Source organism: Nomascus leucogenys, unplaced genomic scaffold, assembly GCF_006542625.1.
Source record: "Nomascus leucogenys isolate Asia unplaced genomic scaffold, Asia_NLE_v1 Super-Scaffold_361, whole genome shotgun sequence".
Classification (NCBI taxonomy): Eukaryota; Metazoa; Chordata; class Mammalia; order Primates; family Hylobatidae; genus Nomascus; species Nomascus leucogenys.
In genome coordinates this window covers 831,856-953,751 of record NW_022095772.1, presented here as the reverse complement: position 1 = coordinate 953,751, position 121,896 = coordinate 831,856, and the positions used below count along the sequence as shown (strand labels likewise).

The window sequence follows — 121,896 nt, the reverse complement described above, 5'->3', positions numbered from 1 at the left end:
GGCTGGCCAGGGACCCAGGGCCGGGCTTGGGGTGGTGGGCAGGGCAGGGTGGGGCTGTGGGGTGGGGCACATGGCCCGAGGAGCCACATCTTGGGGAGCCTGGAGTGGGGAGGGGGCTGGCTGGGGTCTTTCTAAGAGCCTCTTCTTGGGCAATGTCCTTTAGGTTTCCTGTGGGCTGAGACCTGAGATAAATGCCCCTCGCCTGACCCTGAGGTCTCTTGGGGTACAGAAGGGTGAGAGGAGTGGAAGGGGGCATTCCCCTCTCAGTTGGTTTAGATCCTCTCTTAGCACAGCCCACCATTTCCCCATCCTATAGCTGAGCCCCTCTTTGCCCACCCCAGCCTGGAGTGTAAACCTGGGGAAAGGTTTACATGAGGAGACTGGGTTAGCAAGGGCTTCTAGGGATGGGACAGGGTCAGAAGCTGACTGGATGGAACTGTAGCCCCTAGAGTGCATTCCTCGGTGTCAGGCTCTACAGAAGGGGCCAGTGTGGACACTGCACCCCTCTGGAGCCCCAATTTATCTGCCATGTGAGTTGGCCTCTGAGGCTTGATGGCATTTCTGTGCTGTGAGGTGGGCCTGGTGGGTTTGGGCTCAGTTTCCAAGGCAGGATAGGTTCTCAGTCCCCTCTTTCTCTTCAGCACCCAGCCCCGGGCCAGCACCGTGGGTGGAGCAGTGTGGGGTGAAAGACAGCAACTTCGGGGGGGGTCACCTGACACTGCAACCTATTTCCCCACTAGACAGGGTTGAGGCAGCCCGGGCTGGGGTGGTGGCTGCCTGGGAGGGCCTGGGGACGGTGAAGTTCTGCCTTCTCGTCTTCTCCGTGTTAGGTCATGGGAAAGCATAGCTGGAAGGCCCGCCCGAATCACAGGTGACAGCCTGAGAGCAGTGGCACGCACACGCACACGCACAGCACCCAGCACGAGGATTTGGAGAAATGAGGCAAATTGCTGATGATGGGTGGGGAGGGGGTCCCCAGCCACCTGGGAGCTGGCAGGTGGCCCATGGTGATGAAAGCCCAGGGGAATGGAAACAGAGGAGCAAGCCTGTTGTAATCGCTACGCCCACTTGGTGGCCTATAAAGGAAGCATGTGAACCCCGGCAGCCCTACACAACTTGGGGCCCCTCTCCTCTCCAGCCCTTCTCCTGTGTGCCTGCCTCCTGCTGCCGCCACCATGACCACCACCATCTGCCAGTTCACCTCCTCCAGCTCCATCAAGGGCTCCTCCGGCCTGGGGGGCGGCTCCTCCCGCACCTCCTGCCGGCTGTCTGGTGGCGTGGGTGCCGGCTCCTGCAGGCTGGGATCTGCTGGCAGCCTGGGCAGCGCCCTCGGGGGTAGCAGCTACTCCAGCTGCTACAGCTTTGGCTCTGGCGGTGGCTATGGCAGCAGCTTTGGGGGTATTGATGGGCTGCTGGCCGGAGGTGAGAAGGCCACCATGCAGAACCTCAATGACGGCCTGGCCTCCTACCTGGACAAGGTGTGCGCCCTGGAGGAGGCCAGCACTGAGCTGGAGGTGAAGATCTGTGACTGGTACCAGCGGCAGGCCCCGGGGCCTGCCTGTGACTACAGCCAGTACTACAGGACAATCGAGGAGCTGCAGAACAAGGTAGGGCCTGCTGGTGGGAGGGGTCTCTGGGGGGCATGACTTCTTCCCCCTCAACTCCTGCCCTGGCCAAAGGCCCGGAGTCCAGCCATAGGGTCTCAGGGAGCCAAGAGTGGTTTGGCTGTGGCTTACCTTCTGGGAACCTGCCTTGGGGCCCCTGTGTGGCCCACATCCCCCTTTTCTGGGGGCAGCAGGCTGAGTCAGGAACAAACAGGCCTCGTGGAGCCCCTTGGAGCCTCAGTTTCTCCCCCATGGAGCTCCTCCACCTGGAGAGGTTGTAGGATGAGGCAGGAGGATGCAGATGGAGGGCTGGGCCCATGGGCCGCTGGATGCGTGGTGTCTTGCTCCTTTGGAGCAGGGGTCAGCAGGAGGGGGTTTTGGGAGATGTGGAGTGGGGGTGTCTGGGTGAACTCCCGATAGCACCTGCTTCGGGGGGAGGCAGAAAGGAGGGGGTGGGACCTCAGGGTGGGGAAGGCCTCTGATGTGCCTTATTTGGGGATTTTTCTGGCTTCTCCTTTCCTCCTGCTGTCCCTTAAGACGGGCTCAGCAAACCCCAGGGGGCAGGGCTGCTGGCTGGAGCCCAGGGTTACGGATTAGGAGGGGTCCTGACTTCTGATTTGGAACCACTCTTTGGTGAGGGCTCCTTTAGCCTCCTTTTGGGGGAGCCTGTCACGGGCACCCTCTAGCTGACTGTAAAAGGAGGGGTTTGCCCATATCCCCTCCCTTGTTCTAGAATTCTGGGACAGCTTCTGCCCTGGGGACATTTTCCCTTCTTTTCTGGTTGCCTCATGGTCCCAGCCAGCTGTCTCTTCTCCTTTAAGGCTGAGCCTGGCATGGGGGTCTGGTGGGGTACTGCGAAGCAGGGCAAGAAGAGGCACCTTTCAGCCCTTTAGAGTTCTGCTTGCCCCTCCTCTGCCAATAATACAGCACGGGGCAAGGGAGGGGCTGGGTGGGAAGAGAGGCCCCCAGGCAGGAAGATCTGCTCAGAACCCTGCTGTGGGCTCAGCCACCCCCATCCAGTGACCTGACTACTTTCCCATCTCCTCAGATCCTCACAGCCACCGTGGATAATGCCAACATCCTGCTACAGATTGACAATGCCCATCTGGCTACTGCTGACTTCCGCCCCAAGTGAGTCCTAGCTGTGGGCTTGGGCAGCCTTGGGCCAGCTGGGGGAGGATCTCAGGGTACCCCTCCTGACCCCAGGACTTCTTGGTTGCTTGTGGCAAGGCCCAGGAGCTCAGGGTGGGGCAGTCCTAGGAGCCCCACTCCTTAGTCCAGGATGCAATGAAGGCAGCCAGTTCTGAAGATTGCTGGGCTTAGGCAGGGAATAGAAGAGAGGGAGGGGAGGCGGGAGGCAGAGAGAAGTAAGGAAGCTGGTGGGCATGGGATCTGGCCTTGTGATGGTCCCGGGGCCCCGAGGCTGGAATTTGTGTCCACTCGACCCCTCTCGTCAGCCATTCCAACCCCTTAGAGTCCTGGCAAAATGAAGGCAGGTGAGTAGCCAGGACCTGGACCTGCAGGTCCAAGCAGCCTGGGCTGAAGTCCCTGATTCCCACGGCAGGTTTGAGACAGAGCAGGCCCTGCGCCTGAGTGTGGAGGCCGACATCAATGGCCTGCACAGGGTGCTGGATGAGCTGACCCTGGCCAGAGCCGACCTGGAGATGCACATTGAGAACCTCAAGGAGGAGCTGGCCTACCTGAAGGAGAACCACGAGGAGGTGAGGTGGCTGGGGCAGAAGGTGAAAGATGCTGAGGAGTGGGTGGCAGAGCCCTGGGGCTGGGCCATGGCTGAGGCCGCGGGAGAGAGCAGAGCAGGCGCACTGGGATTAGTCACCTTAGAGGGCTTCCCTGTCTGCAGAGCCCTGATCCTTGGGGTCCAGCGTGCAGGGCAGACTCCTCTTTGTACCACATTGCTTCTCTGTACCCGAGGAACCTCCCAGGGTTCCGCAGAGGCTCCCTCTACCTGCCCTGGCCTCCCTCACGAGGGCGGGGGATAAGTAAGGAAGTCTCCTTCTTGTCCCATTTCGCACTCTCAAAGCTGAACGTCTACATAGAAGCTTGGAAATTAGAGGGGAAATTTTGGGGGCATAGGCCTAATAGTTAGATTTTATTTTGGAGAGCCCTTGGTCTAATGGGGGAGATAGAGTCTGATGGTGGAGGCAATACTGAGCAGATGAATAAAAATCATTTAGAGGGTCAGATAGAGCAGAGGGAGAACAACGGAGGGGTCCTTGTGGGGAGTGGGGTCCCTCGTGGGGGAAGGCTTGGGAGCAAGAGGTCAGAATGGGTCCAGATGTGCACATCCACATCCCCTTTTTCCATAGGAGATGAACGCCCTGTGAGGCCAGGTGGGCGGTGAGATCAACGTGGAGCTGGACGCTGCCCCAGGCGTGGACCTGAGCCGCATCCTGAATGAGATGCATGACCAGTATGAAGAGATGGCAGACAAGAACCGCAAGGATGCCGAGGATTGGTTCTTCAGCAAGGTGGGGGCTGCTGCAGGCCAGAGGTCTCTCTTAGGGGCTGGGGCTCAGGGGCCTTAGCACTGACAGTAAGCCCACAGCCAGGTGTCTTTGAGGTGCCGCCTCCTCCGCAAGCTGCATGGACCACAGGGTCACCCACTGCATCAACAGACCTGGAGCTGAGCTCAAGCTGGGATCTGGGGGGTGGGTGGGGAGGTAGGGAGCCCCCACAGAATAAAGGCAGAGGGTAAAGGCCTTGGGAGTCCCCACCTCTCTCTCAAGAAGTCAGGAACTAGCACCAAGAGCCAGGCTACATGTTCTGGCTGGTTCTCAAGTTTCTGGTCTGTGCGTCCCACATGCAGTGATTAACCATAAAAAGTTAACATTTCAAATGGCATGTTTCTGGGCTTTGGGACGTGGGAAGCTGGTGAGAAGGCACCACTCTCTCCACAGTTAGATTTGGGAGGAGGCCTGACTTGGGAGAGGGATCCAGGCTCTCACCACCCTGTCCTGTGTCCTGTCTGCAGACAGAGGAGCTGGACTGCGAGGTGGCTACCAACAGCGAGCTGGTGCAGAGTGGCAAGAGCGAGATTTTGGAGCTCCGGCGCACCATGCAGGCCTTGGAGATCGAGCTGCAGTCCCAGCTCAACATGGTAGGAACAGTCCTGTGCATGGGGGTGGGCCCAGAAGAGGACACTGACAACCCTCACTGACCCCTGGTCTTCCTGCCCTCCTGCACAAAGCATCCCTGGAGGGCAACCTGGCAGAGACAGAGAACCGCTACTGCATGCAGCTGTCCCAGATCCAGGGGCTGATCAGCAGCGTGGAGAAGCAGCTGGCCCAGCTTCGCTGCGAGATGGAGCAGCAGAACGGGGAATACAAGATCCTCCTGGACGTGAATACGTGGCTGGAGCAGGAGATCGCCACCTACCGCCACCTGCTGGAGGGCGAGGATGCCCAGTGAGTGGGGGAGCCTGGGGTCAGGGCTGGTGGCCTCTTGGCAGGGGTGGGGCTCTCAGACTCACATCTAATTTCCTCTCTGTTTTTTTTTTTTTCTTTCTTTCTTTCAGGCTGACTCAGTACAAGAAAGAACATAAGCATCTTCGTGGCTGAGGCCTTGGGGATTGGGTGCATGGGATAGGCAGCCCACCTACACATTGCTGGGGCTGGGTCCCCAGGAGCTCCAGGAGTTGATGGCTGTCCCTCAGCAGGGGTGGGAGAAGTGACCCATTAACACTGAGGATTGATACTCAAGAAAAGATCAAATGAGAGAGATGCTGTCTGGTCTGATGGGGGTGGGGCAGGGAACTGGTCCTTACCTTGGAGATCCTAGTCTGATGGAGGAGACAGGTCCCAGCTCTGGAGATTGTCATCTGATGGGAAGATAGGAACATGGTCTCATGATCTTTGCTCTTGACAGCTTTCGGATGAGCAAAAGCAGTCCTGTCTCTGGGGACTCTAGCCTGATGGGAAATAGGGACATGGTTCCTTGTCCTCCAAATTCCAGTCTGATGGAGAAGACATGATCCTAGCCCCAGGGTTCCTAGTCTAACAGAGGAGACAGGGGCCTGGTTTTTGTCTTGGCCATCCTAGTCTGATGGGGGATATGGGAGCAAGTCTATGTCCTGGAGACTGCAGAGCAATGGAGACGGATTTCATGGAGTCTACGTGGCTCCTTCCTGGCAGGACACACTGGGTCACAATCAAATAACCCATCTGGGGAGGCAAGACTCACACAGGGCCACTGGCAGAGAGATGGGATGGGAGGGAGGCGGTGGCAGGGACAGGAGGGATGTGTGTGCAGTGTGATGTCAAGGTGCCAGTGGAGGCACTCACAGCACCTGGGGGAGGACGAGGGAGAGAGCCGGCTCCTGTCCATGAGGGCTAGGGGGCAAGCGAGGGTCTCCTGGCCCCTACCCACTTTAAAGTGCCTGCTTCTCCTGCAGCGGTGACCACCCGTCAGGTGTGTAGCATTGTGGAAGAGGTCCAGGATGGCAAGGTCATCTCCTCCCGCGAGCAGGTCCACCAGACCACCCGCTGAGGACTCAGCTTCCCCGGCCAGCCCCCCAAGAGGCAGGGAGGCAGCTGCCCCATCTGCCCCAAAGTCTTCGGCCTCTCCAGCCTCAGCCCCCTGCTTCAGTCCTTTCCCCATGCTTCCATGCCTGATGACAATAAAGCTCGTTGGCTCAGCTATGAAATGTGTCCTTGTTCTGGCCCCTGAAGTGGGCACTAGGGACAAAAGGGTGAAATGGGAAGGAGTGAGGGTGAGGGGAGATGGTGCTTGGATACCCCCTGTTGTTGACTGGCAGGTCAGGGGTCAGCTTAGACCAGCATAAAGAGTAATTCTGGGGAGAGTTTGGAGGGGGGTGCTCGCATCTCCCAAGGGCTGGAGATTTTCAGGGGGTGGTCCAGGCTGCGCTAGACCCGGGGTGGAGTCGGTGTGTCAGGTATGGTCCTAGGTCGCCACTGCTTACCCTGTGAGTAGCTCTGTGACCTCGGGAAGTTAGGCAGTCACTTCCCCTCACTGAGCCTTGCTTTCCCATCCATAAATGGATGGGAAGATCTCAGGTGTGGGAGCCCGAATCCTCAGAGATGTCTCACTCAATCAGTTGCTCCTCCCGTCCTGTGGGCTGTGCCCTCCCCCTAGATGGGGCACAAGGTGATCAAGGGCTGGGATACGCACAAAGGGAGGGTGGGTGGGGGAGGTAGGCTGGGTGGTTGGGGCCCCGATTCCTGTGTGAGTCTCAGAAAATCCCGAAGAGGGGCTCCCATTGCCTCCGCCCTGGGAATGTGAGCGGGAGGCTGGTGTTTTCAGGGAAGGCTACGGACCCCAGGCAGGTATGAAAGAAAGGGTGGGGCCTCTCTCAGGAATGTTTCCTCACATGGTCAGCTGTTGCTCAGGACGCGGACAGGGCGGAGTTGGGGGACACTGCAGATACGGTGGCTGTGCCCAGGGAGCAGTGCCACTCTCCCTGGCGGTCTGGATCCTCTTTGGTTCCCCACTAGGGACAGGGGTGGCGTGAGGGAGGCTAGAAACTGCCTCTTAGGAAAATGAGAAGGAACAGTCCTGCTCCAGCCACTCCCGGCACCCTCTGAGCACCAGCCCCAGCTCTTGCTGGTGGCAGCAAACGTGGCTGTGGGGAGCAGTCTGTGGGAGGTGAGCCTGACACCTGGAAATCTTCCTTCTAGTAAATCCAGAAACTGCCAGGCGGGTTGGCCTGCTTTCCTGGTTTTCTTCAAGCAGGGGGTTAGTGGGAGGAGGGTGCCTCCACCTCATCACTGCTGGAACTGTGGTGTCTCTGCTGCTGCAGAATCAGACCAGGGCCCCCAAACACCCTCTCTCTCCTGGTGCCTGGAGGCTGGGGGTGGTGCCCAGGCCCAAGGAAAATGGGAGTGACCAGAGCCCTCTGAGCCTGGGTTGGTGGGGGTTTGGAACTGGCAGAGGCCAGGGATGGGGATGGGTACTGACCACTGGGGTATGGGTGACTTTGGGCTGGTCACAGGCCCCCCCTGGACCTCAGAGCTATGACATCCTGGGAGAGTGTTTCTCTCTGCAGGGGAGATGGCTGCTTGGACTCGGGGACTTGCACCAGCAGCGGCATCTGCGCGACTCAAAGCAAGGGCAGGCTCTGCTCCGTCAGAGACTGACATCTCCCTGCTCTCTGGCAGCAAAGGTGGTGCCATGGAGGGCAGGAGGGAGGCACTGTTTGCACCAGGCCCCCGCCACACATCCTGCCACAACCAGAAGAACCAGCCTTGGGCTGCAGATGGCTCATTCTGGAGGGTGACTTCATTTGTCTGAATAGTCCCCGGAAGCAGGGAAGGTCTGGGGGAAGGCGCCTTGTTGTGTGGATGGGGACACTGAGGCTCCAAGGAGCAGTGACTCAGCCCTTGTCCCAGAGCCTGAGGGGTCAGTAGTGGAGACGGGCATGGGAGGTGAGTGGGCCCCACTTCCATGCTGGGAAGAGGAGCCAAGCCCCCCTCCTCCCTCACCTCAGGCTCCAGGCAGGGCTATCCCTCCTTCCTGTAGAGACTGGGGTCCACAATTACTGATGGCGCGAGTGAGGAGGGGTCAGAGTGTGGGAAGAACCAGAGATAGCCCCAGACTGTGCCCCTCTGCTGGGGAAGAAGCCCTTCTCCACAAAGTGAGTGGGTGGGAGGCTCAGGAGGCCAGAATGGGGGAGCCCCTGGTGTGCCCAGAGAGGTGAGCCAGTAGAGGCAGTGGCTGCCAGGGGCTGGTGGGGAGACTTGAGTGACTTTCTCCAAGGACCCCAAGTGGGCCCAGGATGCTGGGGACATGTGCCTGGGCTGGATTGGGGACCCAGCTATGGAACTCATGGAGGGACTCACAGTTCGTCCACATCCACCCTGCCCACTGCACAGAATGGTTCACCCCGTCATCAAGGCAGAAACTGCAGATCTGTGGTTGGATTGTGAAGAGCTATGACAGCCCCACCTTCAGAAGCGGGCGTCAAACATGCAGGAGGGGAGAGGACCCCCAAAGGTGGGCCTGGCACTCACAGATTTCCCCAGATCCCGGAAGCCATCACAGGAGCAGAGCCTGGGCCTGGACATTCGTTCTCCCCCAGGAACCCTGCTCCCTCTGTTTCTCTGCAGGGCCCCAGTACCCCATCGTGGCCTGGCTTTAGTGTATCGGAATTGTCTTTACCACCTTCTCCCCCAGAAGACTATGTCTCCAGGGCTTCTCTGTCTTGTTCTTTGGGTCTGAGTGCCCAGCACAGCACCAGGCACATAGTAGGTGCTTTATAAACACCTGCTCATAAACATAACACTAGCCACCAGCCTTTGCCAGGTGCTTTATTTATTTAGACTCTAATCCCCTAATATGCCTGTGAAGCAGGGCTGTTATTCCCATTTCCCAGAGAAGGAAACTGAGGCTCAGAGAGGCTGAACGTCCTGCCCAAGGTTTCGCCCCCGCTTGCCCCGATGCCAGGCTGCTCTGTACTGGCTCAGTGGGGCTCTAATTTTCCTTCCTCCTAGGCCGGGCGCGGTGGCTCACGCTTGTAATCCCAGCACTTTGGGAGGCCGAGGCGGGCGGATCACGAGGTCAGGAGATCTAGACCACGGTGAAACCCCGTCTCTACTAAAAATACAAAAAATTAGCCGGGAGTGGTGGCGGGCGCCTGTAGTCCCAGCTACTCGGAGAGGCTGAGGCAGGAGAATGGCGTGAACCCGGGAGGCGGAGCTTGCAGTGAGCCGAGGTTGCGCCGCTGCACTCCAGCCTGGGCAACAGAGCGAGACTCCGTCTCAAAAAAACAAAAAAAAAAAAAAAATTTTCCTTCCTCCTGCCCTGAAGCCTGTGGCTCTGGCTGGTCCCCTCGGGGCTGGGGGCCCTGCAGCAACCCCCTCTCTCCCCTCAGCTTCTCTGCCCCCCTCCTCAGCCCCCTAAGCTGCTTCCTGCCTTCCCAGCCTGAGTTGGCTGGGGAGCTTGTAAAACAGCCCCACCAGCAGGCTTGTCCTGAGCGGTGCTGATGCGGGGGTTGGAGCAGGGCTGCGAATCTTCTTGGGGACTCTGATGATCTGTCTGGTTGGAGAATCACTGCAAGCCAAGGCGTGGCATTGGCCAATGGTGTTTCCCGGCCGCCTCAGGTATGCCATGATCTCGTGCCTCGTGCTTGATATGGGCAGGACGAAGGAGGGAGGAAGGAGGCAGGGTGCGGGGAGGAATCCTCTGCCTGGAGGATGCCCACCGGGCTTCTCTGTGCTCACCAGGCTTAGTGGGCCTGGCTCTTGGCCACCTTGGGGCAGGTGTGCATCATTGGTGCAGAGGAAACGCCTCCTCCTCCTCTGTCAACTCAGATCCTCTGAGGTCCTGCTGGTGCCTCCCTCTGCTAGGACCCTTTCAGGGATCAAGGCCAGGAGGGCAGCCCCCTCCTCTACTGCTGAGGCTCAGCGGGGCAATGCTTACCCCAGCTGCCTCCTGTGGTGTGGGCGTGGCAGGCAAGCCCAGCATCCCAGGGTTTCTAGCCAGGTTCTGTATTTTCCAGTGTTAGTTTTCCCTCCAGGTTCAAATGATAAGTTCTTCTAAGGTCAGAAACTATGTTGTCATCTCCCTCTTCACCCCCAGACCCCGAGACCTGTGCACACGGCAGAGGCGTGATCTATGGAGTTGGCTGAGCAGTTTGGCGCGTTGGTCAGCAACTTCCTGCAGCTTCTCAGCCCACGCAGATCCTCAGGTCTGCAGTGCTGGGCTTGTGTATAATCCCGCCCTGACACCTCCTGGTATGGGGAACTTGGCGGGGGGCAGTGAGCCAATGAGAAAGGGGTGTGTGTGCACGCACACACGGTGGGGGCAGAGTGAAGAGTTCTCAGGGACTCCACGGCGAGAGTCGGTGTGAATCCTGGCTTGGGAGTTAAGAGCCGGCTCGAGTCTCTGCTCTCTCACTTTTGTGCTGCTTAACCTGGATAAGGCTTTTGCCCTCTCCGGTTGGGGTATTGATAGCCTTTGGTGACCTTGAAGACCATTTTCAGTTCTGAGGGTGATGGGTCTGTGGTTGGATCGGAACTCCAGGCCCACCCTGACACCTGAACACTGAGGTTTTTGTCCAAGATTCCAGGGTCCCCTTTGCCCCTCTTTGGGGTGGGGGTCAGTGTGGGGAAAAGAAAGAGAGATCAGACGATTACTGTGTCTATATAGAAAGAAGTAGACATAAGAGACTCCATTTTGTTCTGTACTAAGAAAAATTCTTCTGCCTTGAGATGCTGTTAATCTGTAACCCTACCCCTAACCCTGTGCTTGCAGAAACATGTGCTGTGTCGACTCAAGGTTTAATGGCTTTAGGACTATGCAGGATGTGCTTTGTTAAACAAATGCTTGAAGGCAGCATGCTTGTTAAAACTCATCACCACTCCCTAATCTCAAGTACCCAGGGACACAAAACACTGCGGAAGGCTGCAGGGACCTCTGCCTAGGAAAGCCAGGAATTGTCCAAGGTTTCTCCCCATGTGACAGTCTGAAATATGGCTTTGTGGGAAGGGAAAGACCTGACCCTCCCCCATCCCGACACTCGTAAAGGGTCTGTGCTGAGGAGGATTAATAAAAGAGGAAGGCCTCTTTGCAGTTGAGATAAGAGGAAGGCATCTGTCTCCTGCTCGTCCCTGGGCAATGGAATGTCTCAGTGTAAAACCGGATTGTATATTCCATCTACTGAGATAGGAGAAAACTGCCTTAGGGCTGGAGGTGAGACATGCTGGAGGCAATACTGCTCTTTAATGCACGGGGATATTTATGTATGTGCACATCAAAGCACAGCACCTTTTCCTTAACCTTGTTTATGACACAGAGACATTTGTTCACATGTTTTCCTGCTGACCTTCTCCCCACTATTACCCGACTGTCCTGCCACATCCCCCTCTCCCAGATGGTAGAGATGGTAGAGATAATGAGACACTGATTCCCTTGTCTCCCTGGCTCAAGGCTTGTTGTCCTGGCACCCTTGGAGGAATCTGCAGGAGTGAGGGGCCTCTGCTGCTCTCTGAGGCTGTCAGTACTTGCAGGGAGGAGCGGAGGCTCTCACAAATGGGTCTGGCTCCTCCAGTGCCCTTGAGGGCCCTGTGAGGGGGAGAACAGGCTACCGTGGAAAGTGGGAGGGGGCTCATTGGAAGGTCTTGCCCACATCCCCCTCCTGCGTGCACAGCACGTCCAGTACACACGCACTGAGTACCTGCCCTGAGGAATGGTGGGCCTCCTGTACTTTCTTAGAGTCCAGGAGGAAGAGGAGGAAGAAAAGGTAAAGAGGAAGACCCAGGTAGTAGGGTTAGGGGTCCTGGGCACTCCCCCAGTATTGACTGCCCCACAGGGTGACTCAGGAGGGGACCTGGTACTGGAGCCCACCTGGGGGTGGCAGGTCCCCATGCTTCCTTGTTAGTTTCTTCATAGAGGCCCGAAGATGATTAAGAACAGTGTCATCCACAAACAAATGGAAGGACATTCCATGCTTATGGATAGGAAGAATCAATTTCGTGAAAATGGCCATACTGCGCAAGGTAATTTATAGATTCAATGCCATCCCCATCAAGCTACCAATGACTTTCTTCACAGAATTGGAAAAAACTACTTAAAGTTCATATGGAACCAAAAAAGCGTTCCAAGACAATCCTAAGCCAAAAGAACAAAGCTGGAGGCATCACGCTACCTGACTTCAAACTGTACTACAAGGCTGTAGTAACCAAAACAGCATGGTACTGGTACCAAAACAGATCTACAGACCAATGGAACAGAACAGAGCCCTCAGAAATAATACCACACATCTACAACCATCTGATCTTTGACAAACCTGACAAAAACAAGAAATGGGGAAAGGATTCCCTGTTTAATAAATGGTGCTAGCCATATGTAGAAAGCTGAAACTGGATCCCTTCCTTACACCTTATACAAAAATTAATTCAAGATGGATTAAAGACTTAAACATTAGACCTAAAACCATAAAAACCCTAGAAGAAAACCTAGGCAATACCATTCAGGACATAGGCATGGGCAAGGACTTCATGCCTAAAACACCAAAAGCAATGGCAACAAAAGCCAAAATTGACAAATGGGATCTAATTAAACTAAAGAGCTTCTGCACAGCAAAAGAAACTACCATCAGAGTGAACAGGCAACCTACAGAATGGGAGAAAATTTTTGCAACCTACTCATCCGACAAAGGGCTAATATCCAGAGTCTACAAAGAACTCAAACAAATTTACAGGAAAAAAACAAACAACCCCATCAACAAGTGGGCGAAGGATATGAACGGACACTTCTCAAAAGAAGACATTTATGCAGCCAAAGATACATGAAAAAATGCTCAGCATCACTGGCCATCAGAGAAATGCAAATCAAAACCACAATGAGATACCATCTTACACCAGTTAGAATGGCGATCATTAAAGAGTCAGGAAAGGGCAGGTGCTGGAGAGGATGTGGAGAAATAGGAACACTTTTACACGGTTGGCGGGACTGTAAACGAGTTCAACCATTGTGGAAGACAGCGTGGCAATTCTTCAAGGATCTAGAACTAGAAATACCATTTGACCCAGCCATCCCATTACTGGGTATATACCCAAAGGACTATAAATCATGCTGCTATAAAGACACATGCACACGTATGTTTATTGCGGCACTATTCACAATAGCAAAGACTTGGAACCAACCCAAATGTCCATCAATGATACACTGGATTAAGAAAATGTGGCACATATACACCATGGAATGCTATGCAGCCATAAAAAAGGATGAGTTCATGTCCTTTATAGGGACATGGATGAAGCTGGAAATCATCATTCTCAGCAAACTATTGCAAGGACAAAAAACCAAACACCGCATGTTCTCACTCATAGGTGGGAATTGAACAATGAGAACACTTGGACACAGGGTGGGGAACATCACACACTGGGGCCTGTTGTGGGGTGGGGGGAGGGGGAGGGATAGCATTAGGAGATATACCTAATGTAAATGACTAGTTAATGGGTGCAGCACACCAACATGACACATGTATACATATGTAACAAACCTGCACGTTGTGCACATGTACCCTAGAACTTAAAGTATAAAAAAAAAGAAAAAAAGAACAGTGTCATCATCCAGGGCCCAGGTATGGAAGAACTGGTCTCGAAAACGTGCCCACAGGCCAGACCTGGACATCTTCATGTGGCGCTCTAGGGACAAAGTGGGCATCAGACCAGGAGAGTTCCCTGGGAAGAGTCAGAGCCTACACCCCATGGCCACTTCAGTCTCCCACTGGGCAGTGCCAGATCCTTTTGTGGCCACCCCGGGGGTCCAGATGTGCACAGAGCGCTGTGGCTGGGGGTGCGGCCTGGGCAGGGAAGTGCTCACCACACTCCTGACTTTCATCTGGGTCATGTGAGGGATGGGCTCAGTGTCACTGTGCCCTGCCCAGCCCACCTGGCCAGACCTCCCTCTGGGCCAGAACAGAGGATCATGAGGACAGTGTGAGGAAGCTGCCCTTAGGCTAGTCGGGGTTTGACCCCAGTGATCCCCAGGCCCCATTGGGCACACGTGGACTTACTCCTCTGAACCTTAAAGGCAGTGCTTGTTATCGGCATCAACATCTGTTCCCCTTCCAGCAAATACATGTCCCACAGGCGCAGGGTGAGCCCGAGACAGATCTGTGGGGAAAGTAGGCATGGGATGACCTGGCCCTTCCAGGCTGGGGCTGGTGGCTCGAGCTGGGCCGTTGGGGCTTCAGTGACCCTCCCCATGAGGGTCACCCGACCCCTCCAGGAGGCTGGGTCAGACAAGGTCTTGCAGCTTCTTATGGGGGGCACTCATTTCAGTGGAGAGAGGGGCTTCCCCAGGGGCCCCTGGACTTGAGGCTCCCCTGAGCCCTCCCAAGTCGGTCCTGACCCAGTCTGTCCATGAGGCTGGGCCTGAGCCCCGCCCTCTGCCCTGAGATGAGCCGTCTTGGGCAGAGGGTCTTGCTTGTGTGTCCTGTGGGGATCTGCCTGAGCCTCCTGTGGGCTGGAGGTGAGTTGGACCCTCGGCCTGGGGAAGCAGGTCACTGCAGGGCAAGGAGGGTCCCTGAGCCAGGGTCTCCCTGTGCCTTCTTACCCCATCATTCAGCATCCGGAGAAGCCAGCTGAACGAGGAACCCTGTGTGCATAGACCTTCCTTGTCCTAATGGGAGGAACAGAGGTGCTCAGGGCCCCCTGGGCTGCCCTAAAAACCTCCCTCTTCCAGGGCCCTCTGAAGATCCTTCCCCAAGTGCAGAACACTGGCCAGTGTCCCAGGCTCCCCGCAACATCTTCCCCTTCCGGCACTCCTGGTGGACACACTGCTCTTAGCCCTGCTCTGTGGGAGCTGGGCCCCCATCCCTGTGCCTCTGTCTCCTCCAGGGCTGGAAAGGAAACCCAACTCCCAGCCCGTGGGGAACCCGACATCCCAGGTCAGGCCCTGGCTGGGACCCAGCCTGTCACCAGCCCCACGAGGGGCTCCAGCCCCTGCTGCTCCTCCAGCCCCCCAGGATGCAGGGCCTCTGGGGAAGAGCTGAGGGGACCATAAACTCACCAGATGCCACATGGTCTCGGGTTGTGACGTGGGTACCACATGCTCCTGATGGTCTTGGAGCCCCTGGACTATCCCACCATTTGGGCTGTGGAACCCTGAGAAGCCCTCAGCCCATCATGAAATCAGAGCCCTCTCCCAACTTGTGGAGCCATCAGCTGGAAGAGCTGGGCAGCTGCAGAGCCCCCCAAACCCCAAGGACTCCCACGCTTCCTCTGGTAACCCCACCATGTGGCCTTGGCACTGGGGAGGAGGGGTGGGAACATCCCCTGGAGCCTGGCTGGAGGTTCTCCTGGAGGTCTCCTGGGCCAGGGTGTAAAAAGGGCAAGCCTGACTTTGAGGCCACGATAGGGGGCGGCCAGAACAGGGTGGGTGCTGGGCTTCGTGGTCATCTCCTGGAAGTGGCGTCGGGCCAACGGACACCGGATGGGGAGATGCTGCCATCTGGGCTTGGCTGGCCCATTTGTTGGTAGCATGGGAAGCTAGAGCCTGGGCAGCTGAAGGGCAGGAGGACTCTCAGGGAGGGGAGAGTCAGCTGCACAGAATCAGAGCCGGAGGGCGTGGCTCCATGATACCGAGGGCGGCCACGGGGAGGATGCGATGCCCTCTGCTGATGAAGATGAAAGGTGTCTGACTTGGGCTCTGGGAGTCAGCCCTGGGCTCCTGTGGGACCCTCAGGAGAGACATCCTAAAGGCTCCCAACAAGCTGGTGACACAAGGAAGGTGTCTTCACTGAAAGCCGAGATCACCTGGCCAGGGTGGCTCTCCCTGGGTCTGACTGCATGAGGCAGAGACATCCTAAAGATTCTTTCTTCTTTCTTTCCTTTCTTTTTAAAGCAAAGCATAACCTTTTAGATCCAAGTTACTGAAAACTTCTTTATGCAAGTTTAATTTACACTTCTCTTTCAAATTGTGTCTTTATTGGGACCATCAATTCTTTTTTTTTTTTTTTTTCTGAGACAGAGTCTCTCTCTGGCACCTAGGCTGGAGTGCCGTAGTGTGATCTCGGCTCACTGCAACCTCCTGGGTTCAGGTGATTCTCTTGCCTCAGCCTCCCGAGTAGCTGGGACTCCAGACATGTGCCACCATGCCTGGATAATTTTTTGTATTTTTAGTAGAGACAGGGTTTCACCATGTTGTCCAAGCTGGTCTCAAACTCCTGGCCTCTGGTGATCCACCTGCCTCGGCCTCCCAAAGTGCTGGGATTACAGGCATGAGCCACTGTGACTGGCTTCAATTCTCATTTTATTTAAAGATTCTTCCTTGGCTCTGGAGACCTGTCACACTCCTGACTCTCCTGATTCTCTTTGTATGTGTGGGGGGGTGGGGGGTTTACATATTTGTTACACAGGTAAACTCGTGTCATGGGGGGTTTGGTGCACTAATGATTTCATCACCCGGGTATTAAGCCTAGTACCCATTAGTTATTTTTCCTGATCCTCCCACTCACCATGGCCTTTCTTATCCTACCCTTCACATTAGTATTTCGACTGCATAGTGAGAGTTCAGGCATAACACATATTGTTAGTCAAATCAGTGATTTATTTATTCATCAAATAGATATTATGTTTCACTGTATGTCAGGCATTGTGATTATCACTGGAGATACACTGGTAACTAACACAGACAGTGAAATATAAAACTGACCAATTCCATCTGCATGACCCTGGGCACGTCATTTCAACTGGGAACATCAATTTACCACCTAGGAAATGTCTAAGACCCTCCCAACTCAACCGATTGATAGAGAAAGTCTTACAAATATAGAAACACTGAGATAGAATTATATATTCAAGAAATCATCTTTATTAAAAAGAACACAATGTTAAGAAATACAGACTAGGTCAGGAGGCTCATCATGTTATAATCATCATGTGCTAGGATTTGGTTTAAATCAACCAACAAGACATGGTGTGAAGTTGGTTTATAATCTGGGAAGACACTCTAAAAAATCTGCCATGATAGGATTGTTGTGAGGATCAAATATAATAAGTTGGGGTACAGGACGTGTCGTGTGTGATACCTAGAGTCAGACTACCTGGATTTGAATCCCTGCTCTGGTAATCATCAGCTTTATGGCCTTAGGAAAATTGCGTAACCTCTATTTACTTTGGTTTCTTCACCTGTTCTACTGAGAAAGTATAATGGTAACTAAATCCTAGGGCTGTTTTGAAGAGTAACAGTTCAAACATGTAAACCCCTGTTATGGAAATTGGCACATGGTGACCACTCAATAAATATTACTTATTGTGAACTAAAATTTGTGTAGTTGCTAATCTATCATTAGCATGAAATAAAAGTTTGTTTTCAAACTCCCACATTGCCTTTATTAAACTATAAATTTCTTGAGAACAAGAAACTAAAATAAAATCAACAGGACATGGTCTAGATTTTTGAAGAGCAAATTACATAGATAACTAATCATAACACACTGTGCTGTAATCACAGAGGTAGAGGATGCCCCTTATCAGAACACTGACTGATTCAGCAGTTTCCATTTCCTTTTCTTGCCATCTGCAACTCACAGAAGCCAGCTCTCAGAAACGGAATCACGAGTATGGAGGGGGTTCCCCTAAGAAGTGGGTGAGGGAATGCAATTCGGGGTATCAACGAGAGCTGGGAGGCAGAGGGTGGGGTAAGAAGGAGACATTGCCTGTGATGTAGGTTTCTAATGAAATAAGTGGCAGAGATACCTTTATTTGGAATTGGTAGCAATATGGGAAGATACGTGGATGCCAAAGCTCTGGTGAAACCTACCATAGCCCCTGATCTTGTCTCTGCTTCTCCTCCCTCAAGACTGGCACTAGCCATCATTGGGGTGGGATGGAAACAGAGCCCATGTGTATTAAAAGACCTAACTCTGCAGACATTTAGGAAGGACAGAGTTCCAAAGGCATGGTCGCACTTGCTTCTGTCCTCCGCTGTTCTCCAGCATCAAGCGTGTCAACTATAACACCATTGGGGGGATTTCAAGCCCTGTCCTAGTTTGGTCCCAATTTAGCTTTATCATCCATATTCGCCCCCACTGCTCTGCAGCTCCACTGAAGCACCCCCTCTTTCCTCTGAGCCCACAGTGGCATACCCAGGACTCTGCCTCAGCTGGGCCTCCACTACCCACCCCTCTATAGATGCCTAAATCCCGGGTAGTTATGCAGACACAACTAAAGTTCCATCCCTTCCATGAACCCTTCCCCAACCCTCTGGTGGAAGGTCACTTCTTCCCCTCGTGGGGTTCTGAGCTTTCATTTATTTTTCTACTAAAAGTCTTAGCGCTTTCTGCTAAATGCTACAATTACCTGTTCACATACTCTACCTGCCCCCACGAGACCAGGGGCATCTCAGAAACAAAGATCATTAAAACCAACTAAATCTATTTCTCATTATAAAATGAGGTATGCTGATTGACTGTGATAGAATAAAATAATAAAGTATGGAAAATTTTTAAAGAGCATACAGATCTGGCAGAGAAGATAGAGACCCTTCCACACCACTGAAATTATGTATTGAAAAGAACAAGGAAAAAACTGCTTCAGTTGGCATGATCTATGTAAGTATAGTATAGGATCCTTAAAATAGTTCAAAGAAATGGAAAATCAAGACTTCATTTTGGCAAAGGCCATTGAACAGAAACTTTAGCATATTTATCAATAATTTCTTTCAGATTAAACAACTGACCACAACCCACTTTTCAACCAGTGATGTTCTAAGTTAAATTAAAAAAATTAAATTAAAACAAAATTAGTTCATAAATTTGTGGGCTGACCAAGAAGATAATAAAATCTCACTAAATAAAATGAGAAAAATTCAGAAAAAGAAAAAAATAATAAATCACCCATGGACCTATTACACAAATATAAGCACTATTCATTCTTTAAAGCATATATTTCCAAGCATTTTTATTTTTTCCATGCCTAGGGTTGGCATGGAATATATATATATATATTTGTACAATTCTTCAAATTTTGTAGAATTTGTATAATGTTGTATCTTGCTTTTTTTTTAACCACTGATGTTATAAGCATATTTATGCTACTTCATTCATTTTAGAGACTTAATAATAAATGATCTAGTGGATATATCATAATTTATCATTCCTTGATGGAGAAAAATTTAGCTTTGCTTATTTTAGAGTTATAAATGATGCTGGGTCAGGTATCTTTATGTTTGAAGATGGTTCCATATTTGGGTTGCTTCCACAGAACTCTTTCCTAGAAATGTTTTTTCTAGGTTAATGGCTACAAATATTTCTAGGCACCTGACATACTGACACCCACTTCTAAAGCATTTTTATCATCCACAACTAGCATTTAACACAGCGCCCTACTCACTCCGTGACTAATAAATAGACAAATGACTGAAGCGTGACCTCATGCTTTCTATTCCTCCAGCTTTCATTGAGTTCCTTTCCTCTGGGAGCAGTGGGTGTTGTCCAGCCCTCCACAGCAGCAGCCCATCGACCCTATCCCTGTGGTTAGAGCGGCTGAGGAAGCAGAACTGCAGCTCTGTGGAAAGGAATGGGGCTGGAGAGTTCATGCATAGACCAGTTTTTTATTTTTATTATTTTATTTTATTTTATTTTTTGGTGGGGGGATGGAGTTTCACTCTTGTTGTCCAGGTTGGAGTGCAATGGCATGATCTCGGCTCACCACAACCTCCGTCTCCTGGGTTCAAGCAATTCTCCTGCCTCAGCCTCCCGAGTAGCTGGGATTACAGGCATGTGCCACAATGCCGGGCTAATTTTGTATTTTTAGTAGAGTGGGTTTTTCCATCTTGGTCAGGTTGGTCTTGAACTCCTGACCTTAGGTGATCTGCCACCTCGGCCTCCCAAAGTGCTGGGATTACAGGCATGAACCATCCTGCCCCAGCCACATAGACCAGTTCTTATGAGAAGGGATCAGCTAAGAACAGCCTTGGGTCGACACACACGCCTCTTCACACTCACAGGAGAAACCATTTCCCCATGAAGCTAGAGATGAAACCATTTCCCCATGAAGCTAGAATAGCTCAGAGATGCTATTCTTGGATATCCTGAGCCCCCGTGGTCACCAGGGACCCTGAGTTGTGCAACACTCAGCATGACAGCATCACTATGCTTAACAATTTCCCTCCTCACCCCCAGATTCCATTTCCCCATCCTCCAGGGCTGCCTATAAAGAGAAGGAAAGATGGCTTCAGACTTCAGAAGGACACAGGCAGCACAGAGTGGTCAGTCCCTTCTTGGCTCTGCCGACACTCGAGCCCAGATTCCATCACCTGCTCAGAATCATTCAGGTCTCCACTGCTGCCCTTGCTGTCCTCCTCTGCACTGTGGCTCTCTGCAACCAGGTCTTCTCTGTACCACGTGAGTCCGAGTTGTCATTGTGGGTATCACCACTCTCTGGCCATGGTTAGACCACATCAGTCTTTTCTTGTGGCCTAGGAGCCCCCAAGAGAAAAAAGAGAACTTCTTAAAGGGCTGCCAAACATCTTGGTCTTTCTCTTCAAGACTTTTATTTTTATTTCTAGAAGGGGTCTTAGCCCTCCTAGTCTCCAGGTATGAGAAGCTAGGTAGGGGCAGGGGAGTTATAGTCCCTTGTACAGATAGAAAAACAGGGTTCAAAACAAATCAGTTTGCAAAAGGCAGAATCCAGGGCTGGTTACTTCCCAGTGGGATCTGTTGTTCACTCTCCAGCTCACCCTAGGTCTGTCCCTTGGATGTCTTATGAGAGATGTCCAAGACTTCTCTTGGGCTGGGGTATGACTTCTTGAACCAGACAAAATTCCCTGAAGAGAGCTGAGATAAGAGAACAGTCCGTCCAGGTATCTGGATCACACAGAGAAACAGAGAACCCACCATGTAGAGTCAAGGAGAAAGAAGGATATAGACAGAAACAAAGAGACATTTCTCGGCAAAAACGCCCAAATGCCTCCCAGTTACTTGGTCTGAGCAAGCCTGCCTTCCTCACCTGCTCGGGGATCAGAAGCTGACTGGCCTTTTCTTCTGAGCTGTGCCTCAGGCTCATTCTCTGCCTTTCTCCGCAGTTGCTGCCGACACACCGACCGCCTGCTGCTTCAGCTACATCTCCTGGCAGATTCCACAGAATTTCATAGCTGACTACTTTGAGACCAGCAGCCAGTGCTCCAAGCCCAGTGTCATGTAAGTGCCAGTCTTCCTGCCCACCTCTAGGGAGGTAGGGAGGGTTGGGGTGGGGGCAGAGACAGGCCAGAAGGCCATCCTGGAAAGGCTCAGTCTTCCAGATCCAGGGCTCTGAGGTGTGACCTGACTTGGGGCTGGAGTGGGGCAGGTGTTACAGTCAGGAAGGGTTGCACCAGCTCGGAGGAAAGGGACAGGAAGAAGGAGGCAGCAGGGCCGCTCCCCCGAGTCCCTGAGAGAAGCTCTCTAGAAGGAGATAGGCAGGGGGCCCGAGAGAGGAGCAGGCCCTGAGCTGCCCAGCACAGACAGTGGGTTGGTGGGGCCATGGTGGGCCCAGGATTCCCCTGCTGGATTCCCCAGTGCTTAACCCTTCCTCCTTTCTCCACAGCTTCCTAACCAAGAGAGGCCAGCAGGTCTGTGCTGACCCCAGTGAAGAGTGGGTCCAGAAATACATCAGCGACCTGGAGCTGAGTGCCTGAGGGGTCCAGAAGCTTCGAGGCCCAGTGACCTCGGTGGGCCCAGTGGGGACTAGGAGCCTGAGCCTTGGGAACATCCCTGTGACCTCCACAGCTACCTCTTCTATGGACTGGTTGTTGCCAAACAGCCACACTGTGGGACTCTCCTTAACTTAAATTTTAATTTATTTATACTATTTAGTTTTTGTAATTTATTTTCGATTTCACAGTGTGTTTGTGATTGTTTGCTCCGAGAGTTCCCCCTGTCCCCTCCCCCTTCCCTCACACTGTGTTTGGTGACAACTGAGTGGCTGTCATCGGCCTGCTGTAGGCAGTCACGGTACCAAAGCCACCAGACCGACAAATGTATATCGGATGCTTTTGTTCAGGACTGTGATCGGCCTGGGGAAATAATAAAGATGAGTTTGGTTTTGTTTTTCTGGCAAATCAAAATCACTGGTTAAGAGGAATCATAGGCAAAGATTAGGAAGAGGTGAAATGGAGGGAAATTGGGGGAGATGGGGAGGACTACCACAGAGTTAACCACTTTAGAACGGAGACACAGTTCTGGAACACTGAAACTAAGAATATGTTATAACTCAAATCATAATATGCATGCTCTAGGATAATTCACTACTTGAATGGACACCATTAAGCAGAGTATTCTGTAGTGCATATTCATGATGAATCAAGCTGTTAATAGCAATTACTTATATTGTTGAGGTTTACTCCTACTGAGTGCTTTTTATACATTGTTTGTTTAATCTTACCAATGCAATAGTACAGCTTAGGTACTATTAATATCTCCATCTGACAGAAAAGTAACCCAGAGCTCAGAAAGGTTAGGCAACTTTGCTGAGGTTACACAGCATGTAAATGGTCAACTGTGTTCCAAAACTGGACTTTTATTGAACTACAGACTATACTCTTAACCACTGACCAAGGTATTACCCAAAACATGATCCACCTATACTCAAATCTTACCCTATTCTTTAACAGATGATATTTCATCCATTGCAACCACTTTCTGGTCAGGATTCTGAGTTGACATAGAGTATTTGAGCAGTGATTGTTTAAGCCACTTACATCAGGATCTTTAGGTGTAGACCTGGGAACTGATATTTTTATCAAGCTCATGAGGTGTTCCACAGCCTGTTAATGACTGAGAGCCACTGTCAATAGAATTCACCACTGTTTTCTAAATGTGGTAAGTATCTACATATGGCAACAGGTGTATTATACATTATTTCTCTAGAATCTACACTCTACAAAATAAATAGCTAATGTCAGAGAAGGAAAAGACAACCAGCTTCTGTGTGGAGCAGGATGCTGTCTACAGGTTTACTGTGAAAGGTAAGTTATTTAATAGATGGATTGCTTGCATTATATGTATAAGAAGTGCATACTAAGGTAGGGTGCTTTTTTTTTTTTTTTTTTGAGACGGAGTCTCCCTCTGTCGCCCAGGCTGGAGTGCAGTGGCGCAATCTCGGCTCACTGCAAGCTCCGCCTCCCGGGTTCACGCCATTCTCCTGCCTCAGCTTCTCCGAGTAGCTGGGACTACAGGCGCCCGCCACCACGCCCGGCTAATTTTTTGTGTTTTTAGTAGAGACGGGGTTTCACCGTGGTCTCGATCTCCTGACCTCGTGATCCACCCGCCTCGGCCTCCCAAATTGCTGGGATTACAAGCGTGAGCCACCGCGCCCGGCCTGGTAGGGTGCTTTTTGCAGAAGAAAGAGAAATTTAAAATGTTTGTGTGAAAATCAAACGTGTTAATTTTTATGAGATATGCTTATTTCATTTTGTTTAAAATAATCTAATTTTTCTGTCCAAACATGTTTAGAATTGTAGTGTTCAAACTCTTTAAAGCGTAATTAAACACTACTACTTAGCAAATATTAAAATGCACATACTACATCCCATTTGACCTGATCCCATTTCTAGGAATCTGCTTAATAGAAACACTGCCAAAAGATAAGAATATGTAGACATGAGGATATTCTTTGCAGTATGGTTGATAAAGAGCAAAGAAATGCAAACAGTCATTAGTAGAGGATTAATCAGCAAAGGATTAAGATGTCCATCAATGGAATATTCTGCAGTCAGTAAAAAAAGCAGCACACATCTATATCTGTGGAAAGTGTCCATAATACTATATGTAAAAGGCATATCTATTTACATTCAGTATATGCATATATATTCTCTTTTTTTTTTTGAGACAGAGTCTCGCTGTCGCCCAGGCTGGAGTGCAGTGGCACCATCTCGGCTCACTGCAGGCTCCGCCCCCCGGGGTTCACCCCATTCTCCTGCCTCAGCCTCCCGAGTAGCTGGGACTACAGGCGCCTGCCACCTCGCCCGGCTAATTTTTTGTATTTTTAGTAGAGACGGGGTTTCACTGTGTTAGCCAGGAAGGTCTCGATCTCCTGACCTCGTGATCCGCCCGCCTCGGCCTCCCAAAGTGCTGGGATTACAGGCGTGAGCCACCGTGCCCGGTCTCATATATATTCTCTACATATGCTACAGAACTATCTGTAAAGGATATTATTTTGTTCTTATTTTTAAAAGCCATATACACATATATATTTACATAGGCAAATATTTGGAAAGATACACATCAAATAGCTAAATGTTGTTTCTGAGGAAATGAGACTTTTTTTTTTGTTAGGAATGAGGGTTTTTCCTTTTTATATTCTGCACATTTAAAACTTGAGTTATTATTTGGTCAGTGATGACCAGCTACTCAGGAGGCTGAGACAGGGAGAATTGCTTGAACCTGTGGCCCACACCTATAATCCAGCAGTTTGGGAGGCCGAGGTAGGTGTATCTCTTGAGGCCAGGAATTCAAGACCAGCATAGCCAACGTGGTGAAATCCCATCTCCACTAAAAATACAAAAATTAACCAGATATAGTGCCACGCCCCTGTAATCCCAGCTATTCAGGGGGCTGAGGCATGAGAACTGCTTGAACCTGGAAGGCAGAGGCTGCAGTGAGCCGAGATAGGGCTACTGCACTCCAGCCTGGGTGACAGGGCAAGACTCTGTCTAAAAACCAAAAAATAGGCTGGGCAGGGTGGCTCATGCCTGTAATCCCAGCACTTTGGGAGGCCAAGGCGGGCAGATCACAAGGTCAGGAGATCGAGACCATCCTGGCTAACATGGTGAAACCCATCTCTACTAAAAATACAAAAAATTAGCTGGGCATGGTGGCAGGCGCCTGTAGTCCCAGCTCCTCGGGAGGCTGAGGCAGGAAAATGGCGTGAACCCGGGAGGTGGAGATTGCAGTGAGCTGAGATCACACCACTGCACTCCAGCCTGGGTGACAAAGCGAGACCCCCTCTCAAAAAAAAAAAAAAAAAAAAAAGAAGTAAACTGGGTATGTGGCAATATTTACTTTGGTCCACAGATTTTTGGTATCTTAACTGGTTTTGGATCTCTTCCACTAAAGGAATTGCCTGTTGAACGTTGTTAGGAATGTAAGTACTGAAGGCAAACTGCCTGGGTTTGAATTTTGTTCTGTCCCTTGCACTCTGCCTGGGTTCAAATCCTAGCTCTGCTTATTATTAAGTTCTTTTAAGGTGGTGATCTTTGAGCAAATGTCTTAGCTTCTGTTTTCCCAAGTAAATGGACACAATAGTTGCTACCTTGTGAAAGATTCATGTAATTGACCAGCATTTACTAAGTAGCATCAGTGGTCAGTTTCAGTCCTTGGTGATTCTGCAGTTGGACTGTGAGGGGGTACTGGGGTGGGGGGTGGTGTGTGTGTGTAGCACTTAATTGCATGCAGAAAGGAAAAGATACTTTTGATAACCAAGAGGCAGTTTTTCTCTGCTTTTGTGTCAAAAGGGAAGAAGGGAGTTTGGAGAGGGAAATGAATTCTGTTCAATACTAAGCTCTCTTCCTCAAAATCAGAGGTACATAGAATGTGTAATAACTTACAAAATTTCTAGATTTCAATAATGTGAATTTTTTAAAATTTATTTTTGTTTTTTCAGGTTGAGACTGAGCTAAAGTTAATCTGTGGTGACATTCTGGATGTACTGGACAAACACCTCATTCCAGCAGCTAACACTGGCAAGTCCAAGGTTTTCTATTATGAAATGTAGGTTCTATACTAAAAATTAACAAGTGTACTTCAATAATTTTAAACATGCTCAGGAATAATTGGCTTTGTTTCTTTTTTTATTAGATATTTCCTATTATTTTCCTTATTAAATATAACCAAAAATGCCACAGAAATTAACTGAGGATCCTCTAAATATCAACAAAATTATCATTTGATAGACTAGAATTAAACAAGCAAGTGGTTCCAAGAAATGGCACAAGTGTATTAATCATAAAATTAAATTTCTACATGAAACATTCAGCCAGCATTGTGAAATGTGTGGCCGTTTAGGGGAGGGGAATGAGATAGGTCCCATGAAAGCAAAAGAATATAAATAAGTAAAGAAAAAGCTAATGCATTTTTGTAATAGCCTGACCATCTTTTTATTCCAACATTGACTATCCTTCTAACGTTAAACAATTATTTTTAAATAAAAGTTGGAAACCTATATAGAAGAAAGTCATGATTCTAAAAAGGCCAACTTTTAATCTTACATTTTCCTTTCTAGTATAGAACCTACATTTCATAACAGAAAACCTTGGACTTGCCAGTGTTAGCTGCTGGAATGAGGTGTTTGTCCAGTACATCCAGCACATCGCCACGGATTAACTTTAGCTCAGTCTCAACCTGAAAAAATAAAAATACATTAAAAAAATCAGATTGTTTCAGTCTAGAAATTCTGTAAATTATTGCACATTCTATCTACCTCTGACTTTGAAGAAGAGAGCTTAGTATTAAAGAGAACTGGTTTCCCTCTCCAAACTCCCTTCTTCCCTTTTGACACAAAAGCAGAGAAAAGCTGCCTCTCGGTTATAAAAAGTATCTTTTCCTTTCCGCATGCAATTAAGTGCTACACACACACGCCACCCCCCACCCCAGTACCCCTCACAATCCAACTACAGAATCACCAATGACTAAAACTAAACACTGATGCTACTTGGTAAATGCTGGTCAGTTACACGAATCTTTCACAAGGTAGCAACTATTGTGTCCATTTACTTGGGAAAGCGGAAGCTAAGACATTTGCTCAAAGATCACATCACCTTAAAAGAACTTAATAAGCAGAGCTAGGATTTGAATCCAGGCAGAGTGCAAGGGACAGAACAAAATTCAAACCCAGGCAGCTTGCCTTCAGTACTTACATTCCTAACAACGTTCAACAGGCAATCCCTTTAGTGGAAGAGATCCAAAACTAGTGAAGATACCAAAAATCTATGAACCGAAGTAACTATTGCCACTCATCTCTATTCATTTATAATGCTGAAAATGCACAGCACCTCTAAACGCACATACCCAGCTTGCTTCCTTTTTTTTTTTTTGAGATTGAGTCTCGCTTTGTCCCTCAGGCTGGTGTGCAGTGGTGTGATCTCGGCTCACTGCAAGCTCCGCCTCCCGGATTCAAGCTATTCTGATGCCTCAGCCTCCGGAGTAGCTGGTATTACAGGCACTTGCCATCACGCCTGGCTAATTTTTGTATTTTTCTTTTTCTTTCTTTCTTTTTTTTTTTAGACGGAGTCTCGCTCCTCGCCCAGGCTGGAGTGCAGTGGCACGATTTCCGCTCACTGCAAGCTCCGCCTCCCGGGTTCACGCCATTCTCCTGCCTCAGCCTCTCCAGTAGCTGGGACTACAGGCGCCCGCCACCACGCCCGGCTAATTTTTTGTATTTTTAGTAGAGACGGGGTTTCACCGTGGTCTCGATCTCCTGACCTCGTGATCCACCCGCCTCGGCCTCCCAAAGTGCTGGGATTACAAGCGTGAGCCACCGCGCCCGGCCGAGACGGGGTTTCACCGTGTTAGCCAGGATGGTCTCGATCTCCTGACCTTGTGACCCGTCCACCTCTGCCTCCCAAAGTGCTGGGATTACAGGCGTGAGCTACCACGCCCGACCTTATCACAGTTTTGTTTTTTTTTTTTTAAGAGACGTAGTTGGCCGGGCGCGGTGGCTCATGCCTGTACCAAAAAAAATCCTTCTTTTCCCCCAAAGGTTAAAATCTGGATTGAAAAAGCAAGTGAGGTTTGACGGCCTCTCAAAAAGTGGAGCATAGGCTGGGTGCGGTGGCTCACGCCTGTAACGCCAGCACTTTGGGAGGTCAAGGTGGGCGGATCACCTGAGGTCAGAAGTTAGAGACCAGCCTGGCCAATATGGTGAAACCCCATCTCTACTAAAAAGACAAAAGTTAGCTGGGCATGGTGGCGGGCACCGGTAATCCCAGCTACTCGGGAGGCTGAGGCAGGAGAGTCGCTTGAACCCGGGAGGTGGAGGTTGCAGTGAGCCAAGATCATGCCACTGCACTCCAGCCTGGGCGACAGAGCAAGACTCTGTCTCAAAAAAAAAAAAAGAGCAGAGCACAGGATTCCCACATGACTCAGCGATGCCACTCTGGCTACAGACCCCAGAGAACTGAAGGCAGCGGCTGGTGCAGACACGAGAGCACCAGAGTCCACAGCAGCCCTGGTCACAGCCAGCAGGAGGTGGAAGCACCCAAGTGCTGTTGACCCATGAGTGGACAGACACACAAGTCGTGGTCCAGCCACATGTGGAACAGGGTTCAACATGGAAAGCTTTTTTGCTCGCGGCCCCGTTGGCGGCTGGCCGCAGCGCTGCACTCTCTCTGCCCTTTGTGGCTCCCGGCTGGCCGGGCCACCCCCACCCCTCCTGAGGCCTCCCCATCCTCACCCCCACCCTGGCTCTAAACCCTCCTTCTGACCTCCAGCTGACCTTAGCCGTCAGTTGTTCCAGAAAACAGCTGCTGGGAGATTTCCCAGGGCAGGTGGGGAGGGGGCGACCTGGGGGGGCCCATGTGGGATTTTGACGACCCCCAAGACAGTCTCAGCACGTCTCTGTCTCTACCCTCAAGGAAGAGTCCCTCAAGTACCCCCTCCTCAGCCAACAGCCCCCTCTGCGTCCACTGCATCCTGTAAGAGGGAGAGCCTGGCCCAATGACCTCAGAGTGAGAGGGGACAGCTAAGGCCAGGTGTTCTGGGCCCAGCTCAACCACCGAGGGCTCGGTCCAGGGCTCCCCAGAGGCCCGGGCGCCAGCGCCACCCGGAATCCCCTGCAGCGGGAGTCGGGGCTTGCACCTGGCGTGCAGGGGCTGAAGGAACCCGGCTCCCACCCAAAAGCAAGGCCTGGCAGGCTGCCACTCACAGTGCCCCCAGGATGGCCAATCAGAGGAGGCCCTGCTCTGATCACGTGATTGGGCTTGACAGAGCTGAGCCAATCAGCCTTCTCAGCAGTGGGACTCTGGTGTCAGCAGAGGGCGCTGTGGTCTTTGGGGAGTCCAGTGGGGATGGGGATGCGGATGGGGGTGAGGATGGGGGTCAGAGTAAGGGCCGGACTTGGGGGATTCCCTCCATGGGCAACTAGGATGAGGCGGAGGCGCCGGTGGCAGCAGCTGGTGCAGGGCCCCTGACCTGCTCCTGTCACCCCAAGTGCAGCTTCCCTTTCCGCGTAGTCGGGGTTGGATCCCGGGGTCTGTGCCGGGGGACTCAGTGCCGGTGAAGGGTGGGTTAAGCGGGGCCACAGGTGACAGGCGTCGGCCACCACCCGGGGAGCCCGCTCTCAAAGTGTGGTCTGCAGACCCGCGGCAGGACCCACAGCGGGCGCCCCTGAGAAGCGCAGGTGTGGGGCGGCTCCCAGGAGGCTCACGTGCAGAACCCGGGCTGGGCCCGCCATGGGGCTTCCCACGTGAGACCCTCTAAGGTGTGCCCCACTGGGGAGTCCAGGTGTGAGGCATGAGTGAGACACTGGGGCGGGGAGGGTTGTGGTGAGAGCGATGGGCAGAAGCGAGGCGGGACTGGGGCCTCCAGAAGGCGGGTGGGCACCGGGAGCCAGGCTTCGGGGAGAGGTCCCAGCAAGGGTGGTGAGGAGTGCCGAATGGTGCCCATCCCCCTCGGCACAGGTCTGAGCTGCTCCCACATTGATTACTTTGATGTTGTTTGGAACCATCAAATATCAAATCATTTCCAAGAAGCCCATGGTGTCCTGGCTTTGCTGGTGCCCTTCCCTCACCTTTGTCAGTTCCTGGGGGTCCAGGCTGGCCGGGGGCTCAAGCAGCCTCCAAGATGGCTCCTGTGGTCCCCTTTCCCACCACACTGATTTGCAATCAGCTGTCCATAACTTAGGCACTGGGCCACAGGGGGTGCTGGGAAACGCAGCCCTGTGCCCAGGAAGAAGGACAATGAATGGGGTCCCCTGAGCCCCGGTGGGACAGGTAGCTTGGGCTCACTGGTCAGGGTGAGACGCCGCTCTGTCTCCCTGCTGGGCGGCCTTGGCCTCTCCCCGCAGCCAGCTCTCACCCCTTTCGGCCCTAGCATCCTGCATGCGGGCTCTTGCCTTGGATTCCAGAGCTTTTGACTGGAGGGGAGCTCTGAGAGTGAGAAACAGGCAAAGCGGTTTCAGGTGCAGCATAAACACTGTCTTCGGCCCAGACTCCTGGAGGGCTGTGACCCCAGTTAGCTGCAGGACAGGCCCTGGCATGACATCAGTGCCCCAGGTGGACAGAAGTGTCTGCCTGCACAACTTTCCACAAAGCTCTGAAGACAAGCCATGTGACCAGAGTGAAGAAAGCTGGGGTGGGGGTTGTGAGCCTGGGCACCGGTTCCATCACATTGGAAACTCCTAAAAGTAAATGGGGGACTTAAGCCAGTGTCACTGGGGTGTTTTTTTTTTTTGAGACGGAGTCTCTGTTGCCCAGGCTGGAGTGCAGTGGCACGATCTTGGCTCACTGCAAGCTCCGCCTCCCGGGTTCACGCCATTCTCCTGCCTCAGCCTCCCGAGTAGCTGGGACTACAGACGCCCGCCACCACGTCTGGCTAATTTTTTTTTTTTTGTATTTTTAGTAGAGACGAGGTTTCACCGTGTTAGCCAGGATGGTCTCGATCTCCTGACCTCATGATCCGCCCGCCTCGGCCTCCCACAGTGCTGGGATTACAGGCGTGAGCCACCGCGCCCGGCCCATAAACCAAACTTTTTCACAGAGCACTGGACTTTTTAAAAAGCGGGGGCAGGGGAGACTAGTGTGCAGTGACTTTTAGGGGAAGGATGGCTTCCCTGGAGAGGACTTGGGCGGGATCCCCAGGGCTCCCGGAGAGAGGGGGAGTCACAGAGCGGCTACGCACGGGCGCAGCGTTAAAACTTTGGAGAAGGAAATAAACAGCAACAAAGCAGCGCGAAGAAAAGGAGGTCAGGGAGGTTAGCAAGGCGCCCACACGCCCTCACAGTCGTACTGAGTAACGAGGGGAGGCGCGCACGCGGGTGGGGACAGAGCGGCCTAGGACAGCGGGGGAGCCCGGGGCCGCGGGAGTGCGGCGGCCTGGGGGTGTCGGGAAGCGGAGCCGAGGCCCGGTGCTCCTCGCGCCCTCCCTGGTGTCTTCTCCCAAGGGCCTGCGTGCCCCGCCCACAACTGCCTTGCCCCGCCCTCATCTGCCTCGCCCCACTCGCCCATCACACCCGCACCTCACGCCCCGCCCACAACCGTTGGGGCCCCGCCCCCGCCCCCGCCCCCGCCCCGGCCAGCTCCTTCCACCGCCCTCGGCCCCCCGCCCTCTATATGACCCGCCCCTTTCCAGCCGCGTCCAATCAGCCGCTCTCTGCAGTCGCGTCCCTCAGCCATCCGCCACTCCTCCCACGCTTGAACTTCCCGAAGGACAGCCGAGCGGCCCAGTGAGCTCCCTGGACGGCCTGAGCGGGAGCGTGAAGGGCCAATCCGGAGTCGGCGCGCGCAGGAAAGGCGGGCCGGCGTGACGGGCTGGGGAGGCGGCTGCTCAGGCTGGTTGCTAGCTGCTGCCGCCGCCGCTCACCCCGGCCGTCCGGCCGCTTCATTGTCACCGGGCCTCGGGGCAGTGTTGGGGGTGGCGGGGCGCCAGGTCGCCGACCCGAGCTTTGGGCGCGACTGGTTCCGCATCCCCTGCCCGCCGGCCGAATCTGCAGGCCCCGCGCGCCAGGCAGGCTTCGCGGCTGCGCCCCCGGCCCGCGCAGGTGAGTGGGGCCCGGGCAAGGGAGGGGGTTGCAGGGCGCGCGGAGATTGGAGGGGTCCGGAGCCCGCACAGGTGGGAGGTCCTGGTCCAGTGATGAAGTGATGGGGATCCGGGGCACGCACAGGTGAGGGGGGGGATCCGGTGCCCGCGCAATTGAAGGAGGGGTCCGGGGGAAGTGAGGGGGAACCAGGGTGCGCACAGGGGAGGCAGGTCCGGGGCCCGCGCAGGTGAGGACAGGCTCGTGCCTGAGAGTGTGGGTCCCCACCTCCATCCCCTCCACCCCCTCCACTTCCCTCCACTCCCCTTAGGTCCCCAGGACAACATGGAGTCCAGTCCCGGCATCTCTGGCCCGGCTGCCTTAAGCCCTAGGAAAAATGGGGAGATGGGAGCTGCCCCGAGAACAAGTGGAGGGCTCTGCGCGTGGGCTCTGGCCTCTCTGTCCAGGGTCAGGGTCAGGGTCAGGGTCAGGGTCAGCCCACCCTGGGAACCAGGTCCTGGCGCTCGTCATCAGTCCCCGCCCCTTCAAGTCCTGGGAGGGACACAGTTTTATCCAAGATGTAGTGGCCTCCCAGGCCTCCCTTCTTCTGGCCTGGAGGTTTCCATGGAGAGGCCGCGTTCGCCATCCCAGAGCCGCTTGCATGTGTGGCTGAGAGCAGAGTCCTGGGCTCCACGGGCTTGCATGGGTCCAGCCAGGGGTGGACAGTGCCCTGCAAGAGGAGGGTGTTAAGTTTCATCCGCACAACCGGAAGTGCATAACTGAGGACTCGGGCCTGGTCAGTGGCAGGGTCAGCCTCTAGGGAGTAGGGGTATCCATCTCTCCGTGGAAGGGACCTTGGACCTGCTGTGGGGTGCTGGGCTGAAGGAAGCCCAGAGTGACCTTGGGCGATAGATTGGGTGCCTGCTGGCCCACTGGAGGCCACCGTGGCAGGGAGGTAATTCTCAACGTTGGTCCCTGGCTCCAGCTTCTCCCATTCATCTACTGGTTCAGCTGAGTGCCTTTCCCTGCAGGTGCTGGGGTTGCAGAGGAGCCACACAATTCATAAACCAACTGTGTACAGCCACAGGAAGGGAGTCAGAGCCGGATGGGGAGTGAAGAGTGATGGGTGCTCAGGGAAGGCCTCTGAGTGCAGGGAGGGAGTGTCCTGAGACCTAGAGGCAGGGGACAGGCAGGGGACTGGCCGGGGCCAAGCTGGCTGAGTTTGAGGAGCACCAGGGAGGCTGTGTTGGCTAAAGCCACAACAAAGGGGCACAGCAGGGGAGCTGGCGAGGTCACAGAGAGTACAGGGCCACATCTTGCAGGAGTTGGATGTGTGGATTTTATTCTCTGTGCCTAGGAAGCAGGGTTTTTGGCAGGGGCATATGCACGAGCTGAGACCTGTTCAGAAAGATCAGCTGAGGCACCACGTGGGGACGGGCTGGGAGCTGGCAGGGTTTGCTCTGAGAAGTTCCAAAGTAAGGTAGCCAGCATCCCCAAGCTTATCCCTTCGATTGATCGTCAGAACCCCCGTCCCCTGCTGGAATAACATTACCCAGTGAGTGCTCGCCCAGTGCAGCCTTGAGGCCTTGAGACCAGCATCTTGTCTGGACCTCACAAAACCACTCCCACCTTTTTTTTTTTTTTTTTTTTTATGAGATGGAGTCTAACTATGTTGCCCAGGCTGGAGTGCAGTGGCATGAACTTGGCTCACTGCATACTCCGCCCACTGGGTTCAAGTAATTCCCCTGCTTCAGCCTCCCGAGTAGTTGGGATTACAGGCGCCCGCCATGGCTAATTTTTTGAATTTTTTAGTAGAGGTGGGGTTTCACCGTGTTGCTTAGGCTGGTCTTGAACTCCTGAGCTCAGGCAATCCGCCTGCCTTGGCCTCCCAAAGTGCTGGGATTGCAAGAGTGAGCCACTGTGCCCAGCCAACATGCAACCCCTTTTTAAAATGTGTATTTTTACTTAAGGGCCGGGCATGGTGGCTCATGCCTGTAATCCCAGCACTTCGGGAGGCCGAGGCAGGCGAATCACTTGAAGTCAGGAGTTCGAGACCAGCCTGGCCAACATGGCAGAACCCCGTTTCTACTTCTTCTAAAAATACAAAAATTAGCCAGGCGTGGTGGCGGGCACCTGTAATCCCAGCTACTCAGGAGGCTGAAGCAGGAGAATCGCTTGAACCTGGGAGGCAGAGGTGGCAATGAGCCGAGATCGCGCCACTGCACTCCAGCCTGGGTGACAAGAACGAGACTCCGTTTCTTTTTTTTTTTTTTTTGAGACGGAGTCTCGCTGTGTCACCAAGGCTGGAGTGCAGTGGCATGATCTTGGCTCACTGCAAGCTCCACCTCCTGGGTTCACGCCATTCTCCTGCCTCAGCCTCCCAAGTAGCTGGGACTACAAGCGCCTGCCACCATGCCCGGCTAATTTTTTGTATTTTTAGTAGAGACGGGGTTTCACCGTGTTAGCCAGGATGGTCTCAATCTCCTGACCTCGTGATCCGCCCGCCTTGGCCTCCCAAAGTGCTGCGATTACAGACGTGAGCCACCACGCCCGGCCAAGACTCCGTTTCAAAAAAATAATAAAATAAAAAATAAATCAAATGTCCCTTTTAAGAAGAGAGTGGGGCTCGGGCAGTGACTTTCTCAGAATCACGGTGTGGGGTAGATGGCAGAACCTGGCTCACATCGACAATGGCCTGTGGCCCAGGCTCCCTCTGGGGTGCTGCTGGCTTATTCCCACCCATGGGCCTTGCCCTCGCTGCCCACCTGTCCATCATCCGGGGCCCTCCTGCCCGGCCACACACTGACATTGGGCTCAGAACAGCTCCCTCATGTTCCTGTCAAGGAGCCTGCCACCAGCCAGAGGGGTGCATAGGTTGAGACAGGCCTTCCTGGGAAGTTTGGTGGCCAGTGGAGCCAGGTGTCCTGGGCCAGCTGAGGCTGGGCTGGAGGTGGTGGGTGCAGGGGACTGTAGTTCCCCCACGGCATCTCATTGCAGCTCTTGCTTCCCCGCTCAGGGCCTGCCTCGTCCACCATGAAAGGCACCCGGGCCATCAGCAGCGCCCTGGAGTGCAGCCCAGCAGGTGTGGACCTGAGTCTGACAGGTCTCCCTCTGCCTGTGTCCTGGCGCCCTGGCAGTGCCACCACCACCAAGCCCATCGTCCGCTCTGTCTCTGTGGTCACAGGCAGCGAGCAGAAGAGGAAGGCGCTGGTGAGTACTGTGGCCTAGAGTCCGGGCCCCTGCCTCCTGGAGGGCTGTTGTTCAGTTGGCATCTGACCCCTGGGTCCAGCTCCACATGTGAACAAGTGCCTCACGTCTGGACGTGTTGGATCCTTGTGGCTGTTCCAGGGGGCAGGTAGGACTTGAGTCTTACAGGCATGGGCGCTGAATCACTAGAAGGTCAAGCCAGAACCTGGATTCTTTCAGCGACAGCCCCAGGCCTCCTGTGCCACCGCCCTTTGGATTTGTTTGAATCCTCAAGAAATGGGGTTCGCTGGGCTCGGTGGTTCACGCCTGTAATCCCAGCACTTTGGGAGGCCGAGATGGGCGGATCATCTGAGGTCAGCAGTTCAAGACCAGCCTGACCAACATGGTGAAACTCCATCTCTACTAAAGATCCAAAAAAAAAAAAAAAAAATTAGCCGGGCCTGGTGGTGCATGCCTGTAATCCTAGCTACTCGGGAGGCTGAGGCAGGAGATTTGCTCGATCCTGGGAGGCAGAGGTTGCGGTGAGCCCAGATCGTGCCATTGCACTCCAGCCTGGCGACAGAGTGAGACGCCATCTCAAAAAAAAAAAAGAAAGAAATGGGGTTGACCTGTAGGGAGGGTGATGAGCTCCTGGTGGCCTTGGAGAAACCTAGACGGGTGTGTGGGTGTTTGGGCAGCAAGACAGCCGTGGGAGCTTCGAGGTGAGAGCTGCCTTTCCTGCCCACCTGTGGGAGTGGGGAGGAGGGTGGGCCATTCCCAGATGGGGGCTGTGAGAGGCAGGCTGGGCCTGCTGCACCCTGGGTTGGTGTCTGCCAGGCCGTCTTCGGGGCAAGGGAGGAATCGAGCCGCTCTGTGGGGGTGGGGGCAGAGCCTGACCAGAGTCTCGCCTGAGCTTCCAGAACAGCAAGCGCCTGGGGGTCTTGGCTTCGATGCGGCAGCAGGTCTGGGGCTCCCTGCCTGAGGTCTGTTCTGGACAACACAGCAGGGCGGAGAGAAGGCTTGTGGGGTCTGGAGGGCAGTCGAGGCTTCCCACAGGAACTCCTGGCAGGTCCAGGCCAGGGTTCCACTGTGAATAAAAGGCTTGGACTGCCCCCTTCTTGAAAAAGTCATTCCTGTGTCTGCCCTAGAAGCACCTCTAGGTGGGCAGGGTGTGGCCTGCCAGACGCCTAGCCGAGTTCCATGGTAAGGGCAGCTGGGCCAGTAGCGGACCCTTGGACCAAGCAGGTTCCCAAAGCCTGGGGCAGGCAGGGCAGGGACCCAGGATGTCCTGATGTGTCATTGTGGCTGGCAGGTTGTCTAAAGATTTGGTGCGTCTCTAGGCATTTACAGACATAAGCTGTAAAAATTGAAATATGCCCTGGCCGGGCGCGGTGGCTCACGCTTGTAATCCCAGCACTTTGGGAGGCCGAGGTGGGCGGATCACGAGGTCAGGAGATCGAGACCACGGTGAAACCCCGTCTCTACTAAAAATACAAAAAAATTAGCCGGGCGTGGTGGTGGACGCCTGTAGTCCCAGCTACTTGGAGAGGCTGAGGCAGGAGAATGGCGTGAACTCGGGAGGCGGAGCTTGCAGTGAGCCGAGATTGCGCCACTGCACTCCAGCCTGGGCGACAAAGCGAGACTCCGTCTCAAAAAAAATAAAAAATAAAAAATTGAAATATGCTGCACTTTTAGCAGAGGGGTAACCAACTTGGGCTAGAGCCGTCTCTGAGCCCTCTGCCTCTCCTGTCTGCAGCCCTGCTCCTGCGTCACTGACCCCCTCACCCACCTGCCTTGGCCCCTCCCACTGTTTCTAAAGCCCTAGGCTCATGGCACATGGGACAGAGAAGACGCACTTGAAATCGCAGATCTGGGCTGGGCGAGGTGGCTCACACCTGTGATCCCAGCACTTTAGGAGGCTGAGGCAGGCGGATCACCTGAGGTCAGGAGTTCAATACCAGCCTGGCCAACATAGTGAAACCCTGTCTCTACTGAAAATAGAAAAATTAGCCAGGTGTGGTGGCACGCACCCTTAATCCCAGCTACTCGGGAGGCTGAGACTGGAGAGTTGCTTGAACCTGGGAGGAGGAGGCTGCAGTGAGCCGAGATCATGCCACTGCACTCCAGCCTGGGTGAAAGAGCAAGACTCTGTCTCAAAAAAGGAAAGAAAGAAAGGAAGGGAGGGAGGGAGGGAAAGGAAAGAAAGAAAGAAAGAAAGAAAGGAAAGAAAGGGAGGGAGGGAGGGAAAGAAAAGAAAAGAAAGAAAGAAAGAGAAAGAAAGAAAGAAAGAAAGAAAGAAAGAAAGAAAGAAAGAAAGAAAGAAATCGCAGCTCTGTTGTGTGGAGACAGTGTTGTAAAGGTTTCCAGGCTTTCTAGTAAATGGTCTTTCGGTGGCATGGACATACTCTATCTGTGGCCGACCCGGGCACCTAACCACACTCCCAGCCTTTCTGCTGGGAAATGTTCTGTTGCTGAATAGAGGTTCAAAGCCACAGCCAGCGCTAGTCATATTGATCCCTCTTTTCCTCGGCTGGCACCATTGCCTGCTCCCGCAGTGTTGAGTGGCGACTGCTAACAGTCCCCTCGTTCATGGAATGTTCCAGCTGTTCACTTCAATTCTTTGAGCCCCTCGCTCGATCCGAGACGGCCCCACCCCTGCATGCCTGTCTGCCCTCTGTCAGGCACATGGTGGGAGCTCAGGAACTGCTGGTGGAAGAGGAACCCCCACTAGTGTGCGACGTGACCTCAGGGGTTTTTGTTGTGCCCGGGCCCCATCCTCGGCCACCTGCCCTGCTACCAGTCAGTCTCATCGGGATTCCTGGAGAGCATTTGTTTTGGCCAGGCATGGCTTCACACCTGTACAAGGCGGTACGCGATTCTCTTCCTCCTGGTGTTTGTGGGTGGGGTGGGGTGCTGTCCCCTGGCTCGGAGACCTTCTCAGTGGCCTGGGGTTTCCACTCTACCCCTTGTCTCTAAAGATCTTCCTGGGTCCACGGCCTGCTGTCCCAGGATTCCCCATCCAAGATGTAACTGCAGTTCCTGCTGGTCTTCTGGCTCAAGAGATGTCGGTGCCAGACTGTAGAGGGTCCCGGTCCCTCTTCCTTGCCTCAGCTGTGTGCCCAGCTGATCCTCTAGCCCCCTAGATCATTATTCACTCTGGTTCCCTTCCCCTTAAAGAAAAGAGGTCTTTAAATCCCGAGAGCACAAGCTCACTGGGGAACAGACATCACTGCGCATGTGTCACGGCCACGGGGGCCGCCTGCCCCTCCCTGGGCGGCGATGTTGCCCCCTCCTTGCGCGATGTTGCCCCCTCCTTGCAGGTGGAGTTTAGGGTTTTTAGTCCATGACTTGATTTACCATCTGAGCATGAGTGGTGCCTTTCCATCGTGGTGTCTGTCAGTGAGTGGAAGTCCCTTCACCCCTCCCCTGACATCCCTTGTCTTCCTCTTGGAGGCTGTGAAACTGACCCCAGGAAAATCGAGACAAGATGAAGGGCACCCATAATCCCATGGCCCTGGTGCAATGACTGGTGCCATTTCTGAGGATGATTTCAAAATTCCTACCGTGTTTTTTTCTTTTTTTTTTGAGACGGAGTCTCGCTCTGTCGCCCAGGCTGGAGTGCAGTGGCACGACCTCGACTCACTGCAAGCTCTGCCTCCCAGGTTCACGCCATTCTCCTGCCTCAGCCTCTCTGAGCAGCTGGGACTACAGGCGCCCGCCACCACGCCCGGCTAATTTTTTTGTATTTTTAGTAGAGACGGGGTTTCACCGTGGTCTCGATCTCCTGACCTCGTGATCCGCCCGCCTCGGCCTCCCAAAGTGCTGGGATTACAAGCGTGAGCCACCGCGCCCGGCCCCTACCGTGTTTTTTGAATAGGCCATTCACACCCACCGTTTGGGAAAAGGGGGCCCATTGAGCAGTGAGCCTGTCCTGCCCGACCTTGCGGGCCTCTCCTAGGCGGCCGCCGTTCTGTTTCTCCTGCACTCACACTTGCTCTGGGCACACAGACATCAGTGATGCTGGAGATGTGTTGGAACAAGTGCCATATCTGTCAGCTGCATGGGGCTCCTGCATTCTCTTTTTTTTTCTTTTTAAGACAGGGTCTTGCTGTGTCGCCCAGGCTGGAGTGCAGTGGAGCAACCACAGCTTACTGCAGCCTCCACCTCCTGGACACAAGTGATCCTCTTACCTCAGCGGCCTGAGTAGCGTGGATTACAGGTGCTCACCACCCTGCCCAGCTAATTTTTTATTTTTATTTTTATTTTTATTTTTTTGAGACAGACTTTCACTCTTTTTGCCCAGGCTGGAGCGCATTGGTGAGATCTCGGCTCACTGCAGCCTCTGCCTCCCGGGTTCAAGGGATTCTCCTGCCTCAGCCTCCCAAGTAGCTGGGATTACAGGCATGCACCACCATGCCCGGCTAATTTTGTATTTTTAGTAGAGACGGGGTTTCGCCATGTTGGTCCGGCTGGTCTTGAACTCCTGACGTTAAGTGATCTTCCCGCCTCAGCCTCCCAAAGTGCTGGGATTACGGGTGTGAGCCACCACACCTGGCCTACTGATTTTTTAATTTTTTTGTAGGGACAGGGGTCTCACTAGGTTGCTGGTCCTCAACTCCTGGGCTGAAGTGATCCTCCCAAGCGGCCTCCCGAAGTGCTGGGATTACGGGCGTGGGCCTCCACACCTGACCCTGCTCCCGCTTTCTTTACATGGTTTTGTGGCAGCTGACAATAGTTCATCAGATGATGCACCAGAACTTCACCCAGTGGTCCTCTGATTTTCCTTATCATAGTACCAAGAGTGGCGCAGCAAATACCCTTGTGTCTGTGCCATTTTGCATACATGTAAATATGCCTGTAGAATAAATTATCCTAAAGGTTAATTACTGGGTCAGAGCATAAGTCCATTTAAAATTTTGAAAGGGGGGCCAGGTGCGGTGGCTCATGCCTGTAATCCCAGCACTTTGGGAGGCCAAGGTGGGCAGATTGCTTGAGGTCAGGAGTTCGAGACCAGCCTGGCCAACAGGGTGAAACCGCATCTCTACTAAAAATACAAAAATTAGCCGGACATGGTGGCAGGCACCTGCAATCCCAGCTACACAGGAGGCTGAGGCAGGAGAACTGATTGTACCCGGAAGCTGGAGGTTGCAGTGAGCCAAGATCGCACCACCGCACTCTAGTCTGGGTGACAGCGAGACTCCATTTCAAAAAAAATAGATAAAATAAATAAAAAAATTTGAAAGGGGGCCGAGAGTGGTGGCCAATATCTGTAATCCCAGCACTTTGCGTGGCTGAGGTGAGAGGATCACTTGAGGCCAGGAGTTTGAGACCAGCCTGGGCAACATAGTGTGACCCCTGTCTCTACAAAAAAATTAAAAAATTAGCCAAGTGTGGTGGTGCATGCCTGTAGTCCCAGCTACACGGGAGGCTGGGGCAGGAGGATGGCTTGAGCCCAGAAAGTTTGAGGCTGCAGTGAGCTATGATCGTGCCACTGCTCTCCAGCCTGGGCAACAGAGTGAGACTCTATCTTTTAAAATTAAAATTAAAACTAAATTTTAAATTTTTGGCCAGGCGCAGTGGCTCATGCCTATAATCCCAGCACTTTGGGAGGTCGAGGCAGGCAGATCACAAGGCCAGGAGATTGAGACCATCCTGGCTAACACGGTGAAACCCCATCTCTACTAAAAATACAAAAAAAAAAAAAAAAAAAAAAAATTAGCCGGGCGTGGTGGCAGGCGCCTGTAGTCCCAGGTACTCGGGAGGCTGAGGTAGGAGAATGGCGTGAACCCAGGAGGCGGAACTTGCAGTGAGCCGAGATTGCGCCAGTGTACTCCAGCCTGGGTGACAGAGTGAGATTCCGTCTCGAAAAAAAAATTTTTTTTGATAGGCATTGCCAAGTTGCTGTCCACAGAGATCGTTGCCCCAAGTCACACTCGCATCACAGGGTGCCACGGGGCCTGCTCCCTCGTGCTCTGGCTGGCACACGTGCAGCACACTTTTTGGTCTTTACAGGTTCCATGTGTAACAAAAGGTATCTGACTGTACTATCTTTTAGTTTACTTTTTACTTTTTATTTTTTTCTTTTTCTTTTTTGAGATGAAGTTTCACTCTTGTCATCCAGGTTGGAGTGCAATGGTGTGATTTCAGCTCACTGCAGTCTCCGTCTCCCGGGTTCAAGCAATTCTCCTGCCTCAGCCCCCAGAGTACCTGGGATTACGGGTGCCTGCCACCATGCCCGGCTAATTTTTGTATTTTTAGTAGAGACAGGACTTCACCATGTTGGCCAGGCTGGTCTCAAACTCCTGACGCGAAGTGATCCGCCTGCCTCGGCCTTCCAAAGTGCTGGAATTACAGGCGTGAGCCTCCGGCGTGACTGCGATTTTTAAAAATAAACCTTTTATATTAGTATAGTTTTAAATTTATAGAAAAATTGGAAAGAAAGGGCAGGATGTTCCCCTGTACCCCACCCAGTCTCCGCTATTTGAGTATCTTACATTATGATGGGACAGGTGTACAATTAACAAGTCACTATTGGTAAATCACTGACTAAAGTCCACACTTGATTTGTGTTTTTGCAGTTTTTACTCGTTGTCCTTTTCTGTCCCAGGATCCCACATGATTTTTTGGCTGTGGGTCTCAGGCTCATTTGGGCTGTGAGTTTCTCAGACTCTCCTTGTTTTTGATGACCTTCGAGTTTTGGGGAGAGCTGGTCAGGGATTTTACAGAATGGCCCCCTGTTGGCACTTGCCTGATATTTTTCTCATGATCAGACTGGGTGGTGGATGGGTTTTAGGAGGAAGGCCACAGAGGTAAAATACTCTTCTCACCCCAACCTGTCTGGGGTCCACGCTGTCCATGTGACCTCTCACTGGTGATGCTGCTGGCCTTGGTTCCCTGGCCAAGGTGGAGGGTCAGGCTTCTCCACTGTGAGGTCGCCTATCCCCTGTGCTCTCTGGAAGGAAGTCGCTTTGTTCAGCTCACACGGAAGGGGTGGGGAGTTTTGCTCATCCTCCTTTAGAGAAGAGCATCTATAGAAGTTATTTGGAATTCTTCTACACAGGAGATTTGTCTGTTCACCCTCATTTATATATATATATATATTTTTTGAGACAGTGTCTCACTCTGTCGCCCAGGCTGGAATGCAGTGGCATAATCTCGGCTCACTGCAACCTTCGCCTCCCGGGTTCAAGCGATTTTCCTGTCTCTGCCTCCTGAGTAGCTGGGACTACAGGCGCCTGCCACCACACCTGGCTAATTTTTGTATTTTTAGTAGAGATGGGGTTTCACCATGTTGGCCAGGCTGGTCTCAAACTCCTGACCTCAAGTGATCCGCCTGCCTTGGCCTCCCAAAGTGCTGGGATTACAGGCATGAGCCACCACACCTGGCCCCACTGTTAATTTTTGTTTGTTTGTTTGTTTGTTTGTTTTGAGACAGAGTCTCGCTCCGTGGCCCAGGCTAGAGTGCAGTGGCACGATCTCGGCTCACTGCAAGCTCCGCCTCCCAGGTTCACGCCATTCTTCTGCCTCAGCCTCCTGAGTAGCTGGGACTACAGGCGCCCGCCACTATGCCCGGCTAATTTGTTTTGTATTTTTAGTAGAGACAGGGTTTCACTGTGTTAGCCAGGATGGTCTCGATCTCCTGACCTCATGATCCGCCTGCCTTGGCCTCCCAAAGTGCTGGGATTACAGGCATGAGCCACTGCGCCCGGCCCCCACTGATTAATTTTTTCAATCATTTATTATAATGGACTCGTGGATATTTATTTCACACTTCGAGTTATAATTCAATACTAGTTTGCTTATTTTGTTGCTCTCATTGTCGCAGCTTTGGCCACTGGGAACTTTCAGGTGGCTCCTGCGTCCCTGTGTTATTGCCCATCACTTTGTCTTGTGAGCACATCCTTATTTCTGGCCCTATAAACTGCTCCAGCCTCATCTTGTCTGTTTCCTCCTGCAGTCCTAGAATCAGCCATTTCTGCAAGAAGCCCCGGTTCTTTTTCTTGGAGAGTGGTCTTAGAGGCCAAGGTCTGGGAGCTGGCTGTGCTTGTCCCTACTGGGCTGTTTCTGGTCTTCTCAGCTGACAGAGCAAGGAAGTATGTAGTGTACGCCAGCTGGTGTGTAATATACACACTGTCTGTACATAGTAACCTACATAGTAACCATCGGTGTTGTGGGTCCTACTGATGTCTCTGCCTCTAGCGGTGCCTCTCGCTCCCCCACGCTTGCTGATTGTAACCTCCCCTCCTGCAGTGAGGATGCGGCCCCATCATCTGCTGTCCCTGGTTTAGCTCCTGTGTGTGTAAGGTGTGTAAGGTGGTGTCACAGTGGATAACCCAAACCCCATGGGAAGAACACCACCAATGCTGTGCCATGTTCTGGGACAGTCCCTCTGCACAGTCCCCACTCCTGCCCACGGCTCCTCGGGACAGCCCCTCTGCACCGGCCCCACTCCTGCCCAGGGCTACTAGGGACAGCTCCTCTGCCTCTAGGCTGATGGGCCCCACTCCTGCCCAGGGCTACTCGGACAGCACCTCGCCCTTCACCTCTGATTGTATTTCTAACTTACCATCTTCTGTAAGTGAGGCTGAACATCTTTTCTTTTTTTTTCTTTTTTTTTTTTTTTTTGAGATGGAGTCTTGCTCTGTCGCCCAGGCTGGAGTGCAGTAGCGCAATCTCGGCTCACTGCAACCTCCACCTCCCAGTTCAAGCGATTCTCCTGCCTCAGCCTCCTGAGTAGCTGGGATTACAGGTGCATGCCACCATGCCCAGCTCATTTTTATATATGTGTTTTTTAGTAGAGATGAGGTTTCACCATGGTGGCCAGGCTGATCTCGAACTCCCGACCTCAGATTATCCGCCCACCTCAGCCTCTCAAAGTGCTGGGATTACAGGCATGAGCCACCGCACCCAGCCACATCTTTTCATATTTTTAAGAGCTGTGTATATTTCCTTTTCTATGAATTATCCGTGTTCTTTGCTGATTTTTCTATTTTTTCTTCTTTTTTTTTTCAGAGACAGGGTCTCACTGTATTGCCCAGGTTGGAGTGCAGTGACACTATCATAGCTCACTACAGCCTTTAACTCTTGGGCTCAAGTGATCCTCCCACCTCAGCCTCCTGAGTAGCTGGGACTGTAAGCGCATGCCACCATGCCTGGCTAATTTTTTTATTTTTTGTAGAGATGGGGTTTCATCATATTGCCCAGGCTGGGCTTGAACTACTGGGATCAAATGATCCACCCGCCTTGGCCTCCTAAAATGTTGGGATTATAGGCGTGAGCCACCATGCCTGGCCACAAATCACATATGCAGACCCTCAGGCTTGCCCAAGGCCTCTGGTAAACAAAGACACTTTCCTCAGGGGCTTGGCGTCCGCCTCCCAGGGGTGGAGGGCTTGCAGTCCCTGCCGCATGGCTGGCTTCTGCCTGCTGCCCCTCTGCCTCTCTCAGCCCCTCCAGCAGCCTCTAGGTCACCAAGCCTATGCTCAGCCCCCGGTCATCCTCTCCTCACTGACCCCTTTTCAGGGTCCCTCTTTTGGGCACTTGCTGTCCGATGGGCACTGCCCAGCCTTCCCAGAAGGCATCTCATTTTTCCTAGAATGATGGAGACCTCCATGGGGCCCTTCCTCTCCTGCTATTGTGCTCCCCGCACCCTGCCTTCTGACCTCCCGAACGCCTTTCCAGCACCCAGTTTTGGGCCCTGGGAGCACAGCCCAGCAGGGATTGAATGAGGAATTGCACAGGGCCACTGCGGCCCCAGCGTGGAGAACGGGGCGGCGGCTGCATCTTGTATTGGGTGTTAGCTTGCTCTCTGATAGTCACTGTCTGTAGCCTGGTCTGGAAGGTGTGACCAAGCCTATGAGTCCTTTCCCTGGAAGAATGGTGGTGCCCACGCACTCGTGGGATTTCCACCCCCAGACCTCGCAGTGGCCTCTGCCTGGCTACCTTTAACTGGCTCTGCCGCTGCCGAGCAGGGCTCCCTGCCTGCACTTTCTGTTCAGCTATTTTAGACCACGGTTTCTTGACCGGGAAATGCCCGTAACAAATGATTGGGGTGTCCTGGTGGGGTCCGTGTGTGGCTGCTTTCCCGGAGCTTTTTTTTTTTTTTTTTTGGTCTTTTTTTGGTTGGGTTGTTTTCAGCTTAAGGATTCAGATTTAAAAATAAATCTGAAAGTTCATAGGTCTCTTTTCCTGGGAAACTGGAGACCTGAGGTCCCATCCTGTGGTGGCATGGGCACCTGGCCAGGATCGATATCACTGGTGGCCGTGGCATCCAGTGGCATCCGGTGGTGTTCCCCAGACCTTTTCCCACTGGACTGTGAGCCCTTTCCCGCGAAATGTTTGATTTGAAGGGTTTTTGTTTTTGTTTTTGTTTTTTTGACAGAGTCTCGCTCTGTCTCCAGGCTGGAGTGCCGTGGCACAATCTCGGCTCACTGCAACTTCTGCCTCTCAGGTTTAAGCAATTCCCCTGCCTCAGCCTGCTGAGTAGCTGGGACTACAGGCACCCACCAGTCTGCCCAGCTAATTTTTTTTTTTTTTTTTTTTTTTACTAGAGACGGGGTTTCACCATGTTGGCCAGGATGGTCTTGATCTCCTGACCTCGTGATCCACCCGCCTTGGCCTCCCAAAGTGCTGGGATCACAGGCGTGAACCACCGTGCCTGGCGGTCTCCATCTCTTTTTTTTTTTTTTTTTTTTGAGACGGAGTCTTGCTCTTCCGCCCAGGCTGGAGTGCAGTGGCGCAATCTCGGCTCACTGCAAGCTCTGCCTCCCGGGTTCACGCCATTCTCCTGCCTCAGCCTCTCCAAGTAGCTGGGACTACAGGCGCCCACCACCACGCCCGGCTAATTCTTTGTATTTTTTAGTAGAGACGGGGTTTCACCGTGGTCTCGATCTCCTGACCTCATGATCCGCCCGCCTCGGCCTCCCAAAGTGCTGGGATTACAAGCGTGAGCCACCGCGCCCGGCCGGTCTCCATCTCTTAACCTCGTAATCCGCCCACCCTGGCCTCCCAAAGTGCTGGGATTACAGGCGTGAGCCACCGCATCTGGCCGATTTGGAGGGTTTTTAAGCCTACGGGAAAGTCAGGGAGCATAGCGTAAGCTACCCCCGAGTGCCACTTCCCTGAGCACCACTTCCCCAAGCGCTGCTTCTCCGAGCGCTCTGATCCTTGCTTAGTGCTGCTTCTCCGAGTGCTCTGATCCTCGCTTAACGTCTGCTGCGCAGCCTCCCCTCCATCCCTTGCGCCCCTCCGCCCCTTTCCACAGACCTGGAACCGCTGAGCGGTTGGCTGCACTCACTCCCGGGTCCTGCAGCACCTGGTCGTGGTTGCGTCTCCTTAGTCCTCATCGTGACCCCGCAGAGTCGCTCTGGGTGCCCTCCCTGATGATGGAGGAGACCGCGGGCCGAAGGGTCCCCAGGGGTTCTCATCCACAGAAGGTGGGAGCTCGCGGTTCCTGGGAGCTGGTGGGTGACAGTGGTGACAGTGAGCAGCTCCCTTCCCGCCCTTCCTCTGCCAGGGGTGAAGGGCTCCTGCTTGATGTGGGGAGGGGGAGGCTCTTAGAGGTTGGGCCTGAGCCCCCCTTGCGCTGCCCTGCTGTCCAGTGCTCCTGCCCCTCTGACCACCCACTGCCTTTGAGGCCACCTGGGCCACCTGTACCCCTAGGGCCACCCCTCCGTTCTCTGACTGCGTTTCTCCAAAGCTGGCGGAGGCTGAGCAAACTGGTGAGTGAACCTTTGCTGCTTAATTAGCTGTTTTCTCCCTTTTTGCAGGAGGCCACAGGGCCTGGGGGCTCCCGGGCCATCAACAACCTCAGAAGATCCAACAGCACCACGCAGGTCAGCCAGCCTCGGAGCGGCTCCCCCAGGTAACCCCCAAGGGCCTAGGATAACCCTGGCCCCTTTCGGGAACCTCAGGTGCCCCCCGGCCTGCTCCTCCCTGCCTCTGCTCTGCCCTTCCTCCAGCCTCCTGGGTCCCGGGCTCTTGCTGGCTTGTGAGGCCTGGAGTGACCTCACGGGCCAGCTTTGTGTCCCAGGCCTCCTCTCGCATTGGGGCGGGAGGCCTGAGGCAGACACTCTCCTGTACCGCATCCCTCCCTTCCTCCTGGCTGTCCCGGCGGCTGCTGGGACCCTGCCTGAGGGCTCCGCTGAAGCCCTTTCCACCTGCCTTCTGAATGTCAAAAGCTGTCATTTGCGAGAGGGGGTAGCACTGTGACCCTTCTGAACCCCCACGCTGTGAGCCTGTTCCCACCTTTGCCCGCTTAAACCCTGCCACTGTCCCTTGCGGCCTCCAAACCAGCGGGCTGGGGAGGAGCTGCCTCGATGGCCCCAGTGGGGGTGTTGTGGGGAGTGGAGCCAGTGGTGGTCAGCAGCCTCCGGGGGGGCATCCTCTAGCCCAGAGTGGTGGGCGAGGCCCTGACACCACCTCCCACCAGGCATTGCCCCCGAGCGAGCAGGGTGCTCCCGTGGGGCCGTGGACCTAATGAAGGCTGAGTTCTGGGCCACCAAGGGCCCCGGGTGGACCCTTCCTGGGAAGACCAAGAGCAGCGGTCACCATGCCCCATCCAGTGCAGCCTCCGGGAGCCGCTGTCAGCTCAGAAACTGGCTTCATGGAGTCCCACCAAGCAAGGGACTGCCAAGGCCACCTGGTGTGTGTGTGTGGTGTGTGGGTGCGTGGTGTGAGTGGTGTGTGTGTGGGGGGTGTGGTGGTTGTGAGTGGCGCATTGTGGTGTGTGTGGTGTATGGTGTGTGTGGGGGGGTGGGTGTGGTGTGTGTGGTGTATGGTGTGTGTGGGGGGGTGGGTGTGGTGTGTGTGGTGTGTGGTGTGTGTGGGGGGTGGGTGTGGTGTGTGTGGTGTATGGTGTGTGGGGGGGTGGGTGGGTGTGGTACGTGGTGGGTGTGTGGCGTATGGTTGGTTTGTGTGTTATGTGGTATGTGTGGTGTCTGTGTGTGGTATGTGTGTGGCGTGTGTGGTTTGTGGTGTGTGGTCTGGTGTATGGTATGTGGTGTGTGTGGTCTGTGGTGTATATGTGGTGTGCGTGTGCGGTGTGTATGGTATGTGGTGTGTGTGTATTGTGTGTATGTGGTGTGTGTGTGGTGTGTATGGTATGTGGTGTGTGTGTATGTGGTGTGTGTGGTTGTGTGTATGTGGTGTGTGTGGTGTGTGTTGTGGTGGTGTGGTGTGTGGTTTGTGTGTTATGTGGTGTGTGTGGTGTGTGGTTTGTGGTGCGTGTGTGGTGTGTGGTTTGTGTGTGGTGGGGGTGTATGTGGTATGTGTGTGGTCTGTGTGTGGTGTGTATGGTATGTGGTGTGTGTGTAGTGTGTGGTGTGTATGGTATGTGGTGTGTGTTGTAAGTGGTTGTGCATGGTGTGTAGTGTGTGGTATGTATGGTGTGTGTGTGTGGTGTGTGTGTTATGTGTGTGGTGTGTGTTGTGTGTGTGGTGTGTATGGTGTTGTGTGTATGTGGTTTGTGGTGTGTATGTTTTGTGTGTAGTGTGTATGGTGTGTGCGTGGTGTGTGGTGTGTGTGTTATGTGGTGTGTGTGGTGTGTATGGTGTGTGTGTGTGGATGTGGTGTGTGTGGTGTGTGTTATGTGGTGTGTGTGGTGTGTGTTATGTGGTGTGTGTGTGGTGTGTATGGGTGTGTGTGGTGTGTGGTGTGTGTTATGTGGTGTGTGTGTGGTGTGTGTGTGTGGTTTGTGGTGTGTGTGTTATGTGGTGTGTGTAGTGTGTATGGTGTGTGTGTGTGTTGTGTGTGTGGTGTCTGTTATATGGTGTGTGTGGTGTGTGGTGTGTGTTATGTGGTGTGTATGGTGTGTGTGGTGTGTATGGTGTGTGTGGTGTGTATGGTGTGTGGTGTGTGGTGTGTGTGTTATGTGGTGTGTGTGTGTTATGGTGTGTGGTGTGTATGTATGGTGTGTGTGTGTGGTATGTATGGTGTGTGGTGTGTTATGTGTGTGGTGTGTGGTGGGTGTTATGTGGTGTGTGGTGGGTGTTATATGGTGTGTGTGGTGTGTATGGTGTGTGTGTGGTGTGTGGTGGGTGTGGTGTGTGTGTTATGTGGTGTGTGGGTATGGTGTGTGGTGTTTATGGTGTGTGTTATGCGGTGTGTGTGGTGTATGTGTGTGTGTGGTATGTGGTGTGTCACCACCCTCAGCCAGGCCATGGTTTTGATCCCAACTGATCAGTTGTGTTTAGTTTAGCCGTGGCCTCCCATGGGGCAGGGTGGCAGTGGGGATTGGCCACCAGCCCATGCTTTCCAGCTGTGCTCCCCCTTCTGCTCTGAGCAGCAGCTTGTATGGCTCTTGGTTCACAGGGAAGAGGGTGGCAGCAGAGAAAGCCACGGTATTTAAGGCCCTCGGTGGGCAGCCGGGTGCGCAGGCTCACACCTGCAATCCCAGCACTCTGGGAGGCCAAGGTGTGAGGATCTCTTGAGCCCAGGAGTTCAAGACCAGCCTGGGCAACATAGCCAAAACCCTGTCTCTACTAACATTAAAAAAAAAAAAAAAAAGGAAAAAAACCAAATAAGGCCCTTGTCCCCAGAAACGGTGATCAGCGTGACTGATGAAGCTCCCAGGGACTTCTGATGGAAGCTCACCCTGAACTCCCAGCTCCACTGAGGAACCCTGGCCAGGCACAGTGGTCAGATTGGGGCTTTGGGCCTAGAAACAGAGTTGCTGCTAGTGCCTCGGCCCCTCTGTCCTTGCGGGACCTGCCCGGTCTGTGTGCCTAGCGTCGGCTTCCCGGCTGGTGACTCTTTCCTTGTGTGCCGCCCTCTCTCGGACGCAGGCCAACGGAGCCCACAGACTTCCTGATGCTCTTTGAGGGCAGCCCCAGTGGGAAAAAGAGGCCGGCCAGCCTGAGCACAACCCCCCAGCGAGAAGGGAGCCACCTGGAACGTCCTGGTAAGGTGGTGCGTGCGGCCCCACATCCTGTTCTCTGCGATGGGATTGTGGCCTGGTTCCTAATTTGTTCTCACTGCCTTTGCAAAAGGGCACTGCAGGGAGGGTGTCAAGCTTAGATTTGACATGGCAGACCCCAGGACATCCACCTGCCTGTATGGGAAGTCGGGGGCTCCTCCCCTTTGTGGGAGAGGCAGGGAAGGGATGGGGTGTCTGGGTGTGTGCGGGCGGTGTCACGGGCTGAGCTGTCTGACAGGATGACCAGCCCCAGGGCTTCACCTTGCCATCCAATGCCCAGAGTTCCAGTGCCCTTGACTCACCAGCGGGCCCGCGAAGGAAAGAATGCACCGTGGCCCTGGCCCCCAACTTCACTGCTAACAACAGGTATGACCTGTGCAGGTGCCCACGACGGGCACCAGTGGGAAGCTCCTGGAGTGGAGACTGTGTGTGTCTTTGTCTTGTTTATGGCTCGTTCAGGGTGCTTTGGAATGAATGAATGAATGAGTGAGTGAAAGAATGGCTTTCATTCCCAAGGGCACAGGCAGGAGGCTGCCAGGTGGCATCTTGCACATAAGGGGCTCTCAGCCCAGGCTTTGCTTTTAAAGAGTTTCAGGCCTTGGGGAGGCTAACATGGGGCTGAGAGGGTGGGGCCTGGGGAGGGGCCTTGGCTGAGGAGGCTTGTATGGGGGCCTGGGGAAGCTCCAAAGAAATGGACTCCAGGCAGCTGCCTCTGAGCCTTCAAGGAGAGTGTCGGCTCCTTGGGCTAGGCCTCAGGGGACCCATGAGTGGAAGGGATTGGGGACACATTTTTCCTCTGGCATTTAGAGCCTTCGCCAAGGGAATAGTCTCAGGGGAGAGACGGTGTGGTTATTCTCCAGGGTTGGCACAGGAAGAATTCTTGCCTTTTTTTTTTTTGAGACGGAGTCTTGCTCTGTCACCAGGCTGGAGTGCAGTGGCGTGATCTCGGCTCACTGCAACCTCTGACTCCCTGGTTCAAGCGATTCTCCGGCCTCAGCTTCCCGAGTAGCTGAAATTATAGGCACGTGCCACCACGCCACCACGCCCAACTAATTTTTGTATTTTTTTTAGTAGAGACGGGTTTCACCATGTTGGCCAGGATAGTCTCGATCTCCTGACCTCATGATCCACCCGCCTTGGCCTCTCAAAGTGCTGGGATTACAGGCGTGAGCCACCGCACCCAGCTCAATTCTTGCTTTTTAATTTATTTTTAATTTAGTGACAGGTTCTCATCTGTCACCCTGACTGGAGTCCACGATCATAGCTCACTGCAGCCTCTACCTCCTGGGCTCAAGAGATCCTCCCCCCTCAGCCTTCGGGGCAGCTGGGACCACAGGTGCACACCACCACTCCTGGCTAATTGTTAAATTTGTTGTAGAGATGAAGTCTCGCTGTGATGCCCAGGCGGGTCTCAAACTCCTGGGCTTGGGCAATCCTCCTTCCTCGGCCTCCCCAAAAGCCCTGGGATTACAGGTGTGAGTCCCCACACCTGGCCCTAAAATTTACCTTAGTATTTATCAGTTATATGTTCATATACAGCCAAAATGTCAAACAGCACCATAGGCTTAAAATGTGCTGCCCCTCCTCCCCTCCTCCCTGCTGCCCTTCCTACCCCACCCCCGCCACTGACCCTCCTACCTCCCCCCTGCCCCTCCTACCCCCCTGCCCCTCCTACCCCCGCGCTGCCCCTCCTACCCCCCCTGCCCCTCCTACCCCCCGCTGCCCCTCCTACCCCCCGCTGCCCCTCCCTCCTACCCCCGCTGCCCCTCCTACCCCCTGCCCCCTACCCCCGCTGCCCCTCCTACCCCCCCCCCCCCCCCCCCCCCCCCCCCCCCCCCCGCTGCCCCTCCTACCCCCCGCTGTCACTCCTACCCCCGTGCTGCCCCTCCTACCCCCCACCCGCTGCCCCTCCTACCCCCCCCCCTGCCCCTCCTACCCCCCCCCGCTGCCCCTTCTACCCCCACCTCTGCCACCCCCCTACCCCTGGCTCCTGCTCCCGAGGAGTAACATCTTTTTAAGCTGTTTCTTCTAGTGTTTTTTTGTTTGTTTGTTTGTTTTTGTTTTTGAGACAAAGCCTTGCTCTGTCGCCCAAGCCAGAGTGCAGTGGCGTGTGATCTCGGCTCACTGCAACCTCCGCTTCCCGGGTTCCAGTGATTCTCCTGCGTCAGCCTCCTGGATAGCTGGGACTACAGGCGTGCGCCACCATGCCCAGCTAACTTTTGTATTTTTAGTAGAGACGGGGTTTCGCTATGTTGGCCAGGCTGGTCTCAAACTCCTGACCTTGTGAACCACCCGCCTCAGCCTCCCAAAGTTCTGGGACTACAGGCGTGCGCCACCATGCCCGGCTAATTTTTGTATTTTTAGTAGAGACGGGGTTTCACTATGTTGGCCAAGCTGGTCTCAAACTCCTGATCTCGTGATCCGCCCGCTTCGGCCTCCTAAAGTGCTAGGATTATAGGCGTGAGCCACTGCGCCCGGCCATTCATTGAAAACATTTATGAATACATGCCATGCTGCTCATTCCTGAACAGCTAAAAATCAGTCCTGGTAGGATTATTCACACCACCCAAATTGGCAGATTAGCCCCGCTCCGAGAACCAGCCGTTGAACGTTTGTGAGTGTAGGCTGGTGCCAGCTGCAGGCCAGGCTGGTGCCGGGCGGGGCTGGTGCCTGGTGTGGTCCGGTGCAGGTGCGGGCCGGTGCAGGTGCGGGCTGGTGCAGGTGCAGGTTTTGTGCAGTGCTCTGCTCTCTGCTTACCCTCATTCCCGTCACGTTCTGTTGGTTTGGTTTTGGGCCTCTGACATGTTGGTCTTTGCCCAGATGTCTTGGTGGTTCTTGTTAAAAGGGAGGCCCTAGGAGCTAGCTGGAAGCCTGTTGCCTGGTGGCTTCACTTCGGGGCACTTGCGCAGAGAGCAGGGCATTGTTGAGTATCCCCACCTACCAGTGTCTGTGGGACCCTTCTCACAGGCTGAGTCTCTCCAGACACAAACCCCCAGCCCTCCCCAGGGTTCGAGTCCTGGCTGCTCGGTTGCACTGCTGGGGAGGGGTGGCGGCCTCTGTCCTGGGTGAATCACCTACCTCTGCCCCACCCGCAGGGCCAGCTGGGGAGGGCAGGGTGGATGCTAGCGGCTCAAGTGAGGAAGGGGCTTTGCCGAGCAGCCAGATTCTCCCCTTTGCCTCAAAGCCTGTCCATGCCTGTGGGAGAACCACGTGTCTCCCTGGGGGTACGGGACCTACCAGCTCCTTGCCCTCCCTCCCCGCAATGCCTGGACCCTCCCTTGCATCCCAGTTGCTCTCTGCTGGCCCTTCTGTTTCTAATCCTCCGGGTCTGCAGATGCCCCTTTCCTGCAGTCTCCCCATCCCTCCTGTCAGCCTCGGTATTGGTCCTGTCCCCCCTCCTTCCTGCGGGTCTGTGGAGGGGCAGAGGCAGAGAGTATGGCTTCCATCTGTCGTGTGGGATGGGGCTTCGCTTCTGTGAGTCTGCTCTCAAAGCTGATTGTGAGCTGCTGGCCTGAGCTGCTCCCCCCATCTTGGGCAAGCACGCCTTGATTCTATCCCCTGCCCTGCGGGAGCCCCCCGGTTGAGCTTTCCTATCCTGGGAAGGACCCCATCATCAGGGCGCAGGCTTTGCGAAGCCCACCCTGGCCATGCCTGACTTTTTCAGCAACGGAAAAATGTACATTTTGAAATTCCCCATCACGGAAAGTGTTATGAAACTCTTGGGTAGATGTTTCAAAATCTTTTAATGTTCAGGCTACGTAATAATTTTTAAATACTAACTATAATAATTCAGGACTATTTTAAAAATTGTTAAATTCCTTCTTAAATTCTTGGGATAGAACAGTGGCTGTCAAACATCTTCTTTTTATTTTTTTTTATTTTTTATTTTTTGAGATGGAGTCTCACTCTGTCGCCCAGGCTGGAGTACAGTGGTGCAATCTCCACTCACTGCAACCCCCACCTCCCAGGTTCAAGCGATTCTGCTGCCTCAGCCTCCCGAGTAGCTGGGATTACAGGCATGCGCCACCACGCCCGGCTAATTTTTGTATTTTTAGTAGAGACAGGGTTTCATCATGTTGGTCAGCCTGGTGATCTGCCCGCCTCGGCCTCCCAAAGTGCTGGGATTACAGGCATGAGCCATGCGCCCAGCCTGTCAAACTGATTTGACCACAACCCATAGCAAGAAACATTTTACCTTGTGCTCAAATAGACTTCTATCTGTAGGCAAAACAAAATAGAAAAAAGAAATACAATCTGGTGGAAGAGCCCTTCCCCTTAACTTGCAGGGGAATGTGGCCTGGAGCAGCTTCTCTGAGGTAGGATTGGCCAACTCCATCAGAGTTTGTTTGTTTGTTTGTTCTGATGTATAATAGATATACATAGTTTCAGGGCACATGTGATAATTTAATACATTCATATAATTTGTAAAGATTAAATCAGTATTTGAGATAGCCATCACCTTAAATATTTGTTTTCTTTTTAAATACTAGAATCTTTTGAATTCTTCTAGCTGTTTTGAAATGCACAATAGTTAACTGTGAACTCTAGTCACCCTACTAGGTCTTATTTCTTCTATCAAACAGTATGTTTGTATCCATTAATCAACATTTTTTCATCCCCCCTTCCAATGTACAGAGGTGGGCAGTCCAATAGGGAGGTTTATTAAACAAACACAAATTAAGTCACATTCATATAATGGGATACTTTGTAAATATCTTAAAAGATAAAACATTCAATTACAGTTACTAATATGAAAAATTTTTTTTCAAAAGCTGAACACAGCCAGGCGGCCAGGCGCAGTGGCTCTTGACTGTAATCCCAGCACTCTGGGAGCGTGAGGCAGGAGGATTGCTTGAGCTCAGGAGTTCGAAATCAGCCTGTGCAACCTGGTGAGACCCTGTCTCAAACAAACAAACAATAACAAAAGAGCTGAACACAAACTAGTAGATGACATGATACCATTTCTGAAATAAAATATTCATATATGGACACATCATCTATAAACTGCATTTCAAACAATTTTTATACTAAGATCTTAATAGTGATTATTTCTGGGTGACAGTTGAGTGCTGTTTTTACTTCTGTACGTCTTTATATTTAAAAGAATGAGCATCCCATATATATATAAATATATATATAAATCCCACATATAAATATATACATAAATCCCATATATAAATATAACTATATATATATATATATATATTTTTTTTTTTTTTTTTTTTTTTTTTTTTTTTTCTGAGACAGAATCTTTCTCTGTCACCCAGGCTGGAGTGTGATGGTATGATCTCGGCTCACTGCAACCTCCACCTCCCGGGTTCAAGTGATTCCTGTGCTTCAGCCTCCTGAGTAGCTGGGATTACAGGCACACACCACCATGCCCAGCTACTTTTTGTATTTTTAGTACAGACGGGGTTTTGCTGTGTTGGCCAGGCTGGTCTCGAACTTCTGGCCTCAAGTTATCCGGCTGCCTCAGCCTGCCAAAATCCGGGGATTATAGGCATAAGTCATTGCGCCTGGCTCCTTATATGATTTTAAAATGGCAGGATATAAGGAGCAATGGAGTGAAGCCAGTGGGACTGCAGAAGGCAGGTGGAAGCGGACAGGGAACTTTGGAGCTAGAGTGGCTTGAAGGATGCTTGATGGATATAATTCTAAGAGTCCTGTCTCAGGAGAGCTGATGCGCTGTAAATGTTGTAAATAGAACATTTTCTTAAAGAACCTTCCACTGCTATGTTTAGTATTCAGTTTAGCAAACTTTTCCTGGGTAGCTACTGGGAGTCCCGCACAGTGTTAGGAGTTGGGGTACAAACCTGCTGTGTTGGTGGAAATCCTGAAGGGAGTGGGCCACACACCCTGGAAGAAGGGGCTTTCCTGAGAAAGGACAGCCTGACTATGCAGGGGTCATCCCACATTACCCGAGCTTGTTCCAGAGAGGCAGTGGGAGGCTCCACAGGCAGGCTTGGAGGGTGCTTGGCCCTAATACTTTTTTTTTTTTTTTTTATTATACTTTAGGGTTTTAGGGTACATGTGCACAATGTGCAGGTTTGTTACATATGTATCCATGTGCCATGTTGATTTCCTGCACCCATTAACTCGTCATTTAGCATTAGGTGTATCTCCTAATGCTGTCCCTCCCCCCTCCCCCCACCCCACAACAGTCCCCGGAGTGTGATGTTCCCCTTCCTGTGTCCATGAGTTCTCATTGTTCAATTCCCACCTATGAGTGAGAACATGCGGTGTTCGGTTTTTTGTCCTTGCGATAGTTTACTGAGAATGATGTTTTCCAGTTTCATCCATGTCCCTACAAAGGACACGAACTCATCATTTTTTATGGCTGCATAGTATTCCATGGTGTATATGTGCCACATTTTCTTAATCCAGTCTATCGTTGTTGGACATTTGGGTTGCTTCCAACTCTTTGCTATTGTGAATAGTGCCGCAATAAACATACGTGTGCATGTGTCTTTATAGCAGCATGATTTATAGTCCTTTGGGTATATACCCAGTAATGGGATGGCTGGGTCAAATGGTATTTCTAGTTCGAGATCCCTGAGGAATCGCCACACTGACTTCCACAATGGTTGAACTAGTTTACAGTCCACCAACAGTGTAAAAGTGTTCCTATTTCTCCACATCCTCTCCAGCACCTGTTGTTTCCTGATTTTTTAATGATGGCCATTCTAACTGGTGTGAGATGGTATCTCACTGTGGTTTTGATTTGCATTTCTCTGATGGCCAGTGATGATGAGCATTTCTTCATGTGTTTTCTGGCTGCATAAATGTCTTCTTTTGAGAAGTGTCTGTTCATGTCCTCTGCCCACTTTTTGATGGGGTTGTTTGTTTTTTTCTTGTAAATTTGTTTGAGTTCATTATAGATTCTGGATATTAGCCCTTTGTCAGATGAGTAGGTTGCAAAAATTTTCTCCCATTCTGTAGGTTGCCTGTTAATTCTGATGATAGTTTCTTTTGCTGTGCAGAAGCTCTTTAGTTTAATGAGATCCCATTTGTCGATTTTGGCTTTTGTTGCCATTGCTTTTGGTGTTTTAGACATGAAGTCCTTGCACACGCCTATGTCCTGAATGGTATTGCCTAGGTTTTCTTGTAGGATTTTAATGGTTTTAGGTCTAACATATAAGTCTTTAATCCATCTTGAATTAATTTTTGTGTAAGGTGTAAGGAAGGGATCCAGTTTCAGCTTTCTACATATGGCTAGCCAGTTTTCCCAGCACCATTTATTAAATAGGGAATCCTTTCCCCATTTCTTGTTTTTGTCAGGTTTGTCAAAGATCAGATAGTTGTAGCTATGCGGCATCATTTCTGAGGGCTCTGTTCTGTTCCATTGATCTATGTCTCTGTTGTGGTACCAGTACCATGCTGTTTTGGTTACTGTAGCCTTGTAGTATAGTTTAAAGTCAGGTAGCGTGATGCCTCCAGCTTTGTTCTTTTGGCTTAGGATTGACTTGGCGATGCGGGCTCTTTTTTGGTTCCATATGAACTTTAAAGTAGTTTTTTCCAATTCTGTGAAGAAAGTCATTGGTAGCTTGATGGGGATGGCATTGAATCTATAAATTACCTTGGGCAGTATGGCCATTTTCACGATATTGATTCTTCCAACCCATGAGCATGGAATGTTCTTCCATTTGTTTGTATCCTCTTTTATTTCATTGAGCAGTGGTTTGTAGTTCTCCTTGAAGAGGTCCTTCACATCCCTTGTAAGTTGGATTCCTAGGTATTTTATTCTCTTTGAAGCAATTGTGAATGGGAGTTCACTCATGATTTGGCTCTCTGTTTGTCTGTTATTGGTGTACAAGAATGCTTGTGATTTTTGTACATTAATTTTGTATCCTGAGACTTCGCTGAAGTTGCTAATCAGCTTAAGGAGATTTTGGGCTGAGACAATGGGGTTTTCTAGATATACAATCATGTCATCTGCAAACAGGGACAATTTGACTTCCTCTTTTCCTAATTGAATACCTTTTATTTCCTTCTCCTGCCTGATTGCTCTGGCCAGAACTTCCAGCACTATGTTGAACAGGAGCGGTGAGAGAGGGCATCCCTGTCTTGTGCCAGTTTTCAGAGGGAATGCTTCCAGTTTTTGCCCATTCAGTATGATATTGGCTGTGGGTTTGTCGTAGATAGCTCTTATTATTTTGAGATACGTCCCATCAATACCTAATTTATTGAGAGTTTTTAGCATGAAGGGTTGTTGAATTTTGTCAAAGGCCTTTTCTGCATCTATTGAGATAATCATGTGGTTTTTGTCTTTGGTTCTGTTTATATGTTGGATTACATTTATTGATTTGCGTATGTTGAACCAGCCTTGCATCCCAGGGATGAAGCCCACTTGATCATGGTGGATAAGCTTTTTGATGTGCTGCTGGATTCGGTTTGCCAGTATTTTATTGAGGATTTTTGCATCAATGTTCATCAAGGATATTGGTCTGAAATTCTCTTTTTTGGTTATGTCTCTGCCAGGTTTTGGTATCAGGACGATGCTGGCTTCATAAAATGTGTTAGGGAGGATTCCCTCTTTTTCTATCGATTGGAATAGTTTCAGAAGGAATGGTACCAGTTCCTCCTTGTACCTCTGGTAGAATTCAGCTGTGAATCCATCAGGTCCTGGACTCTTTTTGGTTGGTAAGCTATTGATTATTGCCACAATTTCAGAACCTGTTATTGGTCTATTCAGAGATTCAACTTCTTCCTGGTTTAGTCTTGGGAGGGTGTATTTGTCGAGGAATTTATCCATTTCTTCTAGATTTTCTAGTTTATTTGCATAGAGGTGTTTGTAGTATTCTCTGATGGTAGATTGTATTTCTGTGGGATCGGTGGTGATATCCCCTTTTTCGTTTTTTATTGCATCTATTTGATTCTTCTCTCTTTTCTTCTTTATTAGTCTTGCTAGCGGTCCATCAATTTTGTTGATCTTTTCAAAAAACCAGCTCCTGGATTCATTAATTTTTTGAAGGGTTTTTTGTGTCTCTATTTCCTTCAGTTCTGCTCTGATTTTAGTTATTTCTAGCCTTCTGCTAGCTTTTGAATGTGTTTGCTCTTGCTTTTCTAGTTCTTTTAATTGTGATGTTAGGGAGTCAATTTTGGATCTTTCCTGCTTTCTCTTGTGGGCATTTAGTGCTATAAATTTCCCTCTACACACTGCTTTGAATGTGTCCCAGAGATTCTGGTATGTTGTGTCTTTGTTCTCGTTGGTTTCAAAGAACATCTTTATTTCTGCCTTCATTTCATTATGTACCCAATAGTCATTCAGGAGCAGGTTGTTCAGTTTCCATGTAGTAGAGCGGTTTTGAGTGAGTTTCTTAATCCTGAGATCTAGTTTGATTGCACTGTGGTCTGAGAGACAGTTTGTTATAATTTCTGTTCTTTTACATTTGCTGAGGAGAGCTTTACTTCCAACTATGTGGTCAATTTTGGAATAGGTGTGGTGTGGTGCTGAAAAAAATGTATATTCTGTTGACTTGGGGTGGAGAGTTCTGTAGATGTCTATTAGGTCCACTTTATGTAGAGCTGAGTTCAATTCCTGGATATCCTTGTTAACTTTCTGTCTCGTTGATCTGTCTAATGCTGACAGTGGGGTGTTAAAATCTCCCATTATTATTGTGTGGGAGTTTAAGTCCCTTGTAGGTCACTCAGGACTTGCTTTATGAATCTGGGTGCTCCTGTGTTGGGTGCATATATATTTAGGATAGTTAGCTCTTCTTGATGAATTGATCCCTTTACCATTATGTAATGGCCTTCTTTGTCTCTTTTGATCTTTGTTGGTTTAAAGTCTATTTTATCAGAGACTAGGATTGCAACCCCTGCCTTTTTTTGTTTTCCAGTTGCTTGATAGATCTTCCTCCATCCCTTTATTTTGAGTCTATGTGTGTCTCTGCACGTGAGATGGGTTTCCTGAATACAGCACACTGATGGGTCCTGACTCCTTATCCAGTTTGCCAGTCTGTGTCTTTTGATTGGAGCATTTAGCCCATTTACATTTAACGTTAATATTGTTATGTGTGAATCTGATCCTGTCATTATGATGTTAGTTGGTTATTTTGCTCGTTAGTTGCTATAGTTTCTTCCTAGTCTCGATGGTCTTTACAATTTGGCATGTTTTTGCAGTGGCTGGTACCGGTTGTTCCTTTCCATGTTTAGTGCTTCCTTCAGGAGCTCTTTTAGGGCAGGCCTGGTGGTGACAAAATCACTCAGCGTTTGCTTGTCTGTAAAGTGTTTTATTTCTCCTTCACTTATGAAGCTTAGTTTGGCGGGATAGGAGATTCTGGGTTGAAAATTCTTTTCTTTAAGAATGTTGAATATCGGCCCCCACTCTCTTCTGGCTTGTAGAGTTTCTGCTGAGAGATCAGCTGTTAGTCTGATGGGCTTCCCTTTGTGGGTAACCCGACCTTTCTCTCTGGCTGCCCTTAACATTTTTTCTTTCATTTCAACTTTGGTGAATCTGACAATAATGTGTCTTGGAGTTGCCCTTCTCGAGGAGTATCTTTGTGGCGTTCTCTGTATTTCCTGAATCTGAATGCTGGCCTGCCTTGCTAGATTGGGGAAGTTCTCCTGGATAATATCTTGCAGAGTGTTTTCCAACTTGGTTCCATTCTCCCCATCATTTTCAGGTACACCAATCAGACGTAGGTTTGGTCTTTTCACATAGTCCCAAATTTCTTGGAGGCTTTGTTCATTTCTTTTTATCCTTTTTTCTCTAAACTTCCCTTCTCTTTTCATTTCATTCATTTCATCTTCCATCAGCGATACCCTTTCTTCCAGTTGATCGCATCTGCTACTGAGGCTTCTGCAATCTTCGCGTAGTTCTCGAAACTTGGCTTTCAGCTCCATCGGCTCCTTGAAGCCCTTCTCTCCATTGGTTATTCTAGTTATCCATTCTTCTAATTTTTTTTCAAAGTTTTTAACTTCTTTGCTGTTGTTTTGAATTTCCTCTCGTAGCTCAGAGTAGTTTGATCGTCTGAAGCCTTCTTCTCTCAACTCATCAAAGTCATCCTCCATCCAGCTTTGTTCCGTTGCTGGTGAGGAACTGCGTTCCTTTGGAGGAGGAGAGGTGCTCTGTTTTTTAGAGTTTCCAGTTTTTTTGGTCTGTTTTTTCCCCATCTTTGTGGTTTTATCTACTTTTTGTCTTTGATGATGGTGATGTACAGATGGGTTTTTGGTGTGGATGTCCTTTCTGTTTGTTAGTTTTCCTTCTACCAGACAGGACCCTCAGCTGCAGGTCTGTTGGAGTTTACTAGAGGTGCACTCCAGACCCTGTTTGGCTGGGCGTCAGCAGCGGTGGCTGCAGAACAGCAGATTTTCGTGAGACCACAAATTCAGCTGTCTGATGGTTCCTCTGAAAGTTTTGTCTCAGAGAAGTACCGGGTTGAATGAGGTGTCAGTCTGTCCCTACTGGGGGGGTGCCTCCCAGTTAGGCTGCTCAGGGGTGAGGGACCCACTTTAGGAGGCAGTCTGACTGTTCTCAGATCTCCAGCTGCGTGCTGGGAGAACCACTACTCTCTTCAAAGCTGTCAGTCAGACAGGGACATTTAAGTCTGTGGAAGTTCTTGCAGAGTTTTTGTTTGTCTGTGCCCTGCCCCCAGAGGTGGAGCCTACAGAGGCAGGGAGGCCTCCTTGAGCTGTGGTGGGCTCCACCCAGTTCGAGCTTCCTGGCTGCTTTGTTTACCTAAGCAAGCCTGGGCAATGGCGGGCGCCCCTCCCCCAGCCTCGCTGCCGCCTCGCAGCTTGATCTCAGACTGCTGTGCTAGCAATTAGCGAGACTCCGTGGGCATAGGACCCTCCGAGCCAGGTGCGGGACACAATCTCCTAGTGTGCCGTTTTCCAGGCCCGTTGGAAAAGCGCAGTTAGGGTGGGACTGACCCGATATTCCAGGTGCCGTCTGCTTCCCCTTTCTTTGACTAGGAAAGGGAACTCCCTGACCCCTTGCGCTTCCCGAGTGAGTCAATGCCTCGCCCTGCTTCGGCTCGCGCACAGTGCGCTTCAGGGACTGTCCTGCACCCACTGTTAGGCACTCCCTAGTGAGATGAAACCAGTACCTCAAGCAGAAATGCAGAAATCACCCGTCTTCTGTGTCGCTGGGGCTGGGAGCTGGAGACCGGAGCTGTTCCTATTCCGCTTGGCCCTAATACTAAATGTTGGACTTCATGGCGTCAATGAAGGGGAATCACTGGAGCCTTTTAGTATGAAGCTAATTTTTTTGTCCATCACAGGCAACTTCTTGCCTACACTCTTTTACAATATGGCATTTATGACATAGCCAAGAGTGAAGACATGTTGAACACTGACTTCATGCTTTGAGTAGGTGGAGAGTTGAATGACTCAAGGCTACTTCTCTAGAGATTAATTAGAAGCTAGAAAGTAACATTTATTTCTGTTTTCTATGACAGCAATAGGCTTAAGCTTGTAATCGTCATCTGCAAGTAGGTACTTGACACCTCCCCTAAGTGACCTGGAGAGTGACAGATACAGTAATGGGCACAATCCTTGGTGTTTTGTTTTGTTTTGTTTTTGAGACAGTGTCTCACTCTGTCATCCAGGCTGGAGTGCAGTGGCGCGATCTCACTCACCAGGGATTTGGCCACCACGCCTGGCCGGATCCCTGGTTTTAAGCAAAATTTTAATATGGAGTTTATGGTTGTTAGAATAATGAAATACGGCACCATAGCAGTTGATTTTTGTCTTTCAGAACCACACTGGCTTTTTGTATTGTTTCAAATTTGATAGATGCCCAATGTATATAACAAAAATTTTCCCTCATGTGTATTTATTTATTTATTTGTTTATTTGTATATTTTGAGATGGGGTCTCACTCTGTCGCTCAGGCTGAAGTGCAGTGGTGCTATCTCAGCTCACTGCAACCACCACCTCCTGGGCCCAAGCCATCCTCTCACCTCAGTCCTGGGTAGCTAGGATTACAGGCCCCACCACCAGGCCTGCCTAATTTGTTTGTTTTTTGGGAGGCCAAGGCAGGAGGATAATTTGAGCTCAGGAGTTTGAGACCAGGCTGTAATCCCAGGCTGGAGTACAGTGGTGTAGTCATAGCTTACTGCACCCTTGACCTCCTGGGCTCAAGCCATCTTCCCACTTCAGCCTCCAAGTAGCTGGGACTACAGGTGTGTTCCACTATGCCTGGCTTATTTTTTGTAGAGATGGGGTTTGGCCATGTTGGCCAGCCTGGTCTCAAACTCCTAAGCTCAAGGGATCCACCTGCCTCAGCCTCCCAAAGTGCTGTGCTGTGCTGGGATTACAGGCGTGAGCCACCGCACCCAGCCCATGTATATTTATCGAGTGCTGTATGTCATGATAGTGGGTGGTTTGGGGAAATACCAACATAAGTAAGTGGGAGGTTTCTATCCTAGAGGAGTTTGTTGTGCTGTTCTCTCTGGATTGTTCACAAACCAGAATGCTGATCAACCCTAGCTGACTTTGCTAGGGTTGTGGGTGGGCGACTTGCTCAGGAGATCCCTGGCACCCAAATGAGTGCCCAGAAATCACTCTGAATGGTCAAAAGTAAGACAGGGCAGGGCGGTAGAGCACAGGGTGTCTGTGGGGGCTGAAATCCCAGGTCTCTCCCTTCCTAACTGTGGGCTGCTGCTGGTAAGGTGCTGGCCTTGCTAGCCTCAGAGTCCTCATGTTTAAACCTCAGCAGTTTGTTGCGAGTGTTCTAGGTTACAGTGGATTCCAAACTAGCCACAAGTGAAGCACATAGCTAAATGGTAGTCATTGGTATTGTTATCAAAAGCAAATTGCTTAGCTGGGTGAAGTGGCTCATGCCTATAATCGCAGCACTTTGGGAGCTTGAGACAGGTGGATTGCTTGAAGCCAGGAGTTCAAGGCCAGCCTGGGCAATAAATTGAGAACCTGTCTCTATAGAAAAAAAAATAAGAATAAATAAAAACAAATGAAAATTACTCAGAGTGCAGTGATGTAAGCCTATAGTCTCAACTACTCAGGAGACTGAAGCAGGAGGATTGCTTGAGCCCAGTAGATTGAGGCTGCAGTGAGCAATGAGCAATGCCGCTCCATCCTGGGTGACAGAGCGACAGCCTGTCTGTAAAATAATAATAACAATAATAAAAAGAAAGTTGCTTAGGATGGCTACTATAAAAAATGAGAAATCATGATGAAATCTTGTCATGTTAAAAAAGAACACAACAACAAAAATCAGAAAATAACAAGTGGTGCCAAGGATGTGGAGAAATTAGAATCCTGTGCATTGTTGGTGGAAGTGTAAAATGCTACAACTATGATGGAAAATCATATAGTAGCTCCTCAAAAAGTTAAACATAGAATTGCCATGTGATGCAGCAATGCTACTTCTGGGTATATACCGCAAAGAACTGAATGTGGGATCTCAGAGATATTTGTACACTTGTGTTCATAGTAGCATTATTCACAATAGCCAAGAATTAGAAGTAACTCATGTTCATCAATGGATGAAACAAAATGTGGTTTATACGTACATTGGAATTTTTTTTTTTTTTTTGAAACAGGGTTTTACTCTGTCACCTGAGCTAGAGTGTGGTGGCACCATTACAACTCACTATAGACTTGACTTCCTGGGCTCAGGTGATCCTCCCACCTCAGCCTCTTGAGTAGCTGAGACTACAGGTGCATGCCACCATGCCTGGCTAGTTTTTTGTATTATTTGTGGAGATAAGGTTTTGTCATGTTGTCCAGGCTAATCTTGAACTCCTGGGCTCAAGCAATCTACCTGCCGCGGCCTCCCAAAGTGCTGGGATTGCAGGCATGAACCGCTGTGCCCAGCCATACAATCGAATGTTATTCAGCCTTTAAAAAAAGGAAGTGCTGGCTGGGTGCAGTGGCTCATGCCTGTAATCCCAGCACTTTAGGAGGCCAAGGTGGGCGGATCACCTGAGGTCGGCAGTTTGACACCAGCCTGACCAAGATGGAGAAACCCCATCTCTACTAAAAATACAAAATTAGTCGAACATGGTGGCACATGCCTGTAATCCCAGCTACTTAGGAGGCTGAGGCAGAAGAATCACTTGAACCCGGCAGGCGGAGGTTGCAGTGAGCTGAGATCCCGCCACTGCACTCCAGCCAGGGCAACAAGAGTGAAACTCCATCTCAAAAAAAAAAAAAAAAAAAAGGAAATGCTGACACATGGTACAACAAGGACAAAACTTGAGGACATCATGCTAAGTGAAATAAGCCAGACACAAAAAGACAAATACTGTATGAGTCCACTAATGTGAGGTTCCTCAAACAGTCAAATTCATAGAGACAGAAAATAGAATGGTGTTTTCCAGGGGCTTGATGGGGGAGGGAATGGGAAGTTACTGCTTAATGGTTACAGAGTTTCAGTTTTGCAAGATTAAAAGAGTTCTGGAGATGGATAGTGTGATGGTTATATAAGAATATGAATGTACTTAATGCCACTGAGTTATATACTTAAAATAGTTATGATATAAATTTTATATTGTGTTTATTTTACCACAACTTTAAAGAATGAAAACAAAGTTGCTTGATGAGCATAAATGTGTACAAATAGACAGAGGTGTCCTTGAGGATATTTCATTAAGTTTGATAAATTGCTCTTCTTCTGGCTGGGTATTTACCTACCAAGCAGACAGGTGTTCACTTTTTTGGCAGAGAGAGGACAGGATCTTTACTCTTTGTCATTTAATACATGGCCACATGGATTGCTGGCTGACAGTATATTGAAATGGCTGTGATGTGGGAGAGGGAATGATAATGGAGAAATTTACAAAGGCAGAGACTATGGATTACAAAGTAAGGAGAAACTTCTAACCCATCAAAGCTGCCTGCATGGGTCCTGGAGAAGGGTCCTTCTCCATCATTAAACGTTTGTCAGCAAAAGCTAAGAGATTCTTACAAGACCTTTTAGAAAAGTTTGCATTAAGGCCGGGCGCAGTGGCTCACACCTGTAATCCCAGCATTTTAGGAGGCCGAGGCCGACGGATCACGAGGTCAGGAGTTCAAGACCAGCCTGGTGAACATAGTGAAACCCCATCTCTTCTAAAAATACAAAAATTAGCCAGGTGTGGTGGCACACACCTGTAGTCCCAGCTACTCAGGAGGCTGAGGCAGGAGAATCACTTGAACCCAGGAGGCGGAGGTTGCATTGAGCCGAGACCACGCTGTTGGACTCCTGCCTGGGCAACAGAGCAAGATTCCATCTCAAAAAAAAAAATAAAATAAAAAAGTTGCATTAGATGGCTCTAAAAGCTGCTTCCTGATTTGATGATACAGTTATATTAATATTTCTAGCCATGCACTCATTAACTCCAAATTACATAATAAGAAAGTATCTTTCTTTTTTTTTTTCGGGCAGGGTCTTGCTCTGTCACCCAAGATGGAGTGCAGTGATACCATCATAGTTCATTGCAGCCTTGAACTCCTGGGCTCAAATGATCCTCCCATCTCGGGATCCCAAAGTCCTGGGATTATGAGCATGAGCCATTGTGCCTTGCCAAAGAAAGAATATTTCTGACAGAGTTCTTTCTAACAGGATTCGAGGGAATTTTTTAAAAAGTGGAGTGTGTGTGTATGTGTGTGTGTGTGTGTGTATGTTTAAAATTTAAGAATAACACTTACATAGAAAAGTGCAGAAAACAGAAGAATCTAGCTGAATGCAAAGCCTTGTGTAACAACCCCCATGATCAAAAAGCAGAACGATATTGGCCCTCCCCCAAGCAGTACTCCCCTGAAAGGCATCTGCCATTCTACTTCTAGTTTTTGTTTAGTTTCCAGTGTAGGCTTTTAAACAATAAAGTGTAGGGAATTGAAAAGCAGTACAAAGCCATTTGGTTTGGCAAATAAACAGATTTTCAAGCTGTGGGTTTGGCTACCACCGGCATCTCTGTGTGTGTGGAATTTACTTGGAATTCAACTGGAGAGCAAAACCTGATCCTGTTTTACCCCAGCGATTCAGTTGCTAAAATTCTCACACATGAGTTTGATCTGAGCCTTATTTAAATACCTTTTTATTCATCCATTAATTAGTAAAATTAGTTGGCACAAGCCATATATAGCTGGTTTTTCTGCACAGCCAAGTAAATTTATAAATGCAAATATGTGGGTGTGATAAGGGTGGTTTCCACTGACCCACATGTAATCAAACATCCTGTTATATGACACAGTGCCAGTCTGTGCATAGGCATTTGAAAGTACTAACTGGGTTTGTGAATTCAGTGATGCTATTCTTCAGTAAAATAAGGACTCATTTTTCTGATGTTAAGGAACACAGCACCTTTGTTACTGACTGTTATTTCAAATTCCGTTTCATGTAGTTTTGATATTTATTTTTGTTGGGGGTGACAGAGAGAGGCATAATTGACCTGTGGCATTTGTTAATCCATGAAGTCATGCTTCACTTGTGCATCATTCAGAAAACACTTCTTGGATACTCACTACTCATGAATATGCATGCATATGACTTGCAGTCAAAGCCATGAGTTCTCAATAGCAAAACTGTTCCAGATATACTCAGAAAGTTAAAATGTTTAAAAAAACTAGGAGTATAATTTTTTAAAGAAAATTTTCCTTTTATTTTTGTTATTTTGTTTTGTTTTTTTAGAAGCAAGATCTCACTATGTTGCCCAGGCTAGAGTGCACTGGCCATTCACAGGCACGATTATCACTCACACACTATGGTCCTGAGATCCTGGGCTGAAGTGATCCTCCTGCCTCAGCTTCTCGAGTGGCTGGGACTAGAGGCATGCACCACTGCACCTGGCTTAGAGTATAAATTTTTGTGTCACACAAGATATGAAGAACATGCACAGGCACTGGACCCATCTGTGGGTTCATCTTTCTGTGGGACCCACTAAGGGACCCATCTTTCTGTGAAAAAGTCACAAGTGAAGTCTGGGCCATGCAGGGAATAACCATACCCCAAGAGAACATGCTGAGCCTGTAGTTTGTCTGTCACTGCCTGTCTGCATCCCCCAACCCCCCCAGCTTATTTTTATTTTATTTTTCACTTTTTATTATTTTAGACAGGGTCTTGCTCTGTTGCCGAGGCTGGAGTGCAGTGGCATGTTCATGGCTCCTGCAGCCTCTACCTCCTGGGCTTAAGTGATCCTCCCTCCTCAGCCTCCTGAGTAGCTGGGACTAGAGGTGCATGCCACTGTGCCAGATTAACTTTTTAAATTTTTTTTTTTTTTGAGACAGTGGTCGCTCTGTCACCCAAACTGAAGTGCAGTGGCTCAATCTTGGCTCACTGCAGCCTCAACCTCCTGGGCTCCAGTGATCCTCCCACCTTAGCCTCCCAAGTAGCTGAGACTACAGGCATGTGCCACTACACCTGGCTAATTTTTTTTTTTTTTGATGGAGTCTCATTCTGTTGCCCAGGCTGGAGTGCATTGGCACTGTCTTGGCTCACTGCAGCCTCTGCCTTGTGGGTTCAAGTGATTCTCCTGCTTCAGCCTCCTGAGTAGCTAGGATTACAGGCGCCTGCCACCATACCCAGGTAATTTTTTTGTATTTTTAGTAGAGACAGGGTTTTGCCATGTTGGCCAGGCTGGTCTCAAACTCCCAATCTCAGGTGATCCACCCGCCTCAGCCTCCCAAAGTTCTGGGATTACAGGCATAAGCCACCACGCCTGGCCTGCCTGGCTAATTTTTGTATTTTTTGTACAGATGGGGTTTTGCCATGTTGCCCAGGCTGGTTTCAATCTCCTGTGCTCAAGTGATCCACCCACATGCTTCAGCCTCCCGAAGTTCTGGGATTACAGGCGTGAGCCACAGTGCCAAGCCTAAAATTTTTTGTATAGTTGGGGATCTCACTATGTTGCCCAGGCTGGTCTTGACCTCCTGGGCTCAAGTGATCTTCCCACCTGCTTCAGCCTCCCAAAGTGCTGGGATTACAGACGTGAGCCACTGCAGCCAGCCCCAAAACTTCAAGTTTAATTTCCTCCAGCCACAGTTCCTGAGGCTTAGCATCCCTGCATTTTAACTGCTTGTCTCTGTTAGCAACTGCTGGATGCTACAGAGGATTTGAACAAAGAGTGAATCCTGGGAATGGAGGGAATATTGGACTAAGGAGACTGACCAGAGCAGAACAGTTTCCAAGTGAACAAGTGAGTCCCTCAGTTGGAAATAAAGTAGGAAGAGATGGGGAAATAACTTGGCTGGATTCCTTACTAATCTTGGCGAAGAATATAGGTATGGATTAGTAACACTGTAGTAGCTAATGAAAAATATTCCGGGTTGTGAACTTTGGGGTGTCTGAGGAGCAGCATGATGTCTTAGTCACAATCTGAGAGTCAGGAATTGGTTTCTGGGCTGGGTGTGGTGGCTCACACCTGTAGTCACAGCACTTAGGGAGGCCAAGGCAGGAGGATCACTTGAGGCCAGGAATTCAAGACCAGCCTGGGCATCATAGTGAGACCTCATCTTTACAATTTTTTTTTTTTTAAAGGAATTGGCTTCTAGTCAATGCTTTGTCAAATACCAGTCTTGGGACATTAGATGAAGTTCCTTAAGCTCTTCAGGCCTCATTTTTCTAATATGTAAGACAGTAATAACAGATTTTTGTTTGGTATCTCATCCAGTTGTTGTAAGGATTAAATGGGGTAATGTACCTGGGAGTTCCTTGAAGAGTCTAATTTTCTACCCAGTTTTGACTGTTGTTTTGGATTAAACTGTACTACCCTGAGCCTTTTCTTGATTTTGGAGGATCCCTGCCCACTCCCCACTCATGGTACCCCTGGCCTGTTTTGGTAGATTGACTTATGCATCATCACTAGTCCTGTGGGGAAGTGGAAATTTGGTGTACATACCAGGTGCACTTTCATTCTTCTCAAAATGTTATGACAAACAGCAAAGAGAACACCTTTTATCATTAGCTTATCCTTAAGCATCTCGTGAGGCGTAAAGCAATTAAAAAAAAAAACAAGTTTTAGCTAGATGTGGTGGCATGCCCCTGTCATCCTAGCTGCTCTGGAGGCTGAAGCGAGAGGGTCCCTTGAGTCCAGGAGTTGGAGGCTGCAGTGAGCTATGATTATGCCACTGCACTCCAGCCTGGGTAACAGAGCAAGACTCTCATCTCTGAAGAAAAAAAAAAAGAAAAAGAAACAACAACATCAAACAAAGAAACAAAAGCAAGTTTATGAATAAAGAAACAGAATAGCAGGGACATGGATGAAGCTGGAAACCATCATTCTCAGCAAACTAACATAAGAACAGAAAACCAAACACTGCATGTTGTTACTCATAAGTGGGAGCTGAACAATGAGAACACATGGACACAGGGAGGGGAACATCACACACCAGGGCCTGTCGGGGGTTCGGGGGCCTAAGGGAGAGACGGCTTTAGGAGAAATACCTAATGCAGATGATGGGATGGTGGGTACAGCAAACCACCATGGCTCGTGTATACCTATGTAACAAACCTGCATGTTCGGCACATGTATCTTAGAAATTAAAGTATAATAAAAAAGTTAAAAAAAAAACATAGAATAAAAACCATACGTAATTTAGTAAGAGAGGCATTTCCCCCAAGCTCCTCACCTTTATTTATTTATTTATTTATTTATTTATTTATTTATTTGGAGACAGAGCCTCGCTCTGTCAACCAGGTTGGAGTGCAGTGGCATGATCTCGGCTCACCGCACCTCTGCCCTCCGGGTTCAAGCGATTCTCCCTACCTCAGCTTCCTGAGTTGCTGGGACTACAGGTGCCCGCCATCACCCCCAGCTAATTTTTGTATTTTTAGTAGAGACGGGGTTTTGCCATGTTGGCCAGGTTGATCTCAAACTCCTGACCTTAGGTGATCTGCCTGCCTTGGCTTCCCAAAGTGCTGGGATTACAGGCATGAGCCACTGCACCTGGCCTAAACTTCATTTAAATGATGAGGAAATAACTGCAATGGAATGAGCTGGAGAACCATGTTACTCACACGAACGCTGGCTTTATGCAGTTTCAACGTCCACAGGTATCTTCTGATTGATCGCATTACGGTCTTGACCTAATTTTTCCTGATAAGGAGCTGAGAATCAAGCAACAGTACATTAGAACTTTGATTCACGTGACTCCTATCATGCCTTATAAATGAAAATTCAGAGTTTAAATTAAGAACAGTAAAGCTTTCTCTGTTGTACCTTAAAAGGTACTTCCCTCCTCCTCATAATAATAAGCTACATGCTTCTGGAAGTTTTATCAAGACTTGAGATCAGGAGGGAGCATTCTGACGCTGAGCACACCTCCGACTTTGCACATGGTGGTTTCAAGCGATTGACGGCACAAGACCCCCAGAGTCTAGTAACAGTTCTGTCTTACTGCTCACATTTGCCTTTTCTACCTCAATTTTTCCTCTATTTTAACAGAAAACCTACTACTGCTACTTCATATGTATCTAAAATATTTCAAAATCTTTAGTAATGGGATATAAGCACTCTTAGCCATCAGAATAACTTTTAAGGTCAGGTGCAGTTGCTCACACCTGTAATCCTAGCACTTTGGGAGGCCGAGGCAGGAAGATCACTTGAGTGCAGAAGTTTGAGACCATCCTAGGCAACGTAGTGAGACCTCATCTCTATAGGAAATTAAAAAAAAAATTAGCCAAGAATGGTGGCATGGGCCTGTATTCCCAGCTACTCAGGAGGCTGAGGTGGGAGGATTGCTTGAGCCTGAGAGGTGGAGGCTGCAGTGAGTTGAGATCGCGCCACTGCACTCCAGCCTGGGTGACAGTGAGACCCTGTCTCACAAACAACAACAACAACAACAAAAACTTTTAAAGATTAGTAAGCAATTTTTTTCTTTGGAAAAAATTAAAATGAAAATAGACGATTTTAAGAAAACTTTGTTTTTTAAATCAACTTTAAAATTTTGCTATATAGCTCTATGAATTTTAATACATGTGGAGATTCATTGAATTATTTTCATAATGAGAATACAGAAAAGTTCTGTCACACCCACCCCCCCAAAAAAAAACTTTCTTGTGCCACCCCCAGCCCAATGCTTGGCAACTGCTGACCTGTTGTCTGTCCCCATTGTTTTGTGTTTTCTGTAATGTCATATAAATAGATTTATACTGTATGTGATCGTTTTATTGTCTTTTATAATAACAGCTTTATTTTTACTTTTAATTTTGTTTTGAGACAGTCTCACTCTGTCACCCATGCTGGAGTGCAGTGGCACACTCTCGGCTCACTGCAGCCTCCGCCTTCCATGTTCAAGCAATCCTTCTATCTCAGCCTCCCAAGTGGCTGAGACCACAGGCACGTGCAACCATGCCTGGCTAATTTTTGTATTTTTAGTAGAGACAAAGTCTCACCATGTTGCCCAGGCTGGTCTTGAACTCCTGGACTCAAGTGATTCACCTGTCTTGGCCTCCCATAGTGTTGAGATTACAGGTGTGAGCCACCACATCCAGTCGAATAATAGTTTTATTGAGATATAATTCACACATTGTGTAATTCACTCAATTAACGTATACAATTCAGTAATTTTTAGTATGTTCATGGAGTTGTGCAATCATCACCACAATCAATTTTAGAACAGTTTTATTATACAAAAAGAAATTTTGTATCCTTTAGCCCTCACTACTCTCTTCCCCATGTCCTAGGCAGTCACTAATCTATTTCTATCTCTGTAATAAATTTCAGGAAATTGGTTTTAATGATTTCCTTTTTTTAAATAGACAGTTTCTTGCTCTGTTGCCTGGAGTGCAGTGGCACAATCATGGATCACTGTAACCTCTGACCTGGGCTCAGGCAATCCTCCTGCCTCAGTCTCCTGGGTAGCTGGGACCACAGGTGTACACCACTGTGCCGGGCTAAGTTTTTTATTTTTTGTAAGGATAAGGTCTTCATATATTGCCCAAAGTGTTGGGATTACAGGCATGAAACACTGTGCCCAGCTAAGTTTCTTTCTTAGTTGAAAGAGTTTTACATTGATGCCAGCACAGTTAACTACCTGTTTTACTTTTGTATCAGGCAATAATTACCTTTCGCAGAAAATATAGTAAAAGTAGCAATCCTTTATTAAATATTTGTCCTCTGTTAGGTAGTCAATTCCTTAAAAGGTGTAATATTGATATTCTTGTTATTGATAAGGAAACAGATGCTTGGGGATAATAAATATTATGCTCACTTAACTACTAAGTAAATGGAACCCAAGTCAGCCTGATCCCTAAACTGATGTGTTTGTTTTATTTAACTTTGAAAGGTTATTTTTTAAAAAATCACTGTTATAATATGTGGAACATAATGTCGTTGACTTTAGTTTATCAAGCAGACTTTATACATTAACATAAATGTAAACACGGGAATAAGATCACTTCTGGGAAATGTATAATAAATATAATGCAGGGAACATTTATTGAGTGTACACGGTATGTCATTCGTTCTTCTAAACACTCGTCAAGATCGTATTCAACCAATCCTCATAACAAGTGTGTGAAATTGGTACAGTTATCATCCCTTTTCTTTTTTCTTTTCTTTTTCGAGATGGGGTCTTACACTGTTACCCAGGCTGGAGTGCAATGGCACAATCTCAGCTCACTGTAACCTCTGCCTCCTGGGTTCAAGTGATTCTCCCGTCTCAGCCTCCCAAGTAGCTGGGATTGCAGGTGCACACCACCATGCCCGGCTAATTTTTTGTATTTTGGTAGAGATGGGATTTCACCGTGTTGCCTAGGCTGGTGTGAGCTCAGGCAATCCACCTGCCTCGGCCTCCCAAAGTGCTAGGATTACAGGCATGAGCCACCGTGCCCGGCCTTATCCCTTTTCTGCAGATAAGTAAAGATTAATTACCTTGCCAATGTCATGTCACTGTACGAGGTGGAGCTGGAACTTGGATCTAGGATGTTTGGCTCAAGTTTAACTACTGCTCCAGGAATCTAATGTGCTGCCACTCTGACTTGAGGAAGACAAGAGCTCAGACACTGAAAACCAGTCAGCATGGTCAAAACAAGAGAGCCCCCAGTTCTGCCAACTTGGTGCAATTTTTAATAAAACTATAGCTTGGAAAAATGAAGAAGAAAAAAATTCATTGGAGTTGCAATGAATATTTAAACATTATATCAAATTTAAAGCATGATAAGTGTCAAGCCACTTGAGCTTTTCTGCATTAACTTCAGCTGACAACTTAGTTTGTACCGATTATAAATGTCACTATTTGTTGGGGGAAAAATAATTTTCCTCTTTTTTATTTTTAATTGTTTTTAGAGATAGGATTTCATTGTGTTGCCCAGGCTAAAGTACAGTGATGTGATCATTGCTCACTGCAGCCTTGAACTCCTTGGCTCAAGTGGTCCTCCTGCCTCAGCCTACCGAGTAGCTGAGACTTCAGAGTCACATCACCATGCCCAGCTAATTTTTTTTTTTTTTTTTTGGTGGAGATAGGATCTTACTATGGTGCCCATGCTAGTCTTGAACTCGTGGCCTCAAATGATCCTCCAGTCTTGGCCTCCCAAAGTATTGGGATTATAAGTGTGAGCCATTGGGCCCAGTTTAATTTTCTTCTTTTGCCAAAGCAAAGCTAATAATTTTTTTATAGCTACGATTTAACTATGTTTGGATTAAACCTTCTCTTCAGTATATATCTCATACTTTTCTTTTGCTAAATACTTATCTAGCTTGCATTTTTTTCCACATTAAGGAGAGTAGTTCTTGGAAATCTTACATTCTCCTAACTCTTTATCTTAAAATGCTGCCACAAAACCTTAGACATTGAAAAGTTGTTAAGGTTCTAGTTGAGAGTTTGCTAACAACAAAAAGAAGGATAATTGGCAAAGAAGATGTGGATTGAGTGAGCCACATAGCCCCTTTCCTGTTCTGGTTTCTTGGTGGCATTTGCAGCAGTGCCTCTATGATGCCTGAGCAAAACTGGTTTATTGGGAAGTGATATAAACCATACTGCCAGTGCTTTTGCTCAGCACTTGGGCACTTCGTGGCCGTGTGTCTCATATGATGTTCATAATACTTTTTTTTCCTCTCCTTCCCCCCATAATACTTTATGAATAGATGTTTCCACTTCTGAATAGTTCTCTGATTAGAATAGCAGTTACAAAATGGATAAGACTTCACCTCGTCCTCTAAAACAGGAAAATTGATAGAATTCCTCCACCTCGTTTCATTACTGAGGCTGTCAGATGATTCTTTAAGCAAAACCCCAGTGTTCTCTTGTCTGATGAAGTCAGTGCAAGTGATGGTATTTTTACATTGACTTTAATATGAAAGGAACGGTTTAATTGAACTGTTTAATCTCAAGGCCAGGCTTTGGACTCCTTCTTGGGCTCATGCATGGGATCCTTCTTTTGCACACCTGTGGCCTCCCTGGAACTACTTCTGGTGGTTTCCCTGGACTTAGTATCCCTCAAACCTGGCAGCCTAGGGCCTGGTGACAGGCAGAGGAATGTATTGCTCTTGCTCTTTGGGGTCGGGTAGGGCCGGGGGAGGTCCTGCATGAATATTTTCAGTGCTAATTCAGAAAGAGCATGGGTCATACACTTCAGGAAACCCTACCTGGGAGCTACAGCAGCACTGCTCTATCCTAGACTGACCACTTCAGATATTTCCAACGCAGAGCTGCATGTGGCTAGGAGCCGGCTCCCAGCTAAATAGCTTGTGCTGAGTCATTATCAAGTTGCATTTCCTGGCTCAACCAAAGATAAATAGGGAAGAACCTAAACCAAAAATAACATTCAGACTGTGATTTGGGTTAATATACCAACTCAGGGCAGCAATGGAGTCATGACTGCACAGACACAGGAAAGGATTTGGTTGCAGAAACCAAGTGAGTCAGTGATGATGCATCATCATTCTAAAAAACGTACCTGTACTTTCTTTTTTTTGAGATGAAGTTTCACTCTTGTTGCCCAGACTGGACTGCAATGGTGCGATCTTGGCTCACCGCAACCTCCGCCTCCCAGGTTCAAGCGATTCTCCCGCCTCAGCCTCCCGAGTAGCTGGGATTGCAGGCATGCACCACCATGCTCGGCTAATTTTGTATTTTTAGTATAGACAGGGTTTCTACATGTTGGTCAGGCTGGTCTTGAACTCCCGACCTCAGGTGATCCGCCCACTTTTGCCTCCCAAAGTGCTGGGATGATAGGCATGAGCCATTGCGCCTGGCTGTAACAGTGTACTTTCTTTCTTTCTTTCTTTTTTTTTTTTTGAGACAGAATTTCGCTCTGTAGCCCAGGCTGGAGTGCAGTGGCGTGATCTCGGCTCACTGCAACTTCCGCCTCCCAGGTTCAAGCAGTTCTCCTGCCTTAGCCTCCTGAGTAGCTGGAATTACAGGTGCGCTCCACAACGCCCAGCTAATTTTTTTTTTTTCTAGTAGTTGAATTGTACAAAGTACACTTATATTTTGACACCTGATCCAAGACACAGTCATGTACCACATTACAATGTTTCAGTCAATATATAGCATATGAAAGAAAACAGTAGTCCTATAAGAGCTGAAAATTCCTTATTACTTAAATGTTATTTTGAAAGTCAACATTTTTCTCCTACATATTTTACTCATAAGCATGGCAAAATGTTACAAGTCTCATTGTCACCACTGCAATATGCATACTGTGATGGAAGCATAACCTGTCTCAATTTAGCCACATTAACTACTTTTGGACACCGTGATCAACAGTGCCCATTCTCATCTAGCATGAGGCTTTTTTTTTGGAGACGGAGTCTCTCTTTGTCGCCCAGGCTGGAGTGCAGTGGCGCAATCTCTACTCACTGCAACCTCCACCTCTTGGGTTCCAGCGATTCTCCTGCCTCAGCCTCCTGAGTAGCTGGGACTACAGGTGTGTGCCACCAAACCCAGCTAATTTTGTATTTTTTAGTACAGACAGGGTTTCACCATATTGGCCAGGCTGGTCTCAAACTCCTGACTTCGTGATCCGCCCACTTCAGCCTCCCACAGTGCTGGGATTACAGGCATGAGCCACTGCAACTGGCCTACGCCCAGCTAATTTTTATCTATTTGGTAGAGACGGGGGTTTCGCCATGTTGGCCAGGCTGGTCTCGAACTCCTGACCTCAAGTGATTCGCCCGCCTCGGCCTCCCAAAGTGCTGGGATTACAGGCCTGAGCCACCGCGCCAGGCCTTGTACTTTCTTGAATGGGAAGTTGTCTTCATGGTGAGCAGCTCTTCTTTGAGGTGTTTATTTAAAGTATTCAAAAGAATAGAGAGATTCCAGTAGGGAACAATGAAAATATTGAGGCCTCTATATCATGCCCTATGAGGGAAAGTAGACAAAGACGAAATAAACTTCAACAAGAGACTAAAAAACTGCTTGAGTGTTTTTGATTACCAACTTTTCATGAGCTGAATAGGTTGAAAATTTGCTACTTTTCTAAGTTTTCCCTTTAAGATCAGGGATAAATCATTTCCTGGAAGGATATTTTTCACTGTAAGCTCTTTCTGTTTCTATGTTGATAATCTAATCTGAATAATTGAGGTTTATTGAGACCTTCCTTTTGAAAGTAACTTGTTACCTATGTATGATTAACCTGGCTACTATTCTAAATGTAGAATTTAAAGTGTTTTATCCAGGCTGGGCATGGTAGCTCACACCTGTAATCCAAGCACTATGGGAGGCCAAGGTAGGAGGATTACTTGAGCCCAGGAGTTTGACACCAGCCTGGGCAACATAGAGAGACCCTATCTTTACAGAAAATAGAAAGAAATTAGTTAGGCACGGTGGCATGGCCCTGTAGTCCCAGCTAGCTACTTGCAAGGCTGAGATGGGAGGATCCGCTTGAGTCTCGGAGGTTGCAGCTGCACTGGACTGTGATTGTGCCATTACAACAGAGTAAGACAGAGTCTCAAAAAAAAAAATGTTTTATCATTTATATAGAGCTTGGAGTTTCAAACATAAAGTAGAATTACTTTATCACTTGTAAAAACTTTGTTCTCTGAAAGTTGATAAACAATGAGGTAGAACGACTCCTGAAACATAGATGGTTTCCATTGCAATGATTTCAATTCTAAGGTGGAGCTCAGGGTTTGGCAAGGTTCCCTACATTATTAGACTGTGCATTTTACCCTTTTTCAAAAGCAGGTAAGGTTGTAGTGTAGGGTGTGGCTAATGGTTCTCAACCCTGGCTGCTCATTTGAATCAATGGGGAGCATTTAAGCCTCCCCATGCCTAAGCTGTTCCCTAGCCAATGAAATAGGAATGGTGGGGGACCTAGGCATCAGTATTTTTTAGAGTTCCCCAGGTGATTCTGCTTGTGTACCAAGGATGAGAATCATTTTACTAGATTCAGCTATATGGGAATCTTTGGGCTATTTTAGAAAACATGGTGACCTGGCTGGGAGTGGTGGCTCGTGCCTGTAATCCCAGCACTTTGGGAGGCTGAGGCAGGTGGATCACCTGAGGTCAGGAGTTCAAGGCCAGCCTGGCCAACATGGTGAAACCACATCTCTACTAAAAATACAAAAAATTAGCCAGGCGTGGTGGCAGGCACCTGTAATTCCAGCTACTCTGGAGGCTGAGCAGGAGAATTACTTGAACCTGGGAGGCAGAGATTGCAGTGAGCTGAGATTGTGCCATTGCACTCCAGCCTGGGCAACAAGAGTGGAACTCCGTCTCAAAAAAAAAAAAAAAAAAAAGAAAGAAAAAAAGACAAAAGAAAACATGGTGATCAGTGAATTAAGGTGGCCTATTAATATCCCGTCAGTTCCCACCTGAATGTCAGATGTCCTGGAGTGCTGAGATGTGTCCAGAATTGCTAGCTACCCAGCTAGAAAAGCTACCGCAAGGTCATCTTGGGAAAAGAGAACCACAAAGGTCCCAGTTAAGAGGATGGATAGTTTCCCAGGGTTGGAGTCCTTTCTTTTCCCAGTCGCCCCCAAACACTTAAGAGGCCTATGGGATAGGCAGGGGACAGGGAGAGCCTCACTCCTCTCCCATCTGTTGGGAGACCCTCACTCACCAAAACAGCGTTGCCTTGTCTGTGTCATATGCATCATGTGAGTGCATGAAGTCCCTTGCTCCAGGGACTTCCCATTCAGGCCTGGAGTGTCTCCCATGCAAAGAGCCCACTCCTCTGTTCCTGGGACACACCTCTGGCAGTCTCAGAGGTCGCCCATTCATCTTGACTTCTGGAAAGAAGCCCATAGTGAGAAAGGAGCATGTAGTCAGAAACCACCAAGTGCAGCATAGTTCTACATAACTCACAGCATTCAGTAGTTTGGTGGTGGTGTTTTTCTTTCTTTTTCCATACAGTAGTTCATCTGATATGTGCAGATATGCAGCACCTGTTTAGTCAGAGGGCTGGGATGGTGAGGTCGCCCTGTAAACTCTGGGCAAATTACTCCATTTCTGAGCTATCTTTTGCCATCTGTTAGAATTTCTTATCAGGATTTAATCGGGGTTGGTTGTGAAAGAGTATATGAACATGCTCTGATAAAAAAGAAAATAAGCGGGCCAGGCACAGTGGCTCATGCCTGTAATACCAGTACTTTGGGAGGTTGAGGTGGGAGGATTGCTTGAGGCCAAGAATTTTTTTTTTGTTTGTTTGTTTTGTTTTTTGACAGAGTTTCAATCTGTCGCCCAGACTGGAGTGAAATCACGCCCAGCAATGGCGTGATTTCGGTTCACTGCAACTTCCACCTCCTGGGTTCAAGTGATTCACCTGCCTCAGCCTCCCAAGTAGCTGGGATTACATGCGCCCACCACCACGCCCAGCTAATTTTTGTATTTTTAGTAGAGACAGAGTTTCACCATGTTGCTCAGGCTAGCCTTGAACTCCTCACCTCAGGTAATCCACCTGTCTCGGCCTCCCAAAGTACTGGGATTACAGGCGTGAGCCATCGCGCCTGGCTGAGGTCAAGAATTTGAGATCAGCTTGGGCAATATAGCAAGATCCAGTCTCTACCAAAAAAAAAAAAAAAAAAGAAAAAGAAAAAAAAAGAGAGGAGAGAGACAGAGAAAATAAATGAAATGTACCCCATTTGAATAACAGTTGAGCTGAGGTGTAAGCCTCCAAATGGAGGAAGAAGGAACAGCCCTCCTGTAAGCTGAGAGCCCTGTCCTTAATAATGCTGTCCTATTGAGAATGATTTTTCCTCTTCCTGGATCATGAATGCTTGCTCAGTGAGCCATTGCCATCCCTTACAAAACAGACTGACCAAATGCTGGCAAGGATCAGGGAGATGAGTATAAACAGGTATAGCCACTTGCAGGAAACCCTTTGGTCATTTCTTAGAAAATCTACATACATCTACTTCATGACCAAGGAATTCCACTTCTAGATATTAATCCAAGAGAAAGAAAAACATAGATCCACAAAAAGACATGTCCAGTTCTATATATGGCAGCTCTATTCATAATATTATGCAACCCTGGAAATATCTCAGATGTTCATTATCAGAAGACTGGTTCAAAACATTTTGATATATTCATAAAATGGGGTACTACTCAACCAAAAAATGAGACACTGATATATTCAACACTGATTGAATCTCAAAAACTTTTTTTTTCACCTATAATGTGTTCTATGATAAACATTATTTTCAATAAAATAAGTCAAACAGATAAGAATATGCACTTCATTTCTGTGAAGTTCAGGAACAGGGTCATGAGAGGGGATGCCTTAGAAAGGAGCACAGTGGGCCTGCGAGGTGGCAAGAAAGCTCTGTGTCTGGTTTTGGAAGGTGGTTGCATACATCTATCAGAACTGATGTCAGCACAGTTAGGATCTTTACCTTTCATTGTAGGTGCTTTTTTTTTTTTGGTGGAAAATCAAACTTGGTTGGGCATAGTGGCTCACGCCTATAATCCCAGCACTTTGGGAGACCCAGGTGGAAGGATTGCTTGAGCCCAGGAGTTCAAGACCAGCCTAGGCAACATAGGGAGACCCTGTTTCTACAAAAATAAAAAATTAACAGTGCGTGGTGGTGCACGCCTGTGGTCCCAGCTACTAGGGAGGCTGAGGTGGGAGGATTGCTTGGGCCTGTGAGGTCGAGGCTGCAGTGAGCTGTGATAGGGCCACTGAACTCCAGCCTGGGTGACAGAGTGAGACCCTGTTTCACATAAGTAAGTAGTTTAAATAAATAAACAAATACAAATTTTAAAAAAATGTATATCTAAATGAGAGAAAGGGCTGAATTACTATTGCAAACATTTTATTACCTTAGCAGATTGTAAGGGTTGAAACCAAAACTTCAAGTTTTACTTGTTTAGAAACTCCAACAGTTCTCATGAATAAAAAGTATTATAAAATCCTGGGAAGGATTAGCATATGCTGCTAGAGGTCACACTGCTCGTTAGCCATGCCATGGATGATTTGCAGGCAGCCCGTTTTTTCTTCCTAAGCTTGAAAGCTAAAAATAGAATTAAAGGTGATAAGGGCATCAATTCCCAGACAGCTAAGCTGTTTAAACCATTTATTTACTTATTTTATTTATTTATTTATTTATTTATTTATTTATTTGAGACAGAGTCTCACTGTGTCACCCAGGCTGGAGTGCAGTGGTGCAATCTTGACTCACTGCAACCTCCGCCTCCCAGGTTCAAGCAATTCTCCTGCCGTGGCCTCCCAAGTAGCTGGGATTACAGGCACCCCCCACCACGACCTGCTAATTTTTGTATTTTTAGTAGAGACAGGGTTTCACCATGTTGACCAGGCTGGTCTCGAACTCCTCATCTCAGGTGATCCGCCCACCTCAGCCTTCCAAAGTGTTGGGATTCCAGGCCTGAGTCACCCCACCAAGGCTGTCTAAACCTTTTATAATTGCACATTCCTTTTTAGATATAATTTTCTTTCTTTTTTACTTATACAATATTGAGGTACAATTGCAGTTTTGTTACATGGATATATTGCAGAGTGGTGAAGTCTGGGCTTTTAGTGTAACCATCATCTGAGTAGCACACATTGTACCCACTAAGTAATTTCTCTCTCACCCCTTTCCCATCCTCTTACCCTCCAAAGTCTCCATTGCCTGTCATTCCACATTCTGTGTCCATGTGTGCAGATTATTTAGCTCCCACTTACAAGTGAGAACATGCAGTATTTGACTTTATAAATTGTTTTACTTAAGATAATGGCCTCCTCTTCCATCTATGTTGCTGCAAAATACATAATTTTATTCTTTTTTATGGCTGCAAAATACATAATTTTATTCTTTTTTATGGCTGAATAGTATTCCATTGTGTATGTATATATACATACACACACACACCCACACACACCCCACATTTTCTTTACTTTTATTTCTTCATTTATTTTTATTTCAAACACTAGTGTCAAGGGCTTTCAGTAGATTGCGGCGAATTTGCTGCTCTGCTAAGTAGGAAACCCTGACCCAGAAGCAGGTGGTCTAGGAATGGTTTAGGGCCAGGTTCCCCATGAATGTGTGCCACGTGATGGGCGAGGGGGCGACTGCATTTCCAGCTGCACCCTGTTTCCCAGGAGGAGGGCCTCTCTGCACTGGATCCCAGTCCTGGCATTGGGGAGAGTGGTCCTCTAGTGGGGACAGTGGGGACCAGCCATCCAGGGCCAACAAGGCCCGTGGAGGCTTTGTGGCGCTGCCATAGGTTCCGCCTGAGTGGGATTCTGACTTGGACATGTTCAGTCATAATCCCACAGATGGCAGATTCGCCCCATTGGCTCCTCAGCACATTTTCTTTATCTAGTCATCTGCTGATGGACATTTAGGTTGATTCCATGTCTTTGCTATTCTGAATAGTGCTCCAATAAACATACAAGCACTTGTTCTTTTTAATATAATGATTTCTTTTCTTTTGAGTAGATACCCAGCAGTGAGATTGCTGCATCCAATGGTAGTTCTAGTTTTCTTTCTTTGAGAAATCTCCATACTGTTTTACATAGTAGTTGTACTAATTTGTATTCCCACCAATGGTGTATAAGCATTGCCTTTTCTCTGCAACCTCACCAATATCTATTGACTTCTTGTTTTTCAACTTTTGAAAAATAGCCATTCTGAGTGGTGTAAGATGAAATCTCATTGTGGTTTTAATCTGCATTTTTCTGATGATTGGTGTTAATGATTAGTGACGTCGAGGATTTTTTTCATATGCTTGCTGGCTATTTGTATGTATTTTTTTGAAAAATAGGTATTCATGTTCTTTGCCCACTTTTTAATGGGGTTGTCTGTGTGTGTGTGTGTCGTTTTTTTTTTTTTTTTTGAGTTGTTTGAGTTTCTTGTAAATTCTGCATATTAGTCCTCTGTCGAAGGCATAGTTTGCAAATACTTTCTCCCATTCTGCAGGTTGTCTGTTCACTCCTGTTAAGTATTTCTTTTGCTGTGCAAAGCTTTTTAGTTTAAGTAAGTCTAATTTGTCTACTTTTGTTTTTGTTGCCTGTGCTTTTGAGGTCTTAGTCATGAATTCTTTGCCTAGACCAATGTCCGGAAGTGTTTTCCCTAGATTTTCTTCTAGTATTTTTGTGCTTTCATGTCATACATTTAAGTCTTTAATTCATCTTGCGTTGATTTTTGTATATGTTAAGAGATATGGAGTCCAGTTTCATTCTTCCGCATATAGCAACCAGTTTTTGTTGCACCATTTATTGAAAAGGGTATCCTTTTCCCAGTGTATGTTTTTGTTGACTTTGTCAAAGATCAGTTGGCCATAGATTTATAGCTTTATTTCTGGGTTCTCTACTCTGTCCCATTGATCTGTGTATATATTTTTATGCCAGTACCATGCTGTTTTGGTGACTATATCCTTGCAGAATAATTTGAAGTCAAGTAATATGATGCCTCTAGCTTTGCTCCTTCTGGACAGGATTGCTTTGGCTATTTGTGCTCTCTTTTGGTTCCGTATGAATTTTGGGGTTGTTAGACATAATTCTCAAGATATGTTCAGGTTTCACTTTTGTTCTTTAATTTTATGGATTTTCTTCCCAATAAGGCTATAAGCTTAAGTCAAAAATTGTTTTGCTTATAGCTGAAGAGTCCCTGCTTTCAGCCTGCCTTGTGATTTTCATCTTGTTGCAGTTGAATTAGGTTTGTGGCACCTCTGCTTTTTGTGGTTTTCATGTCAACACCTTGGTTTTTTGGCTTTTTACTAATTTTTTTCTTTTTTTGAGACAGAGTCTCGCTCTGACACCCAGGCTGGAGTGCAGTGACTCAGTCTCGGCTCACTGCAACCTCCGCTTCCTGGGTTCAAGTGATTCTCCTGCCTCAGCCTACCAAGTAGCTGGGCCTACAGGCACCTACCACCATGCCCGGGTAATAATATATATATATAACTTTTTTGTTTTTTTTTTAGTAGAGACAGGGTTTCACCATGTTGGTCAGGCTGCTCTCGAACTCCTGACCTCAAGTGATCTGCCCAGCTTGACCTCCCAAAATGTTGGGATTATGGGCATGAGCCACTGCACCCAACTGGTTTTTTACTAAATTTTAAAAATTACAAGGTTAAAATACAATGAAACACTCAAGGAATTGCATCAACCATCTCTTTTGTACAGACTGAGATGACTCTCCTGGTGACCCTGAACTCGTAGGGGCAGCAGGTGGACATGTACATTCACTACTTGGTGGAAAGAAGTCTGAATTGGGGAAGTATTTATACATATGTGAAATTCCAATGTACTAGGGTGTCCTGTATTTTATCTGGTAACCGTGGGGGCAGTCCTATGAGCTGTGGGGCACCTGCCCTGGAGACTGAGGCAGGGAGTCAAAGCGACATGAGATTGGGGGTAGGTTTTGCATGTCCGTGGAAAGGGCTTGTGATGAATTTGAAAGATTGAGAAACAGGAATCAAGGGCGACTTCTTGGTTTTAAACTTCAGCACCTGGTGCCCTTTAGAGAAGATGGGAGGGGAGTGGGTTTCAAGTGTGTTGTGATATGGACAGGTCTTATTGACCGGATGTGGTGGGCGTCCAAATGGAGATGTGGAAGTTTGATTCTGAGTGAACTCAATATCGTCGTGGTGTGTTCTACCATATCCCTTCTAGCCCTCTCCGCACTTTCTCCCATCTAGTGTTTCCCTGCTCAAATGGAAGGAGAGAGGAACAACTTAGAGCACAGTGTGACTGGGGCAAGCTACCTTCCAGGTAATTATTTAAACACCAGCTAGGCTGCTGCAAGAAAAGAAATGATGGTAAAAATAAATGTACTCCAAAGGAATGTGACTAAACAATATTTCATTGTGTAACAGATTTCTGTGCGCCCCTTTTGCAATGTATCTTTAAGGACGCGTTGCTAGGCGTAATGAAACAAAATGTTTTTCGCAATGAAGTGGTTATTTTGCAATGAAAGCCAGTCAAGGAAAGAAATCAGGCTGGAATACTCCTAATCACAACCTTTATGAAATCTAACATTATGGTTAGACCATACCATGCCTGCACTTAAGTAGTTTTTGAAATTTTGACCCAAATAAGAAATTCTTGGCTGGGCACGGTGGCTTATACCTGTAATTCCGCACTTCGGGAGGTCGAGGCAAGCGGATCACCTGAGGTCCAGGAGTTCGAGACCAGCCTGGCCAACATGGTGAAACCCTGTCGCTACTAAAAATACAAAAAATTAGCTGGGCATGGTGGCACACGCCTGTAATCCCAGCTACTCAGGAGGCTGAGGCAGGAGAATCGCTTGAACCCGGGAGGCAGAGGTTGCAGTGAGCTGAGATTACGCCACTGCATTCCAGCCTGGGTGACAGAGTGAGACTCTATCTAAAAAAAAAAAAAAAAAAGAAAACCAGAACAGAAAAGAAATTCTTTCATTATAAGGAAAACAGAAATGCACATAAACACAGTTACAATATTATATTTTGTGATTAAAAATATATTTTTTAATGGACTACAAATATTATAATTTTTCTTAAAATGGCCCTTGTGTAAAAAGTTTATTCCCCTTGACTTGACTTTTATATAGTAATGAAGTTTCATAATTAAATCTGTATTTTGTATTATCAATATTTAACCACTAGAAGAATTGATGATGCTACTTATTAAAAATGACAAATGATGTAACAGAGTTAGTGGGATGTCTGCCTGTTGAAACCATTTTATTAGGTAAGTATTTTGATTACAAAGGGGTTGGATATAAACTGGCCTTATATCCAAAAAGCTTTTTGCAAAAATCGAAACTGGATATATCCCGTGACCATTTCCTTTCCCCCCCAGCCCCTCTGTTAAAATCTTTTAGCAAAAAGCTTTTACCAAATAATTTACATTGAAATATAGTTTTAAAGTTTGCTATGTTGCTTTCTTTCCAAAGGTATTCAGATTTTAGTAGGGGATAGATGTGTCCCCTAAGTCAAGTGAGTATAAGAATTACCTATATTGTTTGCTACAAATGCAAATGCCCACAGCCCCCTTGTAGAGTCTCATTCAGGGCTACCTACTGCAGGGCCCAAGAATCTGTATTTTTAACAAATATTCTGGTCATTCTTGGGACTGGCAAATCTAGAAAACACCAGCTTGAATAAAACGATTAAAGTTGTCCTTGCTGAATTTCAGCTACATTAAAGGTACCAGTGCTGGATGAGATTTTTGAGGGGTTGAGGAGAAATAATTACACATAAATTATTTTATTAATGAAATGATTCAGCAAAGTGTAAATGCCTGTAATGGGCTTGGCAGTGTCCTGGGTGCTGAAGGTACTGAGTGGAATAGGACATGAGACAAGTGCTCTACTTGAAATAAGCACAGGCGTGGAAGAAGGTTGTGTAGTTTTGTCTGGGGATTTGGCACAGTTTTTACGGAGGATGTGGTCTGTGAAATGGGTGATTTGAAACATGACGGAGGCTGCTTATGGGTTGGGTTATTCTGGGAAGCAAGCAAGTGCGAGGGCACCAGAAGGTATGAAGGGCCTTGGAGTATTGGGCTTCCTTATGGCTGCTAGAGAGAATGAGTTGGAATGAGACGTGCAGCTCATGAAACCAGGAAGACAGCTTATTGTGGAGGAATGACTTGCTAAGCTCTATCAGATGAGCAGTGAGCAGCGAGGAAATGGGAGAGATGAAATCATGGCTGCTTTTGGAAAGATAAGTGGACTAGCATGCAGCATGGAGAATGGAGAGGTGGAGGGTTGTTGGTGTGTGTGTGTGTGTGTGTGTGTGCACGTACGACAGAGAGAGAAAGAAGAGGGAATATGAATGGCATGGGAAATAAGAGACAGGCAGGCCAGGTCAGAGGATTTTTAGGATGGCCGGTGAGGTGCAGGAGGGTCTGGAGGTCAGCTGTGGGGAGGAGAAGAGATGGAGGACTCAGGCACTAATCTAAGGGGAAGGGGAGCACTGTATTCTAAGGGGGCCAGCCCTGCTGCTCCCTGTAAGCACTTTATGTATTTGACATGAAATATACTGAGACGGCCCCCATACTTTAGGGTGCAAATGCTCCCCTAAAGTGAGAGTGGAAGAAGAAAAAAGGAGAAGGCTCTTATTTGCTCATGTGAGCCGTGTACAGTTCCTTCAGAGCTCAGAGAGGCACTATGCAGTGAATCAAGCCAGGTCAGCTGCTGGGACTAGGGGCCTGGGTAGTCACAGCCCTGCCAGCCATCCACATGCCTTCCAGGATCAACCCAATCTCTGGAACCTTTCCCGAGGCCTCCATTTTCAGCAATTTTGTTGGGAATCCAGGTAACAGAATGGCCATAGTGGTGATTATGTGCCTTCTACCTCCTTTCCATCAGCTTCGCTCACCTTCCCCTTCCAGACATGAGAAAACAGTTTCACTACAATATCCAGTAGATTTACCTAATTGGTAAAATAAGAAAGGCCAAGGAACTTGCTATTCTCTTCACTCCCACCCCTCCTGTTCATTTTGCTTGTAACAATAGAGCCAAGTTTCAAACAAATGTGGAAAAGGTGAGCAATGCTAATGATGTGTTTCAGATGGGATTCAGGGACAACTCAACTTGAAACTGCCTCTTAGCCATCTGTTTGTGTGCCTGGGGTTTCACCTGCTTTGAATTAGGGTAATTTAATAATTGCCAATTAGACTGGGAGAGTACAAATGGTTTTGTTAATTAGATTAAAAAGTTACATTTTATAATACTTACTGTATTAACCATGGGCTGTTATCTGTTCTTTCTTTTGAAAATCTCTTTTATTTCAGTTTCCATAGCTGTGTTGCAGCTGTCCAATCTCTCTGGCATTCTAGAATGGATGCTGCCTGCCTTCCATATTCCAACTCATAAGGTTCTTTGCCTGATGTCTTGTGAACATACACACCGCAATTCCAGATACCATTAAGCCTCTGCTATCCAGGCTTATTTATATTAACTATAGTTTGTTTAAATATATTTTATTAAACTCTTTAAAAATCAAACAAACAAACAAACAAACAAAACAAATACTTCTGTGAAGCCAGAACCAAACAAAGAAGTATTTGAGGTCCTGGATCTTTAAATTTTATGATCTTGGGCTTGGCTCATGCCTGTAATCCCAACACTTTGGGAAGCCAAGGAGGGCAGATCACCTGAGGTCAGGAGTTTGAGACCAGCCTGGTCAACATGGTGAAACCCCGTCTCTACTAAAAATACAAAAAATTAGCTGGGCATGGTGGCAGATGCCTGTAATCCCAGCTACTCCAGAGGCTGAGGCAGGAGAATCTCTCGAACCCAGGAGGCGGAGGTTGCAGTGAGCCCAGATGGTGCCATTGCACTCCAGCCTGGGCGACAAGAGCAAGACTCCGTCTCAAAAAATAATAAAAAATTAAAAAAAATAAGTAAATTCTCCTTACATATAAAACATATGAAGCAGTGCTGCCAAAGAGAGAGAGAGAAGAGAGAAAGAGAGTGAGCGAGAGAGAGACATTGAGAATAAGAGAGAACAAAGATGATGATTTCCGAAAAAAAAGGAATGGATATTCAATAAGCCTGTACTTACTATCACCATAAGCTCTAAGATATGACATGAGTATGTTTCTATTTTAATACCTCTAAACTCACAATTAATGGCATCTTAATATTTTAAAGGGTAGCCATTGTTTTAAAAGCATATAAAATAATGGTATAAAAATTAGAGCTATCTTAAGTTCAGTAAGTATAGAACTTTGAGTAAGTCAATTTGATAATTCCCCTTTATGGTCATGATAGTTTCATGTTTAACTAAATCTTCAGAAAAAACTTTTATTGAGTTGATCATTGGCTAAAAATATGGTAGTATTTGATTGGTTTTAAAGAGACACTTATTTTGTTTTTTGAGGGGAAAGTGAATATTGAGAAAAAATAGTGACTGTGTTCAATGTTATGCTTGTAACATCAGTAAACTGCAACTGTCAAGGCTGTTTCCTATTATCTACTGTTAAATGGCCCTGTTTTCTAACTTAAAAATAGTGCTTCTAAGGCTAAACCTTCAATTTCTTCTGGACTTTGTCACGTTACTTTGGGTGATTTTGAAAGATTTCCATACATAATACTGCTCTGGAAGGGTGTGTGCGAATATGGTTCACAAAAGCAGTGAAGACATGTATCTACACCGAGGACAGCGATGTGAGCTACACTGCAACAACTGTTTTAGATGGCCAGCCTGCGTTTGACGACAATCCCTGAGTGCCAGATGTGAAGGAAGATATAAATCCCTCACCATGTCCTGAATTCCACAATGCCTCTCCCTCCTCCCCTGGGAGTGGAGCCCAGGCTGACCTCTCTCTGGCTCCATCCTGGAAATGTGTGTGGGAATGGCAGCATTGCCCTTTACCCCATGCCCAATACTGCAATGGCACCGTAGGCTGTGTGTGTGTCAGACAGAAAAATAAAACATCAGATTTTTGTTAATTTTGGGTGATGAGTGGGGTCAGGGATAGTTATTATTTTGAGACTGCTATTTTTTTTCTCTAACAACAGATGGGGCTGGGCACAATGGCTCATACCTCTAATCCCAGCACTTTGGGAGGCTGAGGCAGGTGGATTATTTGAGGCCAGGAGTTCAAGACCACCCTGGCCAACATGGTGAAACCCCATCTCTACTAAAAATACAAAAATTAGCCAGGCACCGTGGTGCATGCCAGTAATCCCAGCTACTCAGGAGGCTGAGGCACAAGAATCACCTGAACCCAGGAGACGAGGCTGCAGTGTGCCAAGATCACACTACTGCACTCCAGCCTGGGTGATGGAGTGAGATTCTGTCTCAAAAAAAAAAAAAAAAAAAAGAAAAAAAGAGAGAGAGAGAAAGATGGGATCTTGTGCTGTCACCCAGGCTGGAGTGCAGTGGTGTGATTGTAGCTCACTGCAGCCTTGAACTCCTAGGCTCAAGTGATCGTCCTGCCTCAGCCTCCCAAGTAGCTGGGACAACAGGCATACACCACCACACCCAGCTAATTTTAATTTTTTGTAGAGATAGGGTCTTGCTATGTTGCCCAGGCTGGTCTTGAACTTTTAGGCTAAACTGATCCTCCTGCCTCAGCCTCTCACAGTGCTGGGATTATAGGCATGAACCACCAAAAACTGCTGTTTAAAAGTGTTTATATCCTGGATACACTAATAGCATTTTGTCCAACTTGTGGAGTGGAAGGAGTAGGGAAGGGCAGGATAGTGCTAATGAACTGTGACAGGGGCTAGCAAGAAAGAAAGAAAAAAGTCCTTTGGGTATATACCCAGTAATGGGATGGCTGGGTCAAATGGTATTTCTAGTTCTAGATCCCTGAGGAATCGCCACACTGACTTCCACAATGGTTGAACTAGTTTACAGTCCCACCAACAGTGTAAAAGTGTTCCTATTTCTCCACATCCTCTTCAGCACCTGTTGTTTCCTGATTTTTTAATGATGGCCATTCTAACTGGTGTGAGATGGTATCTCACTGTGGTTTTGATTTGCATTTCTCTGATGGCCAGTGATGATGAGCATTTCTTCATGTGTTTTTTGGCTGCAAAAATGTCTTCTTTTGAGAAGTGTCTGTTCATGTCCTTTGCCCACTTTTTGATGGGGTTGTTTGTTTTTTTCTTGTAAATTTGTTTGAGTTCATTGTAGATTCTGGATATTAGCCCTTTGTCAGATGAGTAGGTTGCAAAAATTTTCTCCCATTCTGTAGGTTGCCTGTTCACTCTGATGGTAGTTTCTTTTGCTGTGCAGAAGCTCTTTAGTTTAATTAGATCCCATTTGTCAATTTTGGCTTTTGTTGCCATTGCTTTTGGTGTTTACTGGGTATATACCCAAAGGACTATAAATCATGCTGCTATAAAGACACATGCACACGTATGTTTATTGCGGCACTATTCACAATAGCAAAGAGTTGGAACCAACCCAAATGTCCAACAACAATAGACTGGATTAAGAAAATGTGGCACATATACACCATGGAATACTATGCAGCCATAAAAAATGATGAGTTCGTGTCCTTTGTAGGGACATGGATGAAACTGGAAAACATCATTCTCAGGGGGAGCCAAGATGGCCGAATAGGAACAGCTCCGGTCTCCAGCTCCCAGCCCCAGCGACACAGAAGACTGGTGATTTCTGCATTTCTGCTTGAGGTACCGGTTTCATCTCACTAGGGAGTGCCTAACAGTGGGTGCAGGACAGTCGGTGAAGTGCACTGTGCGCGAGCCGAAGCAGGGCGAGGCATTGCCTCACTCGGGAAGCGCAAGGGGTCAGGGAGTTCCCTTTCCTAGTCAAAGAAAGGGGAAACAGACGGCACCTGGAATATCGGGTCAGTCCCATCCTAATACTGCGCTTTTCCAACGGGCCTGGAAAACGGCACACTAGGAGATTGTGTCCCGCACCTGGCTCGGAGGGTCCTATGCCCACGGAGTCTCGCTGATTGCTAGCACAGCAGTCTGAGATCAAGCTGCAAGGCGGCAGCGAGGCTGGGGGAGGGGCGCCCGCCATTGCCCAGGCTTGCTTAGGTAAACAAAGCAGCCAGGAAGCTCGAACTGGGTGGAGCCCACCACAGCTCAAGGAGGCCTGCCTGCCGCTGTAGGCTCCACCTCTGGGGGCAGGGCACAGACAAACAAAAACTCAGCAAGAACCTCCACAGACTTAAATGTCCCTGTCTGACTGACAGCTTTGAAGAGAGTAGTGGTTCTCCCAGCACGCAGCTGGAGATCTGAGAACGGACAGACTGCCTCCTAAAGTGGGTCCCTCACCCCTGAGCAGCCTAACTGGGAGGCACCCCCCCAGTAGGGACAGACTGACACCTCATTCAACCGGGTACTCCTCTGAGACAAAACTTTCAGAGGAACTATCAGACAGCTGAATTTGTGGTCTCACGAAAATCCGCTGTTCTGCAGCCACCGCTGCTGACACCCAGCCAAACAGGGTCTGGAGTGGACCTCTAGTAAACTCCAACAGACCTGCAGCTGAGGGGCCTGTCTGGTAGAAGGAAAACTAACAAACAGAAAGGACATCCACACCAAAAACCCATCTGTACATCACCATCATCAAAAACAAAAAGTAGATAAAACCACAAAGATGGGGAAAAAACAGAGCAGAAAAACTGGAAACTCTAAAAAACAGAGCACCTCTCCTCCTCCAAAGGAACGCAGTTCCTCACCAGCAACGGAACAAAGCTGGATGGAGGATGACTTTGATGAGTTGAGAGAAGAAGGCTTCAGACGATCAAACTACTCTGAGCTACGAGAGGAAATTCAAAACAACAGCAAAGAAGTTAAAAACTTTGAAAAAAAATTAGAAGAATGGATAACTAGAATAACCAATGGAGAGAAGGGCTTAAAGGAGCTGATGGAGCTGAAAGCCAAGTTTCGAGAACTACGCGAAGATTGCAGAAGCCTCAGTAGCAGATGCGATCAACTGGAAGAAAGGGTATCGCTGATGGAAGATGAAATGAATGAAATGAAGAGAGAAGGGAAGTTTAGAGAAAAAAGAATAAAAAGAAATGAACAAAGCCTCCAAGAAATTTGGGACTATGTGAAAAGACCAAACCTATGTCTGATTGGTGTACCTGAAAATGATGGGGAGAATGGAACCAAGTTGGAAAACACTCTGCAAGATATTATCCAGGAGAACTTCCCCAATCTAGCAAGGCAGGCCAGCATTCAGATTCAGGAAATACAGAGAACGCCACAAAGATACTCCTCGAGAAGGGCAACTCCAAGACACATAATTGTCAGATTCACCAAAGTTGAAATGAAGGAAAAAATGTTAAGGGCAGCCAGAGAGAAAGGTCGGGTTACCCACAAAGGGAAGCCCATCAGACTAACAGCTGATCTCTCAGCAGAAACTCTACAAGCCAGAAGAGAGTGGGGGCCGATATTCACCATTCTTAAAGAAAAGAATTTTCAACCCAGAATTTCCTATCCCGCCAAACTAAGCTTCATAAGTGAAGGAGAAATAAAATACTTTACAGATAAGCAAACGCTGAGTGATTTTGTCACCACCAGGCCTGCCCTAAAAGAGCTCCTGAAGGAAGCACTAAACATGGAAAGGAACGACCGGCACCAGCCACTGCAAAAACATGCCAAACTGTAAAGACCATCGAGGCTAGGAAGAAACTATAGCAACTAACGAGCAAAATAACCAACTAACATCATAATGACAGGATCAGATTCACACATAACAATATTAACGTTAAACGTAAATGGGCTAAATGCTCCAACCAAAAGACACAGACTGGCAAACTGGATAAGGAGTCAGGACCCATCAGTGTGCTGTATTCAGGAAACCCATCTCACGTGCAGAGACACACATAGACTCAAAACAAAGGGATGGAGGAAGATCTATCAAGCAACTGGAAATCAAAAAAAGGCAGGGGTTGCAATCCTAGTCTCTGATAAAATAGACTTTAAACCAACAAAGATCGAAAGAGACAAAGAAGGCCATTACATAATGGTAAAGGGATCAATTCAACAAGAAGAGCTAACTATCCTAAATATATATGCACCCAACACAGGAGCACCCAGATTCATAAAGCAAGTCCTCAGTGACCTACAAAGGGACTTAAACTCCCACACAATAATAATGGGAGATTTTAACACCCCACTGTCAGCATTAGACAGATCAACGAGACAGAAAGTTAACAAGGATATTCAGGAATTGAACTCAGCTCTGCATAAAGTGGACCTAATAGACATCTACAGAACTCTCCACCCCAAGTCAACAGAATATACATTTTTTTCAGCACCACACCACACCTATTCCAAAATTGACCACATAGTTGGAAGTAAAGCTCTCCTCAGCGAATGTAAAAGAACAGAAATTATAACAAACTGTCTCTCAGACCACAGTGCAATCAAACTAGAACTCAGGATTAAGAAACTCACTCAAAACCGCTCAACTACATGGAAACTGAACAACCTGCTCCTGAATGACTATTGGGTACATAATGAAATGAAGGCAGAAATAAAGATGTTCTTTGAAACCAACGAGAACAAAGACACAACATACCAGAATCTCTGGGACACGTTCAAAGCAGTGTGTAGAGGGAAATTTATAGCACTAAATGCCCACAAGAGAAAGCAGGAAAGATCCAAAATTGACACCCTAACATCACAATTAAAAGAACTAGAAAAGCAAGAGCAAACACATTCAAAAGCTAGCAGAAGGCTAGAAATAACTAAAATCAGAGCAGAACTGAAGGAAATAGAGACACAAAAAACCCTTCAAAAAATTAATGAATCCAGGAGCTGGTTTTTTGAAAGGATCAACAAAATTGATGGACCGCTAGCAAGACTAATAAAGAAGAAAAGAGAGAAGAATCAAATAGATGCAATAAAAAACGAAAAAGAGGATATCACCACCGATCCCACAGAAATACAATCTACCATCAGAGAATACTACAAACACCTCTATGCAAATAAACTAGAAAATCTAGAAGAAATGGATAAATTCCTCGACAAATACACCCTCCCAAGACTAAACCAGGAAGAAGTTGAATCTCTGAATAGACCAATAACAGGTTCTGAAATTGTGGCAATAATCAATAGCTTACCAACCAAAAAGAGTCCAGGACCTGATGGATTCACAGCTGAATTCTACCAGAGGTACAAGGAGGAACTGGTACCATTCCTTCTGAAACTATTCCAATCGATAGAAAAAGAGGGAATCCTCCCTAACACATTTTACGAAGCCAGCATCGTCCTGATACCAAAACCTGGCAGAGACTTAACCAAAAAAGAGAATTTCAGACCAATATCCTTGATGAACATTGATGCAAAAATCCTCAATAAAATACTGGCAAACCGAATCCAGCAGCACATCAAAAAGCTTATCCACCATGATCAAGTGGGCTTCATCCCTGGGATGCAAGGCTGGTTCAACATACGCAAATCAATAAATGTAATCCAGCATATAAACAGAACCAAAGACAAAAACCACACGATTATCTCAATAGATGCAGAAAAGGCCTTTGACAAAATTCAACAACCCTTCATGCTAAAAACTCTCAATAAATTAGGTATTGATGGGACGTATCTCAAAATAATAAGAGCTATCTATGACAAACCCACAGCCAATATCATACTGAACGGGCAAAAACTGGAAGCATTCCCTCTGAAAACTGGCACAAGACAGGGATGCCCTCTCTCACCGCTCCTATTCAACATAGTGCTGGAAGTTCTGGCCAGAGCAATCAGGCAGGAGAAGGAAATAAAGGGTATTCAATTAGGAAAAGAGGAAGTCAAATTGTCCCTGTTTGCAGATGACATGATTGTATATCTAGAAAACCCCATTGTCTCAGCCCAAAATCTCCTTAAGCTGATTAGCAACTTCAGCAAAGTCTCAGGATACAAAATTAATGTACAAAAATCACAAGCATTCTTGTACACCAATCACAGACAAACAGAGAGCCAAATCATGAGTGAACTCCCATTCACAATTGCTTCAAAGAGAATAAAATACCTAGGAATCCAACTTACAAGGGATGTGAAGGACCTCTTCAAGGAGAACTACAAACCACTGCTCAATGAAATAAAAGAGGATACAAACAAATGGAAGAACATTCCATGCTCATGGGTTGGAAGAATCAATATCGTGAAAATGGCCATACTGCCCAAGGTAATTTATAGATTCAATGCCATCCCCATCAAGCTACCAATGACTTTCTTCACAGAATTGGAAAAAACTACTTTAAAGTTCATATGGAACCAAAAAAGAGCCCGCATCGCCAAGTCAATCCTAAGCCAAAAGAACAAAGCTGGAGGCATCACGCTACCTGACTTTAAACTATACTACAAGGCTACAGTAACCAAAACAGCATGGTACTGGTACCACAACAGAGACATAGATCAATGGAACAGAACAGAGCCCTCAGAAATGATGCCGCATAGCTACAACTATCTGATCTTTGACAAACCTGACAAAAACAAGAAATGGGGAAAGGATTCCCTATTTAATAAATGGTGCTGGGAAAACTGGCTAGCCATATGTAGAAAGCTGAAACTGGATCCCTTCCTTACACCTTATACAAAAATTAATTCAAGATGGATTAAAGACTTATATGTTAGACCTAAAACCATTAAAATCCTACAAGAAAACCTAGGCAATACCATTCAGGACATAGGCGTGGGCAAGGACTTCATGTCTAAAACACCAAAAGCAATGGCAACAAAAGCCAAAATCGACAAATGGGATCTCATTAAACTAAAGAGCTTCTGCACAGCAAAAGAAACTATCATCAGAGTGAACAGGCAACCTACAGAATGGGAGAAAATTTTTGCAACCTACTCATCTGACAAAGGGCTAATATCCAGAATCTACAATGAACTCAAACAAATTTACAAGAAAAAAACAAACAACCCCATCAAAAAGTGGGCAGAGGACATGAACAGACACTTCTCAAAAGAAGACATTTATGCAGCCAAAAAACACATGAAGAAATGCTCATCATCACTGGCCATCAGAGAAATGCAAATCAAAACCACAGTGAGATACCATCTCACACCAGTTAGAATGGCCATCATTAAAAAATCAGGAAACAACAGGTGCTGGAGAGGATGTGGAGAAATAGGAACACTTTTACACTGTTGGTGGGACTGTAAACTAGTTCAACCATTGTGGAAGTCAGTGTGGCGATTCCTCAGGGATCTAGAACTAGAAATACCATTTGACCCAGCCATCCCATTACTGGGTATATACCCAAAGGACTATAAATCATGCTGCTATAAAGACACATGCACACGTATGTTTATTGCGGCACTATTCACAATAGCAAAGAGTTGGAACCAACCCAAATGTCCAACAACGATAGACTGGATTAAGAAAATGTGGCACATATACACCATGGAATACTATGCAGCCATAAAAAATGATGAGTTCGTGTCCTTTGTAGGGACATGGATGAAACTGGAAAACATCATTCTCAGTAAACTATCGCAAGGACAAAAAACCAAACACCGCATGTTCTCACTCATAGGTGGGAATTGAACAATGAGAACTCATGGACACAGGAAGGGGATCATCACACTCCGGGGACTGTTGTGGGGTGGGGGGAGGGGGGAGGGACAGCATTAGGAGATACACCTAATGCTAAATGACGAGTTAATGGGTGCAGGAAATCAACATGGCACATGGATACATATGTAACAAACCTGCACATTGTGCACATGTACCCTAAAACCCTAAAGTATAATTAAAAAACAAAAACAAAAACAAAAAAACCCACATCATTCTCAGTAAACTATCGCAAGGACAAAAAACCAAACACCATATGTTCTCACTCATAGGTGGGAACTGAACAATGAGAACTCATGGACACAGGAAGGGGAACATCACACTCCGGGGACTGTTGTGGGGTGGGGGTAGGGGGGAGGGACAGCATTAGGAGATATACCTAATGCTAAATGACGAGTTAATGGGTGCAGGAAATCAACATGGCACATGGATACATATGTAACAAACCTGCACATTGTGCACATGTACCCTAAAACCTAAAGTATAATAAAAAAAAAAAATAAAAAAAAAAAAAAAATAAATAAAAAAAAAATAAAAAAAAGAAAGAAAGAAAAAAGAGTTCCCTAAATAAGCTGCTACTGGGTGTCCTCCACTCACATGGAGCCAGGGCCTTGCCTTTTAGGCACTTACTCTTCCAATGTCTATTTTATAATATGTTCAAGAAGGATCCCAGATTCAAAAGATTTATAGAATTAGAGTTAAAAGGGATAGATATTTTGTTTGACCCTGAAAAAGTTAAGGAACATGCTTGAGATATTCAATGGCAGAGGCTGGAATAGATTTTCCCAAATCTCCTGATGTGAAGTTCTGTGTTTGTCAAACATGACTGTGTAAAAAGATTAATTTAAACTTAATGACGTGTTGTATTCATAGAAGTTCTTTGGGTTTCTGTGGAAACCTCCTCTTGCTAGCTTAAGCAGAAATGGGGGATTTATTGGAAGGAAGCTGAGATATTGCACCAAACTGCACAAAATTGAATGAAGAGCTGACTAAGCAAGGCTGCACTGAGAAGGAACCAGGGTGGTCTGGGCTGTGGTAGTGGTAGTAGCAGCTTGCAGATCTCCCACCACTGATGCTGGCTCGACTCAGACAGCTCTCCCCTCTCTGCTCTCTGTCTCTGGCTCAGACAGGACACTTTGTGTGGCTGTTTCCTTCCACAAGGCCTCAGTGGGAGCAAGCCAGCTTCCCACAGGCCTCTGAGACAGACCACCCCATTCCTCCCACTCCTATTAACCTGCTTTTATTTCCTTAATTGCACTTATCACCATGCAGAAGCCTATGTGTTTGTTCCCCTGTGGAGATGTAAAAACACTGATGCCCAGGCCTAACTCCCAGAGACTCTGATTGAACTGGTTCGGGCTATGGAGCCGGGACATGTGCATTTTTCTTACAAGCTCTAATGTGCAGCCAGGATTAAGAATCATTGCCTTCTGCATCGACAGGACAAATACAAAATGTGCAGCAAAATATATGTTTAAGTGAATCTTCTTGATTCTAGAAGGTCTAGAAACGATTGTTTCTAACAGGTCTAGAAAAAATTGTTTCTAACAGGTCTAGAAATGATTGTTAAGGAATAATAATGCATTTTGTCCATCACCACACATAAGTGATGTTGACCAGAGCCCTCCCAGATTGAGTGGTGCCAGGTGCTCGGGGTTGTCTCGGTTGATCCTTACTATGGCCTTGTGGGGTAGGGGGCAGTGTCCTCATTGTCCATATGAGTCACTGAGGCTGAGGGATTCAGGCTGAGTGTATGCCCACAGTTCTTTGGCAAACCCGACCACTGGGCCAGCCAACTACACGGGGATTCTGACCGGCTCCTGATGGGTGCCCATGATGGGCTGTGCAAAAATGGTGGTGAGATTTCTCCACCTTCATGGAGGTGGTACCCAGGGGAGGTGGACTTCAGCAGCAAGAATGGGCTGAGCGCAATGGGTCAAACCTGTAATCCCAGTGCTTTGGGAGTTCGAGGCAGGAGAATTGCATGAGCTCAGTTGTTTGAGACCATGGGAGACCCTGTCTCTACAAAAAAAGAAAAAAAAGTGATAGTAGTCAGACATTCCCGACAGGCAGGACTGTTGAATGTTGGTATGTGTTACCAGGAGATAACACATTTTAAGCAGAAATAATAGGGGAGAAAGAGGATCTCAATGATTTCAAGAAAAGCAGAACTTGCTAGGCTTTCGGGGCTAATTAAAGGAAATAGGAAAAATGAACATGTGTGAGAATCTAAACCTAACAGTAGTTTATTGAAAAGAAGAGAAAGGGTGGAGAGGGAAATGAAGTTTTGATTTTTGCCTTTTTAGGAATTGAGATATAATTTAGTGTTTGTACTTTAAGTTAGTGTAGAGTTTGAGTGAGAAGAATGAGGAACATAAATATGAATGCTCTGTTAATATAGTGGGTAAAATCCCTTTTGCTGCAATTGTCATCCCTTTATCTTGCCAAAGTATGAGAACATCTGAATGAAGATGGTTTGATGTTCTTAGTTTAGAGTAGTTATATTATTATTTTAACATTTCTATTTAATGGTGTGATTAATACTGCAGGGAAAGGTAGATACAGATTCATAGCTACAAAGCAATAATCTTATGATCATTGTTCATTTAATTTCAAATACAAAGTTAGAGTTTAAAAAATTAATGAATAGGCTGGGTGCTGTGGCTCACGCCTGTAATCCCAGCACTTTGGGAGGCCAAGGCAGGCAGATCACGAGGTCAGGAGTTTGAGACCAGCCTGACCAACGTGGGGAAACCCCATCTCTACTAAAAATACAAAATTAGCTGGGCGTGGTGGCAGGCGCCTATAATCCCAGCTACTCAGGAGGCTGGGACAGGAGGTTGCAGTGAGCCGAGATTGCACCACTGTACTCCAGCCTGGGCCACAGAGTGAGATTCCATCTCTCTCTCTCTCTCTATATATATATATTTATATTATATTATATATAATATATTATATTTTATATTATATATAATATATTATATTTTTTTATATTTTATATTATATATATTATATATGTTATATATGTTATATTTTATATATATCTTATATATAATGTATTATATTTTATATACATATAAATGAATAAACCGGGCATGTGCTTATGAAACAGTCTACCTGAATGAAATTTCCATTCACAGGCAACACACTCTACAGTAATGGCAGGACTGTATCAGGCATGGTTCCTAATGCCCATTTCTGTAGCAAAGTCACCAGTAGTTCCTAATTGCCAAAAGTGAGTCACCGGTAGTTCCTAATTGCCAAATTGTAGTGACCTATGATCATGCCACTGCACTCCAGCCTGGATGACAGAGTGAGGCCCTGTCTCTAAAAACAAACACCACCACCAAAATAAATAAATAAAGACTTTTAAAGACTTTTAAAGAGTGATAATGACTGGAGACTAGAATCATCTGGATGTCTCTTTATTCACACATCTGGCAATTGATGTGAACTATTGGCTGGGGCCTCAGCTGGGGCTCTCAACTGAAGCCTCTCCATGTGGCTTGGGCTTCCTTGCAGCATAGGTATCTTCTTCCATGACAACTCAGGGCTTCAACAGTGAATGTCCCAGTAAATTTGTAGAAACTGCAGTGTTGTCTTTTTTGACTTAGCGCAGTTACTTTTATTGGTTATGAATAGATGATAATGAATATCTTTTCATGAGCATTCTTTTTTGCCATCGATGTATATTCTTTGATGAATTGTCTGTTCCAGTCTTTTGACCATTTTTAAATTGAATTTTTAATTTTCTTAGTGTAGAGTTTATAGAGTTCTCTATGTATTCTGGATGATGCAAGTCCTTTGTCAGATATGATATTGAAAATTTTTTCCCATCTGTGGCTTTTCCTTTCATGCTCTTATCAGGGTCTTGAGAGCAAATGTTTTTAATTTGATGATATCCAATTGATCAATATTTTTTTTTATGGATTATATGTTTGGTGTCATATCTACAAATTCTGTGCCTAACCCTAGGTCACAAATAATTTCTCTTATGTTTTCCTTTAAAAGTCTTTATTTATTTTGGTGGTGGTGTTTGTTTTTAGAGACAGGGCCTCACTCTGTCATCCAGGCTGGAGTGCAGTGGCATGATCATAGGTCACTACAGACTTGAACTCCTGGGCTCAGGCAGTCCTCCTACCTCAGCCTCCCAAGTACCTGGGACTACAGGCATGTGCACCTATGTCTGGCTAATTAAATTTTTTTTTTCTTCTTAGAGACAGGGTCTTGCTATATTGCCCAGGCTGGTTTCAAACTCCTGGTCTCAAGCAATCCTCCTGCCTCAGCCTCCTAAAGTACTGGGATTAAAGACATGTGCTGCTGAGGTTTTATAGTTTTGTATTTTACACATAGATCTATGATCCATTTTTAGTTGCTTTTTGAATAATATGTGATTCTAGTCCCCAGCCATTGTCACTCCTATTCACCTAGTTCATGTCCAAGTATTCAAACACCATTTGTTGAAATGACTATCCCTTTCCAATTGAGTTGCTATTGCAACTTTGTCAAAATCAGTTGGCCATCCTTGTGTGGCTCTATTTCGGAACGCTTTATTTTGTCATTGATTTATGTCTCTATGACTTTGTCAATACCACATTATCTTAATTACTGTAGTTATAGTAAGTCTTAAAATCAGGTAAGACAATTCCTCCAACTTTATTCTTTTTTAAAACTGTTTTAGTGATTTGGTTACTTTGCTTTTCTATCTAATTTTAGATTTAGTTTGTCCATATTTGTAAAAAACCCCACTAGGATTTTAATAAGAATTATGTTAAACCTGTATGTTGTGGGAAGTCAGGGACCCCAAACGGAGGGACCGGCTGAAGCCATGGCAGAAGAACATGGATCGTGAAGATTTCATGGACATTTATTAGTTCCCCAAATTAATACTTTTGTAATTTCTTATGCCTGTCTTTACTGCAATCTCTAAACATAAATTGTAAAGATTTCATGGACACTTATCACTTCCCCAGTCAATACCCTTGTGATTTCCTATGCCTGTCTTTACTTTAATCTCTTAATCCTGTCAGCTGAGGAGGATGTATATCGCCTCAGGACCCTGTAATAATTGCATTAACTGCGCAAATTGTACAGCATGTGTGTTCGAGCCATATGAAATGTGGGCACCTTGAAAAAAGAACAGGATAACAGCAATTGTTCAGGGAATAAGAGAGATAACCTTAAACTCTGACCACCGGTGAGCTGGGTGGAACAGAGCCATATTTCTCTTCTTTCAAAAGCAAATGGGAGAAATATCGCTGAATTCTTTTTCTCAGCAAGGAACATCCCTGGGAAAGAGAATATGCACCTGGAGGTATAGGCTTATAAACAGCCCCCTCAGGTGTGCTTGTCTCTTATGGTTGATCTCAAAACCCTGTCTCCTGATAAGATGTTGTCAATGACAATGGTGCCCAAAACTTCATTAGCAATTTTAATTTTGTCTTGGTCCTGTGGTCCTGTGATCTCACCCTGCCTCCACTTGCCTTGTGATATTCTATTACCTTGTAAAGTACTTGATGTCTGTGACCCACACCTATTCACACACTCCCTCCCCTTTTTAAACTCCCTAATAAAAACTTGCTGGTTTTTGTGACTTGTGGGGCATCACGGAACCTATCAACATGTGATGTCTCCCCTGGATGCCCAGCTTTAAAATTTCTCTCTTTCTACTCTGTCCTTTTATTTCTCAAGCCAGCCAATGCTTAAGGAAAATAGAAAAGCACCTACATGAATATTGGGGCAGATTCTCTGATACCTGTAAATCAGTTTGAGAATTGACACCTTTACTATATTGACATCTTTACTATATTGAGTCTTAGCAATCCATGAACATGGTATGCTTCTACATTTATTTACATCTTAATTGATTTCTTTCAGGTTTAGTAGTTTTTAGCATACAGATGCTGTACATGTTTTGTTAGATATATACTTAACTCTATCTTCTGTCCTTCTTTCCTTTCTTTTCCTAGCAATGTTTAACAGTATCGTGTTTTAAATTTCAGTTTACAATTGTCCACTGGTAGTTTATAGAAATATATTGATTTTTGCATGCTGACCTTGTATCTTGTGGATTTGCTAAATCCATTTATTAGTTCTAAGAGGTTTTTTGGTAGATTTCTTGGAATTTTTTATGTAGACAGTGAAGTCATCTGAAAATAAGGACAAGCCCCATCCCTGCCCCTTTCCAATCTGCATGCCTTTTTTTTTCTTGCCTTATTGCACTGGCTGGGACTTCCAGTCCTATGTTGAATAGGAATGGTGAAAACAGAAATTCTTGCCGAGTTCCCAATCTTAGGGGAAAGCATTTAGCCTTTACCATTAAGTTTAATGGTAGTTATAGGTACATAACATCACTTTTGATGACTGCTTAATACTCTGAAATATTCAGTCAATGCTCTTTTGGGCATTTAGGTTGTTTCTTATTTTTTGCTATTATAAGCAATGTTTCAATAAATGTCCATAAGGAAAAATCTTTATGCACATCATAATTACACACCCTCCAAATGCCCACACTCTCTGTTTTCCCCTTTTTACTAAGGATGAAGGATCTCATCCAAGGCCTATGGTCCTCTGGTTTCTATCCCATATCACCTGTAACTATCTCCTCTCCTTTCCTCACCATCCATTTCTCTCCAGCTCCTGGATCAGTTGCATGAGCATCCAAACAAGCTCTAACATATACTATTAAACAAATATTCCTTCCTTATTTCCACATCATCTTGCAGCTGCTGCCTCCTCTCTGTTTCCCTTTATGAAACTTCTTTTTTCTTTGTCACAGTCTCTACTTGCTCACTTCACATTCTCTCCTCAACCCACTCTAATTAGCCTTTGTTCTCACCTCTCCATGGAGAATATGCTTGTCAAGGTCAGCAATGACCCTTATGTTGCCAATCCAATGGTCACTTCTTGGTTCTTGTTTTAGTTGTCACTGACTCTTCTTGGAACACTTTCTTCATGTTACTTCATGACATCACACTCTAATTTCCTTGTAACTCACTGGCTGCTCCAGAACACATCTACTAATTTATCCTCCCACCAGCCATGGCATCAGGATTGTGCTAGATTAGTAAAATGAACTTAGAAATTTTTTTTATGTTTCTATCCTACAGAACAGTATAATAGCAGAAATATTTTCAATTCCTTGGAGATTTAACATAGCTTGTCTCTAAACTGCTTGGGCCAGCATATTTTTAAAGAGGTGATTCTTAAATTAATTAGTTTATTTCACTGCTATTGACATTTGAGATTTTGTTTTCTTTTACCCAATTTGTCCTTGCTTGTTAGATAGTGACTTAAAACATGGACTATTGGCTTAGAAGTTTTTTATGTTGAAGGGTCCTTTCTTTCCATTCTAGTTTATTCTATTTTAGTTAGGCCTAGAGAATTATGTTGTTAAGGAGAATGAGGATGTTTGCAATGTTCATCAATGACGGTCTCACACAGGCTTTGGGATTAAGGGAAATAAAAGGAAGTTTGAAGCAACTCAGCATTTTAGCAACAAAACTGCCCTCAATTACCAGGGAAAATCAGCCCTGAATCCAAGCACTGGTTTTAAAACTCTTGAAGCTGCAAACCTGTTTGGATAAGCAATGCATAATCCAACTTTTCTTCTTCCTTAAAAATATATATAAATGTATAGGGACAAACACGAATTTGAGCCCAAACCATGATCCAAACCATGGACATTGAACTTGTAAAGTTCTGGGGAAAGTGAGACAACTGTTTGGGAACCACTCAAGAGGAAGAATTTACCAGGATGGCTTTGAAGAGTCATTGTTGGGAGAATTTCCCAGGGTGGTCAATTGGGAGGAACCACCATAGACTTCTGCTGACATTCCACCCTTCTGGCAGAACGAGGGAAGAACGGGCTTGCCATTTACACTCATGACCCAGTTCACTGGTTGCTGTCTTCCAGGGACTTCCTTGCCTACTCTCAATCCCATTTGCCCACATTTGCTGCTGGCACTGGATGCAGGAATAGCCAAGGGAGTGGGAGATGCTACACTAAGGGTGTCGGTGCTGTAAGGAGGCTAGCCCCAAAGGGCTCATTGTGCTAAGTTTACAGATGAGAAAACTGAGGCTCAGATAAGTTAAAAGACTGCTTGAATTTTACCCTGAGTTAGAACCAAGTCCAGAATCATTACAACATGGGTCTTGAATCTGAAGATGCTTTACTGACTACCCCCAAAAAGAGAAATTTGCATGAGTGGCAGTTTTCAGGAGCTGGGGATTGGGAGCACAGGGGGTATGTATAATCCAGGCGCTACTTCCCCTAGTGGCCAATGGGAACATTTTCAGCAAGACTGAACCATTTCGGCTGGGGTCCCAAAATTAGGGAGATGAGGAAGATTAGGGGCACTCACCAATGTGTCATGAGTAGTGGTAGGCGTGTTAGTCACTGACCAAGGCATGAGTTGATTCCTAAAAAGCGGAAATAAGTTTATGGCTTAGAATTCCTATTTAAGAATGTTTTAGGGATAGTCTTCTGGGGGGAGGGGCTAGATGTGCCATTTTATTCAGATGGTGTGTTTCCTGGGGTGGCTGAGGGTATGGGAAGATGGGATTTTTGAGGGTCTGACTTTCCCCAAGTGTCCCCTGGTGTTTCCATTGCTTGGTGTTGATTGTCGGGGTGTAGAGCAATTGATTGTCCCTAAACATTTTTGAGGATGCCTGGGTGTGGAGGACAGTGCTGTTTGTGGACTTTCGGCTGCCCACCTCTCTGCTTTGGTCTGCTTAAACCATTGATTTTCAAACAAGACCATGCCCTAGAATCATTGGGACAAGTTGAAAAATAAAGATTTGCGGGCTCTCCTCCTGACCACCTGTAGCCTCTTTCTCCAAGGGGTACTAAGCCCAGAGACCTGAGGTTTGTTGTTTTTTTTTTTAAAAAAGGTTTTATTGAGATGACACTGACATATTACGTACAATAAGTACATATTAAAATTGCCTACCTTGATACGTTTTGAAACTATCACAATCAATCACAATGACTACAATATTGATCACCCCTCACCCTCCCCAATATCCTTGTGCCCTTAGAAATATGTCCTTCCTGCCCCATCCCAAACTCTGCTGACGACTAATCTGCTCTGACACTATAGACTCATTTGCATTTCCTAGAATCTTATAGGATGGAGCCACACAGTAGGCATTCTTCTTAGTCTGGCTTCTTGCACAGAACATAATTGTTTTGAGAGTCACCCATGTTGTTGGCCAGGCATAGTGATTCATGCCTGTAATCCCAGCACTTTGGGAGGCTGAGGTGGGTGGATCACCTGAGATCAGGAGTTCTAGACCAGCCTGGCCAACATGGTGAAACCCTGTCTCTACTAAAAATACAAAAATTAGTCGGGCGTGGTGGCAAGCACCTGTAATCCCAGGTACTCGGGGTGGGGGGGTAAGGCAGGAGAATCGCTTGAACCTGAGAGGTGGAGGTTGCAATGAGCCGAGATCGCTCCATTGCACTCCGGAGTCACCCACGTTGTTGTGTGCACAACATTCCTTTCTTTATCTTTTTCTTTGTGTGTGTGTGTGTGTGTGTGTGTTAGGGGGCAGTTTGGAGTTTTGCTCTGTCGCCCAGCCTGGAGTGGAGTGGCACAGTCTCAGCTAACTGCAACCTCTGCCTCCCAGGTTCCAGCAATTCTCCTGCCTCAGCCCCTCCTAGCAGCTGGGATTACAGGCGCAAGCTACCACACCCGGCTAATTTTTGTATTTTTGTATTTTTAGTAGAGACAGGGTTTCACCATGTTGGCCAAGCTGATCTCAAACTCCTGACCTCAGGTGATCCGCCTGCCTCAGCATCCCAAAGTGCTGGGATTACAGGCGTGAGCCACTGTGCCCGGCCCTTTTTTTTTTTTTTCTCCTGAGACAGGGTCTCATTCTGTTGCCCAGGCTGGGTGAGCTGAGATTGCATCACTCCAGCCTCGACTTCCTGGGCTCAAGTGATCCTCCTGCCTCAGCCTTCCGAGTAGCTGGTATTACAGGCCTGTGACACCACACCTGGCTTTTTAAAATTATTTTTATTTTTATTTTTTTCTGTAGAGATGGGATTTCTTCATACTGCCCAGGCTGGTCTTCAACTCCTGGGCTCAGGTGATCTGCCCACCTTGGCCTCCCAAAGTGCTGAAATTACAGGCGTGTAATCTCACCATGCCCGACCAGTGCATTCCTTTTTACTCCTGAGTAACATTTCTTGGACTGTCTGTACTACAAATTATTTATTCATTCAGCTGTTGGTGGACATTTGGGTTGTTTCCACTTGGGTGCTATTACAAACAAAGCAGTTATGAGCAGTCAGGTTCAAATCTTTGTATAGACAGATGTTTTCGTTTTTCTTGAGTAAATACCTAGGAGTAGAATGGCTGAGTCGGATGACAGGTGTATGTTTAAAATTTTACGAAACTCCAAACTGTTTTCCAAAGGAAAGAGGTCATACCATTTTATATTTCTACCAACAATGAATGAGGAACTCAGCCCTCCTAGGGCTGAGTCTGGTGACTGCGACCGTATTCCAGAGGCTTTATAATCCTGCTGTTTTTTTTTTCCTGTGAGCAAAAAAGTTATAAAGGAACGAGATCTAGGAAAGATAGTTCTAGTTGAACCAAAATCTTTTATCCAGGGTGAGGGCGTACAAACTGCAAGCGGCCTGGGTCGGGGAGGCAGAGAAGCGCCCGCTTCTTTCGACCTCTCAGGTGCATGTGAGCCGATGATCCGCTAGGGGGCTCCGGAGAGCAGGCCACCCCCCGGCGTGGCTCTCAGAGCCCGAGGGCTCCCGCCTGGTCCGCCGCCTTCTGCCCACAGGAAGGAGTCACTTTCCCAACTGGCGCGGGCGGGGGTGCCCACTGAGCCGCATCTGCCACAGTCAGGAAGCTTTCTTTTTTTTTTTTTTTTGAGACGGAGTCTCGCTCTGTCGCCCAGGCTGGAGTGCAGTGGCGCAATCTCGGCTCACTGCAAGCTCCGCCTCCCGGGTTCACACCATTCTCCTGCCTCAGCCTCTCCGAGTAGCTGGGGCTACAGGCGCCTGCCACCACGCCCGGCTAATTTTTTTTTGTATTTTTAGTAGAGACGGGGTTTCACCGTGGTCTCGATCTCCTGACCTGGTGATCCACCCGCCTCGGCCTCCCAAAGTGCTGGGATTACAAGCGTGAGCCACCGCGCCCGGCCTAGTCAGGAAGCTTTCTTAGCACCTCCTGGAGTTCAAGGAAAATCCAGAAGCAGCTCTTTCCTTGAAGGAAGAGGTTCACAGCATCGCACCCACGAAGAGGGTGCAGCTTCCCCCTCTCACCCTTCTGGGTCTCTGCCGATCGCCTCGCAGTTGGGCTCAATCCTGCAGGAGGGCGCAGGCATACATAGCGCCTGCGGAGGAGCGCTGCTCCTACCTCCCAGGCGCGGCCCCAGCAGGCCGGGCAGTGACCACGGTGGCCTGGCCCTTAGGGCGTGCGGGTTGACCGTGCCCCTCCTCCAGGACGCGCTGCCGGCGGCTGGGTTTTCGAACGCGCGGCTGTGAAAGGCTCCTTGGCTAGGAGGCACAGCCTCCGCAGGCCAGAAGCCACGCGCCCACCAAAGGCACGAGGAGCAGGGCGGAGAGTACTGCGGGTCAGACGAGCGAGGCCCTCGGGGAGGCGCCCAGAGGAGCGGAGCAACGCGGCAGCAGCGGGGGTCGGGTCCGCGGACGCTCTTCAGGCCCCACTGTGGGGCTGCTGCCCCTGGGCTGCCCTCTGGCTCGGTGGAGTGCGGGGGGGTCCTCTGCTGCTTCCACCCCAGAAACCCGGGTCAGCGTTGGGAGCTGCACTGGGCGGCAGCGGAGAATATTAGAAGGGACAGTGTTTGGGTTAAAATCTAACCCTCGGCCAGGCGTGGTGGCTCACGCGTATCCCACCACTTTGGGAGGCCGAAGCGGGCGGATCACGAGGTCAAGAGATCGAGACCAGCCCGGTCAACATGGTGAAACCTCATCTCTATTAAAAATACAAAAATTAGCCGGGCGTGGTGGTGCACGCCTGTAGTCCCAGCTACGGGGGAGGCTGAGGCAGGAGACCCTCTTGAACCCAGGAGCGGAGGTTGCAGTGAACCAAGATCAAGCCACTGCATTGCAGCCTGGCGACACAGCGAGACTCTGCTAAAAAAAAAAAAAAAAAAAAAAAAAAATCTATCCCTCATGATCTTGCTTTCTGTGCGTGTGTGTTTGCGTAGAGGGCGGGTAAAGCCTGTATCACACACATCACCTAGTGTGGTCTTTACAACACAGGCTTTAATTATTTTCCTCCTTTCACAGCTGAGAACAGAGAATTTCAGCAACTTGCCCAGAGTTCCAGAGCCAGACCTTAGAGGTAGGGCTTGTGACTCCGCATTAGGAACGTTCTCCTCCCCTGGATGGACCGGATGCCCCGCACTAATAATCTTGAGCCGGAATTCAGCAACGCAGTGGTGACATTGAACCTTCCGCCTCGCGGAGGCGGCGCTGGCGGGGCAGGAGACGGCCGCCAGGGGGCAGTGTGGCTCCGTGCCTTCCAGCCCGCTCCCGGACACGCGCCCTGCCCCCGCCGGCGTGGAGCCCTCCAGCCCAGCTCCGTGTTCTTGGCAGCATCGCCAGGCGTGGAAGAGGTTGGACTCAGGGCTATGTCTTCCAGTAGTTAAAAAACAGGGGGCCGAGGCCCCCACAGTTAAAGTGGGCGAGAGAGCAGAGAAGTGAAGTTACTTGTCGAAGTCCACACAACTAAAACTGAGAACTTGAGGCAGCCTTACATCAGTACCCATAGCTGTCACCACTGTTCAGTCGACACAATAGACAGTCTATTATTTTTCAGTTTTGCTCTTTCTTGGAGAAAAGAATGAAAACGGAAAGGGTTAGAATGGATTTGAGGGAAATCTGGGAGGAGTTTAAAGTCTAAAGAAAATGGGTGAAAGAGCTCTTGGATAGTTCCAGGGCCTGACAGTGACGGAGGGAAGCTTGCAAGTCCAGTCTTGCTGGTAAAAGAAACTATGGAGTCAGATTGCTCCGGGGCCCAAGCCTCACTCTTGGAAACCACACTCAGATCAGCCCGCGCAACATCTTTCCCTGGGGGTCGGACTGCCCTGAGACATCATACAGACCTCCAAGCAGGGTTTTCCATGCAGAAGCCTCTGGAGGATGAGCGCAGAGACTGAAGCTCTTCTCTCCCATGCGAATGGGCACCTGCAACCCCATCAGGCATCATTAAGGAGCGTGCTGGCTGCTTTTCCAATGGCGTTTGTGATGCTGAAGGACTCTTCTCTATGCAGATTCACCCCCGCCCCCCGCCATTTTTTCTAATAGATTTCTTTTTACATAACATCTATTTACATTTCATAGAAGCATTCCATGGCCCATACTAGGGGAAGCACACACTGGCTTAGGTGCTGCTGGTGATAACAAATGCAAGACCACCTCTTCCATCAGAGATCTTACACTCCCATTTCCAAGACAGGATCAACTCACACCAAACTAGAGAACAAAGTAAGGAGAGTCCCTTCTAGCCAAAAGGTGCTTTGTGCAAACTAACAAGAAAAGGGGGACGTGTCCCTTACTCCAGGGGCATTTAACCCCACACCAGGGCACACTGCTGTGACCAGAGAGCACGGACTGGACTTTTGTCCCAGCTCATCCCCTTGGCCAGATGCCTTGTGCAGTGAGCAACTTACACAACCTTACATGAAAATAAGACCCAATAAATTAAATGTAATGCCATTTCAGTAAGTTTATTACCAATATTTGAAAAAAGGACAAGAAGGGCATAGTTATCAAAGAACATTCCACAGCTAAATCTCCAGGTGCCCCAGCTTCACTTCCCCTAGTCTCTGCCTTCCTTCTGTTTTGTATGCATTGTCTGTGTTTCTGTCTCAAAGCCCAATTCCCCTCCCTCACGCTGACTCGAAGACCTCTCATCTTCAGTTGACCCTTCTTTCGAGCGCCAGCAGTCTCCTCTTTCTATCTCCTCCTCTATCGAATCATTCCCATCAATAAACAAATGCTGAGATGGCTCTCAGCTTAAAAAACAAACATTTTGACCTCATCTTTTCCAACTCTTGCCCCAATTCTCTCCACTCCCCTTCTCGGTGAAGCTCCTCAAAGAAGATGTCTGTACCGGCCATCTCCCTTCCCCGCCCCTAATCTGGGGGTGCCTCTGCAAGCCTGGCACAGACTTGGTTCCCCCAACCGGCTTAGGATACAGTGGTACCTGGCACTTACTGCACTAGGCTTGGCCTTTGGGGCATCAGTGACAATGGAGACAGAAGGAGTCCCAGCTTATCCTCCTGACACATGACCATCATAACGCATGAATTCTCTGAAGCAATGAGACTCCCGTGATTCTATTTCTCCTGCTCTTCCCTTGTATTCAAGTGTCTGTCATCACCAGTCCATCACTGTCTTCAGTGCTCTTCAGCAACTTGCAAAGCATAGAAGTTCCCTAGGTCAGGGCTTACAGACTCAAATCCCTCTGGAGTCCAAGCAACAGTGTGAATAGGGAGACCCACTGGGACCGAGAAATCCCAGATGAAGAGGAGTGACATGGAGGCTTAGTGCAGGGGAGCCATAGGGAGGGGTGGGGCCATTGTCAACTTGAAGGGGACAAGCCCTGCCCTTTCTGAAGGGGCAGCTCCTGCTGGGTTCAGGCCAACTGTTGCTTTGCTGGAATATGGGCTTATTGCTGTTCCAAACTCTAATATTTCAAGAGAAGGCAGAAATCTGTCTTTTTATGTGAAATCTCCAGGTATTTAAAAGTTGGCTACTAATTCATATTTTCTTCAAAATACTGTGTGGACCAACAAACCAGAGGCCAATCAAAATACATACAGGCACCAGGGCTGGCAACAGGCCTTCAGGGCGCTACCTTGGCCTGATGTTTTCATCCTGAGTTCAACCTCCCTTTGATTATTTCTCCCAAGTTCCCCACAATTTTATTATTTCCTTTTTCTTCTCTCCAGCTCTCTTCTTGGGTCTTAGAAATTGGAACCAGGAGACAGATGGACAGAAACCAATGTTTTTCCCCACACACTGAACTTAGAGATTCATTACTGATTCACATTGTAATTGTGAATCAAGAAGACTTTTTTCTCATCTTTCTTATATTTCTGTTCTAAATCAGAGCACAAAGAATAAACTTCCAGGGTCACCCACCAGATGACAGAGCCACCCAATGGGAATCACCCACATCGTTTGTGAGCTCAAAGCCCCAAGCATACGTCTGACCAGAAAAATAAAAGGCAAATGGGAAAAGCGCTGAGCCAGAGGAACCAAAGACTGAGCTCTCTCCTCATTTAACACAGGGATCTCCAATGAGAATGCCTTCCACGCTTGTTACTCCTAAGAGTGATGGCTGCTAAGGCCAGAGGTGGGCCTGGGGACTGTGTGGTGCTGAGCTGTCAGCAAGGCCATTCTTACCTACATTCACCTGCATTTCAGAAGCCTGGAAATTAGCAGAACTCCAGCGTCACTCAGCAGAAGCTTATCCTTCTGCATTAAAGTAGTAGCTGAAAGAGCTGCCATCTTAGGTTAAGATGTTTAGCCTGCCTAAAACAGTGTATTTCTGAGGAAGAGTACATATCGCTCATTTATACTCCCTTTTTACCTTAGTATTGTGTACGTTTCAGACCTTTCCTAAGGGACATGTGTAGAAGAGAAGTTTCTCCAGGAGTCGAGAGGGGGATTCGCTGAAGAGCTTGGACACTGAGGCGCTGCAGAGCGTGCTGTGCTCGCCAGTGTCCATGGGCTCCTTCCACGGTTAGGTGGGTGGCATGCTGGTTGTAGCCAAGGGCATCGCACTTCTGATTCAGGCAGTTAAGAACCTGGTGCTCCTTCTACTCTTTCTCTTCTGTCCACATGACTAGAAGTACCTGAGCCAACCCAGATCACAAAGCCACACTATGATCTGAGTCACTGCTTGGAGGACAACTGTCATGGAGCCACCCAGTTCTCAACAGACTTTGCACACCTGAGAAACACACTTGTATTCAGTTATTGGAATTTGAGGACTATTTGTTATAACAGCTAGCGTGAATTACTATAACTAATACAAAAGAGAAATTGGAAAGGCTAGTCAAAATGTATCCACAGTCGTTTCCATAGCCGCTGCACTGAGCTACAGGAAGTGGAAGCTGTGGCTATTCCACCCCTGTAACTGCTATCCCCAGGTCCTGAGATAATGTCCACCTGTTCTTTGAGATGATGTCACCCAGATCTCCAGATCTTGAGGACCCATCTGGAATGTGGCCCCCTCCACTGAAGAACCCACATGGTTGCCACGGTTTTCCCTCATCACCGGCACATTAACAGGTAAGCCCTGTGCGATTTTGCTGAGGAAAATGCAGCTCCCTTCAAGGTTGTCTGTGAGCTTAGGCAGTGAAAAGTTGTCATAATAGAAAAAGTATCTTTCCAAATACCAGGTAGGACAGAAGATTTGTGCCTGATTGTAAGAAAGCCACCCTATCTGTCATGGATGAAGAAGGAGGAGAGAGCGATGACTTTGCCTCTTCCGCTTGTTTTGCTAAATTGGTTTGACAGAGTTTCAGCAACAGCTTCAACTCCAGAGAAGCTACTCCAGAATGGCAAATTTGGTTTTCAGGCTCCAGTTATAGATGCATGACCCCTGATCATCCAGATATACAGAGAGACCCTTAACTTGTTTAAATAGATACCGTAAGGGATAGATTAAACTGGCTTCCATCAAAAAAGGTCCATCTTCTTTGCCACCTAAAAGAAAGAAACAAAATAAATAAATAAGAAAAAAACAAGGGCCGGGCATGATGGCTCATGCTCGTAATTCCAACACTTTGGGAGGCTGAGGCAGGAGGATCACTGGAGCCCAGGAGTTTGAGACCAGCCTGGGCAACATAGCAAGACCACATCTCCACAAAAATAAAAATAAAAACAAAAATTAGCTGGGTGTGGTGGTGCATGCCTGTAGTCTCAGCTGCTCAGAAAGCTGAGGCAGGAGGATCACGTGAGTCTAGGAATTTGACACTACAGTGAGCTCTAATCGTGCCACTGTACTTTAGCCTGAATGACAGAGTAAGACCCTGTCTCTCAAAAAAAGTTGTTTTTTTTTCAAAGACAAGGAAGGAGCAGAGGAGGAGAAAGAAGAGATGAATGTCCTCCTTATTTGACACAAATGCAGAAAGATACACAGTTGACTGTTGAGCACTGTCAGAGTTATGAGTGATGATCCCTTGAGCCACCAAAAATTCACACAAACTTTCAACTCCTTAAAAAGCTAACTACTAATAGCCTACTGTTGACCGGAAACCAAGAAGATAAACAGTTGATTGACACATATTTTGAATGTCTTATGTATTACATACTGTATTCTTACAATAAAGTAAACTAGAGAAAATAAAATGTTACTAAGAAAATCACAGGGAAGAGAAAATACGTTTACTATTCTTTAAGTGAAAGCAGACCATCCTAAAGACCTCATTGTCTTCACGTGGAGTAGGATGAGGAGGACAAGGAGAAGGAGGAGGGTTGGCCTCGCTGTCTCCGGGGGCAGAGATGGAAGGAAAACCATGTACAAGTGGACTCACGCAGTTCAAACCTGTGTTGCTCAAGAGCCAGCTGCATGTTTGTGATCCCGGGATCCAGTTTCCATTATCTGGAAAGAGTTCTAGCACTTCTGAGTCCCATTGTCCCTTGCTCAGGTAGCATTTGTGGATTCATTTCTTATCCTCAGCATGATGATGTTAGGTTCTCTGTGGTTTGACCCCTCAGCTCACCCATTCAGGTGGGAAGAACTTTTCTTTCTGCTCATTTAGCACAGGCGGGTAGGAAACTAACATCAGTCTTTTTCAGGTGGCCACTGCCCCCAGCCAGAATGAACAGGACCAGGGACTCTCTGGGGGGTCTGGCAGGAACCACGGCTGTGGCTGAGGAAGCGCTCTGGTATGTATCAAGTGCAGCGTGAGTCCTGACTCGTGAGGCTGCCCCAGATCCAATGCATAAAAGGGAGAATCCAGTTGGCCTCACTGTGGTAACATGCCTACCGCTTGGCCAGGGAGAGCAGGGCGCCTTGATTGACAGTCTACCATGCGGATGAGCTAATTCCCTGGAATGCACAGGAGGGGGATGAGGTCATTTCCTGGAAAGGAAATGGGGTGCTATTAGCATGAACGGGGAGCAGCAAAAACAACAAATGTCCATTCCACCTGCTTTCTAAGTTCATAGATTTGATTTTAGCCCAAGACTCCTGGAGACTGATGCTGTCATTCAAAGGCTTGGCATCCATGGAAAGGCGGAAAAGCATGCCCTGGTCAGGTGGTAAAGAAAGAACACCACTCCGCAGCGTCCTGACACTGGAAACTGATGACAGACCTGGATGCTCATTTCCTCCTGTGAAATTACTCCTCTCCTATTTCAGAAATGAGGAAGGAGGGGCAAAGATGGGAAAACTGCCCAACATCATCAGCTAAGCAGAAACCTGCCATGCATCTGAGATCTCTGTCTTAAGGCTCAATCTCCCGACCCCATGCATCTCGCTCAGTCACCTTCCGCTGCTGACAGGAGGGTCCTGGGGGGCTGAGGGCCTCACTACCACTGGAACCATTTCTGAAAGCAAGCATCCTCCTGGGGTAGGGGTATGGGGCCTGGCTGTAGGCTTGACTTGAGGCTGACTGTTCCTGTCAAGGCTGGGGAGGGAGGGGACCAGGAAGCGGGTCGGGAATGGGAAGGAACCCAGCATGACAGATTTCAAAGGTGACAATATTTTCCTGAAAATATAGTGTCTGTGTGCAGTAGGTTTTGATATAACTAACCTTCTGTCTTGAGTTGGAGCTGGGAATGGATTCTTTTTTTTTACAGGAAAAGGAAATGCACAGGTGTGGAGCTGCCAACAGCAAAGGAAGCTCTCAGGTGACTTGTCATGGTGCAATTTATAGCCCCAAGTCTCAGAAGGGCTGTGGCGGGCTGAGGAGAGGGTATGAATTGCTGACAGTGGAGCCTGGCATCTGGCACCCATCCACGCCACTGAGCTCAGCATGCACGTGTGTCGCCAGGACACAACCGCATCAGGGCCATTGAAGTGAAAAGGGCAGAAGGCAAGTGCACTCATCCAGAGGGGACATAAAAACGGAACCCGGAAAGCAACAGAGAGGGATTGTGGGGAAGGGGAGCTGGCTCCAGGTGAGGGGCCTCCCATGACCTCTCCGAGACCCGACTTGCCACAGCTAATTGGACCTGCCCTCTGCTCCTGAAACACACATAGCATGGATGCTGGCAAGGTCTTCCTTCCAAGAGAAGAACGTCCCGTTGGCTGTCAGGCCAGCTCTTCTGGGAAGTGGACAAAAGGGCCTCAAGGGACATTAATCAAATAACTTAACTCCCACCCTGTCCCCGAGGCTTTCCCCAGAGCCACAGAGACCAGAGGAAGCGGCTGGAAGACTCTGCGAGAGCCCATTAGGCAGCAAGGCCTGACAGTCCACACAGCGTCCCGGGGCGAGGGCCACAGCCGTGTTTACAGAGCCCGGGGGCCCTGCCAGCGCTAACATGCCACATGCTCGGCCCATCTGGGCAGGCTGGAAAAAGTCGACCATTTTCCTCTGGATCCCGATGGCTGTGGCTCAAAACATTCTGCACAGCTACATTTGCTTCCCTCCCCTCACATCCCTTCAGAAAACCCACACATCTGCATACACACTTGAAAATAAATACGCATAAATGCAGAATCCACGTTGAAGGTGGGGGCGGGACAGACCTCCGGGGCTCCTCTCTGCACGGACCCCACCTGAAGCTGCTTTCCTGCCCCAGGACAGCCCACCCCAGGCAGGCTCCAACTGCAGCATTTTCTAGAAGTGTGAGAACTCTTCCCAACGTGCTACCTGGCTCTGTGGCTCCCCAGTCAACACAAACACAATTTTGAGGTCTGCAGTTCAAATTTGCTTCCCCTACAAACTTCTGAGCTGGGTTCAGAGGGCAAAAAGGCCCAAGTTTCCAAGTCAATTGGAAACCCTCCAAGCCAAGACCCGTCTGCATACACCAACTTTACCAAAGATTTTCCTTCTCACTAAGACAACAGAAGATAAAGCCTCTGCTCTGCTCTTTTTGAGCTTACTCTTGTCCATTTTTCAAACTCGGGCTCGTTGTTTTGATCCTCTTGGGTCCTGGGGATGGAAAGTGCCACCTGATAACTGGAAGCCTGGGGGTGCACAGGTGGTCCTGTCCTCTTAGCATGCTGTGGGCTCTAGGACTGCCTGTGGGGCAAGGGAAGGCAGTTGGAGTTTGAAGCCAGGCTAATTCAGGATGCTACTGAACAACAGCCACCACAGAGAAAGCAGAGACCCATGCACACACACTCGCCAGGGGCCAGCAAAGGGTGGTGCCATCTGCAGCTGCATTGTTGACCGTCACATAGCTGCTTCTCCCACTTGAGTGTCTACAAAATGGCCAAGATATCAGTTGCTATGGTAATGGGCATCCCAGTGAGTGTTGCCTCCAGTGGGCAACTGGCTGGGCCCTCCTCTGACTGGCAGACACCTTTCTCCTTTCTCCTGTCGAGGTGCAGCTCCTAGCACCTCCTCTGTAAAGCTCCCTCACCCCAGTACATCCAATCACCCCTCGGATTTGAAAACCCATTTGCTCCCTCACAGTTTTAAGATGACATTTTAAAAAACTTTTATTGCAAGTTTAAACAGTTGCAGAGAATGTCATTTCCTTACTATTGTAAATATTAGCATTTTAAAATAAAACCATTACATCACTCTTTTAAACTCTGCCAATGGAACTAAGTAGCAGAGCAATTCTGTACCCACCATGACCAATTTTTAAAATGCATGAAAAGTCTTATTTGCTTCTTGTTCCATTTACTCCTTGAACTCATATTTCCATTCCATTTACTCCTCGTACTTCTTAGCAATTGTTATGTTTGAAAGTTATTTTCATAAATGACCATCATTATCATTCCATTGTGACACAAAAATGCACATACACTAAAATTTTAATTTCAGTATCATTGTAAGACTGTAAGGTTTAAACAGCTTTTTCTAGACCAAGTTTATAATTTCAATAATCATCAGAATGCAACCGATCAAAACAACATAGCTCTATAATGTGTTTAAATACATAATCAAAAAGGTGTTTTTTTCAATTAGCTGATATACTCACAGATGAAAATTACTTATTGCTAAAATGAAATGGGGTCCAAAATTAATTCTATTTCTATTTCACATTTTCAGAAAGAAAATTGTGAGAAACTCTGTTCTCAAAAACAAGATATCAATGAAAGGAGTTTTATGGTGTCAAAAATTACATTATAATCTATTATCAAAAATTAGTAATGACCTGTCACCTGACAAATCAACTTGGTCCCCCTTCAGTTTTGTCAAAAGAAAAGAAATGGAAACCATGAGACATGAAAATGTATTTGTTACCCAGTCATTTGTCATTCACTGTCTTGATTCTGGGAAATACACCAAAAAGACTGCACCCAACTTCTCAGATAAGTGCTAATTATACCTGCTACTCATTTACTTAGAGGTTCCTTGTTAAAATGGAAAAGGTTAGGAAAATTAAAATACTAGTCATTTTAACGCAACTTTGCCAATACAATTTTTTTTTTTTTGGCTTTTCAAATTGAGATGTAATTCACATACCAGAAGTATCACTCTTTTAAAATGTGCAATTTAGTGGGTTTTAGTATCTTCAGAAAGTCGTGCAGCCATCACCACTGTCTAATTCCAGGACATTTGCATCTCCCCAGTAAGAAATTTCATACCCATTAGCAGCTACTCCTCATTCCCCGCTCCACCCTCACGATTTTCAATAAAGTTACTTTATCTCGTCATATGCTTTAAGTACATTTTCATCCAAATCATGGCATTTGAGATGCAGCTCATTCAGTTCACGGAAATGCCTGCCATGTAACCTATTTGGCGAAGCAGTCCACTCATCCAGCCAGCAGCCAAGCCAGATCTAGTCTCAGTTAGGAAAAAACTGACTTCAGTTTCTAAGCAACGTGTTAATATGCATCCCTTCCCAACCATCTTACTTCTGAATTCTAATTCTGAGATGAGAGATTGACGTACAAGGCGTATTGCATACCTCAGGTTTCATTCCAGACCACAGCAATAAAACAAATATCACAAACATCACAATAAAGTGAGTCACACATTGTTTTGGTTTCCTAGTGCATATAAAAGTTATGTTTACACTACACTGTAGTCCATTAAGTGTGCAATAGAATTATGTTTTTTAAAGATGTATATGCTGTAATTCAAAAATATGTTATTGTTAAAAAATGCTAATGATCATCTGAGCCTTCAGTGAGTCACAATCTTTTTGCTGGTAGAGGTCCTTGCCTTGATGTTGATGGCTACTGACTGATTGGGGTGGTGGCAGCTGAAGGCTGGGGTGGCTGTGGCAATGTCTTAAAATAAGACAACAGTGAAGTCTGCCACATCAATTGAATCTCCCTTTCACAAAAGATTTCTCTGCAGCAGGTGATGCTGTTTGATAGCATTTGGCCCACAGTAGACCTTCTTTCAAAATTGGAGTCAATCCTTTCAAACCCTGCACTGCTTTATCAACTAAGAGTATGGAATATTCTAAATCCTTTGTTGTCATTCAACAATGTTCACAGCATCTTCATCAAGAGTAGAGTCCATCTCTCTTTGCTCATCCATGAGAATCAACTCCTCATACATTAAAGTTTTATCATGAGATTGCAGCAATTCAGTCACACTTCTGGACTCCACTTCTAGTTTTAGTTTTCTTGCTATTTCACTTGCTATATCTGCAGTGAGTTCCTCCTCTGAAGTGTTGGCCCCTCAGAGTCATCCATAAGGGTTGATATCCAGTTCTTCTAACAATCCTGTTAATAATGATACTTTGACCCTGTCCATAAATCACAAATGTTCTTAATGGCATCTACTATTGAATCCTTTCTAGAAGGTTGTCAATGTACTTTGCCCAGATCCATTAGAGGAATCACTAAATATGGTACTTAAAGCCTTATGAAATGTATTTCTTAAATACTGACTCTAGAAAGTCAAAATGACTGCTTGATCCATGAGCTGCTGAATGGATGTTGTGTTCACAGGCATGAAAACAATGTTGATTTCCTTGCACATCTCTGTTGGAGCTCTTGGGTGACCAGGTACATTAACAATGAGCAGTAATATTTGGAAAAGAATCTTTGTTTCTGAGCAGTAGTTCTCAATAGTGGGCTTAAAATCTTTAGTAAACCATGTTGTGGACAGATGTGCTGTCATCCTGGCTTTGTTGTTCCATTTATAGAGCACAGGCAGTAGATTGAGCCTAATTCTTTTTTTTTTTTTTTTTTTGAGATGGAGTTTCGCTCTGTCGCCCAGGCTGGAGTGCAGCGGCACGATCTCGGCTCACTGCAATCTCTGCTTCCCGGGTTCCAGTGATTCTCCTGCCTCAGCTTCCCCAGTAGCTGGGACTACAGGCACAGGCCACCACGCCAAGCTAATTTTTGTGTTTTTTAGTAGAGACGGGGTTTCACCATATTGGCCAAGCTGGTCTCGAACTCCTGACCTTGTGATCTGCCCACCTCAGCCTCCCAAAGTGCTGGGATTACATGCATGAGCCACTGTGCCCAGCCCTTAATTCTTAAGGGCCCTAGGATCTTCAAAATGGTAAATGAGCATTGGCTTCAACTTATAGTCACCAGCTGCATTAGCCTCTAACAAGAGAGTCAGCCTGTCCTTTGAAGCCAGGCACTGACTTCTCTTCTTTAGCTATGAAAGTCCTAGGTAGCATCTTCTTCGCATTTAAGGCTGTTTTATCTACATTGAAAATCTGTTGATTGGTGTGGCCACCTTCATCTTAGCTAGATCTTCTGGATAATTTGCTGCAGCTTCTACATCTCCACTTGCTGTTTCACTGTGTACTTTTATGTTATGGAGATGGCTTCTTTCCTTAAACTTCATGGACCAACCACTGCTAGCTTCTGACTTTTCTTCTGCAGCTTCCTCACCACTCTCAGCCTTCACAGAATTGAAGAGATTCAATCCTGAGCCTTGCTCTGTATTAGGCTTTGGCTTAAAGGAACGTTATAGCTTGTTTGACCTTCTATTCACACCACTCAAACTTTCTCCATGTCAGCAATAAGGCTATTTTGCTGTCTTATCATTCATGTGTTCACTGGAGTAGCACTTTCAATTTCCTTTACGAACCCTTCCTTTACATTCACAACTTGGTTAACTGTTTGGCTCAAGAGGCCTAGCTTTTGGCCTATCTCAGCTTTCAACATGCCCTCCTCATTCAGCTTAATCATGTCTAGCTTAATCATTTAACATCAGAGACATGCAACTCCTCCTTTCACTGGAACACTTATTGGCCATTAGGGTTATTAACTGGCCTACTTTTAATATTGTTGTGTCTCAGGGAGGCCCAAGGCAAGGGATGGAGACAAGGAATGGCCAGTTAGTGAAGCAGTCAGAACATACACAGCATTTATTGATTAAGTGCACCATCTTATATTGGCATGGTTCATGGTGCCCCAAAACAATTACAATAGGCCAGGCGTGGAAGCTCACACCTGTAATCCCAGCACTTTGGAAGCCCAAGGTGGGTGGATCACTTGAGGCTGGAGTTCAAGACCAGCCTGGTCAACATGGTGAAACCCTGTCTCTACTAAAAATACAAAAATTAGCCAGGCGTGGTGGCGCGTGCCTGTAATCCCAGCTACTGGTAGGCTGAGGCAGGAGAATCGCTTGAACCTGGGAGGCAGAGGTTGCAGTGAGCCAAGATCGTGCCACTGCACTCAAGCCTGGGCGACAGAGCCAGACTCCATCTTAAAAAAAAAAACAAAAAACAACCAAAATTACAATAGAAACATCAGTGATCATTGATCACAGATCGCCATAACAGATACAA

At 47.7% G+C, this 121,896-nt stretch overlaps 3 protein-coding genes, 1 long non-coding RNA gene and 1 other non-coding gene across 7 annotated transcripts; 3 read left to right on the top strand and 2 right to left on the bottom strand.

Moving 5' to 3' along the window:
• The first annotated feature begins 1,027 nt into the window (after window positions 1-1,027).
• Window positions 1,028-6,214, top strand: LOC100592984 (keratin, type I cytoskeletal 17-like). The gene is given in 8 exon segments (XM_012503853.2): window positions 1,028-1,607; window positions 2,653-2,735; window positions 3,169-3,325; window positions 3,932-4,093; window positions 4,597-4,722; window positions 4,809-5,029; window positions 5,140-5,174; window positions 6,016-6,214. Coding segments are annotated over 8 exon segments (1,311 nt in total). The 5' UTR covers window positions 1,028-1,175; the 3' UTR covers window positions 6,111-6,214.
• Window positions 6,215-11,416: 5,202 nt separating this feature from the next.
• LOC100593668 (putative TBC1 domain family member 29) lies at window positions 11,417-15,782 on the bottom strand. Its single transcript, XM_012503850.2, has 6 exons — window positions 15,671-15,782; window positions 15,324-15,592; window positions 14,643-14,708; window positions 14,101-14,200; window positions 11,925-11,973; window positions 11,417-11,642 (listed from the first exon to the last, which is right to left on the bottom strand). The coding sequence occupies exons 1-6, from the start codon at window positions 15,780-15,782 to the stop codon at window positions 11,417-11,419; spliced, it is 822 nt and encodes a 273-aa protein (XP_012359304.2).
• A 13,160-nt stretch (window positions 15,783-28,942) lies between these two features.
• Window positions 28,943-50,174, top strand: LOC115833629. Its single transcript, XM_030808336.1, has 7 exons — window positions 28,943-29,090; window positions 29,216-29,404; window positions 30,097-30,184; window positions 31,431-31,762; window positions 34,755-34,948; window positions 46,693-46,758; window positions 49,708-50,174. The coding sequence occupies exons 1-7, from the start codon at window positions 28,943-28,945 to the stop codon at window positions 49,741-49,743; spliced, it is 1,053 nt and encodes a 350-aa protein (XP_030664196.1). The 3' UTR covers window positions 49,744-50,174.
• A 26,152-nt stretch (window positions 50,175-76,326) lies between these two features.
• LOC115833636 lies at window positions 76,327-76,459 on the bottom strand. Its single transcript, XR_004029020.1, has one exon. It is a non-coding gene; the product is annotated as a small nucleolar RNA SNORA1 (small nucleolar RNA).
• A 35,684-nt stretch (window positions 76,460-112,143) lies between these two features.
• Window positions 112,144-117,101, top strand: LOC115833632. Of its 3 annotated transcripts, none has more exons than XR_004029015.1 (3): window positions 112,144-113,346; window positions 114,859-114,948; window positions 115,424-117,101. It is a non-coding gene; the product is annotated as an uncharacterized LOC115833632 (long non-coding RNA). The 3 variants fall into 3 exon arrangements; XR_004029016.1 differs by having other exon boundaries at window positions 114,859-115,634; window positions 115,864-117,101; XR_004029014.1 differs by having other exon boundaries at window positions 114,859-117,101.
• The last annotated feature ends 4,795 nt before the right edge of the window (window positions 117,102-121,896 follow it).

Coding starts and splice junctions, on each gene's coding strand:
- LOC100593668 (XM_012503850.2), bottom strand. CDS start 15,782: ATGTCTCTCCTGAGGGTCCCACAGGAGCCCAGGGCTGACTCCCAGAGC. Junction 14,709..15,323: donor CCCAGTGCCAAGGCCACATG/GTGGGGTTACCA, acceptor TCCTCCCATTAG/GACAAGGAAGGTCTATGCAC. Junction 11,643..11,924: donor TGGGGACCTGCCACCCCCAG/GTGGGCTCCAGT, acceptor TCCCCCTCACAG/GGCCCTCAAGGGCACTGGAG.
- LOC115833629 (XM_030808336.1), top strand. CDS start 28,943: ATGGCCAATCAGAGGAGGCCCTGCTCTGATCACGTGATTGGGCTTGAC. Junction 29,091..29,215: donor GGATGGGGATGCGGATGGGG/GTGAGGATGGGG, acceptor TGTCACCCCAAG/TGCAGCTTCCCTTTCCGCGT. Junction 30,185..31,430: donor AACAGGCAAAGCGGTTTCAG/GTGCAGCATAAA, acceptor AACTTCCCGAAG/GACAGCCGAGCGGCCCAGTG.